General features: G+C 48.3%; 6 protein-coding genes across 9 annotated transcripts; 3 read left to right on the forward strand and 3 right to left on the reverse strand.

The window, feature by feature from the left end:
* Positions 1-23,377: 23,377 nt before the first annotated feature.
* Positions 23,378-91,233, forward strand: TAOK3 (TAO kinase 3; the record flags this gene model as incomplete). 4 transcript variants are annotated; one of them, XM_079543883.1, is made up of 19 exons in its annotated part: positions 23,378-23,497; positions 28,258-28,329; positions 29,089-29,190; positions 29,658-29,703; positions 30,575-30,671; positions 58,824-58,937; positions 59,964-60,055; positions 62,304-62,397; positions 63,782-63,863; positions 68,557-68,745; positions 71,389-71,595; positions 78,217-78,351; positions 84,759-84,995; positions 85,587-85,715; positions 86,599-86,802; positions 88,844-89,083; positions 89,956-90,168; positions 90,267-90,449; positions 90,592-91,233. In XM_079543883.1, 19 exons carry the CDS (start codon positions 23,378-23,380, stop codon positions 90,751-90,753), a joined length of 2,718 nt encoding a protein of 905 aa, XP_079400009.1. In that variant the 3' UTR covers positions 90,754-91,233. The 4 variants fall into 4 exon arrangements, with proteins under 4 accessions (XP_079400009.1, XP_079400008.1, XP_079400010.1 ...); XM_079543882.1 differs by having other exon boundaries at positions 68,557-68,724; positions 71,389-71,599; positions 78,182-78,351; XM_079543884.1 differs by having other exon boundaries at positions 68,557-68,724.
* Positions 91,234-93,924: 2,691 nt separating this feature from the next.
* On the reverse strand, positions 93,925-95,492 carry PEBP1 (phosphatidylethanolamine binding protein 1; the record flags this gene model as incomplete). Its single annotated transcript, XM_079543929.1, has 4 exons — positions 93,925-94,103; positions 94,510-94,610; positions 95,147-95,256; positions 95,358-95,492. The coding sequence occupies 4 exons, from the start codon at positions 95,490-95,492 to the stop codon at positions 93,925-93,927; spliced, it is 525 nt and encodes a 174-aa protein (XP_079400055.1).
* Positions 95,493-96,095: 603 nt separating this feature from the next.
* VSIG10 (V-set and immunoglobulin domain containing 10) lies at positions 96,096-102,494 on the forward strand (the record flags this gene model as incomplete). The annotated part of the gene is given in 9 exon segments (XM_079543695.1): positions 96,096-96,194; positions 96,197-96,223; positions 96,225-96,390; positions 96,650-96,934; positions 99,102-99,383; positions 100,035-100,322; positions 100,832-100,958; positions 102,141-102,307; positions 102,424-102,494. Coding segments are annotated over 9 exon segments (1,512 nt in total).
* A 1,200-nt stretch (positions 102,495-103,694) lies between these two features.
* Positions 103,695-105,709, forward strand: CFAP73 (cilia and flagella associated protein 73; the record flags this gene model as incomplete). The annotated part of the gene is made up of 6 exons (XM_079543842.1): positions 103,695-103,822; positions 104,091-104,196; positions 104,577-104,681; positions 104,757-104,957; positions 105,026-105,247; positions 105,326-105,709. 6 exons carry the CDS (start codon positions 103,695-103,697, stop codon positions 105,707-105,709), a joined length of 1,146 nt encoding a protein of 381 aa, XP_079399968.1.
* A 310-nt stretch (positions 105,710-106,019) lies between these two features.
* Positions 106,020-111,097, reverse strand: DDX54 (DEAD-box helicase 54; the record flags this gene model as incomplete). Its single annotated transcript, XM_079543955.1, has 20 exons — positions 106,020-106,243; positions 106,345-106,448; positions 106,601-106,705; positions 106,900-107,013; positions 107,083-107,228; positions 107,346-107,543; positions 107,728-107,801; positions 107,875-108,096; positions 108,244-108,378; positions 108,533-108,743; positions 108,877-109,008; positions 109,178-109,239; positions 109,463-109,584; positions 109,664-109,759; positions 109,876-109,917; positions 110,049-110,098; positions 110,178-110,363; positions 110,436-110,506; positions 110,588-110,714; positions 111,029-111,097. 20 exons carry the CDS (start codon positions 111,095-111,097, stop codon positions 106,020-106,022), a joined length of 2,490 nt encoding a protein of 829 aa, XP_079400081.1.
* Positions 111,098-111,504: 407 nt separating this feature from the next.
* MAJIN (membrane anchored junction protein) lies at positions 111,505-117,341 on the reverse strand (the record flags this gene model as incomplete). The annotated part of the gene is made up of 10 exons (XM_079543696.1): positions 111,505-111,547; positions 112,550-112,694; positions 112,793-112,865; positions 114,050-114,104; positions 114,456-114,565; positions 114,925-114,956; positions 115,160-115,285; positions 115,741-115,816; positions 116,048-116,093; positions 117,241-117,341. 10 exons carry the CDS (start codon positions 117,339-117,341, stop codon positions 111,505-111,507), a joined length of 807 nt encoding a protein of 268 aa, XP_079399822.1.
* Positions 117,342-120,696: the final 3,355 nt, after the last annotated feature.

Raw genomic sequence — 120,696 nt, forward strand, 5'->3', positions numbered from 1 at the left:
CAGTGCTGTGGGTGGAGGCAATAAACGCTCACCTTGGTTCCTCCAGTGCACCAGGGAAAGTGTGCAGAAGGGCAGGTAGAGGCTGTAACTTCCAGCCCTTGGTTTCCTGGAGCTCTCCTGCATTTCTTAACTATTCATCTTTCAGGTGATCGTAATATCGGCACCACTTTGGCCATGACTTTGTAGTGCTCACTGCGACATACTGGAGGTGCTGCAGTAATACTCATCATTAGTCCCTGGTTGCAGGAGTGCATTTATTGAGCTTTTTCAAAATGATTCGATTGATGGCTTCATGGCAAATTTGGGACTGCCATCGTTTGTTCTGCGTTTACTTATTCTGACTGAAATTTCAGTGTGCTGTAACCATTAGAGGGGAAGAAACTGACATCACTACAAACTGATCTTATTTAATAACAGGAAGTGTTATCTGTAGTTGAGGGAATTAACTAATGACCTCTTGTTACCATCACCTTCAGGATCTCAGATCCTCCCTTTGCTTGCCTCATTCTTAGTCACAGGTTGGAAAAGGAAGACAGGCTTTTTTCCCCTCCCAGCTCTTAGGCAGTTTCTCAACTTCAGATGAACTGCTCAGTGACCTAAACGATGGGGATAGACTGAAATTGGGAAAATATTGCCTCTTTGCTTGCAGAACGTACTGCCTCTATTAAAACTCACATAGCCTATCAACTAGCTCTGGGTTTCAGTGCTCACCTGGGTAGAGAATATGTTTCAAAACTATTAAACTGAAATTTATTTCAGGCTATAGCGTTTTTGAAGTCAGCGATGGTTGAGGTTTCGATCTGAACTTTAAGCTTCTTTCAAAAGAGGGGGGAAAACACAGGGCTTATCTGGAAAGTCTGCAAGTGGCGGAGCAGATAAGATAATTGAGACCTAAATGTGAGCTGGGATGGAAACAGCCTCTGTTAAGAGTCAGGTCTCATCCGCTCCGCACAGCCAGGCGGTGCTTCAGTGCATACTAATGCTGTCAGTTGCCTCATCCTGGGGAGGATGCAATGAATTTTGAGTCTTCTGCATGAAGAGCTGAGCCTCCAGCAGAAGAGGGAGAGGCACGTTTCCTTCATAGCAGAGATATTGGGCTCGTTGTGAAGCAGGCAACCTAATAAAGGAGGAGTTTATGTCTCTCCTAAAGTGAGGAGTAGAAATGAGAAGCATTCCAGAGCGCTCTTCCACTTGGACAGTTGTTTCTCATGTGTGAATTCATCTGCTGCTTCCTCCAGGGTCCCCAGAGGAGGTGACAGCTTTCCAATTTTTGGCTCTTCCCATCGAGGGAGAGCTCCGTTCTGGCTGTGGAGCTGCTGTTGTTGGGGCAGGAGGTAGTAATGCAGATACCTACAACTAGAACGAATGGGTAAGGACGGGAGTGATTTTATTCTTTTATTTTTTGCGTATTTAATTCCGAATCAGGTTGGGCTTCTCTAGAAGCAGAGTGCAGGGGCTGCCTTGAGCCCAGCAGAGCTTCTGTGATAGCATCGTGCTGTGAGAAATGCAGTCCAGGAGCAGGCCTGCTGCTATGGTAGCAGCTGTAAGCCAGCACGGCGCCTTTGTAGCACCACGTGGATGTGTCACAAATCAGAATCTGCGTTTGAGAGCTGCAGAAATGCCTGATATCCAATGGGAGCAGTTCAAATGATGAAAGCCGACCAACGATCACCAGAGATGGGGGCGCATCTCAGGTGTGCCTCGCAGCCATCACATCAGAGTAAAGCAGGACAGAAACTGCTGACTGAATCTTGTGTGTTGTCCCTTTTTCCTGGGCGACAGGTGTTTCTAGAAGGGCAGTTTAGGTTTTTCATCAGTTTTCCTGCTTCTCGGTGTGCTGGGCCCACCCCAGGGCTCCCAGGCCCAGAAATGGAGAGCAGGGGGCTACCCTGCTCTCATGGCTCTGCTGTGTGTGAAGTCAGCTGCTCACAGATACCTCAGCAAGACTTGTATTCAAACGCTATTTATAAGAGCAAACTAATTTCTTTCTTGGTAATGATGGCCTCTTGGCTGATGACGGGGCTGGAATCTGGAAGATCTGGATTCTGCATGCCAACACTCAGCTGCGTATCCACGGGGCGATCGTTTGCTAGCTTTCTGCCTCGGTGTTTTTTATCTGTATTTAAATGGAGGGGAAAAAAATGTTGACTAATCGCTGCCTCAGAAGACTCTGAGAGCACAGTCAGTAGCCTCATGCTGTGAGATCTGCAGAAAACACTGCAGGAATGTTCAAGGGGCTTATTATGGCTGAAGCCCTCGCAAGGGGAGGGCTGGTTCCACCTGGCTTGTTGTTAGAGCGTTCATTACGGAGCCTTAATAGCTGAAGAGATGATAGTGGCTGCTCCTGCTTCACCCTCAATTACCCAGGATAGGTGCAGTACCGGAGCTGTGGAGCAGGACCCAAGAGGATGCACTGAGGTTTGCATCCACCCGGAGCTCTTCAGTTCTGTTTCGCGGCTGGATTTGCATGCAGGTCAGGCCATAGCCTCAGTGAATTTTGGCAGCTTGACATGGCACGATTGCTTATTGTGCCACTAGCGAGCCCTCAGCGCCTTCTTGCCGAAAGCAGTCTTATATATTCCACTGAAATTTTCCTCTTTATCTGCCATGTTCTCACTTAGGAATTTCTCTGTTTTGTTCAGTTTTCAATTGGGCAACACATAAATTCTGCTACCTGATATTAAGAGGTGTAAAGCAGATGTAAAAACCTCCTAAGATTTGGCAGCCTTCAGGCTCAGGCTGTCTTCTGACAAACTGGAACTTTTGTGCAGACGTTCCCATTGTGGTTTTTAGTTTATTTGATAGTAGAATCGTATCCCTTCAGTGAGCATAGTAACAAGCAACTGCGCAAGAAAAGGAGAAAGCCTATTCTAGGGAAGGCCAGATATCTTATGCTATTAAACTTTAATAACTTCCTTAAAATTCAGTGGCATTGTGCTCTTGTACTTGAACTCAAGACAGAGCCTTTGAATGTGAGGCCTAACTCTATGCTTAGTTTTATTTGCCTGTGGGGTTTCATCTCTTATGTAAACTGTTGTCTGCAACTTGACAGATTGTACTGATTAAAATAGAAAGTCAGGTTCCCGCTGACACTCATGCTTCAGGAGCAAAGGGTTCTGCATTTTGGGAGCGTGAAACTGACATTGAACTCATGAGGCTGTAAGTTAGGATGAATTCAAGCTGGTGCAGGTGTTGATGAAAACCCATCTGCTGGAGCTTCTCCTTTGTGTTGCTGAGCTGTTTGGGCTCAGGTTGGTGTCAGCAGGAAGCTGATCCAGCTGCAGAATATCCATACTGTGCAGCAAACCCTTGGACTTGGGTTGTGAAAGTTCAGATGTGGAAAGAGGACAGGGCTGGGAGGCTGCCATACTGCTCAGTTGCAGCAGCAGTGATCTGTGAAAGCAAACAGAGAAGAGCCCCATAGCATTGCTCAGTTTGACTTGCTGAGTTAGTTGGGAGGTTTTGCTTTCCATTTCTTCTGCATGAGCCTGGGCTGGAAGCATATGTACTGTCAGGGGCTGCAAGTTGCACTGGAAGACTTGGGTGGGAAATCCCCTTCTTGCTCATGTTTTGCCTCATTTTCTGAAGTTTTCTTCTATAGGAGACCCAAGTTTGGAGCTTTACGTACAATATTTGCACCTGCATTTTTTTAGAAGGAAATTTATGTTCGGCTTTGGTAACATAAGGAAGGGCTCTTTTGGAAGGCTGACATACTTCATTGCACATTCATAGCTTACATAGAAAAATATCGCTGCCATAAAAAGTAGGGAAAAACGAAAGCAAAATGCTTGTCTTGTAAGCACTGCCAGTATTGACTGGATGATAAGTAAGCAAACAGATAATGACAAATGCAGTTTTATTTCATGCTGTAGGTATGCAGTGGCTTTAAAAATGCTGGGGCTTGGCACTGTGTGCTGGGGCACAGGTGAAAAATTGTTTCTAAGTACTCAGTCCTGTGTGTTCCTGGAAGGTGAGGATTACTTGGAGTCTGTAAGAATGGGCCTGCAATCAGGAAAGGAAGCACCAGTTTTCTTCAAACAGCCTGTTCTATGGATGCAAAAGAGGACAGCTCTTCAGTAAGCAGTGCTGTGCAGCAGAAACCTTGCCATTGCCAAGCACACCTGGCTGCCACAGCCATCCAGGGAGTTTGCGGCAGATGTGTGAAGAGGAAAACACGGCAGGGAAAGGACAGCTGGCTGCTGGTGGCAGGGCCTCCCCATCCACAGGGTGCCTGCAGCTGTTGTTGGTGCAGATGTGGGTGAGTCTCAAGAGTGCAGAGAGAGGAAGTCGAAGAGCTTTCGCGTTTGTGATCTCTGTCTTCCCACTTGCTTTAAAGAAAGCTTCGTTTGCGTTGCCTTTTTGTAAGTTAAGGGCTCCTGGTACGTTCAGCTGAAGGCCAAGCATCTGAACGAAGATCCCTTTGTATCCATATGGTTTTGTGTTCCTGCAGCTTGAAAGCTGCACAGGGGCTGGTGAGGCCGTGGACTTGCAGTTATGGCTCTTATCTTGGCAGCCTGGCATAAGGAACTTCCTAGTGCTGACTGCCAGCACTGCACAACCACAAGTGTTTGCTGGTACAGTTGGTTGAGGGGGTTTGCAGGGCATTCTACCTCTTCTGGTGGAAGGCTGATCTAAGGAAGCTGTTACAAAGCTTGCACAGAGCTGTTTTGTGCTGGTGGTTTTTTTTGGTTTTTTTGGTTTTTAATTAATAATAAATAAAGTAAAATGGTATTTAAACCTAAGCTTTTGTCCTTGGTGGTTGCTTAGAGGCCAAGGAGCTGCATTTACCTGCAGTATGCTCCTGTGCTGCGGGTACGTGACAAGTGGCATCCCTCTGGAGGGTGATGGAGCTTCATTGCCCAGAGCCATCTCCTGGGCTGAGGGAGGTTCGAGTTGTGTTTTTCAGTACTGCAGCACGAATGACTGATGTATGCCACTTTTTCTGCTTTCTTTTCGTCTCAGGGGACAAGCTGGGATTTTTCTGTTCATAAGTGCATGCTGCCTCTGTGAGCGGGCAGGGCACAGAGGAACACATTGCTTTGCACTGGAAGCTGGGCTCGCCTTCTGGAGGCCCTTTGCTTCTTTTGTACATCTACTGCGCTATCTGGGACCTCCTTTTAGGAGCAGCATGTCTCCTGCACAGTTGAATTTTACTTCTGTATCAGCCTAGGTTTATTTTTTTCTCTTCCCCGCCCACTGCTGCTGCCTTCCCTTTTTATGTTTTTAGGAAAAAAGTGAAGACTAAATATACCTAAAAGTTGCGTGTTTGGGAGGGTTTGGTCTCTGTATGACAGAGCAGTTAGCTAAAGGAGCTCACATTGTGCAGCAAGCTGGGTTACTTCATGGTTTGTTATTTTTTTAATGAGACATCCGAGTAGAGGGAGCCTCGAATGAAAATTACTGTTCTGATCTGTGAGCAGTCCGAATGTCTTGGGGATTAAAATATTAACTGAAGTTGAGTACATTGATTTTTATTTTATTTTTTTTTCCTTGTATGAAGAGCTTTGTGTAACCACTGGGGCGTGACTTTAAATTCTGGGCAGGACTTTGTGGCTTGTTAGCATCGAGTTCAGCTTCTGATGTTGCAATGAAGAAGGAAGTGAGCATGTGTGTGCTTGGGGAGGGGGAGAACAAAGCACTTCTGCCTGGCCACATAAGGTGGGAATTGCAGCTGGCTGGTTATTTTTAGCTTCTAACTCCTTCTGAATGTGAATCTTCTAATCTTCTCTTTTTTTTCTTTTTTTTTTTTTCTTCTTTTTTTTCAAACCAGAATGTTTGGTAAATGAGGCTGTCAGTCTGTTTTAAAGATTATTCTTTTCATTTTTAAGCCTTTATAGGCCTCCAAGGCTGCGGCAGTGGGCGTGATGTATTTTGCAAGCATTTCTGTCTGCTGTTAATTTTGCAGGTGCACGTCCATAGCTGAGGACACAAGCGTGGTAGGGACTGCCAGGAAAGGTGGGACCTCACAGATCAGCCTCTGTGGTTGGAAAAGCACGGAAGCTTCAGTGAAGGAGAAAAGTCAAAGGAGTGGATCTGGATCTGACTTTGCTCCCTCTTTGCAAAACCATGCAACAATGCAAGTTATAGGGATGTTTTATGGGTAGGAAGGGGAGGTGGAAGATACCATCAGTTTCCACCAGTCTGCTTTCCAGTCACTCACTGTTAGAGTGAATCTTTTGTTGGGTTTTTTGTGTGTGCTCACGCTGACCTGAAAAGGGCCGTACAGGATGTTTCCATTTCCAGCTCTTCAGCATAATGGATGAATAAACTCACCCCTCCTATGTTGGTTTGTTGTAGGTGAGCTTCCCTTCCTGGGATCTGCCTCTTTCGCTGTACTGGCCTCGCGTACCCAACCTCTGAAAATTCTTCATGCACTATCAGAACATAGATGGAAGAAAATGTTCTAACCATTTTGCTTTAGGGCCTCGATGTCTTAAAATGTGGTGTTAAAAATAACACTTCTTTTTTTTTTAAATGCCTTCAGCAATGCTTTCCTGGCCTCTCCCCCTATATTATGTGCCATTCATGCTTACCAAAAGTCAGCAGCCCTGAGTCCTGCTGACTTGGGCTTTCTCATGCTGACTTGGATTGGCTGTGGAAGTCTGAAGGCAGAGCATGGTTTCCTCTGTCAACACAAAAGGTGCATCCCAGGTATGAGTTTTCCCTCTATTGCTAAAGCACCTCTTTTCATGTTGATTTTGAAGGATCTGCTGCTCTCACTGTCATTTTCCTCTCCCTCAAGAGCAGTTCATTCACTGAACTAAGTCTGAAAGAAGTACAGGGGGTGAATGACATTGCTGGGCAAGACAGAGGTATGTGCAATGGCAGCTAGATTCCTTGTAGCTTTTCCAGAATCTCTGTATAGTAATCAGGGCATATTCCTCTGTTTTCAGAAGCAGTTTAATATTTTATCCTCATTCCTAAATTATATGCCAATTTACTGAATTGAATCAAGAAACCTCTGGTGGTTCACATGGATATGTTGAACACCAAATTTGGTCTGCTGGTGCATATATCCTACGGTAGCTAATTGAGAAGCTCTGCTGGCTGTGTTGGGACTGCCTTAAACCCACATCCCAACCCCCCAGAACTTCCAAGGACAGCTGCGTATCAGAGGACAAATACGTTTTTGCTGTGTGTATGTTTGAATAGCTTCTGAGCACGTTACTGGTTTGCAGTTCATTTTGGTGGTGTTCTGTTTTGCTTGGCACTCAGAAATGTGCTTGGGCTGAGTGTGGTGCAGTTACTTTTTGTGCTGGTCATCTCATTCCTTGTCCTTAAGCGCGCGCTCTGTCCGTGCCTGTTTTGGGAGATAGCACAGCTATCACCAGCTAACACCAGTGAAGGACACTGGTTTCTGTAGCCTTTAACATCTGTCAGGTTTGTTTAGCAGCTGACTTGGGTCACGCTTTGAGATTTACAGGGCATTTGGTGGTGTTTTGACTGTGAGCTTATCTCTCCCTCTCAGTAAGGCCGTGCTCTTCTGGCTGCTGCTGATAGCAGCTGTTGGGATGCGGGTATTTGGGGTGCTGATCTGGGATGAGCACTTGGATCCTTTTGCCCTTAGGTTTTGGGTTGGATGCATGGATGAAAAGGCTGCAGATGGGCGCTTGCCCATATTTGATGATAGAATACTCCGACAGTTTTATGCAGTGGTGAGGCTTCCTATGCTCTGCTCAGGTACTAATTTTCAGTCTTGGTCCTCCCAAGTTATAGGCTTGGAAAACTATTTCACACTGCTGACATCATTTTCACTGATGGTATGTACTGTATAGCAGTTGGTTGGAGGGTATCCACATGGAAACTGTGGGATGATTACCTGCTGTGTTATTCTTGGTGTGCAGTGGAAGTTATCTGGTGTCCCTGGGTAGGGCTCAGATAGCAGTAATGGACATGAAAAATCAAGGCTTGTTGTCACCTGTTGACCAGAGGTATGAATGATGCCCACTGCTGAGAGGTGATGGTCTTTAAAGTGAAGGACTTAAGAGATGACTTCAGTTTGGTTTGTTAAGAATCACTTTGGTGCTGTATGTGTTCTGGAAAAGGGGAAGAGGGGCAGCATAGGAGAGCGCTCTGTGGGGAGTGCTGCTCTCCATAAAACATGAAGCTACCTACAAGGCTGCAGTTCTACCTTTATAAAGAGGAAAATCAGGCAGTGTTGTAGGCACACTTGATATAATATACGTAGTTGTGCTTCAGTTCTACACACTTGTATTAGCAGAATTTTAATAGGAAGGTGTCCCTTTGCTGGAAAGGAGAAACACAGCTGCTGCCCCCTCCCCATCTACTGCACTCTGCTGTTGCTTCAGATAATTTGGATTTGGGTTTTTGGAATTCAGGAGCGACCTGGGATTTGAATGGCTTTACGTGGGTAGAAATGTTGATTATCATATTCAGATTTTGCACCTTTATCCCATCTCTGCAGTACTGATTACAGCTAGGGACAAGGCACTGGGTGTATTAATGGGGTTGTGCTGTCATCTTTTGAGTCTGCTTTGGGATTGAATCAGTGCTGCTTTGCAATTAGAAGCCAGGTTTCTTCTGGAAGGGAAATACTGCTATATATTTTACCTCCATCAGAACTGAGACCAGCTATGTGCTGATCGGATGTGTGCCTCTGCCTTCACTGCTACCAGTTACACAACCCCCAAATCCACTGCAAGCATTTGAGGAGAGCTCCAGCTCCTTCTTTCCATCAGGGGGTACCCGAAAATCCCCCGATGGGGGATCTGTTAAGGAAAACACGTCTGTAAAATCACAGTCTGATAGTGCTGAGGGGGTTCTGTGTGTACTGACGCAGTGCACGTGTGTGCTGTAGCAGGTGATGGGGCTGACCACACAACTCGTGCTTACAGCACTGAGTTCAGACACAATAAGCAACTTCTGTAATGGAGTGAAAGTTTCCAGTTATTCTTTTGAACTTGCTCTTATTCTTCTGGTTGCTGTGCTAATTAAACGCGTGTGCTAATATCCAGTGCTCAGCTGTTGACTTCTGACCTAATTGAGGTACTGCTGCTAATTTGTTACGGCAGCATTAAAAGCCATCCATCTGTGGTGCTGTGTGGGGTTAAGCTGTGTAGAAAGGTGCGTTTTGGTTTGTGCTCAGTCCTGACTTGGGAGAGCTACTGACTTGTCTGTGGTTGTACAGGGAGCCCAGCCCAGGCTGGGAGTCATTCAAGGTAAACCCTTGTTTACTCTTATGGACTGTTATTAGGTGAGCATAGTTTTTTGTACTCCAAACCTGAGGCTTTTAAAGCTTTTTCCAGTCATCAATGGGGCATAGCTGATCTTCTGTAAGCTCCATATAGCTCAGGGTTAGGGCAGTAACATTTTGTTCTTGGTGGGTTTTGGAGTTCACTCCACTGATAGGCGAGGATGTGACTTCTAGGCATTCGAAAGCAAGATGGAATTTCTCTTGTCCTACTGGATTTTTATCAGTCCTGGTAATTCAAGAAGGTCATCTCGCGCTCTCTGACGGAGAGCCTACAGCCTACAGGTAATTCTAGGAGCCCGTGGGCTGATCTGGAAGTGTTATTAGTTTGTGACTAGTACAGAGGTGTTGGAGCTCTTGTTATCGAATTAGAAGACAAAACCAAAAATGGATCTCAGTGCTCCAAGTGTGTGAACTCTCATGTGCCTCTGGTATCCTCCTGTTTTCTTTGCAGCTGTGGAATTGTCCCTTGTGCTTGTAGTAAATGAGGCGGTGCTTTGGGGTGGGGAGAAACTGGAAGGTCGAAGGGAGCTGAATCCCTCATCACTGTAAGATTGAGGCTGGGGTTGCTGAGATCTGGTTAAAGTTTGGGGAAGCGACATGTTTGGCAGGAGGTGATGCAGTTACTGAAGGCATGTGCTATGGGGTGTCAAAGTTCTGCTGGACGTTTACTTTCCTCCCTCAAAATGTCCTCCAATTCATTTAATTTATTTAAATTGGTTTATCTATCCCAGTCCTTAGTGCACCTTAATGAAATGTATGTTGCCTTTGAATGAATCTGAATGATGTTTTCCCATTCCCAAGGTGATTTTCCAAATTGCAATCTCTTCTACTTGAAATCTGCAGCCAATCTACCCAATGCAATGTCTGTTTATGAAAAGAGGATATTTCTGCTGGTTCGTGTGGGTGTTTGCCCACTCAGATCATTGCTGCAGCCATTGGCTGCCTAACTGGTTCCTAGAAAATAGAGGGGATTTTCGTGCCATGACTCATCTCCCAAGCACCAGATGCTACCTGCTGCCAGCGCTTGGATGGCAGCTCCTGCACTCTCCATGCATATAACCCAGTGCTGGGGACTCAAAACTATCTTGGGGGTCATCTTAATGATTACACAGATCCCTTATGGGGAGCAGATCAATTTGGCCGTGCTGCCGTGGAGCTTCTGGGTAGCTGCTATGAGAGGAGCTGGCATGAGCAGCGTCCTTGCCTGCAGGCTGGCTGCTGGGTGCCTGCACAGGGCTGGAGGAAGGCTGCGGTGGTGGCTGTGCGTCAGTGGCACAGCAGTGAGGGTGGAGCTGGGGATGTGATGGGCTGGGATGTCTGTGGGGTGGGGGGGATGGCAGCTCCAGCTGCCTCATTGCCACCGAACAGGGGAGCGATGGGAGTGGCTGCCCTGCCGGCTGGGCTTGGGAGATAGGAGGCTGTGTCTGGTGGGGTGAAAAGCAGTCTGTGGTACCTGTGCTGTCCTCATAGAACCTGAGTGCTGTTTCAGGGGTGCCTGCTGCTATCGACACGGAGGTCTGGGATTCCCACGTGGGCAGAAGTTTCACCGGGCTGCTGCAGCATCCAGACCTGCATGGTTGGCTTGCTGAGGGGAGAGCCCAAAGCCTGGGGGTGCTCTAGTCTGACCACGAGGCAGCTGGGCTCTGGGCTGCCCGGTGGGACCCCAAAGGCACGTGGCCATCCATGTGCCTGCAAGGATAGGTGCCCTTGGCTGCCCAGCTGCTAATAGTGGCTGCTGTGTTGCGAGGAGCTCAGCTCTTTTGTTTAGAAGCCCCAGAGGAGCAGCATGTGCCTTATCTTGGGCACGGTAAGCGCCGTGTATCTCTGCAGAAGTTTGTTTCTGGGCAAGGCATGGTTCCGTTTGCTCAGCAGTGGCTGTGTGCTGGTGGTTTGGAGCTTCTGTGTCGGTTTGCACAAGCTGATTTCTGTGGTCATTTCGGTGGGATTGCTTTCAAGTCCCAGGATGCTGAAGTTTGGCTGGGTTTGGGTTGTTCTGCTCCAGTGGGGCTGTTTGTGCACAAGGAGCTGCCTGTTGTACTTGCAGTTCCCAAAGCGATGATTCCTCAGTACCAGGAATACAGTGATCAGGCAGTCATGAAGCTGGGTGCTTATTTGATACAGAGCAATTCAGCACAGCTCCTGCACTGGGTTTCTGCCCTTTCAGATAGTAGGAGCTGCATGTAAAATCCAGGGGCTCTTTACAGATCCCTGTGAGGCCTTTGTGCTACTTCCAGTTATACATATGTACCAGTAAGACCCACAAAGGATATTTTTCGTCCCATTTTTTCTCACCTCCGTCCCCTTCTTGCAGCAGCAGTGCCCTGCTATGCTCCGGGGACTCCTGGAGCTCTGAGCTCCCCCAGGCTCTGGGGCTGATGTGGCCATATGATAAAATATTGAATCAGGAGCTGCTTTGTTGGTGGTGATATTCCCTCATCTATGGGAAAGCTGCTTTCATTCACGGAGCTTCTCAGAAAGATGTGCTTACAATGCACTAGTACAAAATAATGGCTCTTCTGAGCTCGCTGCTGTTGAGAACTGTCACACAAACGTTGTGTGCTGCAGTGATGAGAAATTGGAATCACCTCTTAGCATTTTGGGCAGCTTGTAGTTTCTTCCCAGGTAGATATAAAACATTGCCTGAAGAAGGTTAATCTTCTGGCAAAGGTATGGAATTGAATTTGTGTAGTTTTGCTGCTAGCATTCCCTTAGGTTCATTCCACTTTCAGTACCAAATCCACAAAATGGGGCTGTTAGTATGTACAGGAGGCACCAAGAGCTGCAGCAGACGTTCAGAACCTGATAATTCCTTCGTTTATTCATAGAGCAGGCAGCGTAGCTCTTAAAAGTTTGATCAGATGCCAGTTCCTTCAGTGGCCGCTCTGTTCTGAAGCCTTTTTGTAGCTGTGCTAACATCTCTGAAGGCTGTTGGACTTAATTAATGTTTAAGGCTCTTGAACAGAAGATGGCATAAAAAGGGAAAACCAAATAGTGTCTTCTCTCAGGGGTCAGCTGTGGGGAACCTTTTCCCAGGAAAATGAACGTTTTTCTGTGTGTAAACCTGTTCTGCTGCCTCAAATGAATGCTCCGTGTGGTAGCATCGCAGTTTTTGACCGACGCTCGTGGTAGGAAAAGGCCTCTGGTGCATCTTAGTAGAAGGCAGAACTGGAACAAAGTGGCATAAATGAATGACTTCTGATTGAAGTCCAACAGCATGGCCTGCAGGGGAAGAAACTCTTGGCAAGGAAGATCCTAGTGATGAAAGCTTTACTGGAGCAGTTAAGCTTTAGATAAAACCCTCATGTATTATTTAATCTCTATTTAGGCTTTTTTTTCGCCTGGTTAAAAAGGTAACAAGTAGGGCATCGAGATCCTATCACTGAATGAGCTTCAGATGCTGTATTCAGCCAAAAAAATATCTTGGCTTCCGACAGAAGAGCTTAATGCCTTAATGGCACCTTGATACCTTTTGCTTCTGTTCTCTGCTCCAGCTCCTCTCCGAGGGGAGGGGAGGGGAGAGGGCAGCCTCATTTTATGGCTTTTCCTATTTTGTTTCATGCATCATTACCCCTTATGCTCATCTCGTGTGTAGGCTGCCTTTATTTTTGGCATACCTTCACGTTGCTGCCTTCCCCTACATCTGATACTTCTTTTCTGCTGCCTTTTTTCCTGCAGTTGATGCGGGATGCTGTACTCGGGCCACGCAACATCTCTGATCTGTGGTTCTGCTGTGACGTTGGTACTTCTGGCATGGCCTCCTGCCATTGCATCCGAGCATCCCAGTGCTCCCTTTGCCTTTCAGCCTCTGCACACTGAGCAGATGTTCTTGCAGCGCTCTGCAGCAAGCCCCAGGTCTTTTTCATGTGTGGTTACAATTCATTTAAAATTCAGCCGTGTGCGTGAGGAGCTGGAAATATTACTGTGTGCTACCCTACTTTTCATAACATGCATTTCATCAGTAGCTGTTCTGCTTTGGATTTCACTTCAACCTGAGCTGCATGACATGGACCTGGCTGTTCTTAATGTTCACCTCAGCTATGGGCGACTGTTATCTGTGAGTTAAGTGACTGCAACCCACCTGGTGTTGTTAAGTTTCATAAAAGCAAGTCTGTGATGTGGCTCAAGGTGCATTCCCCAAAATACTCGCCAACAAAATGGTTATTTTGGTGACAATTCATAATAGCAAGTTAGAGCAAACATTAACAGTCCTATTTTATGGCAGTTTCTAAGCTGTCTCTTCTTCCTATCTGGTAAGCCTGGACTTTGTGGCTGCTTAACCGTTGTGATGCACGTTTTTACATAGGCTGCCTGTTCCTTGGGTGCTGCTGACATTGAAGTATAGGTATTTCTGAAGTGTTCTTTGGAGTATGGTTCCTCTTTCACTCTTTTCTGCCCTTCATGTTACATTTTCTCGTTTATTTAAGTCTCTGTTCCCTCCTGCCCCAAATGTCATGTTGCTGCTGTCCCAGCACACTGTTACTCAGAGCTCCTTTGCCCGTGCAGCCTTCTGCTGTAACGTGATGTGATTGAGGCATTCCCATACAAGCTGAGTGAGCCTTTGGTAACTCCTGGCCCTCCCTTCACTGTAGCTTTCATTCATTGCTTCTGTAGGTTTTCAGGTGCTTAAGCCCTGCGACAAGAGAATGCAATTAAGGCTTTGAGAGTAGCTCCTGCTATCGAGATCCTCGGTGTCCACTGGGACATCAGTTCCTTGTTACTGGAAATCACAGCAAACAGAAACGCACTCATCTTCTTGCTAAAAGCCTTTCGTGGCCGGAGGGACGGTTCCCTGGCTGCACTGTTAGGGCTGTAGCTCCTGGCACAGCCTGCTGAGCAGTGCTGCATCTCCTAAGTGTGCCGTTGCCATAGGGATCTGCCTTCCCTCCTCCTAAAAGGACTGCTGGCTCCTGGAGCCGGGTCAGCTTCCCTGCAAGGAGTGCTTACAGTGTCCATTACTCTCTGCTGCTCTGATCATCCCAGACCCCGCCACAGGCTGCAGACTGGTGTCATTTCATGGGCTTTGCTTTCCCAAGTCTGCTCTGTGAGTTTGAGAAGCCAGGATTTCTGATGGCAGCAACTTGAAGGAGTTGCTGTACCCTTGTGCCTTGTACTCTAGCAACACAATTGTTTCCTTTGTTTGCTGGTTAAGTACACTGAATTAGCAGAAGGTGGTAACTGTATACTAATTATAGGAAAAGATTCTAATTACAGACTGTAACAGCACTGAGTGTCCGATATCCACCCCAGAACCTCTGCGTGGAGAGGAAACTGCGTGTTGGCTTCGGGGTATGGTATTCAGTTCCTTGTGTTGTGATGAGTTGCCTAAAATTGCTTTTCTTAATGCAGAAACAGGCGGGAGCTTTCAGTAGAGATGCTCCTGTGGGTTTCCTTTGAGTTTTTTGGGAGCGATTCCTGCTCCTGCCTGTCTGCTTCTGTTTGCAGGGCTGAATGTGGAGCAGGGCTGGGGAACAAACGTGGCCAGAAAGCTCTCTGCTCTGGCTGGGTTATTGCATGCCTCAGCCTCTGGGTGCAGCTGCCATGGAGGGCTGCTGCCATTCGCCAAACACAGATACATCTGTCTTCAAGTCCTCAGTACTCATCAAGCCTTGCTGAATTCACATGGAGGTATCCAAAGCATCGCAGGCACAGATGGGCATGTTGTACAGTTAAGTTACAAGGTGCGTTTTGTCAGGATTAGTCAAAGCTGCTTAAATGGCTGCGGAGCTGTGCTCTGTGCGGTAGGACAGCTGCATTGCCATCAGCTGCAGGGCTGAGGCGGGTCAGGAAGAGGGGTTGGGAAGCCAGGAACATGCATTAAATGTCTTGAATCTGGATGAATACATGGTAGGTTAGTTCAGCTGAGAGCGTGGCTCAGATAAAAGCAGTGCAAAATGACGTCATTCACTTTTGGTGATATGGCCGAGAGCCGTCACATCGCTCAGTGGCAACTTCCTAAACCTGCAGAGGGCTTTGGCTTGCAGCGAGACCCATGAGCACAGATTTCACGCTCAGTTTCTGTGTTCTTTGGGTGACCTTGAGTGGGTTTTGTTTCTCACGTTATCAGCTTCAGTGTTTTGTCAAGCCGGGTGCCCAGTGTGGCAAAGCTTCACTTCTTTGTGTTGAGGAAAGGCAGTGCAGTATCTTCTGCCTCTTACCAGATGTTCCTCCAGTGCTCTTCTCATAGAAGCTCATAGAACCATAGAGTGGTTAAGCGCTCCCTCCTTGCCTGTGTGCAGTTATTACATGCTGGTGACATTTTGGACATTAGACATCCGTATTTTGCTCCTGTGAGTGTCTTTATTAGTAGCACATAAAAAATGCATGTGCTAGAAAAGAATAAACTTAGAAAGCCGGTGGGTAAGTCGTGTAATATTAATGACTAATTCTGTCTTGGCTGATACATGCTAGAGTAAATTTGTCTTCTTTTAATACTAGGCTTCTCAGGTGTAATTGAATTTTTAGGGTTTTTTTTTTTTCTAAAGCAACTTTTTACTGTTCAGTTCCACTTGCAAAGCAAGCACTGAGCACCTGGGTGAAACAGATGTAGCCAGTCTTTAATGATGCCAGCATGGAAAAAGATTCCTTTTCTGTATGTCAGTGGTTGCATTTGTGCCTGTAAATAGGTCAGACAGAGTGATGTGCTGGAGTAGAGCAGAGGCACCGAGGGCAGACTGCACTAAAATGATGAGCTGAGGCAGTCAGGCTGTTTCCTGAAGCACTATCACTGGCTGGCATGGAGGGAGCAGGAAGGAAGGAGCTGTGAAAGGAGAAGTGTGGGACAGGGAGGGATTCGTGGGACCGGGAGCCCCACGGAAATGGGCTGAGGGCTGCCAACGGGACCTCCTGCACCTCTTCTCCACTGGAACAGGTTGCCCAAGGAGGCTGTGGATGCCCCATCCCTGCAGGCATTCAAGGCCAGGCTGGATGTGGCTCTGGGCAGCCTGGTCTGCTGGTTGGTGACCCTGCATGTAGCAGGGGGTTGGAACAGGATGAGTACTGTGGGCCTTTTCATCCCAGGCCATTCTAGGATTCCAGGCAGCATAAAGTCACTGTTCCATAGAATAACTGCACGTTAACCTCACCGAGCTGAACCAAGCTGCTCTCCTCAGGTCCTGACGTGCCCCCTAAGCCAGGGCGGTGATGAGCAGCGTTAGAGTGGGTGGAAGTTTTAGCCCCGTGCCAGGCTGCAGAGAGATGGAGCTGGGAGCAGGCAGCAGGATGCCCGTGGTGCTGGGAGCAGTTGGCAGAGCTGATGGCACGTGGGTGGGGACGGATCTGCCCAGCGCTGCCTTCTCTGATGGCCAGAACATAAACTTCTTTAAAATACCTAAAATAGCTGTCAGCCACAAAATGGATGCAGTTTTGGAAGCCGTGACATTAATAGGTAGGAAACTCTGAGTGTGCTTTCATAAACAAATGTGATGACTTATTTGTGCCTCTCAGGAGCGCACAGCATAGCAGCCATGAATTTGTGACTGTCTGAGCTGCCTGGCTTGTCAGTGATGTGATAAAGAGGCTGATAAAATGCTGCTGGAAGTCTGATGAATACAAGGAGGCAGCTTTCTTAGTTTCATGATCCATACGTGATGAAATTTTGATGTCGGGAGCGAGAAGCCTTTTTCTTAGTATGTAAATGCTAGTAATAGAGATGTTACAAATGGAGCTAGGTTTCCTCTAAAACAGCTTAACCAGAGGAAAAAAAAAGTTCATTAAAGGTACATATTTACAGTGGGACTTGCAATTTACTCATTTAATTTCATACCCCGGGGCCACTGCCCACAGTGATTGCCGTTGTCAGTAAAGTATTGAATCATTTTTTATTAGTGTGAGTAATCTCTGTTAGCGTGAGTTAACTGGAATGATCCACATGTCAGCACTGGAGGTTGCTGAATCCACGTCTGGATGTGCCAGCATGCCATTCGAAGTGGATGGTTGGCAGAGAGAAGCTCTTGTGTTTCTTTCCAGGACCTGAACCTTTTGGAAAGAGGAGCAGCGTTTGAGGGTCTGCTGCTGAGCATGGCTGGGCATTGCTGATGTTGCAGTTCTGGCCCCAGTCTCCTTGCAGGTAGCACAGAATCACTTGCAGACTGGACACAGCAGAGGATTGGCTGCTTCTCTCCAGAGCGAAACCTTCTCTGACAAGCATGGAATCGGTGATTAATTTAAGCAAACAAAAGCTGTAGTACAGCTGCTTTTTGTGTACACTGTGAGAAAACTTTAAATAACCAACTCGCATACCAGATCCGTGCCGTAGTGCTTTACACATTAAAATAAGCTAAATACTAATAAACTAGAATCAGCATGTGTTGCTTTCGTTTGCATAATAGTGGCTGTAAAAGTGAAGTATTCTTAGCAATCAAAGAAATGACACTGAAGAGCTTAAAATACAGCTTTCAAGAGGGTTTTTTTTCTCACAGTTATTAGGCTGCACTTGAAATAACTGAGGACTTCAGTAACGTGAAGGTGGCACAGCTCTGCCAGCGCGTGCAGTGTGACTGAATCACCTTCTCTAAATGGAATCAGAAAACTTTTTCCTTTTATAGCATGACGACAGCTGGGGCTCCTTATCAGAGCTATGCGTCAGGATCTGGGTAGGTTAAAAGTTGTTTCACTTTCCTGCACCATAAAGAAGCCTCGATGCTGTTCCTCCTTCCTTTAGGAGAAGCTACGTGAGTGGAAGGCTTTGAGTGGAGGGCTTCAGTTGGAATTTTGCCACCAACTTAAAGCCTGGAACCTCTGTTAGTTCCATCCCCTGTTCCCTTCAGTCTGTGAGTGTGGCTGTAGTTGTGCTGGTTGTTGTCTGATGCAGATTCCCACTGCTGCAGGCGAACCCAGGCACCTGTTTCCACAGCATTGAGGGCTCTCCATCCGTCGTTGTCTGTGCGTAAGTGAAGAAAATAGCTTTAATACGTTGCAGAAGTATTGGGTGAGGTGTTTGAGCGTGGCCGTGCTAGCCAGAAATAGCAATTAAAGGGAAAAAGGGGCTCATACTTCAAAAAATACATGTTTTTGGTGTCTGTGTGTGAGTGCAGCAATGGAACTTGAATGTGTGCTTGCTCTGAGGCAGGTCTCTGCTTTGGGACAGGTTTTACCAGCAGCCTTTGAGCTTGTCTGAGAATTCCTTTCTTAGTACCATCCTCCAGATTTTTGGAGAGACTGCATTGAAGAAAGGGGAGGTGTTGGGGTGTTGGAACTGCGCTGGGCAGTTCCACAATGGGGAGGGACGTCAGAGAGGCTCTGGGGATATTCAAGGAGACACAAGGCTGTCCTAAGGGCCAGGTTGGTCAAGGGGCTTCAGTAATTTTGATAAAGAAATGTCCTAGCAGTGCATGGTGGTGGTTGCAGAATATGGGCACACAACAGTAACCTGTTATTCATTGAGCACTTGGAGGTCATAACTGGTAGAGGGAGGGAATCTTTGTGCAAATCTGCATGAAAACCAAAAGCAGTAACGCATGCGTTTGACGTGGAAGGGCTGCCTGTGTTTGAGGACACTTTGCTTTTCAAAACCATTGAAAAAAAGAAGTGTGTTGCAGTAGTGCTTTGAGGGGGGCTCTGCTTTGGCTGGGCTGTGCTCCTGAGGGTGGATTTGGGGGATGGGGAGGCAAACTGGTCCAGGCTGAACTGCTGAAGTGATCATGGGACAGTCATAGAATCATGACCAGTGAACCATGTCCTGCAGTGCCACATTGGGGAGGGATGTCAGAGAGGCTCTGGGGATATTCAAGGAGACACAAGGCTGTCCTAAGGGCCACTGGATGTCCTAGGACACTGGAACATCTGAGGGGCTCCAGGGGCATTCCATTAGACATGGGAACACAGGGGTGTCCAAAGAGACACAAGAACGTAATGAGCCACAAGCAGGTCTGAGGAGCTCTGGGGGCACCCAAGTGTTTGCATGGACTTCTGAGGGCCACCAGGGATGTCCAGAGAGACATGGGGCCATCTGAGGGCCTCCCTGTGCCCAGCTAGCTGCTGGAGATGCTCAGAGCACTGCTTCACTCAGGCTTGCATGTAAGCATATCACATCTATAACAGATCTGGAGTGATCACAGTATTGGTGTGCATGAAAAGGTGCCAAAAATCCATTGTTTGCAGGTTATTCTATGTTAGTTAGATAATAATAATAAATTGTTATTCTTGGATGCTCTTTAAATCCTGAAAAACTCCAGTATCTTCATGCTATTTCCCTTTGTTCTCCGCTGATTTGACTGAGCTCAGGAAACTGCTCAGATTTGGGGCACTAATGAATGAATCTCTGCCCAACTTGCACGTCAGCAGACCTTTAGGAGTATTGGTGTGGTTGGCTGAGGTTCAAGCAAATCAGTGTTCTATGGCTCAGTGCATGAATGTCACAGAAGCATTGTCCAAGTGGCACATTGTGTGACATAGGATGTAACTTCCTGATTTTTCTCCTGTTCCCCAATCAAGAATTTAACCCAGTTGCTATCAGCATAGCAGTCATTTCATTAGGCAGTCTTTTATTAGAGGAACAGGTTGCCCAAGGAGGCTGTGGATGCCCCATCCCTGCAGGCATTCAAGGCCAGGCTGGATGTGGCTCTGGGCAGCCTGGTCTGCTGGTTGGTGACCCTGCACACAGCAGGGGATTTGAAACTACATGATCACTGTGCTCCTTTTCAACCCAGGCCATTCTATGGTTCTATGATCTTCACATATCTTAGTGTCATCCCTAATGCTGCATTTACTCTCCAGTTCCTCCTGCTTCTCCAGCCCAGAACAGCATTCCAGAAACAGAGCATGAGCAGTGTGTCCCCAAAGGCTGAGCATTCCACCAGCTGGTGACTGAGAGCTGCAATTTGAAGGTAGGCAGTTGGAGGCATTGCCAGGCGGCCTCGTCTGACCCCAGTGCTGCTCACACACTCTCAGAAAGTCTTGAGTCACCTGTCACATCCATAAGTCATCGCCCATATGACTAATGCTATTTTCATTTGAAGGCTTTGGAACATGCAGTCTCAAAGGCAGATTCCCATGTGCCTTTGGAAGGATGAGAAGTAGGAATCAGGCTTACAATAGAAATTGTTTCTTGATGCATTAAATAAGTAGCTCAGCAACCGAAACAACAAGCTTATATGGACGAAACCTTGAACTTGAGTAATTTCTGTTGATGGCATTCAGCTGCCTTAATGCCCTGAAGAATTAAGCCAGGCACTATTTAAACTGTCTTTCCTTTAATCTTTCCATGTCTAGAAGGGAGTTTTAATATGAAGGATTTGCAGCTTTGCCAGCTTACCACCCAGCCTGTGATTTGGATCTTTCCTGACCATACTTTGTGCCATGCTGTAGTGCTGTGCCAATCCCCAGCGCTCAGTTTGCTCTTGGCAGCACTTTGCATCCCAGGCTTTGCTGATGGCCATTACTGGAAATTGATAGTCCTGCTAAGAAGGTTTGCACACCACACAGCCTCACCGTGCACATGTGTCCCAGTTAGAATGGCATTCTGACCTAGAGCTTAGCTTTAGGTGTTGGCATAATGGGGATGGGTTGGGGTTGAGCTTGGTGAGAGGTCTTTCCCAGCCTCAGTGATTCTATGCTTTAGTTAAGACATTTTAAATCCCCATTTACTTTTGAGTATTAGAGCTGCATTGTTTTGTTTATGGTGCTATTCCTTTGACTAGAGATGGATAAATGCTTTTCTTCCTGGGTTTGTTTTCTGTTATTCTAAAGCCAAATGGATTTTTCACTTGGCTGGAGAGTGCCAGACCTGAAATACTGCATTCTTTGCCCATGTGTGCAGGTATGTGGTAAATATAGCACCTCTGGGTGAGGCCAGTCAGCTGGGGATGAATAATCATTTCATTCATCTGCCTTCTGTCATAAGTTTATCCCTGGTGGATAACAGGAATTCAAAGGAAGATATCACTGACGAGCTGAAACATTGCAGATCCTTTTTCTGAAGCTCCTCGAGTTACTCTACAACAGCTCAGTAGCAGTGCAGTAGTCAGCAGTCATTGAGAGCAGTAGGCAGAAGTGGTGGGTTTGGGAATGTAGTGACAAGCAGGAGGTCTCCTGTGCAGATGTTATTTCCTAATAAGCAAGAAGATGCATTAGTTTCTTATCACTAATTCAGGTAAGTGTTACTTCACATATCGTGATAAGGCTGTAGGGATCTGAGGGCAAGTGTTTGACCTGACCCAGAGGATGGTTGGTTGGGTGTTGTTGCACTTGGTTGTGTCCTCTGCCATGAGTGGTCTGCGCCTGATAGGAAGTGCTGGCTCTGGCTGGGTTGCCCTCTTTTTATTTGATTTTATTGTTTGGCCTTGCTCATTCTCTTGCTGGTGGAACCCAGTGGTGTCTGCTATATCAGTGTCTAGGACTTCAAGGCTTTGTGTGCTGTCAGGTGTGGCACACTGCATTCAGTGCCAGCCTCAGCCTTACGAGTTCTGTCCTTCTTGAAGGCCACCTGAAAAATGTGCTCTGAGAACAGACTTCCAAACAAGCTTGAGAACCTTTACAAAAATCAAAGAATTTAATTTCCTGTGTCCTGCCCTTTGATGTACAAACATGCCAAATATTACAGAGCACAAGAATAGAGCCTCTTCACCTGAATCACCTGAAGAGGGATGGTTGTATTTATGGGTGGTAGTGTCTCCCTTTGCTGCACTTTCAAATGATCCCTTCATAGTGGATGGACTTTCCTAGATGTCGTGTTTTCATGTATTAGAACGAGGCACTGGATTTAAACACTTCATTCTAAGTGCTGATGTTTGCTTGTCTTTGCAGAATATTGGCAGTGCACAGGATCTGGGGAGACGGGAGCACACAACAATGCTGCTGAAAGGAATCTGAGCCACAGAGCATGCTTTGTGCCACAGTTACCCAGGTATGCTTCGGCAGAGTGTTCTGAGCACCTCTCATGAGCCACATTGGCTGTGCTTGTTGCTCCATTACTTGTCATCCTGAGCCAAGGGGGATGGCTCAGCCTTACACCAAAATTATGCTCTGCTTTCATCCTCGCTCTGTCTGGGTGGTGTTTGCAGTTTGAAATCTTTCAGAGCCTTTAACATATACTTCAATTTAATCTGATTGCTGTATTTCAGCTAGTCTTTCTTAAATATTATACTGATTTATGATGTGAAGAAGGCAGAGCACTTTAGTGTTTATTTTCATATGCATTTTTGTTGATGCACCGAGAAGATGTGGTATCAATAAGCCAGGTACTGAACTACATATTGAGAAGTAGGGTTTTGAGATTTGCTCCAGACTGCTGTTAGGAACTGCTGCAGTTAATCTGCTGGGCTTCAGAAGGCCAGAGCTGAGCAGAGGCATCCATCATTCCTCTGCACACCAGTGGTGAGGAACCAGTGCACATTTTTCAGGGTGTTTTTATGATAAGCGTGGCTTTTTGTAGTGTTTTGCTTTTTGCAGGTTTAATATTGAAAATCTTCATTTAAGTGCAGCCCAGTTCCATGATTCTAATTACATGCTTGTGCTAAAGAAGGTGTTGAAGGAGCGAATACTTGCCTTGCAGGATGGAGTCTGGGAGCTTTCAAAAGCAGATCTGTGATGGAAGTTCTGGCACTCACAGAGTTACAAAAACCAATAGTACTGGCTGTCTTAGAGCACTGAAAACTTAAAATAATATATATTTAACACAAAACAAAACCCCACACTCACATGATTGTGAAGTGTTTCAGTGGAATAGAAGCTAACTGTTCTTTTAGCACCAGCTGGCAAGTGGGAGTAGAGAAACAAAGCAAACAACCAGCAGAGAAAAGCAGGGGGAACAATAGTGATAGTCTGAAAAGTGACAGATTAGGAGAGCAGCATGAAGAATGAGCGACTTGTGTCACAGGATGTTGTGCGTGGCAACAGGACTTTTGTCTTCAAGTGGACTTTAGTGTAATTGTAGCACTTGCTTCCTGTATGAGATAGAGCTGCTGTACTCTTGACTGCATTTTGATCTCTCCATCTAAATTGGCCTCATAATTAAAAAGAATTTGCTGAAGGAAACGATAGTGAAGTCTGTTGCTCCTGAAAGCGCTTCCTCTTGTTTTGCTGTCATAGAAACACGTGTAAAGGAAAGAGATTCGAAGATGAACTTTTTTTACCAGGTGCTGAATGCTGCCTACAAACGACTTTGTCGATGAAGGAAGAAACTGATTGGGAACTGAAGGCGCCAACTAGTTCCTAATCCTGTTCAACATGCGCAAAGGGGTGCCAAAGGACCCAGAAATAGCTGAGCTGTTCTACAAAGATGATCCTGAGGAAATATTTGTGGGTTTACATGAAATCGGACATGGAAGTTTTGGAGCGGTGTACTTTGTAAGTATGATTCTATACTCTTTTCTTGGAAGGTAAAACCATGCTAAGGTTTTCAAGGAACACCCTTGCAGCTCTTAGTGCTTTGTGTGTATGAGCTTGTTCATTGCACAGCTTGAGAGTAAGTGTCTCCAGAGCACTCCTGAGCTCTTTGCTATTGCAGCTGTACTTACAGTGGCAGCTAACTATAGGCATAACACATCCAACCATACGGGTTGGGTATATGCTATCTGGTGCTGTCAGATGCTGAAAGCTGAATCAAGGCAGTTGGAAATAAATTGGTCAAACTGGAATTTCAAGACACACTGCTTGGTGCTCGTATGCTTGTAAATCATTGCAAATAAATGTATCTAGTGAATGAATGATTCCAAATGCTTTTGGAGTTAAAAGCTACTTCTGTTAATGAATCGGTTCTGTTGCTGTTTGAGTAAAGATTCTGTGGAAGTAGCATCAAATTATTTTCAGGCTTCCTGAGTGATTTCTCTGCCATTTTGATAATTTAGGATTGAAGATATCTTTGGAATGCTGTCTTGCTTTGTCATCCTCATTTTCTTTATGTTTATTGCATTCCATGCTATCTTCAATAGCAGATGCTTTCAATGGCAAAAGCAAAGGGAAAGTCTTATGAGAAATGGGAATTCAAGAGGGAAACAGGTACTCTTTTGACTGATAGTCAAGAGAATTTAATCTGGAAGGTGAGAAGAATAGTGCTTTTACAACTTTTACAATTGGAGAGAAAGAAAGCCAAATCCAAGATACTGGACTTGGAAGTAATTATAATCCAGCCCTTATCAGTGAAAATTAAATAGAATTCAGCATCAAAAAATAAGTCAAACCCAAATTATGGTTGCTGAGTAGCATGTCCTGACACTCCAGAAGATCAAGTGCACCACAGCTGAAAGTTGAGAATATCAGACATTAATGCAATTAATTAGATAAGTGCCTGCAGGATTGGAAGCTGTCACACTGTTCACTGGTTGTAGTTCTGTGCAGCAGTGGCGGTGCTGGTGGAACCTCAGGGGCTTTCTGCTATGGGGATCTTCAGCAGAAGGACAGGCACTTGTAGCTGTTGGGTGAGGTGACAGATAGGTGGGAGTGTAATGTTAAGTGCACTGCGTGCTCAGAGGGTGAGGCTGTGAAATGCACAAGGTGTCGATCTGCTCTGCAAGAGGAAGAAGTGCTTTTCAGACAGGGGTAAGGAGATCCTACTGCTGCATTTCCCAGGTGAGGAGAAGGACACACGATGTGCTTTATGGCAGTGGTGAAGCAGTGAAGTTGCTTTCTTTGTCCTTCAGCTCCTTGTCCTTCCAGGGAAAGAGAGTGAGGAGCAGCAGAGATCTAATCTACCAAGCTGGCTTACAAGAGAAATATTGCTATGGTTAGGTTGGAGACCTCTGTGGTTCCCCAGAACTTCTCTTCCTCCATCTCCTATATACTTTATCAGCTCTGTGTTTGGAGAGTTGAGCTTGGTTCCTCCCTGGCTGATCATTATGTAATATTTCTGAATACTGTGGGGCCTTTTTGCAGCCCAGTGCTGCTTCTCTGGCAGAGCTAAATACCGTGGGCAAGTTGGGCTATGAAGCATTTGACACCGACTTTTCAAGCCTACTTGAGTTCTGTGAGTTTGTATTTGAACAAGGTAATAAGGGGCCTTTTTTCCTACCAAGAAACTGGGAGAAGAGGAATATTCCTGCCAGGCCTAATAAAAAAAAGAAAGAAAGCAGTGATGTTCAAATGTGTTGTGTCTCAGGCTCAAATTTTGCCATTCAGAAAATGGCAAGTAGTCAAATTAAGCTGGTAAAGGACTTGGGGGCTGTAACTTTGGTGACACTGGCAAGGGATTTTGGTTCTCCAGCGTGTTATCGCCAAAGCCTGGTGAGTTCACTTGGCATTGCTTTTGTTGCTAGAAAGAAAGGCTTCTTACAGCAGCACCTCCATCCACAACTGGGAGAACAGCTAAATGGGGCAGTTATACCCTTGGGCAAGAAATGGTGGCTGACATGAGAGATCATATGCTCACCTGAAGAGATCTGGAGTTAGTGGCAGACGGGAATATTTGGAAGTTTGCTTAGAACACCAGCATGAGCTCATCTGTGTGAGTGAAGCACTTGTGCTGAATGAGGACAGCGAGTGGTTCTTGAAACTTCTTAGCCAGAAGTTACTTGCTTCCAGCTTTTTCTGACTCGTCTGATGAGCAGTGTGTGCTGGAGCAGAGCAGTGTAAGTGTGTCAGCTCCCTTCAGTCATTGCTGTGCTCTCATGGTTCACCCAGAGCCAGTTGTCTTTGAAGTCCCTGTATGCATCGTGAAATGGCTTTGATTAATGCATTACTTGAGAGCACAGTACTCCTCCTTGTGAGCACTGAAATGAGGGGTTACCACGTTTAGCTTTATTTTAAGCTTTTAACTGACACCAATTTTTTGTCCTCAAAAGTGAGTGAGTGGTGAGAGTACTGGGATTTCAGTTCCCTTAACTCTTAAAGGATTCCTTTAAGACTTAAAAGGTTTGGTCCTTAACGTGCAGAACTGAAGGCAGTGCCAGGCAAGCAGAGCTCTTTCTAAAACTGAGTTCTCAGCCTCTGGTCAGCGTGCCTGTGTCATACAGCTGCAGACAAGTGTGATTTTTCTGCCAGAATGATATTTATTTTACACTGGGACCTGGTGGCTGTGATATTAAAATACTAAACATATATCTAATCTGTAACACAGAATCTGTCAGTGTCCCATACCTTCCTTTGACATTTCTTCCTTAATTAATTTAATTAAAACAGCCAGATGCCAGGCATCCAATTCTGCTGAGTGTTCTCCTGAGCCTTCCCAGTGCTGCCCTGATATGAGGTGGCAATGACAAAGATGACCTGCAGTTCAGAGGCACTGCTGACACTCATCTCCTGCCTGACTTACTGTTGGCAAGGATCAGCTTAGCTTGGAGGTGTAAGTTATCCAGTGAAGATGGAAAGAAGAACTGGAGTCCTGCTGAGGCTATGAAAACTTGTATGAGATGTCGCTACCAGTGGGATCACTCGCCCTGGAAGAGTGCTTGGGATAGCATGGATTTCCATGCAGGATCAAATGAGCACAATGCTAGCACATATAGCAGCTCTGCTTTTTTTTGTTTGCTTTGGGCTGATAGCAAATCCTACAGCCTGTTTGAGCAGAGTTGTGTATCAGCTCTCCGACATACTTGTTTGAAGATGTGTATTTTTGTATTAAAATCCATCATGTTTGGATCTGGCAATTTTTCTTGCAAATGTAAATGCCCTGAGTTTTTTCTGGCCTGCTTTTAAAATTGATTTCACAATGGTTGTTTGGATGAGGTTTGCATTGATATGAATAGCATGGCTCTGTAATTTGACATCTGCTCAACCAGCAACAGCAAAGAGCACAACTGTGTGAGGATTGCCTGCATAAGGTGACCCAATTTCATAAGTGACGTGAATTACACATTTTGTTGCTGTAAATCCATTCCTGAAATCTTTATTTTGTGGTAACAGCCCAAGAACACCAAAATAATTTGCTTTGTAACAACCGTGGCAGTAAGAGGAGCTCTGCTCCCCAACCTGGGTTGTCTTCAGCTGTTGGAACATCCAAAGCCACCTTGCTTGGATGGTGTAGAAGTGCATAAATCGATTGTTTGAAGAGCAGAGGTTTGGAAAAAGCCAAATATTGGATGAAACTGGACAAAAGTGACTTTGGACTCATTGATCTTTTCTGCCTGGTTTTTGGAACCAAAACGAGCTGCTCTTTTTTATTGCTCTAGACCAGAGGGTCTAAGTCATGTAGGCTTTGTCCAAAGATGATGCAGTTAAAATCGTTGTACGGCCTTTGACTTAACATTGGAAATAATTAGTCCAAGAGGAGTGAACTGGAGAAGCTGCTAAGCAGAGGAGCAAATTAAGTAAAGCACAGGATTTGTGCTTTTGCTTTTTTGGCAATGAGTTTGAGGGGAAAGGAGGAATGTTCAGTGAAGGAGTGATCTGTCATTCTGCAGCCCTTACACATATGGGTGGTTAGCTACTGCTTTTAAGTAGCTTGGGGCATAAGCCTGCTGCAGTGCTTGAAAATTAGATTTCTGGTATTACAGGTATGGCAAAACATCCAAAATAATGGATGTCACTTAATTCAGCCTTTAATGCCTCAGGGATGTGTCCCAAATGACGCGGTGGTTCTTCTTTCAGCAGTATGCATTTACCAAGTTGTTGGGGTTTTTCCCCATTTTATCCTGCACACCAAACCCAGAGAAGTGGAAACAGTTTGCAGTGAAAGGAGGGTTGCTTTCTTTTAATTGAGCTAAATTCCAGTTTGAAGCAAACTGGAAGCTGAAATACCTGTTTGACAACATCACTGTTTGCATGGTTGGCTTTGGGTGACGTTTTGTTGTGCCTTTTCATTCGTTTCTTTAGGAGATCTTTTAACCTAAAGCTGTTTTTACAGCAGTTTCAATCAGACTGTGTTTTGGTGTTTTGCATGCTCACAGTATGCGTGATACTGGACCTTGTTTTGTGTGTTACTAAAGAGGTAGCAAGTGTAGTAAGGGCTGAGGGAGGGACAGTGATTACAGAAAGATAAATAACTCCAGAAAAGAGCGATAAAACAGCTGTCTCATAAATCTTGTCGTGATGCAGGTGTCTCTGAAATGTGGGAGCTTGCCAGGATGTGATACAGGGGAAGAAGGTCTGTGCTTAATAAAGGCACAGCTCACTCCACGAGGAGGAAAAAAAATGATGTATTTTTTTCCCCACTTAATTTCTTTTTCCTCCTGCAGGCTACAAATTCCCACACTAATGAGGTGGTGGCAGTCAAGAAGATGTCCTACAGCGGCAAGCAAACCAATGAGGTGAGGTGGTGCAGCCAGTTCTGATACAGCTGTGCTGTAAAGCTGGTCAGTGAATTCAGCAGAGCAGCCTTGTGATGCTGTAGCTGTTGTTCACTTCCATAGGAAGCACAGAGGTTTGTAGAGGGAAAATGAATTTATGCAAATCTTGACAAATAGTTCAGTTTAAGAAAGCAAACAGGAATTAGAATGCTTGTCGAGTGGTTATTTCTGTAATAAGTGCATTAATCACACCTGGGCTGCAGGAGCCATAACCTCAACTCACTGAGGTATCAAGTGGAATGTAGAGCTGACCTGAAACACTGCTCTGAATTTATAATATAAAATTTCATAGGCATAGTATTTGGAATATCAGCCTTCCTTCAATTATTGCTTGTTAATCCCTACTCTTATTTGCTGTTATTAGCAAACAGCCAACTGCTCCTGCCTGCAGCACGTGCTGTAGCTGCTTGCTTTGGGGCATGTGAGCAGCTCATGGTGCTGAACAGTTGCAATGCTTTGAGTAAAATGTACTGCAAATAAATGAGGGGAAAAAAACCTTTTTTTGTTCTCCAGCTTAACCTGTCCTAGGGCAGTCAAACTGCAGCAGGGATGCAAAGCTTCAATACATTTATGCTTTTGCAACTACAACTCTGGTCATCTTGCACCATAAAATTGCCTCCTGGCTGCTTTTCAGCCTGTTCTGCTGTGCGTAGTACATGAGAGCATGTAGGGGATTAAGTGGGGAAATGTACCCATATCTTTTTGTTTTGTTTTTATTAGAAATGGCAGGATATCATCAAAGAAGTCAAGTTTCTGCAACAACTGAAGCACCCAAACACCATAGAATATAAGGGCTGTTACCTGAAGGAGCATACAGCATGGGTGAGTGGCGTGGCATTTAGGGGCTTGGTGTGCAGAAGAATGCGTGGCAACCAAGCACACAATACATGCAGTGTCTTTGCATGCAGCAGTATTCATCCATTGCTGCCCGTTGTCTCTTTCATCTCAAGAAGCTTCCAGATATTTTGAAAGTAATGGGTATTTAGGATGCTAGAAAAGATCCCTGTTTCTCTGTAGCAGATCTCTGCAGGTTAAAAAATTAGTATGGAACATCCTGTATGGTGTCTCCTTATGAACCTCCCAATGTGTAAACCTTCTTTGCAACAATGTAGGATGTCTGTCATTGCTGGATTTTGCTTGGAGCATTTTGTTTTGTTCAATGCTTACTGCAATTTCCTAAAACTTCACTTTTCACTTGCTTCTGCAATTCTGCAGCTATCCAAATAGCAGCAGTTTGTGGAGGAGTGTCCATCCTATTACTTAAACGTGTGCTTTTTTTTTTCTTGCAGTTGGTTATGGAGTACTGTTTAGGATCAGCTTCTGATTTGCTAGAAGGTGAGTTGTATGAAGTCTTCAGGTTTGTTTCTTCTGATGCCCCCTCTGAGCACAGTGGGAGGCTGTTTGCACAGAACGGTGTTTTACAGATGGTGGAGGCAGTCTGTCTGTACTGCTCCATTCTATAACCAGAGTGCTTGTGTTTGTCATACTATGGGTGAGCTGAGATTCTGCCAGAAGGCCAGTGCCACGTATAATTGGCATGCACGTTCACAAGTTGTAAAATGAAGATATAAAAGTTTACAGCTGGATTACTGTAATTTGCACCTTCTTGATGACTGTTACCTGAATGCCCATAATAAAAGCCCCGCCTTTCGGTCTGTAGGAATGACTACAGGTGACTATCAGAATCAAAAGATGGGTATGACATCAAAGCTGAGGCCACAGCACCTGCAGAGGGATGGGAGTCTAAGCTGCAGCTTGTTAAAACTTACTCTTTGCAAGCCTTCTATTTTGTATCTAAGATACAGTCAGTCAAAGGCATATGTTGGTCTGATTTAGGGATCTATGGAAGATGCTTTGTGGCATCTCTGTAGTATTTGTCATTCTGTGTTTTTGCTAAGAAGGATGGGGTTGGAAGGGGAAGTTTTCTTTGCTAAGGACTGAAGCTGTGTTTCAAATACAATGGCAAGCTGTAGTCAGACACATCATCTGGTGCTGGCAGCAACCGTTCCTGTTAGCAGGACTGTGGTTTCACAAATGAAATACACACAAAGGATGTGTGCAGACTCAAAGCTGCTATAGAAGATAAGTGTGATGAAGGTGGTGCCAACCTCATAGCTTGCAAAATGGGAGGAGTTCTCTTTAGAAACATTCTCAGGAAAAGATCACACTGTACATTCTTATGTTTTCTCCTGCAATTTTTCCATAGTTCACAAGAAACCACTTCAGGAAGTGGAGATTGCTGCCATCACCCACGGTGCCTTGCAGGGGCTGGCCTACCTGCACTCTCACTGTAAGATACACAGGTAAGGCTGCTGCTTGATGTCCTTCGAGTTACACTGGCTGAGTCTGAAAATCACTTTGCTCTGTCTAAGCAGCTTTGTTAAGGTTCCCCTGCTAGAATTTCCTCCAGTGGGCTTGTCAATGCACCCAATACCAGGGTAGATTTATAAATAAAAGCTATTGGATGTAAGGAATACGTTCCTTCTGAAATAATTCCATGTGGTTATAGGCCAGTGCTAATTCTCTTTCATGTTAGCAATTTTCTCTGCAGACCTTGATAACAAAGAGTACACCTCCGTGTTGGCAATAAGCGTGGACAGGAAAAAACACAGTGTAAATGCATCAATTATAGTGGTGTGGTAGAGCTAGACTACTTTTAAGACTTGACATCTTAAGAATTTTTTACATGTGAGTAAGTAAAACTTTATGCTTCAAGAAATCAGCAGCTGAAAGCATAAGACAAGGCTAAAACTGCCTTAGGAGAAATAAGAGCACACACAGGAGGATTCAGAACTGATCACGTCACTTGTCAACTGATCACAGACTCCCAGATATATCTTTCCAAGAGTTTTGAGTTTTCTACAACAATCTGTCAATGCTGCTGCATGATCCCATTTAGTGTTTTTGTGTTATTGTGAGTACTGCTGCTGCTCTGTATCAAGAAGTTGCTGTGGAAGTGATGAGAGCTAGAATTTTAGAATTCTAGAATTCTAAATGGGTTGGGTTGGAAGGGTCCTTAAAGGTTGTAGAACCAGAAAATTCTAAATGGGTTGGGTTGAAAGGGTCCTTGAAGGTCGTAGAACCAGGCAATTCTGAATGGGTTGGGTTGGAAGGGTCCTTCAAGGTCATGGAACCAGAGAATTCTAAATGGGTTGGGTTGGAAGGGTCCTTAAAGGTCATGGAACCAGAGAATTCTAAATGGGTTGTGTTGGAAGGGTCCTTAAAGGTCGTAGAACCAGCGAATTCTAGAATGGTTGGGTTGGAAGGGTCCTTCAAGGTGATGGAACCAGAGAATTCTAAATGGGTTGGGTTGGAAGGGTCCTTAGAGGTCATGGAACCAGAGAATTCTAGAATGGGTTGTGTTGGAAGGGTCCTTAAAGGTGATGGAACCATAGAATGCTAAATGGGTTGTGTTGGAAGGGTCCTTGAAGGTCATGGAACCAGAGAATTCTAAATGGGTTGTGTTGGAAGGGTCCTTAAAGGTCGTAGAACCAGCGAATTCTAGAATGGTTGGGTTGGAAGGGTCCTTAAAGGTCATGGAACCAGAGAATTCTAAATGAGCTGTGTTGGAAGGATCTTTAAAGGTCATGGAACCAGAGAATTCTAGAATGGTTTGGGTTGGAAGGGTCCTTCAAGGTGATGGAACCAGAGAATTCTACATGGGTTGGGTTGGAAGGGTCCTTAAAGGTGATGGAACCGGAGAATTCTAGAATGTGATTGGTTGGAACTGTCCTAAAAGGTCATGGAACCAGAGTCTTCTAAATGGGTTGGGTTGGAAGGGTCCTTCAAGGTCATGGAACCTGAGAATTCTAAATGGGTTGGGTGTGAAGGGTCCTTCAAGGTCATGGAACCTGAGAATTCTAAATGGGTTGGGTTGGAAGGGTCCTTTAAGGTCGTAGAATCAGAGAATTCTAAATGGTTTTGTGTTGGAAGGCTCCTGAAAGGTCATGGAACCAGAGAGTTCTATATGGGTTGGGTTGGAGGTGTCCTTAAGGGTCGTAGAACCAGAGAATTCTAAATGGGTTGGGTTGGAATGGTCCTAAAAGGGCATGCAACTAGTGAATTCTAAATGGATTGGGTTGGAAGGATCTTTAAAGGTCGTAGAACCATAGAATTCTAAATAGGTCGGGTTGGTGTCTTGCTCCAATTTATAGGAGGGAGAGGAGGTTCTTTTTTTATCTATATACCCGGTGTGTGATTAAGAAGCAACGGTTCAAATGTTGGTCTTACCAGTTTACTACAAATCTTAATCAGGGAAATGGGGAAGAGGAGGGCGGACACTATTATGAATTAGGGTAATGGGGAAAGGAAGGAGGGCGATAGAAAAGATAGGAAAGAAGAGGCAAGGCGTCTTTATCGGAAGCAAGAGGGACATAGTCACCAGCATGGATCCAGCGAGGTTCGTAGTTCAGTCTTTGATCTTCAGTAGTGGTGGGTCGTCGGGCATTGTTGTTCTCTTGACGACGAAGGACGACGACAACGACCATGGTGTTGATGGCCCTTTTTCAGTGCTTCAAAGTGGTTGAGTCAGCTATCTTTGGAGTGACAGCTCAAATCCAAAGTGGTCGAGTCAGCTCTCCTTTGGGTGACAGCACAAACCCAAGGTGGTTGAGTCAGCTCTCCATGCGGTGGCAGCTTCTGGCTCTGGGATCTCAGCAGGAACGTCCTTTGTTCTTATCTTTCTGGCGTTGCCAGCAGATAAGAGGAAGCAGGGAGGCACCAACTTGCATCTTGCCTTTGCAAGATACAATGGTATCATCCCCCAGCCTCCCATACCAAGCTGGAGCGGTTTGGCCACAGGCCAGATGTTCCGCCAGTGAACACTCCTGATCTCTCTCTTCCGCTCTTCTACAGAGCAAGCAGCTGTGGGGGGGAAGGGGCTTTCAAATGTTCCCAAAGCGATTGTCACACAGTTAGCACCCATCACTTGCCTCCTTGACAAGTCACTCAGAGTCTTCTCACAAGAAATACCTCAGGAAGCAAGCTTTGAGCCAAAAAAGACTGAGAAGGATTCTCACAGTTGGAAGGGTGCTTAAAGGTCATGGAACGAGAGAGTTCTAGAATGGGTTGTGTGTGAAGGGTCCTTGAAGGTGATGGAACCAGAGAATTCTAAATGGGTTGGGTTGGAAAGGTCCTTGAAGGTCATGGAACGAGAGAGTTCTAGAATGGGTTGTGTTGGAAGGGTCCTTGAAGGTGATGGATCCAGAGACTTCTAAATGGGTTGGGTTGGAAGGGTCCTTCAAGGTCATAGAACCAGAGAATTCTAAATGGGTTGGGTTGGAAGGGTCCTTGAAGGTCATGGAACCAGAGAATTCTAAATGGGTTGTGTTGGAAGGGTCCGTAAAGGTCATGGAACCAGAGGCTTCTAGAATGGGTTGGGTTGGAAATGTCCTTGAAGGTCATAGAACCAAAGAATTCTAAATGGGTTGGGTTGGAAGGGTCCTTAAAGGTGATGGAACCAGAGAAGGCTAGAATGGGTTCTGTTCGATGGGTCCCTAAAGGTCATGGAACGAGAGAATTCTAAATGGGTTGGGTTGGAAGGGTCCTTAATGGTCATGGAACCAGAGAACTCTAAATAGGTTGTGTTGGAAGGGTCCTTAAAGGTCATGGAACGAGAGTGTTCTAGAATGGGTTGGGTTGGAAGGGTCCTTGAAGGTCATGGAACCAGAGAATTCTAGAATGGTTGGGTTGGAAGGGTCCTTAAAGGTCATGGAACCAGATAATTCTAAATGGGTTGGGTGTGAAGGGTCCTGAAAGGTCATGGAGCCATAGAATTCTAGAATGGGTTGTGTTGGAAGGGTCCTTAAAGGTCATGGAACCAGAGAAATCTAAATGGATTGGGTTGGAAGAGTCCTTAAATGTCATGCAACTAGAGAATTCCAAATGGGTTGGGTTGGAAGGGTCCTTAAAGGTCATGGAACCAGAGGAGGCTAGAATGGGTTGGGTTGGAAGGGTCCTTCAAGGTCATGGAACCAGAGAATTCTAGAATGGGTTGGGTTGGATGGGTCCTTTGAGGTCATAGAACCAGAGAATTCTGAATGGGTTGTGTTGGAAGGCTCGTGAAAGGTCATGGAACCAGCGAATTCTAAATGGGTTGTGTTGGAAGGGTCCTTGAAGGTCATGGAACCAGAGAATTCTAAATGGGTTGTGTTGGAAGGGTCCTTCAAGGTCATGGAACCAGAGAATTCCAAATGGTTTGGATTGGAAGGGTTCTTCAAGGTCATGGAACCAGAGGAGGCTAGAATGGGTTCTGTTTGAAAGGTCCTTCAAGGTCATGGAACCAGAGACTTCTAAATGGGTTGGGTGTGAAGGGTCCTTCAAAGTCATGGAACCAGGGAATTGTAGAATGGGTTGTGTTGGAAGGCTCGTGAAAGGTCATGGAACCAGCGAATTCTAAATGGGTTGGGTTGGTGTCTCGCTCCAATTTATAGGAGGGAGAGGAGGTTCTTTTTTTATCTATATACCCGGCGTGAGATTAAGAAGCAACGGTTCAAATGTTGGTCTGAGCAGTTTATTACAAATCTTAATCAGGGAAATGGGGAAGAGGAGGGCGGACACTATTATGAATTAGGGTAATGGGGAAAGGAAGGAGGGCGATAGAAAAGATAGGAAAGAAGAGGCAAGGCGTCTTTATCGGAAGCAAGAGGGACATAGTCACCAGCATGGATCCAGCGAGGTTCGTAGTTCAGTCTTTGATCTTCAGTAGTGGTGGGTCGTCGGGCATTGTTGTTCTCTTGACGACGAAGGACGACGACAACGACCATGGTGTTGATGGCCCTTTTTCAGTGCTTCAAAGTGGTTGAGTCAGCTATCTTTGGAGTGACAGCTCAAATCCAAAGTGGTCGAGTCAGCTCTCCTTTGAGTGACAGCACAAACCCAAGGTGGTTGAGTCAGCTCTCCATGCGGTGGCAGCTTCTGGCTCTGGGATCTCAGCAGGAACGTCCTTTGTTCTTATCTTTCTGGCCTTGCCAGCAGATAAGAGGAAGCAGGGAGTCACCAACTTGCATCTTGCCTTTGCAAGATACAATGGTATCATCCCCCAGCCTCCCATACCAAGCTGGAGCGGTTTGGCCACAGGCCAGATGTTCCGCCAGTGAACACTCCTGATCTGTCTCTTCCGCTCTTCTACAGAGCAAGCAGCTGTGGGGGGGAAGGGGCTTTCAAATGTTCCCAAAGCGATTGTCACACAGTTAGCACCCATCACTTGCCTCCTTGACAAGTCACTCAGAGTCTTCTCACAAGAAATACCTCAGGAAGCAAGCTTTGAGCCAAAAAAGACTAGGAAGGATTCTCACAGTTGGAAGGGTGCTTAAAGGTCATGGAACCAGAGAATTCTAGAATGGGTTGTGTGTGAAGGGTCCTTGAAGGTGATGGAACCAGAGAATTCTAAATGGGTTGGGTTGGAAAGGTCCTTGAAGGTCATGGAACGAGAGAGTTCTAGAATAGGTAGGGTTGGAAGGGTCCTTAAAGGTGATGGAACCGGAGACTTCTAAATGGGTTGTGCTGGAAGGGTCCTTCAAGGTCATGGAACCAGAGAATTCTAAATGGGTTGTGTTGGAAGGGTCCTTAAAGGTCATGGAACCAGAGAAGGCTAGAATGGGTTCTGTTGGATGGGTCCCTAAAGGTCATGGAACGAGAGAATTCTGAACGGGTTGGGTTGGAGGGGTCCTTCAAGGTCATGGAATCAGAGAATTCTAAATGGGTTGGGTTGGAAAGGTCCTTGAAGGTCAAGGAACCATAGAATTCTAAATGGGTTGGGTTGGAAAGGTCCTTGAAGGTCATGGAATGAGAGAGTTCTATAATGGGTTGGCTTGGAAGGTTCCTTAAAGGTCATGGAACCAGAGAGTTCTAAACGGGTTGGAAGGGTCCTTCAAGGTCATGGGACCAGAGAATTCTAAATGGGTTGTGTTGGAAGGGTCCTTGAAGGTCATGGAACGAGTGAGTTCTAGAATGGGTTGGGTTGGAAGGGTCCTTAAAGGTCATGGAACCAAAGAATTCTAAATGGGCTGGGTTGCAAGGGTCCTTCAAGGTCATGGAACCATAGAATTCTAAATGGGTTGGGTTGGAAGGGTCCTTAAAGGTCAAGGAACCATAGAATTCTAAATGGGTTGGGTTGGAAGGGTCCTTGAAGGTCATGGAACCAGAGAATTCTAAATGGGTTGTGTTGGAAGGGTCCTTAAAGGTGATGGAACCAGAGAAGGCTAGAATGGGTTCTGTTGGAAAGGTCCTTCAAGGTCATGGAACCATAGAATTCTAAATGGGTTGTGTTGGAAGGCTCCTTCAAGGTCATGGAACCAGAGAATTCTAGAATGGGTTGTGTTGGAAGGCTCCTGAAAGGTCATGGAACCAGCGAATTCTAAATGGGTTGTGTTGGAAGGGTCTTTAAAGGTCATGGAACCAGAGAATTCTAAATGGGTTGGGTTGGGGTCTCGCTCCAATTTATAGGAGGGAGAGGAGGTTCTTTTTTTATCTATATACCCAGCGTGAGATTAAGAAGCAACGGTTCAAATGTTGGTCTGAGCAGTTTATTACAAATCTTAATCAGGGAAATGGGGAAGAGGTGGGCGGACACTATTATGAATTAGGGTAATGGGGAAAGGAAGGAGGGCGATAGAAAAGATAGGAAAGAAGAGGCAAGGCGTCTTTATCGGAAGCAAGAGGGACATAGTCACCAGCATGGATCCAGCGAGGTTCGTAGTTCAGTCTTTGATCTTCAGTAGTGGTGGGTCGTCGGGCATTGTTGTTCTCTTGACGACGAAGGACGACGACAACGACCATGGTGTTGATGGCCCTTTTTCAGTGCTTCAAAGTGGTTGAGTCAGCTATCTTTGGAGTGACAGCTCAAATCCAAAGTGGTCGAGTCAGCTCTCCTTTGAGTGACAGCACAAACCCAAGGTGGTTGAGTCAGCTCTCCATGCGGTGGCAGCTTCTGGCTCTGGGATCTCAGCAGGAACGTCCTTTGTTCTTATCTTTCTGGCGTTGCCAGCAGATAAGAGGAAGCAGGGAGGCACCAACTTGCATCTTGCCTTTGCAAGATACAATGGTATCATCCCCCAGCCTCCCATACCAAGCTGGAGCGGTTTGGCCACAGGCCAGATGTTCCGCCAGTGAACACTCCTGATCTGTCTCTTCCGCTCTTCTACAGAGCAAGCAGCTGTGGGGGGGAAGGGGCTTTCAAATGTTCCCAAAGCGATTGTCACACAGTTAGCACCCATCACTTGCCTCCTTGACAAGTCACTCAGAGTCTTCTCACAAGAAATACCTCAGGAAGCAAGCTTTGAGCCAAAAAAGACTGAGAAGGATTCTCACAGTTGGAAGGGTGCTTAAAGGTCATGGAACGAGAGAGTTCTAGAATGGGTTGTGTGTGAAGGGTCCTTGAAGGTGATGGAACCAGAGAATTCTAAATGGGTTGGGTTGGAAAGGTCCTTGAAGGTCATGGAACGAGAGAGTTCTAGAATGGGTTGTGTTGGAAGGGTCCTTGAAGGTGATGGATCCAGAGACTTCTAAATGGGTTGGGTTGGAAGGGTCCTTAAAGGTCATAGAACCAGAGAATTCTAAATGGGTTGTGTTGGAAGGGTCCTTGAAGGTCATGGAACCAGAGAATTCTAAATGGGTTGTGTTGGAAGGGTCCGTAAAGGTCATGGAACCAGAGGCTTCTAGAATGGGTTGGGTTGGAAATGTCCTTGAAGGTCATAGAACCAAAGAATTCTAAATGGGTTCTGTTGGAAGGGTCCTTAAAGGTGATGGAACCAGAGAAGGCTAGAATGGGTTCTGTTCGATGGGTCCCTAAAGGTCATGGAACGAGAGAATTCTAAATGGGTTGGGTTGGAAGGGTCCTTAATGGTCATGGGACCAGAGAATTCTAGAATGGGTTGTGTTGGAAGGGTCCTTAAAGGTCATGGAACGAGAGTGTTCTTGAATGGGTTGGGTTGGAAGGGTCCTTGAAGGTCATGGAACCAGAGAATTCTAGAATGGGTTGGGTTGGATGGGTCCTTTGAGGTCATAGAACCAGAGAATTCTGAATGGGTTGTGTTGGAAGGGTCCTGAAAGGTCATGGAACCAGAGAATTCTAGAATGGGTTGTGTTGGAAGGGTCCTTAAAGGTCATGGAACCAGAGAATTCTAAATGGGTTGTGTTGGAAGGGTCCTTGAAGGTCATGGAACCAGAGAATTCTAAATGGGTTGTGTTGGAAGGGTTCTTCAAGGTCATGGAACCAGAGGAGGCTAGAATGGGTTCTGTTTGAAAGGTCCTTCAAGGTCATGGAACCAGAGACTTCTAAATGGGTTGGGTGTGAAGGGTCCTTCAAAGTCATGGAACCAGGGAATTGTAGAATGGGTTGTGTTGGAAGGCTCGTGAAAGGTCATGGAACCAGCGAATTCTAAATGGGTTGGGTTGGTGTCTCGCTCCAATTTATAGGAGGGAGAGGAGGTTCTTTTTTTATCTATATACCCGGCGTGAGATTAAGAAGCAACGGTTCAAATGTTGGTCTGAGCAGTTTATTACAAATCTTAATCAGGGAAATGGGGAAGAGGAGGGCGGACGCTATTATGAATTAGGGTAATGGGGAAAGGAAGGAGGGCGATAGAAAAGATAGGAAAGAAGAGGCAAGGCGTCTTTATCGGAAGCCAGAGGGACATAGTCACCAGCATGGATCCAGCGAGGTTCGTAGTTCAGTCTTTGATCTTCAGTAGTGGTGGGTCGTCGGGCATTGTTGTTCTCTTGACGACGAAGGACGACGACAACGACCATGGTGTTGATGGCCCTTTTTCAGTGCTTCAAAGTGGTTGAGTCAGCTATCTTTGGAGTGACAGCTCAAATCCAAAGTGGTCGAGTCAGCTCTCCTTTGGGTGACAGCACAAACCCAAGGTGGTTGAGTCAGCTCTCCATGCGGTGGCAGCTTCTGGCTCTGGGATCTCAGCAGGAACGTCCTTTGTTCTTATCTTTCTGGCGTTGCCAGCAGATAAGAGGAAGCAGGGAGTCACCAACTTGCATCTTGCCTATGCAAGGTACAATGGTATCATCCCCCAGCCTCCCATACCAAGCTGGAGCGGTTTGGCCACAGGCCAGATGTTCCGCCAGTGAACACTCCTGTTCTGTCTCTTCCGCTCTTCTACAGAGCAAGCAGCTGTGGGGGGGAAGGGGCTTTCAAATGTTCCCAAAGCGATTGTCACACAGTTAGCACCCATCACTTGCCTCCTTGACAAGTCACTCAGAGTCTTCTCACAAGAAATACCTCAGGAAGCAAGCTTTGAGCCAAAAAAGACTAGGAAGGATTCTCACAGTTGGAAGGGTGCTTAAAGGTCATGGAACCAGAGAATTCTAGAATGGGTTGTGTGTGAAGGGTCCTTGAAGGTGATGGAACCAGAGAATTCTAAATGGGTTGGGTTGGAAAGGTCCTTGAAGGTCATGGAACGAGAGAGATCTAGAATGGGTAGGGTTGGAAGGGTCCTTAAAGGTGATGTAAGCAGAGAATTCTAAATAGGTTGTGTTGGAAGGGTCCTTCAAGGTCATGGAAGCAGAGAATTCTAGATGGGTTGTGTTGAAAAGGTCCTTGAAGGTCATGGAACGAGAGAGTTCTAGAATGGGTTGTGTTGGAAGGGTCCTTAAAGGTGATGGAACCAGAGACTTCTAGAATGGGTTGGGTTGGAAGGGTCCTTAAAGGTCATGGAATCAGAGAATTCTAAATGGGTTCTGTTGGAAGGGTCCTTGAAGGTCATGGAACCAGAGAATTCTAAATGGGTTGTGTTGGAAGGGTCCGTAAAGGTCATGGAACCAGAGGCTTCTAGAATGGGTTGGGTTGGAAATGTCCTTGAAGGTCATAGAACCAAAGAATTCTAAATGGGTTCTGTTGGAAGGGTCCTTAAAGGTGATGGAACCAGAGAAGGCTAGAATGGGTTCTGTTCGATGGGTCCCTAAAGGTCATGGAACGAGAGAATTCTAAATGGGTTGGGTTGGAAGGGTCCTTAATGGTCATGGGACCAGAGAATTCTAGAATGGGTTGTGTTGGAAGGGTCCTTAAAGGTCATGGAACGAGAGTGTTCTAGAATGGGTTGGGTTGGAAGGGTCCTTGAAGGTCATGGAACCAGAGAATTCTAGAATGGGTTGGGTTGGATGGGTCCTTTGAGGTCATAGAACCAGAGAATTCTGAATGGGTTGTGTTGGAAGGGTCCTTAAAGGTCATGGAACCAGAGAATTCTAAATGGGTTGTGTTGGAAGGGTCCTTGAAGGTCATGGAACCAGAGAATTCTAAATGGGTTGTGTTGGAAGGGTTCTTCAAGGTCATGGAACCAGAGGAGGCTAGAATGGGTTCTGTTTGAAAGGTCCTTCAAGGTCATGGAACCAGAGACTTCTAAATGGGTTGGGTGTGAAGGGTCCTTCAAAGTCATGGAACCAGGGAATTGTAGAATGGGTTGTGTTGGAAGGCTCCTGAAAGGTCATGGAACCAGCGAATTCTAAATGGGTTGGGTTGGGGTCTCGCTCCAATTTATAGGAGGGAGAGGAGGTTCTTTTTTTATCTATATACCCGGCGTGAGATTAAGAAGCAACGGTTCAAATGTTGGTCTGAGCAGTTTATTACAAATCTTAATCAGGGAAATGGGGAAGAGGAGGGCGGACGGTATTATGAATTAGGGTAATGGGGAAAGGAAGGAGGGCGATAGAAAAGATAGGAAAGAAGAGGCAAGGCGTCTTTATCGGAAGCAAGAGGGACATAGTCACCAGCATGGATCCAGCGAGGTTCGTAGTTCAGTCTTTGATCTTCAGTAGTGGTGGGTCGTCGGGCATTGTTGTTCTCTTGACGACGAAGGACGACGACAACGACCATGGTGTTGATGGCCCTTTTTCAGTGCTTCAAAGTGGTTGAGTCAGCTATCTTTGGAGTGACAGCTCAAATCCAAAGTGGTCGAGTCAGCTCTCCTTTGGGTGACAGCACAAACCCAAGGTGGTTGAGTCAGCTCTCCATGCGGTGGCAGCTTCTGGCTCTGGGATCTCAGCAGGAACGTCCTTTGTTCTTATCTTTCTGGCGTTGCCAGCAGATAAGAGGAAGCAGGGAGTCACCAACTTGCATCTTGCCTATGCAAGGTACAATGGTATCATCCCCCAGCCTCCCATACCAAGCTGGAGCGGTTTGGCCACAGGCCAGATGTTCCGCCAGTGAACACTCCTGTTCTGTCTCTTCCGCTCTTCTACAGAGCAAGCAGCTGTGGGGGGGAAGGGGCTTTCAAATGTTCCCAAAGCGATTGTCACACAGTTAGCACCCATCACTTGCCTCCTTGACAAGTCACTCAGAGTCTTCTCACAAGAAATACCTCAGGAAGCAAGCTTTGAGCCAAAAAAGACTAGGAAGGATTCTCACAGTTGGAAGGGTGCTTAAAGGTCATGGAACCAGAGAATTCTAGAATGGGTTGTGTGTGAAGGGTCCTTGAAGGTGATGGAACCAGAGAATTCTAAATGGGTTGGGTTGGAAAGGTCCTTGAAGGTCATGGAACGAGAGAGATCTAGAATGGGTAGGGTTGGAAGGGTCCTTAAAGGTGATGTAAGCAGAGAATTCTAAATAGGTTGTGTTGGAAGGGTCCTTCAAGGTCATGGAAGCAGAGAATTCTAGATGGGTTGTGTTGAAAAGGTCCTTGAAGGTCATGGAACGAGAGAGTTCTAGAATGGGTTGGGTTGGAAGGGTCCTTAAAGGTGATGGAACCAGAGACTTCTAGAATGGGTTGGGTTGGAAGGGTCCTTAAAGGTCATAGAACCAGAGAATTCTAAATGGGTTCTGTTGGAAGGGTCCTTAAAGGTCATGGAACCAGAGAATTCTAAATGGGTTGTGTTGGAAAGGTCCTAGAAGGTCATGGAATGAGAGAGTTCTAGAATGGGTTGGGTTGGAAGGGTCCTTCAAGGTCATGGAACCAGAGAATTTTAAATGGGTTGTGTTGGAAGGGTCCTTAAAGGTCATGGAACGAGAGTGTTCTAGAATGGGTTGTGTTGGAAGGGTCCTTAAAGGTGATGTAAGCAGAGAATTCTAAATGGGTTGTGTTGGAAGGGTCCTTCAAGGTCATGGAACCATAGAATTCTAAATGGGTTGTGTTGGTGTCTCACTCCAATTTATAGGAGGGAGAGGAGGTTCTTTTTTTATCTATATACCCGGCGTGTGATTAAGAAGCAAAGGTTCAAATGTTGGTCTTACCAGTTTACTACAAATCTTAATCAGGGAAATGGGGAAGAGGAGGGCGGACACTATTATGAATTAGGGTAATGGGGAAAGGAAGGAGGGCGATAGAAAAGATAGGAAAGAAGAGGCAAGGCGTCTTTATCGGAAGCAAGAGGGACATAGTCACCAGCATGGATCCAGCGAGGTTCGTAGTTCAGTCTTTGATCTTCAGTAGTGGTGGGTCGTCGGGCATTGTTGTTCTCTTGACGACGAAGGACGACGACAACGACCATGGTGATGATGGCCCTTTTTCAGTGCTTCAAAGTGGTTGAGTCAGCTATCTTTGGAGTGACAGCTCAAATCCAAAGTGGTCGAGTCAGCTCTCCTTTGAGTGACAGCACAAACCCAAGGTGGTTGAGTCAGCTCTCCATGCGGTGGCAGCTTCTGGCTCTGGGATCTCAGCAGGAACGTCCTTTGTTCTTATCTTTCTGGCGTTGCCAGCAGATAAGAGGAAGCTGGGAGGCACCAACTTGCATCTTGCCTTTGCAAGATACAATGGTATCATCCCCCAGCCTCCCATACCAAGCTGGAGCGGTTTGGCCACAGGCCAGATGTTCCGCCAGTGAACACTCCTGATCTGTCTCTTCCGCTCTTCTACAGAGCAAGCAGCTGTGGGGGGGAAGGGGCTTTCAAATGTTCCCAAAGCGATTGTCACACAGTTAGCACCCATCACTTGCCTCCTTGACAAGTCACTCAGAGTCTTCTCACAAGAAATACCTCAGGAAGCAAGCTTTGAGCCAAAAAAGACTAGGAAGGTTTCTCACAGTTGGAAGGGTGCTTAAAGGTCATGGAACCAGAGAATTCTAGAATGGGATGGGTGTGAAGGGTCCTTGAAGGTGATGGAACCAGAGAATTCTAAATGGGTTGGGTTGGAAAGGTCCTTGAAGGTCATGGAACGAGAGAGTTCTAGAATGGGTTGTGTTGGAAGGGTCCTTAAAGGTGATGTAAGCAGAGAATTCTAAATGGGTTGTGTTGGAAGGGTCCTTGAAAGTCATGGAACGAGAGAGTTCTAGAATGGGTTGTGTTGGAAGGGTCCTTAAAGGTCATGGAAGCAGAGAATTCTAAATGGGTTCTGTTGGAAAGGTCCTTGAAGGTCATGGAACGAGAGAGTTCTAGAATGGGTTGTGTTGGAAGGGTCCTTCAAGGTCATTGGACCAGAGAATTCCAAATGGGTTGTGTTGGAAGGGTCCTTAAAGGTGATGGAACCAGAGACTTCTAAAAGAGATTGAGTTGGACGGGTCCTTAAAGGTGATGGAACCAGAGAATTCTAAATGGGTTGTGTTGGAAAGGTCCTTGAAGGTCATGGGACCAGAGAATTCTAGAATGGGTTGTGTTGGAAGGGTCCTTCAAGGTCGTAGAACCCGAGAGTTCTAAACGGGTTGGGTTGGAAGGGTCCTTAAAGGTGATGGAACCATAGAATTCTAGAATGGGTTGTGTTGAAAGGGTCCTTTGAGGTCATGGAACCAGAGAATTCTAAATGGGTTGGGTTGGAAGGGTCCTTAGAGGTCATGGTACCAGGGAATTCTAAACGGGTTGTGTTGGAAGGGTCCTTAAAGGTCATGGAACCAGAGAATTCCAAATTTGTTGGGTTGGAAGGGTCCTTGAAGGTCATGGAACAAGAGAATTCTAGAATTGGTTGGGTGTGAAGGGTCCTTGAAGGTCATGGAATGAGAGAGTTCTAGAATGGGTTGTGTTGGTAGGGTCCTTAAAGGTCATGGAACGAGAGAATTCTAAATGGATTGGGTTGGAAGAGTCCTTAAATGTCATGCAACTAGAGAATTCCAAATGGGTTGGGTTGGAAGGGTCCTTAAAGGTCATGGAACCAGAGGAGGCTAGAATGGGTTGGGTTGGAAGGGTCCTTCAAGGTCATGGAACCAGAGAATTCTAGAATGGGTTGGGTTGGATGGGTCCTTTGAGGTCATAGAACCAGAGAATTCTGAATGGGTTGTGTTGGAAGGGTCCTGAAAGGTCATGGAACCAGAGAATTCTAGAATGGGTTGTGTTGGAAGGGTCCTTGAAGGTCATGGAACCAGAGAATTCTAAATGGGTTGTGTTGGAAGGGTCCTTCAAGGTCATGGAACCAGAGAATTCCAAATGGTTTGGATTGGAAGGGTTCTTCAAGGTCATGGAACCAGAGGAGGCTAGAATGGGTTCTGTTTGAAAGGTCCTCCAAGGTCATGGAACCAGAGACTTCTAAATGGGTTGGGTGTGAAGGGTCCTTCAAAGTCATGGAACCAGGGAATTGTAGAATGGGTTGTGTTGGAAGGCTCGTGAAAGGTCATGGAACCAGCGAATTCTAAATGGGTTGGGTTGGGGTCTCGCTCCAATTTATAGGAGGGAGAGGAGGTTCTTTTTTTATCTATATACCCGGCGTGAGATTAAGAAGCTACGGTTCAAATGTTGGTCTGAGCAGTTTATTACAAATCTTAATCAGGGAAATGGGGAAGAGGAGGGCGGACACTATTATGAATTAGGGTAATGGGGAAAGGAAGGAGGGCGATAGAAAAGATAGGAAAGAAGAGGCAAGGCGTCTTTATCGGAAGCAAGAGGGACATAGTCACCAGCATGGATCCAGCGAGGTTCGTAGTTCAGTCTTTGATCTTCAGTAGTGGTGGGTCGTCGGGCATTGTTGTTCTCTTGACGACGAAGGACGACGACAACGACCATGGTGTTGATGGCCCTTTTTCAGTGCTTCAAAGTGGTTGAGTCAGCTATCTTTGGAGTGACAGCTCAAATCCAAAGTGGTCGAGTCAGCTCTCCTTTGAGTGACAGCACAAACCCAAGGTGGTTGAGTCAGCTCTCCATGCGGTGGCAGCTTCTGGCTCTGGGATCTCAGCAGGAACGTCCTTTGTTCTTATCTTTCTGGCGTTGCCAGCAGATAAGAGGTAGCAGGGAGTCACCAACTTGCATCTTGCCTTTGCAAGATACAATGGTATCATCCCCCAGCCTCCATACCAAGCTGGAGCGGTTTGGCCACAGGCCAGATGTTCCGCCAGTGAACACTCCTGATCTGTCTCTTCCGCTCTTCTACAGAGCAAGCAGCTGTGGGGGGGAAGGGGCTTTCAAATGTTCCCAAAGCGATTGTCACACAGTTAGCACCCATCACTTGCCTCCTTGACAAGTCACTCAGAGTCTTCTCACAAGAAATACCTCAGGAAGCAAGCTTTGAGCCAAAAAAGACTAGGAAGGATTCTCACAGTTGGAAGGGTGCTTAAAGGTCATGGAACCAGAGAATTCTAGAATGGGTTGTGTGTGAAGGGTCCTTGAAGGTGATGGAACCAGAGAATTCTAAATGGGTTGGGTTGGAAAGGTCCTTGAAGGTCATGGAACGAGAGAGTTCTAGAATGGGTTGTGTTGGAAGGGTCCTTAAAGGTGATGGAACCGGAGACTTCTAAATGGGTTGTGCTGGAAGGGTCCTTCAAGGTCATGGAACCAGAGAATTCTAAATGGGTTGTGTTGGAAGGGTCCTTAAAGGTCATGGAACCAGAGAAGGCTAGAATGGGTTCTGTTGGATGGGTCCCTAAAGGTCATGGAACGAGAGAATTCTGAACGGGTTGGGTTGGAGGGGTCCTTCAAGGTCATGGAATCAGAGAATTCTAAATGGGTTGGGTTGGAAAGGTCCTTGAAGGTCAAGGAACCATAGAATTCTAAATGGGTTGGGTTGGAAAGGTCCTTGAAGGTCATGGAATGAGAGAGTTCTATAATGGGTTGGCTTGGAAGGTTCCTTAAAGGTCATGGAACCAGAGAGTTCTAAACGGGTTGGAAGGGTCCTTCAAGGTCATGGGACCAGAGAATTCTAAATGGGTTGTGTTGGAAGGGTCCTTGAAGGTCATGGAACGAGTGAGTTCTAGAATGGGTTGGGTTGGAAGGGTCCTTAAAGGTCGTAGAACCAAAGAATTCTAAATGGGCTGGGTTGCAAGGGTCCTTCAAGGTCATGGAACCATAGAATTCTAAATGGGTTGGGTTGGAAGGGTCCTTAAAGGTCAAGGAACCATAGAATTCTAAATGGGTTGGGTTGGAAGGGTCCTTGAAGGTCATGGAACCAGAGAATTCTAAATGGGTTGTGTTGGAAGGGTCCTTAAAGGTGATGGAACCAGAGAAGGCTAGAATGGGTTCTGTTGGAAAGCTCCTTCAAGGTCATGGAACCATATAATTCTAAATGGGTTGTGTTGGAAGGCTCCTTCAAGGTCATGGAACCAGAGAATTCTAGAATGGGTTGTGTTGGAAGGCTCCTGAAAGGTCATGGAACCAGCGAATTCTAAATGGGTTGTGTTGGAAGGGTCTTTAAAGGTCATGGAACCAGCGAATTCTAAATGGGTTGGGTTGGTGTCTCGCTCCAATTTATAGGAGGGAGAGGAGGTTCTTTTTTTATCTATATACCCAGCGTGAGATTAAGAAGCAACGGTTCAAATGTTGGTCTGAGCAGTTTATTACAAATCTTAATCAGGGAAATGGGGAAGAGGTGGGCGGACACTATTATGAATTAGGGTAATGGGGAAAGGAAGGAGGGCGATAGAAAAGATAGGAAAGAAGAGGCAAGGCGTCTTTATCGGAAGCAAGAGGGACATAGTCACCAGCATGGATCCAGCGAGGTTCGTAGTTCAGTCTTTGATCTTCAGTAGTGGTGGGTCGTCGGGCATTGTTGTTCTCTTGACGACGAAGGACGACGACAACGACCATGGTGATGATGGCCCTTTTTCAGTGCTTCAAAGTGGTTGAGTCAGCTATCTTTGGAGTGACAGCTCAAATCCAAAGTGGTCGAGTCAGCTCTCCTTTGAGTGACAGCACAAACCCAAGGTGGTTGAGTCAGCTCTCCATGCGGAGGCAGCTTCTGGCTCTGGGATCTCAGCAGGAACGTCCTTTGTTCTTATCTTTCTGGCGTTGCCAGCAGATAAGAGGAAGCAGGGAGGCACCAACTTGCATCTTGCCTTTGCAAGATACAATGGTATCATCCCCCAGCCTCCCATACCAAGCTGGAGCGGTTTGGCCACAGGCCAGATGTTCCGCCAGTGAACACTCCTGATCTGTCTCTTCCGCTCTTCTACAGAGCAAGCAGCTGTGGGGGGGAAGGGGCTTTCAAATGTTCCCAAAGCGATTGTCACACAGTTAGCACCCATCACTTGCCTCCTTGACAAGTCACTCAGAGTCTTCTCACAAGAAATACCTCAGGAAGCAAGCTTTGAGCCAAAAAAGACTGAGAAGGATTCTCACAGTTGGAAGGGTGCTTAAAGGTCATGGAACGAGAGAGTTCTAGAATGGGTTGTGTGTGAAGGGTCCTTGAAGGTGATGGAACCAGAGAATTCTAAATGGGTTGGGTTGGAAAGGTCCTTGAAGGTCATGGAACGAGAGAGTTCTAGAATGGGTTGTGTTGGAAGGGTCCTTAAAGGTCATGGAACCAGAGAATTCTAAATGGGTTGTGTTGGAAGGGTCCGTAAAGGTCATGGAATCAGAGGCTTCTAGAATGGGTTGGGTTGGAAATGTCCTTGAAGGTCATAGAACCAAAGAATTCTAAATGGGTTGGGTTGGAAGGGTCCTTAAAGGTCATGGAACCAGAGACGGCTAGAATGGGTTCTGTTCGATGGGTCCCTGAAGGTCATGGAACGAGAGAATTCTAAATGGGTTCTGTTGGAAGGGTCCTTAATGGTCATGGAACCAGGGAACTCTAAATAGGTTGTGTTGGAAGGGTCCTTAAAGGTCATGGAACGAGAGTGTACTAGAATGGGTTGGGTTGGAAGGGTCCTTGAAGGTCATGGAACCAGATAATTCTAAATGGGTTGGGTGTGAAGGGTCCTGAAAGGTCATGGAGCCATAGAATTCTAGAATGGGTTGTGTTGGAAGGGTCCTTAAAGGTCATGGGACCAGAGAATTCTAAATGGGTTGGGTTGGAAGGGTCATTAAAGGTCCAGGAACCTTAGAATTCTAAATGGGTTGGGTTGGAAGGGTCCTTGAAGGTCATGGAACCAGAGAATTCTAAATGGGTTGTGTTGGAAGGGTCCTTAAAGGTGATGGAACCAGAGAAGGCTAGAATGGGTTGTGTTGGAAGGGTCCTGAAAGGTCATGGAACCAGAGACTTCTAGAATGGGTTGTGTTGGAAGGCTCGTGAAAGGTCATGGAACCAGCGAATTCTAAATGGGTTGTGTTGGAAGGGTCTTTGAAGGTCATGGAACCAGAGAATTCTAAATGGGTTGAGTTGGGGTCTCGCTCCAATTTATAGGAGGGAGAGGAGGTTCTTTTTTTATCTATATACCCAGCGTGAGATTAAGAAGCAACGGTTCAAATGTTGGTCTGAGCAGTTTATTACAAATCTTAATCAGGGAAATGGGGAAGAGGAGGGCGGACACTATTATGAATTAGGGTAATGGGGAAAGGAAGGAGGGCGATAGAAAAGATAGGAAAGAAGAGGCAAGGCGTCTTTATCGGAAGCAAGAGGGACATAGTCACCAGCATGGATCCAGCGAGGTTCGTAGTTCAGTCTTTGATCTTCAGTAGTGGTGGGTCGTCGGGCATTGTTGTTCTCTTGACGACGAAGGACGACGACAACGACCATGGTGTTGATGGCCCTTTTTCAGTGCTTCAAAGTGGTTGAGTCAGCTATCTTTGGAGTGACAGCTCAAATCCAAAGTGGTCGAGTCAGCTCTCCTTTGAGTGACAGCACAAACCCAAGGTGGTTGAGTCAGCTCTCCATGCGGAGGCAGCTTCTGGCTCTGGGATCTCAGCAGGAACGTCCTTTGTTCTTATCTTTCTGGCGTTGCCAGCAGATAAGAGGAAGCAGGGAGTCACCAACTTGCATCTTGCCTTTGCAAGATACAATGGTATCATCCCCCAGCCTCCCATACCAAGCTGGAGCGGTTTGGCCACAGGCCAGATGTTCCGCCAGTGAACACTCCTGATCTGTCTCTCCGCTCTTCTACAGAGCAAGCAGCTGTGGGGGGGAAGGGGCTTTCAAATGTTCCCAAAGCGATTGTCACACAGTTAGCACCCATCACTTGCCTCCTTGACAAGTCACTCAGAGTCTTCTCACAAGAAATACCTCAGGAAGCAAGCTTTGAGCCAAAAAAGACTGAGAAGGATTCTCACAGTTGGAAGGGTGCTTAAAGGTCATGGAACGAGAGAGTTCTAGAATGGGTTGTGTGTGAAGGGTCCTTGAAGGTGATGGAACCAGAGAATTCTAAATGGGTTGGGTTGGAAAGGTCCTTGAAGGTCATGGAACGAGAGAGTTCTAGAATGGGTTGTGTTGGAAGGGTCCTTAAAGGTGATGGAACCATAGAATGCTAAATGGGTTGTGTTGGAAGGGTCCTTGAAGGTCATGGAACGAGAGAGTTCTAGAATGGGTTGTGTTGGAAGGGTCCTTGAAGGTGATGGATCCAGAGACTTCTAAATGGGTTGTGTTGGAAGGGTTCTTAAAGGTCATAGAACCAGAGAATTCTAAATGGGTTGGGTTGGAAGGGTCCTTGAAGGTCATGGAACCAGAGAATTCTAAATGGGTTGTGTTGGAAGGGTCCTTAAAGGTCATGGAACCAGAGGCTTCTAGAATGGGTTGGGTTGGAAATGTCCTTGAAGGTCATAGAACCAAAGAATTCTAAATGGGTTGGGTTGGAAGGGTCCTTAAAGGTCATGGAACCAGAGAACTCTAAATAGGTTGTGTTGGAAGGGTCCTTAAAGGTCATGGAACGAGAGTGTTCTAGAATGGGTTGGGTTGGAAGGGTCCTTGAAGGTCATGGAACCAGAGAATTCTAGAATGGTTGGGTTGGAAGGGTCCTTGAAGGTCATGGAACCAGATAATTCTAAATGGGTTGGGTGTGAAGGGTCCTGAAAGGTCATGGAGCCATAGAATTCTAGAATGGGTTGTGTTGGAAGGGTCCTTAAAGGTCATGGAACCAGAGAATTCTAAATGGATTGGGTTGGAAGAGTCCTTAAATGTCATGCAACTAGAGAATTCCAAATGGGTTGGGTTGGAAGGGTCCTTAAAGGTCATGGAACCAGAGGAGGCTAGAATGGGTTGGGTTGGAAGGGTCCTTGAAGGTGATGGAACCAGAGAATTCTAGAATGGGTTGGGTTGGATGGGTCCTTTGAGGTCATAGAACCAGAGAATTCTGAATGGGTTGTGTTGCAAGGGTCCTGAAAGGTCATGGAACCAGAGAATTCTAGAATGGGTTGTGTTGGAAGGGTCCTTGAAGGTCATGGAACCAGAGAATTCTAAATGGGTTGTGTTGGAAGGGTCCTTCAAGGTCATGGAACCAGAGAATTCCAAATGGTTTGGATTGGAAGGGTTCTTCAAGGTCATGGAACCAGAGGAGGCTAGAATGGGTTCTGTTTGAAAGGTCCTTCAAGGTCATGGAACCAGAGACTTCTAAATGGGTTGGGTGTGAAGGGTCCTTCAAAGTCATGGAACCAGGGAATTGTAGAATGGGTTGTGTTGGAAGGCTCCTGAAAGGTCATGGAACCAGCGAATTCTAAATGGGTTGGGTTGGGGTCTCGCTCCAATTTATAGGAGGGAGAGGAGGTTCTTTTTTTATCTATATACCCGGCGTGAGATTAAGAAGCAACGGTTCAAATGTTGGTCTGAGCAGTTTATTACAAATCTTAATCAGGGAAATGGGGAAGAGGAGGGCGGACGCTATTATGAATTAGGGTAATGGGGAAAGGAAGGAGGGCGATAGAAAAGATAGGAAAGAAGAGGCAAGGCGTCTTTATCGGAAGCCAGAGGGACATAGTCACCAGCATGGATCCAGCGAGGTTCGTAGTTCAGTCTTTGATCTTCAGTAGTGGTGGGTCGTCGGGCATTGTTGTTCTCTTGACGACGAAGGACGACGACAACGACCATGGTGATGATGGCCCTTTTTCAGTGCTTCAAAGTGGTTGAGTCAGCTATCTTTGGAGTGACAGCTCAAATCCAAAGTGGTCGAGTCAGCTCTCCTTTGAGTGACAGCACAAACCCAAGGTGGTTGAGTCAGCTCTCCATGCGGTGGCAGCTTCTGGCTCTGGGATCTCAGCAGGAACGTCCTTTGTTCTTATCTTTCTGGCGTTGCCAGCAGATAAGAGGAAGCAGGGAGTCACCAACTTGCATCTTGCCTATGCAAGGTACAATGGTATCATCCCCCAGCCTCCCATACCAAGCTGGAGCGGTTTGGCCACAGGCCAGATGTTCCGCCAGTGAACACTCCTGATCTGTCTCTTCCGCTCTTCTACAGAGCAAGCAGCTGTGGGGGGGAAGGGGCTTTCAAATGTTCCCAAAGCGATTGTCACACAGTTAGCACCCATCACTTGCCTCCTTGACAAGTCACTCAGAGTCTTCTCACAAGAAATACCTCAGGAAGCAAGCTTTGAGCCAAAAAAGACTAGGAAGGATTCTCACAGTTGGAAGGGTGCTTAAAGGTCATGGAACCAGAGAATTCTAGAATGGGTTGTGTGTGAAGGGTCCTTGAAGGTGATGGAACCAGAGAATTCTAAATGGGTTGGGTTGGAAAGGTCTTTGAAGGTCATGGAACGAGAGAGATCTAGAATGGGTAGGGTTGGAAGGGTCCTTAAAGGTGATGTAAGCAGAGAATTCTAAATAGGTTGTGTTGGAAGGGTCCTTCAAGGTCATGGAAGCAGAGAATTCTAGATGGGTTGTGTTGAAAAGGTCCTTGAAGGTCATGGAACGAGAGAGTTCTAGAATGGGTTGTGTTGGAAGGGTCCTTAAAGGTGATGGAACCAGAGACTTCTAGAATGGGTTGGGTTGGAAGGGTCCTTAAAGGTCATAGAACCAGAGAATTCTAAATGGGTTCTGTTGGAAGGGTCCTTAAAGGTCATGGAACCAGAGAATTCTAAATGGGTTGTGTTGGAAAGGTCCTAGAAGGTCATGGAATGAGAGAGTTCTAGAATGGGTTGGGTTGGAAGGGTCCTTCAAGGTCATGGAACCAGAGAATTTTAAATGGGTTGTGTTGGAAGGGTCCTTAAAGGTCATGGAACGAGAGTGTTCTAGAATGGGTTGGGTTGGAAGGGTCCTTCAAGGTCTTGGAACCTGAGAGTTCTAAATGGGTTGGGTTGGAAGGGTCCTTCAAGGTCATGGAACCATAGAATTCTAAATGGGTTGTGTTGGTGTCTCACTCCAATTTATAGGAGGGAGAGGAGGTTCTTTTTTTATCTATATACCCGGCGTGTGATTAAGAAGCAAAGGTTCAAATGTTGGTCTTACCAGTTTACTACAAATCTTAATCAGGGAAATGGGGAAGAGGAGGGCGGACACTATTATGAATTAGGGTAATGGGGAAAGGAAGGAGGGCGATAGAAAAGATAGGAAAGAAGAGGCAAGGCGTCTTTATCGGAAGCAAGAGGGACATAGTCACCAGCATGGATCCAGCGAGGTTCGTAGTTCAGTCTTTGATCTTCAGTAGTGGTGGGTCGTCGGGCATTGTTGTTCTCTTGACGACGAAGGACGACGACAACGACCATGGTGTTGATGGCCCTTTTTCAGTGCTTCAAAGTGGTTGAGTCAGCTATCTTTGGAGTGACAGCTCAAATCCAAAGTGGTCGAGTCAGCTCTCCTTTGAGTGACAGCACAAACCCAAGGTGGTTGAGTCAGCTCTCCATGCGGAGGCAGCTTCTGGCTCTGGGATCTCAGCAGGAACGTCCTTTGTTCTTATCTTTCTGGCGTTGCCAGCAGATAAGAGGAAGCAGGGAGGCACCAACTTGCATCTTGCCTTTGCAAGATACAATGGTATCATCCCCCAGCCTCCCATACCAAGCTGGAGCAGTTTGGCCACAGGCCAGATGTTCCGCCAGTGAACACTCCTGATCTGTCTCTTCCGCTCTTCTACAGAGCAAGCAGCTGTGGGGGGGAAGGGGCTTTCAAATGTTCCCAAAGCGATTGTCACACAGTTAGCACCCATCACTTGCCTCCTTGACAAGTCACTCAGAGTCTTCTCACAAGAAATACCTCAGGAAGCAAGCTTTGAGCCAAAAAAGACTAGGAAGGATTCTCACAGTTGGAAGGGTGCTTAAAGGTCATGGAACCAGAGAATTCTAGAATGGGATGGGTGTGAAGGGTCCTTGAAGGTGATGGAACCAGAGAATTCTAAATGGGTTGGGTTGGAAAGGTCCTTGAAGGTCATGGAACGAGAGAGTTCTAGAATGGGTAGGGTTGGAAGGGTCCTTAAAGGTGATGTAAGCAGAGAATTCTAAATGGGTTGTGCTGGAAGGGTCCTTCAAGGTCATGGAAGCAGAGAATTCTAGATGGGTTGGGTTGGAAAGGTCCTTGAAGGTCATGGAACGAGAGAGTTCTAGAATGGGTTGTGTTGGAAGGGTCCTTAAAGGTGATGTAAGCAGAGAATTCTAAATGGGTTGTGTTGGAAGGGTCCTTGAAGGTCATGGAACGAGAGAGTTCTAGAATGGGTTGTGTTGGAAGGGTCCTTCAAGGTCATGGAAGCAGAGAATTCTAGATGGGTTGGGTTGGAAAGGTCCTTGAAGGTCATGGAACGAGAGAGTTCTAGAATGGGTTGGGTTGGAAGGGTCCTTAAAGGTCATAGAACCAGAGAATTCTAAATGGGTTGTGTTGGAAGGGTCCTTCAAGGTCATGGAACCAGAGAATTCTAAATGGGTTGGGTTGGAAAGGTCCTTGAAGGTCATGGAACGAGAGAGTTCTAGAATGGGTAGGGTAGGAAGGGTCCTTCAAGGTCATGGAACCAGAGAATTCTAAATGGATTGTGTTGGAAGGTCCTTCAAGGTCATGGAACCAGAGACTTCTAAATGGGTTGGGTTGGAAGGGTCCTTCAAGGTCATGGAACCAGAGAATTCTAAATGGGTTGGGTTGGAAGGGTCCTTAAAGATTATGGAACCGGGGAATTCTAGAATGGGTTGGGTTGGAAGGGTCCTTCAAGGTCATGGAACCTGAGAATTCTAAATGGGTTGTGTTGGAAGGGTCCTTCAAGGTCATGGAACCATAGAATTCTAAATGGGTTGTGTTGGTGTCTCACTCCAATTTATAGGAGGGAGAGGAGGTTCTTTTTTTATCTATATACCCGGCGTGTGATTAAGATGCAAAGGTTCAAATGTTGGTCTTACCAGTTTACTACGAATCTTAATCAGGGAAATGGGGAAGAGGAGGGCGGACACTATTATGAATTAGGGTAATGGGGAAAGGAAGGAGGGCGATAGAAAAGATAGGAAAGAAGAGGCAAGGCGTCTTTATCGGAAGCAAGAGGGACATAGTCACCAGCATGGATCCAGCGAGGTTCGTAGTTCAGTCTTTGATCTTCAGTAGTGGTGGGTCGTCGGGCATTGTTGTTCTCTTGACGACGAAGGACGACGACAACGACCATGGTGATGATGGCCCTTTTTCAGTGCTTCAAAGTGGTTGAGTCAGCTATCTTTGGAGTGACAGCTCAAATCCAAAGTGGTCGAGTCAGCTCTCCTTTGAGTGACAGCACAAACCCAAGGTGGTTGAGTCAGCTCTCCATGCGGAGGCAGCTTCTGGCTCTGGGATCTCAGCAGGAACGTCCTTTGTTCTTATCTTTCTGGCGTTGCCAGCAGATAAGAGGAAGCAGGGAGTCACCAACTTGCATCTTGCCTTTGCAAGATACAATGGTATCATCCCCCAGCCTCCCATACCAAGCTGGAGCGGTTTGGCCACAGGCCAGATGTTCCGCCAGTGAACACTCCTGATCTGTCTCTTCCGCTCTTCTACAGAGCAAGCAGCTGTGGGGGGGAAGGGGCTTTCAAATGTTCCCAAAGCGATTGTCACACAGTTAGCACCCATCACTTGCCTCCTTGACAAGTCACTCAGAGTCTTCTCACAAGAAATACCTCAGGAAGCAAGCTTTGAGCCAAAAAAGACTAGGAAGGTTTCTCACAGTTGGAAGGGTGCTTAAAGGTCATGGAACCAGAGAATTCTAGAATGGGATGGGTGTGAAGGGTCCTTGAAGGTGATGGAACCAGAGAATTCTAAATGGGTTGGGTTGGAAAGGTCCTTGAAGGTCATGGAACGAGAGAGTTCTAGAATGGGTTGTGTTGGAAGGGTCCTTAAAGGTGATGTAAGCAGAGAATTCTAAATGGGTTGTGTTGGAAGGGTCCTTGAAAGTCATGGAACGAGAGAGTTCTAGAATGGGTTGTGTTGGAAGGGTCCTTAAAGGTCATGGAAGCAGAGAATTCTGGAATGGGTTGGGTTGGAAGAGTCCTTAAAGGTCGTAGAACCGGAGAATTCTAAATGGGTTGGGTTGGAAAGGTCCTTGAAGGTCATGGAACGAGAGAGTTCTAGAATGGGTTGTGTTGGAAGGGTCCTTGAAGGTCATGGAACGAGAGAGTTCTAGAATGGGTTGGGTTGGGATGGTCCTTGAAGGTCATGGAACCAGAGAAATCTAAATGGGTTTGGTTGGATGGGTCCTTAAATGTCATGGAACCAGAGACTTCTAAATGGGTTGGGTTGGAAGGGTCCTTGAAGGTCATGGAACGAGAGAGTTCTAGAATGGGTTGGGTTGGAAGGGTCCTTAAAGGTCATGGAACCAGAGAATTCTAAATGGGTTGTGTTGGAAGGGTCCTTCAAGGTGATGGAACCAGAGAATTCTAAATGGGTTGTGTTGGAAGGGTTCGTAAAGGTCATGGAACCATAGAATTCTAAATGGGTTGGGTTGGAAGGGTCCTTGAAGGTCATGGAACCAGAGAATTCTAAATGGGTTGTGTTGGAAGGGTCCTTCAAGGTGATGGAACCAGCGAATTCTAGAATGGGTTGGGTTGGAAGGGTCCTTCAAGGTCGTAGAACCAGAGAATTCTAAATGGGTTGTGTTGGAAGGGTCCGTAAAGGTCATGGAACCATAGAATTCTAAATGGGTTGGGTTGGAAGGGTCCTTAATGGTCATGGAACCAGAGAATTCTATATGGGTTGTGTTGGAAGGGTCCTTAGAGGTCATGGAACCAGAGAATTCTAGAATAGTTTAGGTTGGAAGGGTCTTTAAAGGTCATGGAACCAGAGACTTCTAAATGGGTTGGGTTGGAAGGGTCCTTGAAGGTCATGGAAGCATGACCGTGGAAGCATGAGAGCGATGAGAGGAGTCAGCTGGATGGAGCTGCTTGAGGCCATTTCATGGGGTTAAAAGCCTCTCTGTAGTCTGTGGCAAGCTTCAGGCAAAAAATTCACATTGCTGAGGCACTGAGAAATTTAGAGTATTTATTTTTCACATACACATACATGAGGTTATTAAAACAGGCTGAGGGAAAATATTAAGCTAGATTTGAATGCCAGTTCGTGAAATTAAAGTAAAACAATTCCTCATTAACCCTGGGCATATATGCACTCATGCATAAGAATGCCTGTTCTGAAAGTCTTTGCTTGCACTCAAAACGTATTAAATTCTTCTCTGTAGTAAATGACTGCCTGTGTGGGCACTATGAGAATTATTTTTTTAGTGCTAGTCATTAGGACTTCTTTAAATGGCCTAACAGTTATACTGGACCTCAGTTCTCTCAACTGTCCATTAACATGGCAAAAGACAGAGATGGGTTATTTCTCTTTCAACATGGAAAAAGTTGTTCCACAGTTGCAGAGTGACAGTGAGGAAGGTTAGAGTCAGTATCATGCAGATCCTCCCTTTCTGACTGGCTTTCATCCAAGGGCCATTCTGGTTCTCTCCCAGAAAAGAGGACGAGCAAGAGGATTCTGATAGAGCTGTATTCAAAACAGGAGAGGTGGAAGGTGATGAAGCTGGGAAATGGCAATCTAGTAGGAGGAGTGCTGTGCTGATGTGCCCAGCTGCAGGCGGCTGTGCCTGGAGCAATCCCTGCTGCGGTATGAGCAGTGGGGCAGCAGGGGGTGATGGGGAGCTGGGACCGACGCTGGCAGCTGGTGCCTTGGTTTCCCTGCCTCACAGCCTGCGAGGCAAAACGTGACCTGGTCTGGAGGGACACCTGGTGGAGATGCAGGAAAAGGCAAGTCCCTGCCCTGCCTCTGAAGTACTGCTTAGGTCCGTTTCTGCAAATACAAGACATTCTTCATACTTCTGCTACAGAAGAGATGGATCCATAGACCCAAAACGTGAAGGTGTGTCAGGACTCGACTGAGTAGCACGCGTGCCAAAAATGTGGGCATGTTGGTTTTGAAGCAGAGCTGCCCTGGGAGCGGAGCCCAGCCGTGTTGCTGAAGTGTTGTAAGGCAGTGCTACCTGTAGCTCGTGGTCCTACAGCATTGCTGTCCTGTGTGTTGCCCTTTGCAGACAAAGGCACCTCACCAGTGCCTGTGTGCATGGTTGCAAAACTTAGTCTTTCAGCTGCCTGTTCCTCTGGGCCTGCAGGGATACTCAGTTTGTGTTTGATGCACAAGTTGCTGTGCTTCAACTGTTGTAGAATAATTCAGCATACACTCCTGCTCTACAGCAAATACAAGGTAGCTTTGCTGTCCTTATTTGCGTGAGTAGCTGCTGGGACAACAAAGAGACATTCCAGACTGTGGTACATGCAGCCTAAGAGGAATCCTTACACGTATTCCGTTTATATTGAGGGTCTGTTTTTGCAAAAGCAAGGATCTGAAGTGCTGCCAGGGAAAGGCTGCTCTGGCATACCTAGTGTACAACTTGCTTATCTTGCTTACCTTGTTCTGTATCAGAGTTTGAAAGAAACTTCACTGTGTCCTGATTGTTCTCCCTTTTTAATTGCTCATGGCTGCAAGAATAAGAATTTCAGGTATAACAGGCCAGAAATCCCAGGGATTACAAACTGAAGTTATTCCTCTGTACATTTGCATACAACTGTTGCCAGCTGTTTTAGGTTAACTTCATTTGCATATCTTCTTTCTTGGCATTTTATGGGCAGTTAATTTGTAATTAACCCACTTACTGCTGGATTGAAAAATTCACAGTGCCAAAGGTGTTGCAAAGATCTTGTGTTTTTTGTATTGCAGTACAAAATGCATGAATTGTCTGAGACTTGCAGGAAGGTAAGGGACCTGAGGGCGTTTGAACAGTGAAAACAGCACTCCTGGCATCTCTCACTCCTGCTTATTAGGGCGAATCTCTTTGATTTCTTTTTCAAACCTCAGCTTTGCAGCCATGGCCCATCTCCTCGTCATGCATCCCATATCACACTTCTTGGGTGCAGTCAGGTTTCCATTCCAAGTCAAGTCAGATATGTGATCTCTGTCTAGCTTTCTGTAAGACCAGACTTTAGATATTTTCAGGGATGCTTTTAATGGCTGTTTGAGAACAAGCTGGTGGCCTTTGCTGTGTCTGTGGGTTTTGAAAGTTGCTCTGCTGTAACCAGAAGTGTACTTTTTTTTTTCACTTTCTTTAAGGGACATTAAAGCTGGAAATATTCTTCTAACAGAACCAGGACAAGTAAAGCTAGCTGATTTTGGGTCTGCATCTATAGTCTCCCCTGCCAATTCCTTCGTAGGAACACCTTACTGGTGAGTAAAGCCTGGGATACTTCACTCTAAGTCTTCTCTCATGTTTCCAGCACTTCATAATCTGGAAATACGGTCTGGCACAAAAACTATGTGAATCAAACAGTATTTCTGTTTACAATTCCTGTGTCCACGAGATGGTTCTTTCTCAGTACCTGTGAGTAGAGACTGATTGTGCAGAGCTTCGAAATTGCACCAGTTCATTTTCTGGCTGTTGTAATACCTTTGGCTTAGAAACAGTTAATGTTTGCCATAGGTAATGGAACGAAGGCAACCACACAGAGTAAAAGGGAGTTCTGTTCATCCATGCCTGCAGACTGGAAGTCAGATGGCTGTGTGGATTTTGTGTTTAAAGAGACTTGCTTAAGAGTCACTTGAGTCGCTTTACATTGCTAACTAACATGGGGAACCAGCATAGCTTTACACCGCACTTATTTTGTGGTGGACACCCCATGCCCTGATGGGAGGTTATGTATCACCCAACCTCTGAACAAGTTTGTTTGGCAAGAAGCTTCATCTTGGAAGAACAAAAGCTGCAGGGCTGAATTCCTGCAGGCTGGGCCTGCTGCTTGTTTCCCCTCTACTTTCCTCTTTATTCTGGGCCTCTGGATTTCCCTGTTCTTTCCATAGCTGCACTCAAAGCTGCCTCTGCCTGCAGGAAAATTCTCCTGATGTGCCAATGGAAAACTTGCCATCTCTGGGGAGGGTACAAGTGATGGCTTTAGGACTTCTCCAGCCCCTGCAGTCTTTCTGCAGGCACAGGGCCTTTGAGGCTGGCTCCCCGTGTGCTAACAGTGAGGTGATCAGGTTGACCTCTTATTTTCTTTTCTTAAACTGTCTTTTGGAAGAGTGGCTCATGCAGGCAAGCACTGTTTCGTTTCAGTGTGGTTTTACTGAGCTCCCTGCTGACTCTTCACGTTCTGGTTCGCTGTGGAGCTGAAGCTGATGGAGCCATCTCATTTTTAAGCTGTGTGCTGGGAGTCACTTTTTGTATCTTCTGACCTGTGTGTTTTGCACTGTGGTTGGTAGGATGGCACCAGAGGTGATCCTTGCTATGGATGAAGGACAGTACGATGGAAAGGTGGATGTCTGGTCTCTTGGGATCACATGTATTGAGTTAGGTGAGTAAATACTTTGCAACAGAAATGAATCGTCACTGCATTTAATATTTAATAATATTTAATAATCACTAGAGGGCTGTTGAGTTTTGTTTTAGATAAATTTTGTTTTGTTCTGGACAGTGCATTGTTGACACTGTAGGGCAGCATGCACCAAAGGTACCAGATAATGCGTTTTGACTTGTTTGGATAAGAAATTCAAGGAAGATGGAGAGAGACTACATTTTATGGGGCTGTTTTGTGAATATTGAGCCCCTTTCCAGGCTCTGCTAAACTATCTTTCAATTTCCAAACCAGTGCTTATTCTAAGGGTACTTAAGCCAGGCTTCAGTCGATGACAACCAGGATGTTGTGCCTATGGAGGCTGAGCTCCATATAATGACAAATATTTTGTTCCATGGAAGCTTTGTAGAACTAAACTCTTCCTGTGCCCATGTGTTGTTCAGATTGATGCTTCAATCTGGCACAAGTGTGTTCTGAGCATACCATCAAAGACATGGCCAGTTTAGGGACTGTAGGTGTTTGCCAAGCACGGATCACAACTCATTTTCCTGAGCTCACTCTGTGTATTAGGAAGAGCCTCACACTGAAAATAACAACTGTGTTCATGAGTAATACCAGACTCGTGAACTCCAGATGTTGCTAAGAACAGTGGAAGTAAAATTCTGTGTTCAAATTGCTGCACCTCAGGCAGTTTTTATATAGGAATTTTAAATACTTCAATTTATAGACTGATTAAATGTTGATGTGGGAAGATGCACAATGGCCATAAGCCAGTCATTTGAGCAGGGAGGGTTAGTGCACCTCACAAGAAATGCGTGGTCAAACATGAACACAAGTGAAAAAATACTTTGTGGGTTGGAATGAGAGAGAAGCAAACTTCCAGTATTTCTGCTGAAGTTTTAGAAACATCTCTTCCTACTTTATATCATCTGTCCCCTGCTGTTCTGCTGTGGAACAAAGTGCTGCTATTTTTATTTTTGCTCCCAGAGAAGAGGGAACTATGGCTTGTAGTTTGCTTTGGTTTGTTTGTTTTTTACTAACTGGGTTTTGGGAAGACTGGAGCAACTGTTATGCCAAGGGAATCAGTGTCCTAAGAAGTTTGTGTTAGATGAGGCCTGCATTTAGCTTTCAACTCTTCCTATTATTTCCCCAATCTGGAAAAAAAATAAATGAATCTTCAGTCTCACAAATTTGTGACATGAATCAAAGTGGACAGGTTCTGTGCATGGGAAGAAAAGGGTTTGCACTGCAGGGGGCAGAAGATGCACGTGGGTACTGCCTGAAGGAAAGGTAGATGGGATAGCAGATAACAGCAGATCCGTGCACTTCAGGTTTGGATATTGACCTTGCATGTGCTTCTCAAGGAGGAGATCTCAGTGGCTGAATAGATCCCATGCTCCCTATGCAGGCATCCAGTCTTAATAGTAGAATTTGTGTGCAGCTTTTCAGTCAAGAACTGTTAAACTGAGAGCTGTGCATGATTCCATATCTGAGCGTGGAGTTGGTCTGAAGGGCAGAGATCTCTTGATGAGCACCACTTGGCCTTCTGTGAATACTGATGTCTTAATTCCTTCTATAGCTACAAGTAGTGCTCAAAGACAAGCAAATGCAGTGCTTTGTGTGCATGCTGCGTGACAAGTGATTGCTCCCATCTGACCTGGGATGAACTGTCAAAATGCTGGCATTGCTGGTTTGGCACAGCTCACACTGCAGGGCAGGTGGGCTCTTCCCAATTTCGGGGTGAAGTCTGCTGTGTTGTTAGGAGCTGTTGGGCTGTGTCCTGCTGGGCCGGGAAGAAGTTGGGTGAGGAGGAGCTAAGGGCACATCTGGCAGTGAACGTGGCAGATTGTCTGGCTTCCATGGGGGGCAGCCAATGACAAAGGAAAGGGGCAGCCGCTCTTTTCCTGAAGTATAGGTGGCGTGCTGTACAACTGAGCCTTGTTTTGGGCAGCTCCTGCTGATTTTACCCTAGCAGATCAGGTGTGGAATGTTGCAATTAACGTAAAATGTACTGGAAGCTCTTCCTTGTGATTTGCATCCTTTGGATTTCATTATCCCATCTACAAGAGAGTAACAGCTTTCCTCGAGTGGTTGTCCTGGGCTAACCTAGAAGATTAAAATAATTGGCCTAGATGTGATGACAGCAGTAATGAGCTATTGATTTAGCAGCAATACTCTGCTCATACTTCCATATCTTTCTCCTTTTCTCTCCAGACTGCCTTATCACACTTTTCTCTTCTCTTTCTAGCTGAAAGGAAGCCTCCGCTTTTCAACATGAATGCAATGAGTGCCTTATATCACATAGCCCAGAACGATTCCCCTACGTTACAGTCAAACGAATGGTAAGAGAGCAATTACCAGGTGGTTTTTTTGGCTGTGCGTGGCTCAAGTCTGACAAGAAAAGCGTTTGTTGCAGTGGAGTGGTTTGACTGTGTTCCTGAATAATGCTCCTGTGTAGGCAGGCTCAGTTTTGACCTTCTGTCACTTTGGCTGTGCTACAATCTAAACGTGTGGAGGTGTTAATTATGGGGCTGTAGATGCAGCAGGAATTAAAATATTCTTGGATGCACTAAGCCAGCCTTAGCTCAGCATTAGCAACGTTTCCAGCTGCAAAAAAGCTCTGACAGGAGAACTGTTAGCATTGTAGTGCAGCAGAAATGTGGAGGAAGGAAGGGGAGATGCTGCTGAGGTAATTAGGTACCTTTTTTTTCGTGAGCAATTTCGAAAGTCCACAAAGCTGTGTGCCCAGTAACTGCTCCCCATGCTACAGGCCTGTGTTCCAGAATCTAAGCTGTAATACAACAGCGTTTTGTTAATGGTCTGAGAGTGAAGGCGTTATTCCATGTCTTGCTCTGTTTACTCATGAGTGGAATGTAGCCATGAATGATGCTTGGCAGGCTCTGCAGATGGCTGGGAACAATAGCTCCTGGGGAGGTGTGAAATTCCCCGTTACTCTTAGCCATTTAAGTAGCCTAATTATTTCATTGCTGATCGTTTTATCAGAACCACTCCGCATCAGTTTCCTTACCTCATCATCTCTCTTTTGGCCATTTTTCAAGATTCAGCAAAATTGGTCTCACATCTCCACACCAATACTTGGATCCTTCCGTGCGAATTTGCAATGCAGAATAGAAACAACTTGTGAATACAGTGCAAGCATCAGTACTCTTGATTGCAGACTGTTTATGTCACCTGTTTGCTCTCCGTGCCTTAGAGGACAAGGAGCAGGCAAGGTGCCTTTTCTGCTGCTTTTGGGTTCACTAGGCACCTAGAAGGTTAGTTTTGCTCTTGCAGGCTGTCATACAAGCTCCCAGCCTGAAGTTTGGCTGAGCTAAGCATGCAGCAAGATGCTTTCCTGAGTCAGTGCTGCAAGTGGTGGGAAGCATCTACAAGTTGGGTCGTTCCATCAGCAAGCTCAACGAGTGCATTTCTAGAGATGCTGCTGATTTCAGTGTCACCTGATTTTAAGCAGTTGAAGTAATGCTGAGAACACAGGCTGGTACACAGAGCTCTTATAGGTTTTCATCTTGTGGTTGGGGTTAATGGTTTGTCCATAGTTTGTACCCACAGTATTTGATTGCTGAAAGAACTGGTGGGATCAACTAGATTTTGGAGAGGTGCAGTGTTAATGTTTGTGCCCTAGAGCTTGAGAACAAAGCAGTCAGGCTGTGTCTGTTTCAGATCTTAAGCTTGTTTTCCATGTTGAACTTTTATTTTTATTTACAGGTCAGACTCCTTTAGGGGATTTGTTGATTACTGCTTACAGAAAATACCTCAGGAAAGGCCATCATCAGCAGATCTACTACGGGTAAATTTTCAACTCTCTTTCAGAAATTTGGGGGGAAAAAAATGGTTTGTTTAACCCCAAGCCAATTCTAATGATGGTGCATAGTGATGGTGATATTTACCCTTTCCAAAACACTGTCGCTTTTGCTCTTGTCTGTATTGGAAGTGTTTTGGGTTTCATTTAAATTACCTTTGAAATGCTAAAGGATACACGTGCTTACTGGCCTGCTTGCCATGGGTTGAATCTGGGATTCTCAGTATACCTGCTGGAATAAGACTGCATTTACACATTGGTTGGACCTGATGTGTTCACTTGCTGTGAAGTGAAAGATTTGCAGAAGCCCCGTGCTTGGTGGTGGCACGAGGCTGAGTTTCTGCCTGTCCCTAAAGGTTGGGAATTCTTTGCCTTTTCTGTGCATTCACCTTCCTAAAATCTCCCATCAAACTCTTACTAAGAGAAGCGTTATTTTCCTGGGTGCAATCTCAGTGAGGTTGAAGGCACTCTGTGGAATCAACAAGAAAACCTGAAAAGCCATTTTAATTGCCACTCAAAGCCCAGACTTCACCATCCTCTGTGAGCTGCGTGGGCAAATCTTGGAAATACTTTGAGAATTATATTCCATGAGATCAGAGGATTAGGACCTCAATAAATAAAGTTTGCAGATAGTGGCTGCTTATTTAAAGAAATGTGAGTGTTAAAGAGATGGGGTGACCAAAGCACGACTGATGCATGGGGTGCCCTGAAGTGGCACGTCTCGTCCTTTGCCAGTGTGATGCAGGAAGATTATCTCAACCTTTTCTCCTATGTAATGGCAATTTCAGCATGATTAGTTCTTTATCTGTCCATACCTTTCCGATCTATTTGCAGCTATCCTGCCCAGTGGCAGCTCAGCTCTTTCTTTTTGTTCTGATCATGTAAATCATTCCTTTGGGCTTTTCTGATCTTATCTGGGGGTTGGTTTTGTCCAGTCTGGGCAGGCATTTCTGGCACTAATGTGTCTGATGGCATGCTGCCCCAGGTGTGGTTGCATAGGAGAGGTTGGCCAGGCTGTGCTGTGCTGCACCAGGGTGCCTTAGGCTGAGTTAGCTGCTGCCTTGTTCAGCGATCTCAGCACATTGACTGGTTGGTGCCACCTGTCCATCTCTCATATTATTACTTAACAAACACATTCTGCATCTTTTTCTATTGTGGATTTCCAACCGTTACACTTTTCAACTTCTCTGTGCAGTGTTAAAAGTTAGGGTGAAAACAGCACTCACAGGTTAGGCCTAAGTTGACTTCCCTCTTCTTGTAAACAACCAAAAGTCACTTACATCCCTTCCATACAGCCCAAACAGTTGGAACTTTTATTTTGGGAAGTGCCTTGTGCAGGCTTGTCATTGCTGTGAGCATATGGAGCAGGACCTGTGCTGGGATTGACGTGTCCTCAACTTGCCAGGGTCCTGGCAGGGAACCACGCACCCATCACTGTTTCTGAAGCCATCAGCTTTCATTTCTCCCCAAACCTTTTATTATTCCATAGGCAAAGCCTTTGGAATATTTAAGAGCAACCTTCCTTTCAGTGGTAGGGATGTGTGCAGTCCTGTCCAGCCCCTTCTCCATCAAGCTGCTGCTTTTTCTTTTAAGTGTTTCCTTTCTTTAACATTGATGAGTGGCCCTGCTATTCCTCTGGTTGCCGTGCGTAGCTGCTGGTGAGAACTGCATGGCATGCTGCTGTTCCACACCAGGTAAACAGGACTCAGTTTTTCCTTAAATATTTGAGCAGAGGAATTGTTAGCTCCTTAGGGTGTTTTGCTTAATTTCCACAGTAGGTTAGATTGCTGCTCTGTGTCTACCTGACAGCCTTTTCATGCTGATTTTTGTTCTAAGGCTACCATTCAGCCTTTGTTTTATGGCTTCTCTTGTTGCTTTTTCGGCTCAGTAAAATGCATTCTCATGGATATTTCTGAATCTTTTGGTTCTCAAAGTGAGAAATGGAAATCATGCAGTCGTTGCTGAATAGCTGGCTTTGCACTCGCTTCAGTCTTTGCTTTAAGCCTGGACCATATAGAATATTTAACCCTCACGCCTTCACTTTCCAGGTACAGGCTGACAGACGAGCTTGTTTTCGTTCTCTTCAGCACCCAGTGTGTTTCCCTGTCATCTGTTTGTGCCGTGCCACTTACCCAGCGTTTTGTTCTCTGGTTCTGCTTGCAGCACCCCGACAATCCCTTGACCAGCTAATAGGTTTATGTTGTGGGTTTCAGAGTGATTCATTCATGTGGATTGGCAGTCTTTCTGCTCTCTAGGAATAGCACAAGTTCATTGAAGGATATGATTTCATGAGTGCCGTACGTTGGAGTCTGTGCAAACAATTGAAGCTGAGGTGGCATTCTTAAATTATGTATATTCCATCATTTTTCTTGGATTCTACACTTTCAGAGCAGTCCCCCAGATGTTCCCTCCCGCTGGAAGCGTCTCCTCCCTAAAGCCTGTCAGATTATACATTCAACTGCTGCTTTTTGGGGGAGGGTTTTCTGCTGGCATACAGTAAACAGGAATAGAGCAAAATCTTTGCAGCCACGTTTTCCTAAAGGGATCTGAACAGTAAGAGGTGCTCAAGAATGCATTCTGTTTACTGCCCTGGGCGAGAAAAGGGAGAATAAAACCCATCTGGCCAATATTTTCCCTTTCAAAATTAGAAGCAATGATCTAACCTGTTTTTAACACTCGTGTTACTTTGCTCAGCATGCACGGCGTTCCCACCGTGGTTCTGGTGGTTACTCCTCCAGCCAACTTGCTGCTCACCTTTGCATTAACCTCTTCCTCTTCTGCAGTCTGTTGGGTTTTCTCCTTGCAGTTTGAAGGAAGTGACCAAATAACAATCTTTCAGCCATCATTTCTTCCCAGGCTGTACAGCACCTCGCAGAGCAGCAACTGCATCTTGTACATCTAATTTAGACAGCTCTTTCATGCAGCTGAGCATTTAGGGTCGTGTCCTCGTTATGCAGGTCTACTGGCTGGTTGGTTTTGTTCCTCTGCATCTGCCATAGAGTTGGTATGGGGCCCCATTCTTAATGTTTGTGTAGCTGTGAAGAACATAGCTTCCCATTCAGTATTTGCAGTGTTAAAGAACAAGTACACAGCGGATAGATAGGAAGAACTTGCGTTTGGGACTGTTGTCCCATGTGCATTACTGCTTTCTAATGCAGTGAGATACAAATGGTTACTTTTTTCTAATCATAAATAAGCTGCAGATTGTCACTTCTTACAGGGAAATGAGTGGTGTGGATCTGCACAGAGGAGCAGAAATGAATCGTTTTCTTCAGTTTGAAATAGTGCATGGAATTTTTAGTTATAAGGAGTTGGTACTGAAGGGACTGGCATTCTCCATTGACAAAACTCAGATGCCTCCAGTTTGAATTCAATTAAAAACAAGACATAAGCCTGTGGCATGTTTCTTTCTTTGCTTATGTACAAATCATTAAAAGAAGATCTTCACACCCTTTCGACTTCTTTGTGTTGAAGACTTTTGCCTTAAGGAGGGCCGGGTTTTGCATGCCTGTAGCTGAGCTCCAGTTGGGTGTACTGGTCCTGGAGTCTGAGGGATGGCAGCGGCTGAGGCAGGGATGCACCTCCTGGTTGCCCAGCTGTGGCTTAGGAGCTGGGGCTGGGCAGCCAGGTGTGACACTGCTGGGTGCTGCTTGATGGGTGGGAGCCAGCTGCTGAGCTCACTAACAAAAATCCACTGTGGCACGTGCTGTGCAGGGCAGAAAACTTCTCTCTTATTCCCCCCTTGTTCATATTTCTACAAGTGATGTGAGTACTTCAGAGCTGTCTCCTGTGGCGTGCATTAAGCAGCACAACCAGTGGTGGTGATCCCGTGTAGATTGTTGGCTGTCTGCCCTATTCAGAGGTTGGATCAGAAAGGCTTTCATACCCCACTGCCAGCTGTACAGTGCAGGAGAACATGGCTCATAAGTCAGAAATGAGCCTTTAATCATGTACTTAAAATCCATTAAACAATTTATTAAGTCTGCACTTAAAACCTGTGCTTCTTGTACATCCTTTGCAGGAGTTGGCAAAAAAAGCTTTGACAATAAATAAACCTTGCACTCATCTTCCTGGTTTGATTTGAATTGGAATAGGTCAGCTTCAGGGTAACTCTTGGCAGGTAATCTTGTGTAATCAGGATTGCTTCCTCTTTGTCCTGTATTCGTTTTGTTCATTGTGAAGACCTGTGCCTTTGCAAGGTTTGAAGTGGCACTGTGTTCACATTGAAGTGAAGGGGATCAAGAAGGAAAGAAGCAGCTCTGTTAGCTGAGAGCCCAGGAAATCTGACCCTGGTTCCAAAAGTGAGTCCGAAAGGTCTCAGGCCTCCCCATCCACCACCCTGCATTTCCTGCCATTGATGCATATGTGCACATGAGTTTCCAGTAGCAAAGTGATTTTTGCTTCATTTCTCTGTACTTGATCATGTTCTGTGCTGAAAGCAGTTCCTCTGACTTGGTAACAAAGCATTTTGCAGCCTACACTTTGAGCCTCGTGGCGGGTAGAGCGATCCCCTGGGTTGTGTGCTGTAGTGCAATCCGTGCTGAGTGTGTCCAGAGCCTTTTGTGACAGGTATCACTAATTCCTGAGCTGCTGTTTCAGGTGACCCAAAGCAGCCTCTGTTTGTAGATCGAACAGCCCGGTGTCACGTCTGAGATCAGATGTTTTGTTTTCTTGAATTCAGCACGATTTCGTTCGCCGAGATCGACCACCGAGAGTCCTCATAGACCTCATACAAAGGACAAAAGATGCAGTACGAGAACTGGATAACCTTCAGTACAGGAAAATGAAGAAAATCCTTTTCCAAGAGACGCGGAACGGCCCTCTGACTGAGTCTCAAGAGGAGGAGGAGGTACTTTGGTTTCATTACCCTGTTTGCACTGTTCTCATAGATTTCAGGGCAAGTGAGATGTGTTCCTGTCTTCAAGGGGCAGAACGAGAGCATCCACAGCATGGATGTGATCCATCTAGTTGGAATACCAACTGAATACCAACTGAATCAGCAGGGCTAGGATAGGACGATGAGCACTGCCAGCCATTGCTCTGACTTAGATGTGCACTTACTGGCAAAACAACTTTGGCTTTTTCAGACTGTTGCCTTTCTTCTGAAAACTTTGGGAAAGAAACTCATTTGGAGGGAGATCCTCTGTGATGAAAAAATAACCCACAGGCTGTGCAACGGAGAGCCTAGTGATGGCCTGAGCTTTTCATTCTCACAGCAAAATCAAGACTGCCTGATTAATGTTAATTTTTATTTTCAATTACCGTGGGCTCATCACTTTACAGTAAATTTATCATGAGCTGAAAAGCAAATCGCCAAATTAGCGAGACTTATTTTTTTTTAATTCTTTAATATTAAAGAAAGATTAGAGATAAAATTCAGCTGCAGTTGAAATCTTGTAATAAACCACCCACTTCATCAGTGTGTGATAATTGACAGTAACTGTGGCTTAGAGAGGGAAACCAGTCATTTTTCAATTGATGAGATTAGGTGGAAATTAATGTCATTTGGTGTAGGCACTTGGCTAAATAAATCCGTGCCTGGTTCTCAAGCACAAAAATCCTAAGGAAATTGTTATATATTCCTTTTTCTTGCATTGTAGCAAGATCACGTGCAGTGAGATGCCAAAGTCTAACATATGTTAGGGGACTTGGCTTTGAGGCTTGCATATGTCAAATACTCTTTTAAAACTAGTCTGATGGTTTAAGCAGTGGGCAAGCCTGGGTGTCAAGTAGGAGAGTATAGAGGAAGAAGAGACTGATGCTTATATTGTCCTTCACTCTGGGGAAGGGGCAGCAGCAGATCCAGGCTCCACAGCTGAGGTGTGCTAGCACTGATTGAGATGCATCTTCCTCTGTTCTTCCTGTTCCCCTTCCTAAGGATAGAAAAGTGTGTCTCCAGGACCTAACACTTCTGATGAAGCTCACATCTGCATGTGCACAGCATGCTCTGCACTGTTTTTACCACTGAGCTTGCATACCACCGAAGGAGGTCATGTTGCACGCACAGCAAGAGCAATGACTGAAGTAAAACACAGCACTTGCTTCAGTTTCTAAACTGGTTAACAGAAGCTGAGAATGCCACAAGATGCTTCCTCTTTCTGCCCTAGAGTTTCTCAGCGCAAGGCATATTGCAAATCCCCTTTGTAACACTCCCAATAATACTAATGCTTTCCTCAGACCTTTTGCAAGAAAGTTGAGATTACCTGGAAAGTATTCAAGTCAGGAAGTCAGTGCTGAGGTTGCATATGCAATCTCATCTCTGCCCTTCTGTGTTTATTATGTTTAGTATCATTTATTAGTATTAGTACTATATGTGTTTATTAGTGAGACACATTCCCATGTTAGATGTTATTTCTGTGGCAACTTGGTGTGAACATCCTGGAAATGTTTTCGTTTTCCCATGTATTTTGGCTGCTGCTTTTATACAGGCTCTGAATGAACTGCTAATTGCTTAAAAATAATCACACAATCAAATGCAAATCTGCCAAACTTCTTTCTTGCAGTTTCCAACAAAATGAGTTCGCTGTCAATTGATTTGAAGCGTGATTCTCCCCAAGCTCACTTTGGAGGCGAGAGGCAGCAGGGTGCAGTGCAGCCACTCGTGTGGGTGAATCAGAGCTGTCTGAGAGCAGGAGCTGGAGGCTCTTCAGAGCTCCCAGTCCTCACTGTGAGCTCCTTGCAAGCATCTTCAGTCTCGTTAGTTTATTACAACAGACTCTATAATTGTCTGAGTCAGTCCAGATTAAGCTCATGCTCTGGGATTACTGAGCTCATACAAAACCAAGAGAAGAAGATGCTACCTTCTGATGTTCCAATGTAGAAGGAAAAACATGTCCTGTGTGAGGAATAATTATTTAAGTATGCTTAAGCAGATTACAATAGCTTTAATCACTATAATAATGCAGATTCTTCCGAGTCAGGTGTTTAAAGGTGAATGAAGATTACATAAGAATTTATCTGGGCTGAAAACACAGGATAGGAGGCTTTATTAGCTGGCAAGAATAGAATTGCTGACTGTTAGGGACACAGAGGTTAAAACCACCAACCTATGAAGCACCGTGAGCTAGTTACCTCATCATAACAGCTGGATTCGTCATCCTACATCTCTTCTGACTCACCAGATGTGATGTAGCATACCCAAACTCAGAATGTTGTTTCAATACAAACTTAAAAGTTTGTTCCTTCCTCAGCTGCAGGACTCCTTTCACCACCAATCCACTATTCCTGAGTGTGTCCCATTCAAAGCAGAGCCGTGCCCAGATCTGCTGAGATGTGGAAAAAGCTGGCCTGGCCCCTGATGTGTGAGGATTGCAAGGGAAGAAGCAAAAGCTGACTGCCCTTTGTGCATTATTTTATAACCCATGCAGTTCTGAGAAGGGAGGCTGCCAAAATACTGTGCAAAAAGTCTTTAACTCAGCAGAGTTGCCTTTAAAACCAACCTTGGGCACTGCAGTCACCTGTTGGGCAGGTGATTCATCTGCAGTGTTTGTAACCGATGCCCCTTGTTTTGTAGGACAGTGAGCATGGATCAAACCTGAGTAGGAAGATGGACAGTCTGGGCAGCAACCATTCCATCCCAAGCATGTCTGTGAGCACGGGCAGTCAGAGCAGCAGTGTGAGCAGCATGCAGGAGGTCCTGGATGAGAGCAGCCCTGAACTGGTCATGATGCATAGTGACGAGAGCACAATTAATTCCACTTCCTCCGTTGTTCAGAAGAAGGTATGTCCTCTAGTGCTCTCCATAGCTTCCTGCCGTCCCTGCTATCGCTCACATTGGCTCTCCTGCATAGGGCCCCATGAGCAGTGTGCTGTGGTCTTGTGCTGAGCCATCTGCTGAGAGCAGGAGCTGGTGCTGGGCTTGCCAGAGTCAAGTTCTGTGTTTGTTCTGTAACGGCTGAGCTGTACGTAGAGGAGCTGCAAATAAAGAGACTGCTAACGAAGGGTAGTGCTGTCAGTGGCTAGGCAGGGCTCCTGCAGACTTACTGCATGCCTCCTCACCCAGCCCTGCATGTGCACCCCTTCATCTCTGCTTTGTGACATCAGTCCTCGTTTCCTTGTGTATGACTGTACTGTGTTATATGGGATGGTGACAAGTGGTCACAGCAGCTGAGCTAACCGTTTACCAGTCACAGTGTATGATTAAAATCTGCTTGCACTTGGATTTCCCTCATGAGAAGTGGAAGTGTGCAGAACATTGGACCCTTCCCACGAGGTATGTTATGAGTCAAATTCCACTCTATGCTTTTCTGCTCTTTTGCTGCATGTTGTGATCCGTTGCCTTTTTGTTTTCTTAGTGCTAGATAGCAGACTGAAGTTGTCCTGCCCTATCTAACTCAGCATCTAATCTGATATTGGCCAAACTGACATTAGTTTGGCCACAGTAGTGTTGTTTACTAGTGGGCAGTCAGATGTAGGTTTTGTGTGATGTCTTTTTCAAATAGTTTTCAATGCATTTATGTGCTTTTTGCCAACAGAGCTGAAGCATTACAGCAGCACTGAGAGCATGAATTTCTCCTTTGTAGCGTTACGACAAAGCCTAGTTTTAACTAAGTGTTTTGTAGGCAAGTTCCTTCCTCCTGAAATGCAATATTTGTGTGATTGAACATGGAAGCGTTTGTAAAAGGAAGCTCTCAAGTCATTTTGTCTCCAACAAAAGGTTGCCTTATACATTTAGATATACTGGAAGATAAGTTGGGTTTGTTTCAGGGGGTTACATTTGCAATGGCACCTTTAAGAAGATAGGTATGAAATGCCACTCCAGGGAGCCTTCATGAGTGAAGAGTGGCCTAACTAATTTTCTGTTCTGGGGGATTCTAGTTAAAGCTTTTCTTCATTTTCTGTACATTTCAGGAATGTGTATTTTGATTTCACGTTGCCAAGTGGTTGTATTTATGTATGTGTTAAAACAAAGAGATTTGAGAGATTGATTTGCACAATAATACGTTGTAATATTACTGATGGATTGGTGTCATTGCAGCTGATGAAAACATAGTGTGAACCACTTCCATCAGATCTAAATTGCTTGTGTTAAAGGAGCAGAGTGCAGTTGGCTTTAATATGGTTATTTCATTTTGTACTGAAAGGGAGGGAGCATCCTCTCAGTCCCATGGTTGCACGCTGTACATAGGACTTGCACTGTGAACAAACACAATTTCAACACCAGCTGGGTGCTTTGTTGCATGGTATGGAAAAACAGGATTGCTTACATACCTTTCAGGGAAGGAGTATGAAAGAACTCACCTGTGGGTCACCTCCAGCTTATGTTTTAGGGAAACTTCGGAAGCACCAACATCAGAGCTTTGCTGATGGTCCTTATGAAGCAGTTACAACAGGCACCTTGCACAGGTGCAGATGTCAGCACAGTTGGCAGATGTTGCCTTCTGCTGTACACGTGCATGAAGTGCAGTTGGAATATGTGTGGCAGGACGTTACCACGCTGAAAATACAGTTTTAATTGAATATATGTCTTTTTTAGATTACCTTACCTTGAGGAATGCAACTTTAAATGAAAAACTGCTTTGTCTGTGCATTATGTATATAGTAATACCTGTGTAAATACTATAATTGCAACAGGGCATTTGCTGGGGCTTACACACACATACATCCCATTCTGTTTTCAAGGTAAAATTCCTTATTTGGGGAAAAACCCCTTCAATCTGTACTTGCTCTAACTACATCTGTAACCCAGTGAGTGGATGCACACACATTGTGTTTTGTTCTACCAGGTGAGAAGCAGGAGTGCTGAGTTCAGTTACACTCCCAGAGCCTTATCTCAAACAAAATCCAGAGAACCGGGGAGGTTCAAGCTTAAATTAAGCTTTTGTTTTGCATTTAACCAGCCTTTAAAGGCTAAAAAAGAAAATACAGATGAACACGATTAGCCAGCTGTCTGCCTTATGCAGGCATGGGGTCATGTGCTGGATTGTTTTGACATGGGTCAAATCAGAATGCTCGGTAAAATTATGGTGTTCCACAAATGTGTTAATTAACGACCTCCAGATGTACCAGACTGTGTGCACATGCCCACGATGGCTGCATTGCCTGAGCTGTTAGCGTGGCTCAGAGCTCGAGGTGTCAGAGGCCTTTGGATTTCATTGCACCACAGCCCCAGCGTGTTCAGATGAGACCCACTACCTATATGGCAGCTCTGGGTAGCCAAGATGCCACTGTGCACCAAGCAGTACCCGGGGATTTGGGATGGATCCTCCATGAGAAGAGGACGCATCCTCACTCCTTCCACCAGGCAGAATCTTCAGGGCAGCGCTTTGCTCTCTGCCTTTCTGAGCTTAGCTTGGAACGAAGGTTGCTCCTATTTGTCAGCAGAGTGAAACCCATAGATTGGAGGAAAAATGACTTGGAAAGAAGAAAATAATGACAGCCATCCCTAACTGACCGTGTCACTCTTTATGTAATTGAGTTTGTAGTTGTATCCTAAATTGCTGGGGGGAAAAAAAAAATTCTGTTAATGTCTGCCTGCGTCCTCCCTTTCTGGGATCTTAGCCCTTCCTTGGAATCCAAGGCTTTCCTCAGTAGTGTCCCCTCATCAAAGCAGTTTCTTCGTAGGATTTTCAGATATCCAGCTGGGATGGGCTGTTTTACTAGGAGCATTGCAGGCAGTGGTGACCCTGTGTGTACCTTCTGGTCATGCAGGTCAGGGACACGGAGCCTGTTCTGCAAAGACTCTTGATGCTTAAACCTCTCTGCAGATGATTGAGGCGTTCAGTACCATGTATTAAAATGAACGATGGCGCTCCTTTGAATCCTTAGAAGTTAAGGATTTGCTGCAGTTGTATGTAGTGCTCTGCAGTTGTGTGCAAGTCCTTTCTGTGGCTCAGAAATTCCCTCTCCTGTTTGCCCAGGAGATTGGAAGTCCTCCTCAAGTGGAGGTTCCTCGTGTATGAAGCCTTTGTGAAGGTATCTGTGGTGTGCAGAACTGAAGGTGCAACATGCAGGCCAACAGTCCTGGGGTGCAAGTTTGGTTGTTTCTGCTTCAGGCTGTTCTGATGTGATCAGTTTGATGTTGGGGAGGTTATTTCTGAATCAGCTGTGAAGACAGTGGGACTTCTTTCTCTGTGTTTTGCACTCATGTTGGATGCTTTGCCGGTGCAAGAGCTTCAATGCAGTTCTATACTGAAAGGAATGTAAACACCAAATGCAATTTATAGATCTGTCTCCCCAGTTTTGTTGTGATTAAAATCTGAGGCAAAATTCTCATTGATTCATCAGTAGGGAAAAAATCAACTCCAATGTACCTACTGAGTTTTCTATTTGCTTCTGTAGCTTGCTTGTTCTGAGCAAGTGTTCTATTCACAGAGGAGGCTTCATTACAGAAATGGTTCTGTTCTCATGGAATCACTGAATCACGGAACTTTTTGAGGTGGAAGGGGCCCTTAAAGGCCATCTAATCCAACTCCCCTGCAATGCACAGGGACACCCACAGCTGATCAGGTGCTCAGAGCCCCATCCAACTCACCTTGGGTGTCTGCAGGGACAGGGCACCGTGGTATCACTCAAAACAACCTACATCTTGAAGCAAACACAAATGATCTGGTCGGTGTAATTAGAAGGGGCCTACTCAGAACGTCCATAACACAACTTGAAAGCAAAAGCCATGGCAGGTGAGTTAGGTAGATGTTCTGGTGTTGGGGCAGAATTGTAAAAACTGCTGTTCTGTGAGGAAGATGAAAAAGACGTCTTATGGTGGAACCAGCATGGGGCTCTGGAGGTAAAATTGAGGTTCTCACTCCAGGGGCTGACCATCTGGGTTTGAGCAGTGATTTGCTGCTTTCTTGGTTGAAATCTTCGCATTCACCCTTGCATGTTAGTGTAATGGAGAGAAGGGAGACAGCTGAGCGATATATGCTATAGGAGACCTTAGGAACATGTGTTGCTTCAGACATGGATGTATAACCATGAGTAAGATTTGCCCTGTTGCCACCTCAGTTCTGTGGCTCTAGTAGAGCTCTTGTAGCTCTTGTGTTCTTAGAATCATAGAACTAAGGTTGGAAAAGACCACTAAGATCTTGCCCAACTTTCTGCATCTCTTCAGTCCTTTGTGGTTGAAGACATCTAAATCTTGTACAGAATCTTTAGGATGGGATTTTTGTTTAGCTTTATTGAGCATACAGGTAACTCCAGTGTCAGTTTGCAGTTGCTGTCTCTGTTCCCTTTGCCCTGGCCTGCTTCAGAACCATGTGTGCACATGAAGCAATGCTTGCAGGAGCCCTGAGAGCCCTGGGTCAGCCAGGTCCATCCCTACAGGGCTCAGCTGAACTGCTGGGGCTGCAGGCTCCCAACGTGGCAGCAGGAATATCAAACCAAGAGGTGATGTTAGCAGCCAGTCAGCCTCAAATACAATCCTGGGATTGTTCAGTCCTTACACCTTCTTGCTAGAAGAGATTGTGGCAGAGCTGTAGGAGCCTGTGGCATTGGTACCCTTCCAGTGAACCCATGAGTCTCAACTGAGTGATGCTGTTGAAGTATAAATGTTTAATTGCTGCTTTTTTTGGTGTGACTGTAACAGTCTCAGACTTAGCTTCCTCATCACAACGTGGAAGCACCCTCGCTGTCATTTTGAACTTGCAGAGATTGAAAATCTAAGATCTGCCCCATTGCCAGTAATGGACCTTCTGTAATGCTGTCTCCTCCTGCTGAGGATGTGCAACAAAAAGCCCCGTATAAGGATAACAAAAGAAATTGCAACTGCCCTCTGCATCGATTCACTAGTGCTATGGAAGGGATGTCCCTGTAGCTAGAAGAGCTGCTATAGCTGTGGTGCAGTGGTGGTCTCAGCCATTGCTCTCCACGCCAAGGCAAGGGAAGGTTGTGTAGGGCTCAAAGTGAAGGGCTGGAGAAAAGGAGTCTGTTTTAAACATTTAAAATCAGTGTGTGGTTTGGTTCTTTACATCAGCGCTTCTCTACCTGTTGGCCTTTTGCTGGAAAGCATATATATACAGTGATAGGGTGGGAGGTGATGGCCTCAAGTTGCACCAGGGGAGGGGCAGGGTGGATATTAGGAACAATTTCTTCTTTGAGAGTGGTGATGCATTGGCACAGGTTGCCCAGGGAGTTGGAGGTCATCGTCCCTGGAGGTGTTCAAGGAAAGGACAGCTATTGCACTGAGTGACGTGGCCTAGAGCAGTCACAGGCATGGGTTGGGGTTGGACCTTAGTGATCTTTCCAACCTTAACGGTTCTATGATCCTACAAAAGCGGTTGGATTTGTGCAGGTCCAATCTAGGAGTGGCAGAGCACCGGGGAAAGAAAACTCTGGTGTGGGAGAGAAGTGCCATGGAGAAAGTGCCGCTGTGCATGGGCTGCTTGGTGGTGGTACGATGGGCAGCAGAGATGTGTGGTTGCCTACAGACACCTGCACAACCCATGGGTCATTGCTGTGCTCCATACAGAGGATGCATGCCTCTACTGTAGGGCTGTAGAAGTGGGCAGCGCCTTCCTTTGCACCCATGCCAGCTAGAAACCTGATTGTCATTCAGGAAGACTCCCAAGTTGGTCATGGCCATACCAAGCCTGTGCTGGTGACCCAGCTGGTGCTGGTGGCTGTGGGCACATCCTGCAGGCACAAGGGCTGCTGGCTGCCACCCTTCTGTGTTCGTGGCTGTTTGCCAGCAAGCCAAGGGGGAAGCTGCACGGGAAAAGCATTTGTGCTAAAACCTGTGAGCTGTTGCTTTAAAGGGGGGGAAAAAGGAGAGAAAAAAAAAAAAGAAAAAAAAAAAAATTAGAAGGGAAAAAAAAAAAAATCCTTTGTGGGCTGTGGAGAGAAAGTGCTAGAAGCGTGCGGGATCATGACTGGAAAGCAGGATCCCTGAGTGGCGGCGGGGCCGGCAGCGCGGCCGGGATGCGGGAGCAGGCAGCGGGCGCGGGACACAGCCCCGAGCTGCCGGGGGAATGAATGAATGAGGCGGCCGAGAGCCATCGAGATGGGAGTCACGTTTCTCCAGGGATCGCTGGGCTGCGGTGCTTTCGGCCAAGCTTTTTGAAGAGCTCCGGTCACTCGGCAGCGCTTTTTCTTTTTTTTTTATATATATATGTAATGCTGGAGGTTTAAAAAAAAAAAAAAAAAAAAAAAAGCACCAAAAAAAAAAAAAAAAAAAATCCCTGGCAGGGATTGAGGAGGCATCCCGCTAGCGATCAGCTGACACGGCGAGCCGGAGCTGCAATGTGTTGCTTATTCATTTCGTACCGTGGGAGCTGCAGGGGCTAGCAGAGAGCTAAACTATGCATTTCAAACAGCCGTGCTTGTGCAGAGAGAGGGCTGAGAGAGAGGCAGCCGCCGAGGAAAGAGCACAGCTGGACTTTCTCCTTGTTTTTATCCATTTCTGCAGGATCATGTATTTATAAGGGATGAGGTGGGCCACAGGGATCGCAGGCCTGAGGTGCGGCCTACCCAGTCGGTGCAGAATCAGGCCCTCCACTACCGGAACCGAGAGCGCTTTGCCACGATCAAATCAGCATCTTTGGTAAGCAGCCCCCTCCTCTGCTCCACTGCATCTCCCTGTCTCTCCGGGAAGGGGTCAAGAATCCTTTTTCTTCTTATTATTCTTGTTTTTTGTTTTTCCTCTCTTTAATTTTTCTTTCTTTTTTTTTTTTTTTCCCTTTCTGTTGGCATAGCAACTCGGTGCTGCACCGGGTGGTGTTCTGGCTGTGTGTGTGAATGGGGAAGTGTCGAATGCATGGAATGCCTGTGCTTTCACGCTGCATATCTTTTCAGCAGATGTGGAATCAGCCACGTTTGTGGGTGAAGCTCACATCGTCTCAGGTTATTTTTCCCTTTTTCCCACCCGTCTCCTTTGTTAGAGCCGTTCATGTTAACGAATGTGCTTATTTGCATGTGCACAAACCGCGGCTGGGTGTGCTTGCGTGGAATACGTTTGGATGCCGTGGAAATGCAGATGGGTTGGGAACAATAAGATTGCCGTTTGCAGGGCGAGCTGCTGAAATATATATTTTCTTCCTCATTCATTCATTCATTCATTTATCTCAGGCAGCAGCGCGGTGACCGCATCCCGCGGGCAGCATCGCCGGGCTGCAGCAGCTTACAAAGAGCAGGGGGATGGGGCGAACCCAGATTTGTACTATTGCAAATGGGATTTCTGTGGACGCCTTTGTAGTAGCGAGAGGGGTGTGTGCTGCCGGAGTTACAGCCGCGCCTCCCGCCCGGCCCCGCACGGCTGCGGGCACCGGAGGGCTCACGGGTGGGAGAGAGGGGCAGGGAGAGGGCTGGGAGGCACAGGGACACGGAGTGGGACGTGTTGCAGCCCCACGGCGTTGGAGGTCACATGGATGGAGCTCTGGGAAGTGCCGCCGCTCGGCCTGGCACTTGCTGGGTGTTATGACATCATCCCGGACCAACCCGAAATTACAACAGCGAGCCCTCCCCTTCTGCCTTCGCCCCGGCTGAATGGTTTTTTCTCCCTTCAGCACCACCATTTCTTGTTTCCCCCCCTGCCCAGCTCCCAGTCTCTCTGTGTGCAGGAGGCAGCGGTGTGTCTGCGACCACAGCTGGAGCTTCTCAACCGAGAGAAACAGCAGCGGCCACATTTTTTTTTCCTGTACGGTGGTTGCTGCCGTTGTTACAACCCACAGTGACGCCGTGGCTGTCAGACCCGCCACCAGATGCTTTGCAGGCTGAAATCTGGGGCAGGGCATCCGAGTTCCATCTTCTGCAGGGGCATTCCTGTAACGGCACCCGCGTGCTCCCTGGGGCTGAGCGCCTGCTCCCCCCGCTGCTCTCCTCCCCCTACCAAAGGAGTGACCTAGAAATGTGAGGGATGGAGGTTCACGCTGCACACCTGCCACATGTGGCAGCTCTGCTCTCCTGCAGACCTTGCAGGCCTTGCACATTTGTATTTCGTGTGTGCACACAGCACGGTGCCGACACCATTGCGTGTAGGAGACAGTTATATTGGCAGGAAGGAAGAAACCATCAATGTCTCGAGCAACATCATCCAAACAGATACCTGGTGTGATGGGCAGATGGGTGTGTGTGCTGAACACGTGTGTGATCTCTTACTCCACATGTGTCCTGCAGAGTCCATAACTCCTCTCTTCCTCAAATGTGTCATCCCTGGACTATCCGGGTGGCTCCCAATGGCAAAGTGTTGCTGGGAGCTGGTGGCGGATGTTGGCACAAGAATACAGGCTGTGAGGTCCTCCCCGTCCTCAGAGCTCTGGGGAAGGCAGCAGTGCCCCAAGGCAGCTCCTTGTTCCCCATGGAACCCCAAGGAGCCCCTTTTGTGGGGCTGCAGCTCACCTGGTCACTTGGCTGCCCTAAATCCCTCTGCTTCACTTACCAAATGACTATTAGGATGAAATTAATAGTGGGTAAAAAAGGTGCTGAGCTTTCTGGGCAGTTTTTCTTCGTCTGGTTTTCTGTGGAATGCGCTCAGTGTGGCTTGCAGTGCTGCACTGAAGTGAACTCAATGCACAGCATCCTCTGGGACACGGGGCAGTCCTGCTGTCAGCTGGCTGTTATCCTCAGGCTGATGGAGCAGCAAGTGGCACTGCGTGTCATGTGAAGCTTTGTTGTCCCCATCACATGTGTACCTGCCCCCTTCCCAGCACTGAGAGAGCTTCCCCAAACCATCACTGGCTATTACGGGGTTATTACCATGTCCTTAGGTTGCATGGTGTGGGTGTAATTTCATCATGCTTACAGCAGAAATGTCTCACTTAATTTCAACGTGTGTAGAGCTGGGCTTTCCCTTTTTACCTCTGTGTGCTCCAAAATGGAAACCTAGAAGAAATTCCAAGTTGAAACTAATGCCCCAGAACATGAAGAGTGCCGGTACAGGTGCTGGGTTTTGAGGTGCTGCTGTGGCTGCCAATGCACCACACTCTTCTCTTTATCTCTGTGTGTTACCTCTGGATGGAGGGGGCCAGTGGGTGGCCCAGCGTTGGTACTGCTTTGGCCAAGGGAAAACTGTCACACCTGCCCCTTGTCTCCTTCTTCAGTTCTGTGGGCAAGATTTTATATAAAAAATCAAGGGAGCCAGCATGCTTTGGTAGTTCCCTCATTGCTGCTGACGGTCAGTTGGCTCCTCAGCAGTTTAACATTGCTTTTTGGGCACTGAGAGGCACATAGCCTCCACTGCAGAGAATCAGCAGCATCAGAAAATGGGAGTTTTGAGCCCAAACTCACTGTAGCAGGGTGGTATTTGGGTGTAAAAACATTGCTGACCAGCACCTCAAACAGGAGAGGAGGGCAGCACTGCAGGGGGAAGGAAAGCAGTGAACCCAGGGCTGCTGGGCCGTGCCTGCGGGCAGACCCACGCTCCCATGGCACCCATAGGTCAGGCTGTGGATGTACCTTTTATACCTTTCCAGACTGTCACTGGTGCTTTGATATTACTTGTATATAACGTATGCATATAAAAATTACTTAAAATAATAATAAATAAATGAAAAGGACAAACGGGGTTCAGAAAGCTGAAGGGGTGCTCTTGCCTTTTGAAACAAACTCTTACCTTTGTGCTGAATTCAGGCAGCAGTTTTAATAGTCACTCTGGACCATCTTCCTCTTCGGTCACTGTGAATGCCGATCTCAGCCTTGAAGCTGGGAAAGCTGTGTTGAAAAAGAAGGCTGGGTGTTCTGCATGCTGATAAGACTGCACATCAACATCTTCCAGTGAAAGGTGTATTTTTAAATACGTGCAGCGAGGCACTGATTTGCATTTCTGGGTCATGCTTGACCCTTTAACTCTCTATCACTTCTTGCATTTCCTCGATAGCTGCTGTCGTAGCTTTCAAATGAATCAAGTGGAATGATGTAACAGTGGGGATGCTGTCGGAGGCCTTGGCATTCTCTTCGAAATGGAAATGCCAGCAGAAGTGTTCCGTGATCTCATCCTGAGTCTGTGAAGCCAAATGCCTGGGTACATGGGAGCAGCCTCTGGATGTGACCATCCAAGTGCACCGACTCCTGGTGCATTTACACAGTGCCTGTTGTCTTCAACCTTCTTCTGCTGCACAGTGACGTTTTACTCCAGGTGTTGGATTTCTCATCAGCTCATCTGGCTGCTGTCTATTGAGGTCTTTGCCCTAAAATGCTGCACTTGTTTTTTCTCATCTCAAAGTTCTCAGTGGGAGAAGGGCTGCTGGTGGTTGGCGTTTTGCTCAGTCCTCTGCCTCCATCCAGCAAGGAAGACACGGTGTTTCAAGAGGTGAAAATACTTCTTTTTAGGAGAAAACTCAGTGTCTCATCTGAGCAATGCGATGAGATGAAGAAGGATCTCTAAAGAAGTGCCATTTTGAGGAGTTGTGAGCCCAGCTTCCTTACGTAAAGCAGAAAATCTTGGAGAGTGAATAAGAGTAACTTTGGATTTTATGTGATGAGTGAACTGTGTGTGAGAGTAGGTTGGAGAAGGCATCTGTCTGTCTCAGTTCTGTGTATGCCAAGGATGCAGAGAGATAAGAAACTGAGAAAATGTCACACCTTAATGGAAGCTGCTCTGTTTTATGCAGAGCTTTGGTTCTGCTGATGACCGGACTGATTGCACCGAGCTTTGAGCGGGGCTTCAGGAAACCACTGTTTTCTGCTTTAAAGAGTGCTGACATTTTCTGGCTAGGTAAAGAACAAACTTGGTGATAAGCATTTCCTGTGTCATCTTTTTTCCCATCATCACCTATGGAGCTACTTTTACAAAATACTTTATAACTGATTTTCAGCTCTGTGTTTCTTAGACTCTTGCTGTCTGCGTTGGCACTGAGCATTCCCGTGGCTGCAGGCAGTGCCCATCCAGGCACATCCTTGGCTCCTGCCTGGGGGTCACCATATATGCCAGGCCCCAGCCAAGCCTGCTTACTGGAAGTCTTACCTTAGAATTGCTCAGGTTGGAAAAGCCTTTAAAGATCATTGAGTCCAACTGTGATCTGACCACACAACCCTAACTCTAACAACCCTCCGCTAAATCACGTCCCTGAGCACCACATCCAAACAGTTTTTAAACACATCCAGGCTGGTGACTCAGCCACCTGCCTGGGGAGCCTATTCCAATGCTTAACAACCCCTTCTGTAAAGAAGTTTCTCCTGATATCCAACCTAAACTTACCTTGCTTAACATAGCAAACAGCATACATGTGAAATGCTGGATTCTTGTCTACATGTTGGCTACGTCTGCCTCTTATCATTAGCAGGTCTGATTTCTTAGAGAAACTCTACATCAGTTTCATGTGTTTAGTCCAGCCAATTTGAAAATAACATCCCCAAATTCCTTGGGGAGGATACGATCTGTGCATCAGTACTTCCTGTGGTTGATGTTTGGCTTTGCCAGTGTGGTGCTGGAGTGCAGTATGGCACAGGGCTTGTTCTGTGTTTTCTGTGCACAGATGTTTGCTTTCTCTCTACAGTTGCTTTATCATAGAATGGCTTGGATTGGAAGGGACCTCAAGGATCATCAAGCTCCAGCCTGCTTTAGGAAAGGTGCAGGGGAAACAGGCCTTCCATTTCCTTGGCTCAGTCCTCTCATGACTTGTTTCTGCTCCGGGACTGGCCATTATTGTCTTGGATGGCGACTCCTTGCTGTAAATTGCTGTCAATCCATTTGAGGGTAAAGGCCATGCAAGGCTCTTCCTGACCTCTTCACGCTCCTCCCTGGTGTTGGTGACACGGTGGTGGTGCTGCTGAACTCGCTGGTTGATGTCAGAGCTTAGCAACCGCTGCAGTTACAGTCCTGCAGAACTGCTTGGTTGGCTCTCAGGAAAGCAGCTGCTCTCCTTCCGTTGGCTTCAGCCTTCTCAGGTCTGTGTGTACATCCCATCCCAGGCCTGAACTTATCTTAAAGATCTCTGGAAAATGACCTCCAAATGACAGCAGTGCTGTGGTAGGTGCCAGTTCTTCCTCTTGGCTGCCTATGGAGAAATTCTCCAGGAAGGCTGCGCTCCTGCAGGCTGCAGGAAGGGCTGTTGGTTCATAAGGCTCCAACAGGGCTGAACTGTGCTGCTTTGGGTCGGGTGTGAAGGAGACATCCCCTCTTACAGACTGCAGCTCTACCTGTGTGCTGAGAGGGTTTTGGGGTTGTCCTATAAAAGATGAGCAGATCATTACACGTGAAGTTCCTGAGTCTGTATTCTCAATTGAAAAAAAAAAATCAATCTTGGACACTTTTCATCTTTTAAAATGGAAGCATTACCACCCGTGTTTTCTTCTGAAAAATTTTGGCTCGACTTCCTGGGGTTTTTTTTTCTGCCTTTCACAGGGATGCACTTAGGCATGGAAATGAATGTGGAACTTGTGAGTTTGTTTCAGCTGAGCGGGGTTTAAAATCTGCTTAGACCATCTGATCAATCTTGTCAAGAGCACACAGTTCCAGAACAGCGTTCCCTTGTTAGAAAACTTTCAATTCTGGTAGGGAATGAGCTCAGTCTTGAATTTTAAGAAGCAATTTTGAAGGAGGTGGCTCATAGCAGGAAATAGGTGTTGAGGGACCGTGCGGGGAGCTTCCAAGGATGGGGGCGAGTTCCTTAAAGCAGCACCATCTTGTAAGTCCACGTAACCTTTGGGATTTGAAGCCTGTCTCCAAGGAAGGTTGTACAGCAGGCACCTTTGTTTGCAGACCTCCTCCAGTATTGCCCACAGTGATGTGCAACCTGTTTTCTTTCTTCCAAACATGGTGTTTTCGGCCGTGGCAGTGGAGATGCCACATAGAGTGCTTGGGAAGGTGGGGGAGGATTGAGGAGGGAGAAACCTTTTGACCCGAGTTGTAGAGTTAGAAACCAGCACCCTTTGAAACCTGGAGCGGCGCTCCCTGCAAGTTGACCTCCAAGAGTTGACGTGCAGCAAAGCGCGGTGTTCTTTACAGGTAAGCAGTTCATAAGGAGGCGGTCAAGAAGGGCCACGTAGCATTTCTTTCCCTTTTGCTGACCTCAGGTTACAAGGCAGATCCATGAGCATGAGCAGGAGAACGAGTTGCGGGAACAGATGTCAGGATATAAGCGGATGCGGCGCCAGCACCAGAAGCAGCTGATCGCCCTGGAAAACAAGTTGAAGGCCGAGATGGACGAGCACCGCCTCAAGCTGCAGAAGGAGGTGGAGACACATGCCAACAACTCGTCCATTGAGCTGGAGAAGCTGGCCAAGAAGCAAGTGGCTGTGATGGAGAAGGAGGTGAGTGCCGACGCGGGCTCCCCAGGCGGGTGAGGTGACTGAGAAGGGCGTACAGCTCTGAAGGGAAAGGCAGTGGAAGTAGTGCTTGAAACCCATGTTTGTGAGCAGCTGGTATGGTTGCTGTCTGGAGCTGCCTTGGTCAGTTACTGGAACAGCTTCACAGCCACACATGGAGTGCTGGTGGACGGCATTGGCATCAAGCAGTGATGACTGCTGGCTGGGGGACACCTGTGGGCACCTGGCAGGGGGTTCTTCTGGTGGCTGTGGCAGCTACAAAGCTGTAACCTGGCAGCCTGCTGTCAGTCTGTATAAAGTCAACCCGTTATTCCGTACAGTTAGTGGACTTTGACCCTCTGAGGTGGCTCTGGTGGAGAGAAAAGAAAGGAAGGCTCTTAAATGTGTGTGGGCATTCTGTTTTCTTATTTACGTGGAAGCAGATTTCATTTGGCCAAATATTCATGGCTTTGTCTTACATGTAATGGGAGAATGACAGACCAAAATTGCATAGAGAAAACTGATTTGTGCTGGATTCTGGATTCAGTGCTTGCACCTTCACCCCTATTTTTTTTTCTCTTTCTCTGTGCCTTGCAGGCAAAGACAGCTGCAGCAGATGAAAAGAAATTCCAGCAACAGATTTTGGCTCAGCAAAAGAAAGACCTGGCGACCTTTTTAGAAAGTCAGAAGAAACAATACAAGCTTTGCAAGGAAAAGATTAAAGAGGCAAGCTGCTGTCATTTTCAGGGCTGAAGGGGTGTGGAATGAACATGAGCTAGACTTTCCTTTTGATTAACCTGGGCCAGCCCAGGGGTTTAGGATGCCATCATACATGGAAGCAAATTTAGATTCCTAGCAAGTAAACTGTCAGGAGCTGGGGTCATCTGGCAGCATTTCTAGAATAATCTTGAAGCATGCTGGAGGAGCCTGCATGATATGTCATGGAGTGGAATCTTTGAAGCTGAGGATTATGAGGGGAAAAAGCAATTCACAGAGAATTCTTCTTCTTCCTTTTCCTCATCTGTTTTCCCCACAGAGAGTAAGCAATCGGAGCAGTGATCTAGATGTCACTTGAATAAAAGCCTTGGGATTATGTACATGAACTGGAGAAAAAGACATCAGTAACTTAGTGTTTAGCCAGTGGCTGTCACAAACTGTCCCCAGCAAAATCATTTGTAGTTAAGAAGGTAGGGGGGATAAAGTGGATAGCAATTGATTCAACAGATTTAAGCTTCAGTCCCATTGAAACGAGGGAAACTTAAGTCCAGGCTGGACTCCTTTGTAAAGCTGGTACAGGGAGCCAAGGATTCAGATCCCTTTCCTGGACAGACAGACCTCCCCTGCAGTTGTGTTTTCTGCATTCTCATTGCTGCACTGTGCAGACCTTAATGTGTTTGTTCTTACTGGGCATTTTCCCCTGCTCCTCTTGGAGATAGCAGTGCAGCTCTAGAGGTGGCAGGGATGGCAGAGCTGGGTGACAGCCTGAGCTCTGCATTTGTTGCCCTTGCATGAACTGAATGGTGGAGGAGTGCCCACTGACTGATGGTTCTCCAGGATCTGTGTCACAGTGATGCTAAAAGGAGCCTTGTTTTTGACTCTGTGCATGCAGGAAATGAACGAGGACCACAGCACACCGAAGAAAGAGAAGCAGGAAAGAATATCCAAACACAAAGAGAACCTGCAGCACACACAGGCTGAAGAGGAGGCCCATCTTCTCAGCCAGCAGAGACTCTACTACGACAAAAACTGCCGTTTCTTCAAGAGAAAAACGATGATCAAGAGGCACGAGTTGGAGCAGCAGAACATTCGGGAAGTATGGCACTCTTCAGTTGCTTTCCTACACAGTTCTTGAAATTGTACCTTTGTGTCTGTAAAGCAGCTTTGTGATATTAGATCTCTGTGTTTTCAGTCGCCAAACAGAACTGAGAAAAGTGTAGGAAATGTGTTTGGGGAACCTGTTTTCTATACAGAAATGTAGTTGGCGCTCACACCAAGGCACCTCCCAGGCTGCTTCTATTTATTAATGGAAGAGGGTGGCATAAGTGGCTTGCAGAAAGAAACATGTGAGCCACCCACTCTGGGCCTGAGGGATTGATCTGAGCTCCTGCCCCCTAGGCTTGTTGGGGGAGGGCTTCATTCACAGCACAGCTCATGCTGAGCATCACAGCCAGCTGTAGGATAGGAGGGCTGGAAGGGTATGAGGAGCTCTGCTTGTTGGCTGAAGTAAACATATGTTTAAAACATGTAATGAAACAGTAATAACTTCAGCCTTTCAGGCTGCTGGGAGTTAAATACCGCTTTGGAAAAAGAATTGTTGCTCCTAGATTTTTTTTTATATATCTGTTTTTCCGTATAGCATGTGAAATCTTGAGAGAGCATTACTTGTAGGAAGGACTGTGAGATGGGAAGGTGCTTCAGCAAAGGCTGAGACTGAACAAGTGGTCAACCTGTTCTGATATCCACACATTCATTCTGCTGCCATCAGGTTCCCCACACACTTAACTGATGAGCTCAAATTCATTGGATCAGGAGCTTGAATTTAAACAACTCTTTTAAAATGTTGGTTGTTTTTTTACCTTTGATGTTTCAGGAAAGCAAGAGGTTGTTTTTGTGCGAGTGGAAAAGCCTGAAGCCTGCAGTGCTTTCATTTGTTCACACTGGACTTGAAACCAGGTGTGAGATGGGCACAGGAGCAGCTGGCTGGCCTGCTTTGAGGCCAAGGCACACGTCCCAGCTGAACACACACGGCCATGTGCTACAAATGGAACGCACTGCAGCATGTCCTTACCTTTATTTTGGCTGTCAGGGTGCAAGTTTTGCTTAAATGTGAGCGTGTGCAGTGTCTTCACAGGTAGAGCCAGCAGGTTTGGAGTGGATATTTGCAGGTGCTGATGTTGAGAAGTGCAGTGGGATTACAACATGCAAGCAAAAGCTCAGAATAATTAGTTATTTTTGCTTCTGCTGCAGGAATTTGTTAGACGAGCCAACAGTGAGCCCTCCATGTGCTGGGCACTGTGTGCATACGTAGTGCCAGGCAGCCCCTGCTGTGCCTTAGGCTAGCATGAAGTGTAGTGACGAGTTGGTAAGCTGAGAGCTGGAGCAGAGATGTACCAGCAGACCGTCTGCCAAGGTCAGCAGAGCACCACTAAGGGTACAGCTGGAATCACTGCTCACCTGAGCTGGATTCAGCTCATGGCTCTGCAGGCTGCTGGCAATACCTTGAGACAGAGATAATGACAGCATTCAGCACCAGTTATCTTCCTGCTTGTTGGTTTACAGTGTGCTGAAGGTTTTCTTGGACCTGCAGGGCGCTGTGAGCAGAAACAATTGTGTGCATTGCAAAGTAGCACGAGACTTGGGATATGTCATCATTTTATCTGCACATGGGGTCAAAAATCACCCGTATCTGGTGGCAGATGAGGTAGTTTTTCTTATGCAGTGTGCTTTGGAGCTGAATACTTCTTTGGCCATTAGTAATTAGTGTATAAGAAGCCTCGTCTCCCATCATCTGACAGTAGCCTGGGGAAATGTGAAACAGAAAGGCCTCCAGTTGTGGGCATGGCCGTCGGTCCCCCGCAGCTTTCAGTACCCCAGGAGGAGTTAGAAACTTCTGGGACTTGCAGCAGCCGCAGCAGAGGGCTGTGTGTGGCCCCAGTGCCACCTGCTGGACGGCCACTGGGGGACCTGGGAGGTGCCTTGGTGTGAGTTACAGAGCCACACCAGGTCATCAGCAGCGCTCCCACGGTGCCATGGTGGTGCACTTGGAAGGGCTCGATGCCATCTGGGGCAGTGACACGAGCAGCCAGCCTTGCAAATTCACCTTTTTTTTGGTGTTCTGCTGTGCTCTCGTGCAGGAGTTGAACAAGAAGCGGACCCAGAAAGAAATGGAGCACGCCATGCTGATCCGGCACGACGAGTCGACGCGTGAGCTGGAATACAGGCAGCTGCACACGCTGCAGAAGCTGCGAATGGACCTGATCCGGCTGCAGCACCAGACTGAGCTTGAGAATCAGCTGGAATACAACAAGCGACGAGAGCGGGAGCTGCACAGGAAGCATTTCATGGAGCTCCGGCAGCAACCAAAGAACCTGAAGGTGCTGGAAGCTTTCCTTCCCTCCCAGCCTGTGTCCTGCCGTGCTTTGTGGGCAGGCAGGTTGTGTGTCTGAGGCTTCTCAAGCAGCACCTGTGCCGCAGAACCAGCATTCTCCACCGTGCTCTCCCTTGCATCCCTTCCCTTTGCTCAGAGCTGCACTGGTATGAGGAATTTGCAAGCTATTGTAGCAGAGCTCACCGAGGATTTCTGTTAAATGCTGTGTTAATTGAGACTGCCCATAAAAATAGGCTGCTCCTTACCGAGGTATGACAGGATTTGCTCCTGATAGTCCATGCCATCCTCCGCCCTCGCTCATGTTAGCCTACAGACCTCAGTATGGAAAGGGATTGGCTGATGCTTCCTTGCTTTAAAAATCAACAAGGGGAGCGAACACGGGTGTGCTGAGCCCTGTGCTCTGTCTGGGTTGAGAGCTGCCCTGGGGGATGGCTCTCTTCCTCCTCCTGAAAAAGCGTAGTGCTTTTGTTCATTTCCTCACACTCTCACAGGTCCTCAGGTCGGCTGTCCCTGTGTAGTGTCTGTAGTGAGGAGAGGCAGCTCATGCAGGCTAGCAAAACAGGAGGCCTCAGAGGCAAGGCCATTGCACTGTGCGGGAGGCAGGGGGCAGCAGCAGAAGACTGATGTCCTGGGCTAAGGAGGTTTGGTTGATCCTGTTCCTGGCCCAGGCCTGTGGTCAGTGGCAGCTCAGCACACACTGGAGTTGCTCTCAAGCTGATCGCTGCGTGCACAGGGCAGGAGAAATGCAGAGCACAGGAGAGCTGTGGTTGTGCCTCAGGGCTGTGTCCGTTCGGGCAGGCTGTGACCTCTGCATTCCCAAAGCAATCTGTGCTCTTCACATCGTTCCTTCCTTGGCAGGCTATGGAAATGCAGATCAAAAAGCAGTTCCAGGACACGTGCAAAGTGCAAACTAAGCAGTACAAAGCACTGAAGAATCACCAGCTGGAAGTAACTCCAAAGAGTGAGCACAAGACAATTTTGAAGAGTCTGAAGGACGAGCAGACGAGGAAGCTCGCCATCCTGGCGGAGCAGTACGAGCAGAGCATCAACGAGATGATGGCCTCGCAAGCGGTAGGTGCAGCATCCCTGCCCTCCTGCCTGCGGGCCTGCAGGGCTGTGGGTGCAGTCGGGCCACCAGTCCTTGCAGCACGACGTGTTCTGTCTCACAGCTGCGGCTGGACGAGGCCCAAGAAGCGGAATGCCAAGCCCTGAGACTGCAACTCCAGCAGGAGATGGAGCTCCTCAACGCGTACCAGAGCAAAATTAAGATGCAGACAGAAGCACAGCACGAAAGAGAACTCCAGAAGCTGGAGCAGAGGGTGTCACTGCGCAGGGCACATCTGGAACAAAAGGTGGGTTTGGGGCAGGCTGCTGGCAGCGAGCAGCTGCTGCCTGAGCGCATGTGGCCGTAGTTGGTGCCCGGCGGGGGCCTGCAGAGGGCTGTGTGTGTTTGAGGGCGCTGCTGAGGGGCTGTGCTGGTTGTGCTTCTTGCAGATTGAAGAGGAGCTCGCCGCCCTCCAGAAGGAACGCAGCGAGAGGATCAAGTTTCTGTTGGAAAGGCAGGAGCGAGAGATTGAGACGTTTGACATGGAGAGCTTACGAATGGGCTTTGGGAATTTGGTCACATTAGATTATCCCAAGGAGGACTATAGATGAGACGAAATTTCTTTGCCATTTAACAAAAAAACCAGACAAAATCAAACAAAATAGGTACAAAACTTGCAAAAGCAACATTCCCCATGTTAACGGGCGTGCTCTCTCTCTTTCTGTCTCTCTTACTGACATCGTGTCGGACTAGTGCCTGTATATTCTTACTCCATCAGGGGTCCCCTTTCCCCCTGTGTCAAGTCCCGGTGCAGGACGGCTCCTGGCGGTCTTTTCCATAGTATGTCACAGTATTGATGTCTCTGTGCAATGATTAAAAATGTTTCAGTGAAAAACTTTGGAGACGATTTTAATGGAGAAAAAAAAGAAAAAAAAAAAGAAAAAAAAAAAAAAAAAAACCAAACCCAAGTGGATGTTTGTTGCTTTGGAGCAATCACTCATTTTTCCACCAATCTCTGAAAGTACAAGCAAAAAAAAAAATATAAGTGATAGATACAAACCCAGGGGGAGAGAGACGAAATCCGCAGCCTTACCTTAACTAGCTGCTGCATAATTTTATTTTATTTTTATTTTTTTGGTATTTATTCATCAGGAATAATGAAATAATAATAAGAAAAATTTTATTAAAGATTGTGAAAAAAAAAAAAAAAATTTGATACATTTTACAGGAAGACAAAAAAACAAAAAAAAAAAAAACAAAAAAAAAAAAAACAACCAAACCACCAACCACGGAATCGTGCTGTACATATCAGTGGTGACATATTATTACTTTGTGGGGGAGGGGGGTGGGCGAAGACCTGGCGGTTTGTAGGAGCGCCGTGCCAGGCAGGGCAGCCCTCGCTCCTCGGCGTTACTCTTGATTGTATCATAAATCATTTTCTGCTGTCGCGGAGAATGTGGAATACACTTAGAAACGAGCCCGCGGGATCCCAGTAGCACAAATTGGGCTTTGTCAAATCGTGTATTTTGTGTATAGAAGGAATTTAAGGAGAGCTTTTACTTATTTTCATATTGTATTTTAACTGTTTCTCTGATCAGAAATTTTTTTACTTCTTTCCTCCCCTTTTCCCTCCCCTCCTCCCTTCCGCTTCAGTCCCTGCAGTTCGGCGCTGTCTCTCACACCATCCCCGCTCCTTTCTTTTCTCTTTCTTTTGGTCCATCCTATTGCTTTATTTTCTGATGTTTCTGTTCCTCTCCCGAATCCTCCCCCGGTCTCCCATGATTTCGGTCATAAATATCGCATTACTCACACTTTCAAACTGTGTATTTTCTTACAATAAAAAAAAGATGGAAAAAAAAAAAGAAAAAAAAAACAACAAAAACAAAACAAAACAAAAAAAAGGCTTTACTTCTTTTGCATGCACTTTAAATAAAAAAAAAACAACAAAAATTTGAAAAAAAAAAGCAACAAGGAAAACAAAACAGCAAAAAAAAAAACAAAACAAAAACGTTTTTCAGGTTCAAAGGAAGAGCATGAGTAACTGTCAGAGCTTTTAATTATATTTGTAAATAAAAGTGTTCATCACAGTGCCTCGCTGTCTCTTTGGGGGAGCAGTGGCTCATGGCCTGGCCCTGGGCTGGGGGGGGGGGAATGCGTTCAGACTGCTGCATTGCTGCTCATCTCTCTATTTTATGCCTTTCTTCCAGTCTGAACTGGCTCAGCTCTTGGGATCTGCACCCTGTGGTGTTTTTGTTGTAGATCTTGGTGTGTTTAGTTGGGGCTTTCCCCTGAAAGCTTCCTTGCTGGGAGGACCTGTGCCTGTGATGCTCTGCCTGTGGCACCCCGCCACCAGCTGGCACCGTGCTGCGGGTCTGGCTGTGCTGCCTTCCAGGTATGGAGCTGCAATGCTGGGTTGGGTTCCCACCCTGGGGGCAAACTATGAGGTAACTGGTTTCCACAGGGCATTGCTACAAGGTGCTGAAGTTCGTAATGCACGTCTGTCTTTCACACCCCTTAAAAACAGCTCCTTTGAGACAATGAAGCAGTTAAAAGGAGGAGGAGGGCTTCCAGTTGTGTGAAGCAGTTACATTGTCCTCATCTTTTTTAAAACCAAGCCTGTGATTTGAATCCAGGTTTGTTTCCTGACCCAAGGGCTCAGGAAATAACACCAGGCCTGGCTGCTGGAAGAGCAGCAACCAGTGTACCCTGCAGCAGGGCTGGGATGCATCTTCAGGCATGTAATGCTGGTGGCAGTGCATGTCACAGGAGGTGAAACCTGCACTCAAGTGAGCAAATGTTGCCCCACTTGCTGCAAGGAATGCATTAGCAATAGGTAACAGGCTGTAGACTACCTTACACCACCCTGAGGTGAGTGAGGCACGGGCTTCTGGGATGTGCCTGCCTTGCACTTTGCTCCTCAAGCCCAGGAAGTGCTAAGGCAACTGCCAGGATGGTGGAGCTCCACCAGCACAAGGCTCCAGCCTCTCCTTGCACACCAGAAGAGGAACCTTGCTACATCACACTGCTCCTTTAAGTGTTCCCCTCTTCCCCCCCTCTCCCCCAAGAAGACAACCACACTGTCCATCCACCTTGCAAAGTGTTTAATTGCACTGTGAGCAAACACCAGGTCACAACAGAAGTTGAGCAAAGCAAAGCCTCTCAGCTTTGAGTGGAAACAGAGATCAGAAAGTACTGCTATAAACCAGAGTCCCTACCTCATTCTACTAATTAGTGGTTCACATTATTGGAGGCACAGGCCAAATACTTGCAAGAGAGAAAAAAAATGCAGTTTCCTTTATAGACTGCTGCCCTCTCCCCTTCTGGAAAGAAGGCTTCGCAGCCAGAAGTGGTTCTGTACCCACACTGCTGCTGCATGACACCATTTTAACACAGTAGAGACAATGAAGTGGCACTGAGTCACAAAGGCTTAGGCTTCCCTTGAGCAGGTTGGCCTTGGGGCTGCTCTCACAGGGTCAGCTTTTCAGAAGCCTATTTAGCTATGGCCTGTACCTACAGGAGCCAGCTGAAGCACAATGCACAGCCAGACCGCTCTGACACCAAAGCAGATTCACTTCACAGAGATCGGTGGGGTTATGGTTCAAGTTACGGCTCAAGTTGTCAGTGCAGGAGCAGCTGGGTTCTCAGCTCACCAGGCAAACAAAACTACAGAGAAATGCTGAGACAAGACCGGTCTCCAGGGGAACGGAGAATGCAGCACAGCGCGTGGTCAGGTCCCTTCTCCCTACTTCCCAGACAGCTGCTCATAGAGTTTCGGAACGTAGTCATCCCATTCTGCCTGGTAGCAAGTGCCAGCCACCGGCACCCCCCAGCTCATACTTGCTGCGGAAAGCTGCTACCTTGAACTTCCCTCGCTTGTCGCCGGAGCGATTGGACAGGATGGGCTCATTGCAGGCCAGCTGCTTCGGCTGCTCGTACACCAGCCACACGTAGCGGTGCAGCCCTGCAGGGATGAGACAGCATTACAAGTGCACCTCGCTTGGAGTTACGGGGTTGAAGGGTTGAAGTGACCCCAGCTCAGGAAAGAAGCCTGTGTCCACCCGAGGATTGCTGGCAGCCGATACCACCATTCCCAGGGATAAGAATGACTGAGCTAAATGAGCTTAAGGGAGGTATCTTGAGATGCCTGAACGGCACACGTCACACCTGTGCTCCTTCTGGCTACTGAATGCAGGCACAGCCCCTCAACAGATACAGAAGGGGTGGTGCTGCTAACTCCTGACCAGGCTCGGGTTTAGATGCAGGTGGACCCGTGGGCCACTTCTGCAACACTGTGCTCCCCTCCAAGCCCACATTCACCCACCCACACCACCACCAGGCCCGAGGCACTGCTGCAGGCAGGCACCCACCTGTTCCTTTAGGGGGCCCCGAGCCCACGTAGTCTGACAGCACGGTCCCGCTCCCCACATCGTTACCTTTCATGTTGGTCACCAGGAAGTGATGCCATTCTCTGAAAGAAGGTTAAAAAAGTAAAAATAAAACAATCAGGCTGCACAACAACCCCCAGGTACGACCTTCCTCTGCTCCAAGCAGCTGTTTTCCCGTGGGCTGTCAGTGTAGGAGAACCAAATCTAACCGCTGCCATTTCTAATTCGTTAAACCCAAAGAGCAGTGGGAGCTCAGTGCCTGCTGGAGGGCTCAGAGCCCATTGGGCAGCTCCATCCTGCCCTGCAGCACCAGCACCCACCTCTGAGCCCAGAAGCGAGTGCTGCGTGCGTTCCTGAGCCCGAGCTGAGGGCGAGCTGCTCCCTCGCTGCACTGACAGCCCTGATTCCAATTCCTGCACGCAGCACAACGAGCAGCAGATCTGTGCCACTTCGAGCTACTGGCAGAAACGGCAGAATCAGCTGCTCTGCCTCGCACTGTGCAGGTCTATGAGGACAGATACAAGGGCAGGGCGCATCCCCCGCCTCCTGCCAGCCGCTCGGTCCAAAAGCAACGCTCCATTTTCCGCAGATTCGATAGGAAATCACCAAACGCCATTACCTGAACTTCGGATCCTTCCGACTGGGCGCATCGGGGTCGGTGAGCACCAGGGTGTAGAGCTTGTGGGGATCACAGCCATCCCACTCGATGCTGGTGGGCCGGTGCTGCACCTGAAGGACCGGCAGCGTCACCACGCGGCTCGTCCCGCCCCGCTCCCGGCAAAGCCCCGAAGCCCCCGCCATGTTGAACGGCCGCAGCCCCCCCCGCTCACCTGCGTAGGGGTGAGCACCTTGCCCAGCTCGTCTATCTCCACGGAGCCGTACTTGACGCGCAGCGGGTGCGCGGGTTTCTGCTCCACCTCGCTCAGGCTCAGCGGCCCGTCCCACAGCCCCAGCTCCACCGCCATGGCCGCTCCGCGCTCCGCACCCCGGCTGCGCGACAGCCGCGCCGCGCGATCGCCGCTACCCTTCGCCCTCCCCGCCTCGCTCCCTTCCCCCGCTCCGCTCCTATTGGCTGCGGCGGCGCCGCGCTCCGCTCCCATTGGCTGCCGGCCCCGCCTCCTTCCCCCTCTCCGGTCTGTAGGGCGCCCCCAGGTGGCGGAGCTGCGTCGCGCTGCTCCGCGTCGCAGGGCCCCGAGGGCATCGGCCGGGGAGCGGCGCCGCTGCGCTGTGCTTACGGGCAATAAACTCTGGGGGCACGCCAGGTAAGCGTGGCGCACGGCCGTTAATCCCTGACGACACAAAGTGTCCCACGCTGAGCTGTAAACGTGGGCTGTGGCTGCGAGCGAGTATTGCGCCGATCGCCCCGAGCAGCTCTCGGCCTTAGCCCGGCAGAGAATCGCCTTATTTGTGGCACTGGGGAGCCGCTTGTGGGGCCTCGCACAAAATCGAGCCCTCTCTCCTCCCCGCACGGCCGGCCCGCCCCGCCGTCCTCGTTCCGCAGCGGCGAGGCCCGAGGAGCTGTAAGATGGCCGTAAAGCAGCGCCGCGCCGCGCGGAGGGGCGCCCAACATGGCGGCGGCGGCGGCCGGGGGCGCTCAAAATGGCGGCCGGGGGCGGCCAAGATGGCGGCGGGCAGCCACCGGGTGTCCCGTCAGCGGGGGTGGCGGCGGCGACGGCCGGGCACCAGAGGGGGAGGTGAGGGCGGAGGGCGGAGGGCGGATCGCGCCGCCTCCAGGCGGGTCCAGCCTCAGCAGGAGGTGCCGGAGGAGGCGGACGGCGATGCGGTTCCGCGGCGGGACGGCGCTGGCCGGGCTGCTGGTCGCGCTGTGTGTGTGGGTGCGGATGCCGCGCCGCAGCGCCGCAGGTACGGGAGGAGGGGCGGCCTGAGGGAGCGCAGCGCTGCGGCTGTGGAAGCACAGCTGCGGGCGGCCGAGCAGAAATCCGAGGGTTTTTCTTCCTAAATCACCTTTCCTTCTGAATTCTCATCCGCCTTCGGCAGGGTTGCTGCCCTCGGACTCAGAAAGGCCCTCTCCGCTGGGTTCTGGTTGGACGGGACGTGAGGAGCTTGAGGAAGGGGCTTCGTGTGTCCCCCCGTCCCTAACGCTCTGCCTTCTGTTTTGCAGGAACAACAGAAGTGGTGTTTGGGAAGGTGGGAGGAAGCATCCTCCTCCTGTGCCGCAATGTCTCCAAAGAGGCCACTGAGGTGCTGTGGTTCCAAGGGGACCCGCGCTCTTTTCCCCCGCTCTTCTCCTCGAGGGTCGCCTTCCCTCCAGACGTCCGCTTCTCCCTGGTGGACAACAGCTCTCTGCGCATCTCAGAGCTGCGGCTGCAGGACGAGGGCAACTACACTTGTAAGGAAGTGCTGAACAAGACAGACCACGAGCACAGAGTCCAGCTCCTGGTAGCCAGTAAGTCTGTCCCAGAATTTCCACCCCTAGGTCGCACAGGTCCCGTTTCCATTCCTTATCCATTTTCTTAGAAGTCTTCATAGGCCTGGGCTGCATCCTTCTGTCCTCCCTGCCAACCGTAGGGCTTGAAAGAGGGAAAGGCTGCTGCCGGTTCTGCTTCATTGCCAATCTGTGCTTTACCAGCTCTTGCTTTTCTTGTTGATCTTTCTGTTAACATTTGCAGAGTGATGGCTATTTTCTGTTTGCGTTCAGGGTGTTGCTGCTTTGTCGGTGTTTGTTGACAGGTCTGTGTTGTAAAAGTTGTACCTGTTCTGTACAGATTAAATCTCTGAACGTTTGCACAGGTGAAAATTCCCTTCCTGGGGCGAGGAGCCTGCAGACAGTCGGAGGGTCACAGGGGCTGGACTGAAGGAATCAAACCTTAGGCTGCTAGATAGATAGATAGATAGATAGAGAATTTGGTTGGCTTAGAGCTTAGAAATGGGAGCCCTAAATCTAGAGCAGTGAAGCAAAATGCTCGTGAGCAAAAGATATCAACGAGCAGCAGTGCTGCTGACACTCACTGTTTCTGAGAGTCACTCAAAATCTGAGTTGTTTCCACAGTGATTGTGTGCAGATCGTGGAATCATTACGATTGGAAGGATCGCTGAGATCATGTAGTCCAACCACCAATTGGTTCTGAAATTGGTTTGTTAATGTGTGACTTGTCAGTTAATTTCCAAAGGTCACGCAGGCGCTGTACACCACTGGAGTCTCCTTAAGCAGGTGGGAAAGAGATTTCTAGTGATGTTTAAGGCCAGTAAAAGCAACATCAGCACAGGCTAAAAGTTGAAGCTTATCAACATAATGTTAGAAGCAAGTACCCATTTTTTTCATGCTCTCTGTTGCTGGCCATAGGAGCAGCTTGGCCAGGGCTGCTGTGAACCTCAGGTACAGACACAACATCGCCCAGGATCTTCAGGCTTTGTGTGGAAGTTAGCAGTTGACACCTCATACTGGATGTACCAAAAAGTTTTCTTTGTGCTTAAAACAGTGCTCTGGCTGCGCCCACCTTTCAATGCAGGGCAGTTTCTGGTGTCTCAGGCTGACATTTTGCTCTTGTTAACTACAGCCAGTGTTCACAGTCAGTTATGAGACCACCCCAGAACTGGAATAGAGGAAGTGCCATAGGAAAATCTCTTGCCACAATTGGCTGTTTTCAGAGCTCATAAAAGATGCATGTATATTGTTCCTGGAAAGCCAAGCCCTCAGAAGGTATTGTTGCAGCTCACGTGGGTTTTTGCCATGACTTTTTTCCCATTTAATCCAAATTGTGTGATCTCTCCAGTCACTTGAAAAACGCTTTACAAAATAAGCGTAACTCATCCCTCTCTGACACCTTTTCTTTGGAGCTTTCTTTGGCAGCATCTCTCAGTCTTGTTGAGCATTGTAGCAGGTGAGCCAACTGCAGGGACACTGCGCTTCTTCTGCCTGGATCAGAGTCCAGAATCCCTCTGGCTGTTAAACAGACGTGTGTGTATTTGCATATGGGTGTGTATGTGCAAAAGTTTCTCCACCAAAATCCTACTCTTGGGCAGCCCCAGAAATGCGAAGAAACCAGACGATGGGGGAGAGCCATGAAGTCCAGCTGCATGAAACGTGAGCTCTGCTCTGCCTGAGGGGGCTGCTCTTGTGTTTCTGTTGGCTTCTGCCCCATCTTGCCATTAGTTGTTTCTGTATTTAAATAGCAAACTCTCGGTTACCCGATGGTCGGCCCTGGTGTGAACCCAGCAGTGCCTTACCCACCTCCCTTCTCTTGGAGTTCATCCCCACTGCTGCAGTGTGATGTGAGCATAGCACGGCAAGGGGCTGAGTGAGGCAGTGTGAGCCCACGCAGCAGTGACAGCTGTCTCCATCAGACAAAGCTGTGGCAAAGATGTGTCCTTCCCCTGTGTTGTAGTGGTTGCTGTGATACTTCTTGCAAAGCAGCCTCCTGCTTTGTCCCTCTTGGCTGTCTCAGTTATGCTCCCCTGAGGCAGTGGCGCACCGATCAGGGGGAAACACAGGCAGGGAACCCGTGGAGAGTTTCAAGGGGAATGATTGCAAAGCTAAGCTTTCTCTGAGGTTCCAGCCCTGGGGCACCGAGTGGCTTGGATATGTTTCTAACTGCGTGACCTTCTTGGTACAGATCCACCACGTTCCACCCCGAAATGCTGGGCTGAGAGCTCCTCCTCGGGGCTGATGCTGCAGCTGTTTTGCAGTTGGCCTGGGGGGTATCCCCACCCCACCCTGCACTGGCAAGAAGAGGGGCACGATCTGGAGAACTCCAGCTGGCTCATCAGCTCCACAAGCTCCTCAGACACCCACGTGGAGACACTGAACAGCTCCTACCTCTCCCACCGCAAAGTGTTCAAGTGTGTTGGGAGCCACGTTGTGAAGCAGGAGGAGCCTGCATGCTCTGTGGAGATAAGTAAGTTGGTTTCTTCACCGTATTAATGATTAATGGTGGGGCAGACAGGTATCCTGATCGTTCTCTGCCCTCCAGAGCCAGTCTTGCTGGTTCTTGCAGCAGGGGAGGGATGCAAACAAGGCAGCCTGACAAGATTTGGCTGTGCAGAGGTGACTGCACGAGGCACAGAAGTCCTACAGGTGAGATCTAGCGTGGCAGAGTTGTTGTTGAGTCGTGTTTTGGGTTGTCAAATCCCTGTGCACCAACCGTTTCTCCTGTGCAAACACTCACACCTGTGTCCAGAACAGAAAACATGAACCAGTGATTTGAGTGCCTTGCTCAGCTTGAGTTTAAATGTGCTGGGGCTGGGTTTATGTCAGAATGGTTTTGTGTGTCCCCAGCCCCCTGGGCTGCCCTTCTCCTCTGCCATATTCCTCCTGGCTGCCCTCCAGGTGTTGTCCTCTGTTGATATAAACGCAGGTGTCAAAAATGGGAAAAGTGAGAGTTGCTCATATCACATAATATCATATCGCTCCGTGGAAGGCTGCTCGAGTCTCAACCTGCATGTTTTCTTCTGTTAATGATTACTAATCAGTTGGATGGCTGACAGATTGTTATGTTTAACTCTTCCATCTCTTCCTTGACTGTTTCTTTCCTTCTGGGCTGGTTCAGAAGTCCCCTCGTTGGAATTGGAGCCCCCAAAGACCTGTTTTGTGGGTGACAACGTGACCCTGACGTGCCGTGTGACCGAGAGCGTGCCTGCAGCAAGACTCACCTGGCTGCGGGGCATCACCCAGCCAGAGATCGAACCTGGAGGGAGGTACTTCATTGCCCAGGAGGGCAACGTGTCCCACCTCACCATCCAGAACTGCTCCCAGGGCATCGATGGGGGCTGTTACATCTGCAAAGCACAGAACCCCGTGGGGCTGCGGGAGGTGTTCGTCTGCCTGACGGTGAAGCGTGAGTAGGGCTGCCTGGGGTTGCTGTGGCTGGGAGTGTAAGGAAAGCAGGGACACAGCTCATGGCAAGTGCTGGAGAGCCCCTGTGGGGCTGCATGTGTCACTGATTGTCTGTGATACTTTTTGTGCTTTCACTGCAAGCGAGGTGTGGGACTGGGTCTTCTCGTCCCAGAGTTAAAAGGCTCCATTCCTCTCACCTTGGTGTACTGGGCCTGAGAGAAGAGCACAGCTGCTCCTTGGTCCTTCCTGTTGATGCTGGGGGCAGAGGAGCTCTCAAGCAGCAACAAGCAGGAGCGGATTTGTTTTCACAAAAACCTTGCAGTGTTGTTTTCCATGTCAATGAAAGCATGGTTGTTTTCATCATACGAGCACACCTTGTGTGGTGGTGGGACTGTAGGGATGGTGGGAAATCAGAGCAGTGCAGCACTGAGACCTCTGTTATTTGAACATCCTTGGCATCCATCCATGTCCCAGCGACAAGTTGGCCTCTTGTGTTTCCCTTTTCTGCAGAACCAACCAACATAGTTGGAGTCGTGGGTGCGGTGGTGGTCCTGTCCCTGATGGCTGTCCTCACCATCTCCGGGGTTGTCTTGTACTACAATCCTCTCTTGTGCCTCAGAGGTAGGAGCTCTCCTCTGTGCAAGCCACGGGGTAGAGAGGAATTTTCCCTAACCTACCTGCCCTTCCTGTTGTGTTGGAGTCAGCTACTGACTACCCCCAGCTCTTGGGCATCATCGTGCTCCTGGTAAGGAGCCCATCCTCCCTGGAGGAGCTGGGCTGGAACACAAGGCCCTTCCATGGCTGGATGCTTCAAGTATCTTGCCCTGAGCTCCTGCAGGGAGCTGTGCAGAGCCATTCCTACTCTTCCCTTTCCTTCCGAGCTCCTATGCGCAGCTGGTAGGATCTGCACAGCAAAACCAGCAGCTGCTCTGGGATTGGTTTCTAACACTCCCTTCTCTCCTCCCTTCTCTCCCATTTAGGTGCTGCATTCAGGTAAGTTGCTTTTCCTCAGTCTGGTTTGTTAGCCTACCACCCTGGCAGCTGTGATCTCCAGTAGAGCAGAACAGAGCTGTTCTTAGGTGAAAGTGGAAGGGTTCAGCATGGCTGGGTGAGGCTTGGTGTGGGTGAGAGAGCAGGAGAATGAGGGGAACACTTGTCATTGCCTCTGGGCATGCAGAGGTGTCCTGTTAGCATGGGGGAAGGCTGTGCAGGAGAGCTTCTCCATGGTGCAGGTGAGCCCTAAAACTTGGTGTGTAGAGTGAAATGACAATCTGCTTCTCTGCATGGGTGTCTGCACTGTGTCCTCTTCCTTTGGGGGGACTGTCTGAGAGCTGCATGTAAGCGAGTACTTCTGTGGGGATTCTGCTGCACTGGCTTTCTTCTCTGCTTCCTGCTGTCACCACTCCTGGCCCTGCTCCCTCTCCTTGCCCTTGTCGGTTGTGTTCCCAAAGCTGTGATGCTGTGGCATGGGAAGACTCTACTCTGAGTGCCTCCAGTTCCCCATGTGTGCAGGAGGGAAGGATGACTCTGTTCAGGAGGGGTTCTTGCAGTGTAGTACAGGACTGTTGATGAGATGGTTGGAGGACTTTGGAAGACGAATGGGAAGCAGTGCAGAATGCTGTTGGTGCTGTTGCTGCCAGCAGGGTGTGAAACCAGCTTTTCTTCAAACGCAGTTCGTGCAGGGTTGGAAGAGTCTGTCCAAATGGGTGGTTGTGGTGTATGGAGTTGTCAAGGCCAGGGGAGATGCAGACTGGAGGAACAGGGTCGGGAGAAGCTGTTCTCAGCATCAGCCCACCTCCCCTCGCTCTGCTGTTGACAGGAGCCAGGATTCTGATGACGTCTTAGTGCTGGTGGACTCGGAAGATGACGATGATGATGAAAGGAACAGGGAAGAGAACACGGTGGGCAGCTCCATCAAGCAGGAGGTGATGGCGCTGGTCAATGGGAACAGCATCCAGGCTGCTTATCTCAACTGCCCGACAGAAGGTGAGCCCTGGTGCCTGCCTGCTGGCTGGGTCTGGGGGCTGGAGCAACAAAGGGGGGGAAGAACTGTTCTCTGGTTTGCTGACTCTTGCTGAGGTGCTGCTCTGTGCCCTGTGTAGGTGACGAGGGCGAGCTGCACAGCGTGGTCCCTCTTCAGAAGACAAATGGAGAAGACGCACAAGGCACATAACCTCCATGCCTTGTTATGGAAATGCACAAAGCTCCAGCTGGAAGCCCAGCACCAAACGTCCTCGTTGCCTTGTGGCTGAGCACAGGCTGTTCGTGTCCTGCAGCCATCTGGTTCAGCCAGAGCACCCCTCTTCCTTCTCCACTCCCCCAGCTTTCACTCCACCCTTCCAGCCTTGTTTCTCCCTTTCTTCTCTCTTTTCCTGTTCCTCTTTGTCTCAGATACCCTTCTTAACAAAGTGACACCCAGCGCAGGAGCAGAGTTCAGCAAATAGGTGCCAGTGGCCTGCTCATCTCAGTGCATGTCAGCCTTGGCTACGGTGTGGGGTTTCAGCTCAGTCACTGCCAGCAGTGCCAGAGCTGTGGGGAGCACATGGAGAACGTTGCCTTGAGGCCACCAAGTGGCTGTGCCAGGATGATGGAAGAAGCAATTGGAGGATGGGGCAGGATGGGGGGGTTGGGGTGGGGATGCTGACTTTCCAAGGAGACTTAATTGTTTTTATTATAAATAATTGTTTTGGTTTTTTTCCCAAGACCTGCACTTGTTTTCTTGGGCCCACAGTGAGGGTGGGACTCAGAGGGGTGGGAGCACACAGGAGGAGATGGAGGGGTGGATAAAGCCCTGCAGCGGTGAGCAGAGGGGTGTGAGCACACACACAGGGAATGGTGGGGATCTGAGAACACCTGGGGGACCAGAGGGGAGCTGATGATGAGGTGGGGAGGGGAGCACATGGAGAAGAGCTGTGTGTGTGCACTGTGGGAGGGAGCTGAGCCCCTCTTGGAGTGTGAAGAATGATCTGAGCGGGGAGCTGAGCAGCTGTGGGGATTGGAGCAGTGGTGCAGGGCAGCAGCTGGGGTCTGACTGTGATCCCTGCAGAGGTTTGAGAGGAGGGCTGGAGTGGGGACTGAGGGCTGTGGGAGGAGGACAGAGCGTGGGTAGGAGCGTGGAGGGGGGGATGTGTCCCAGGGAGCCGTACCCCCTGTCTCCTGCCCCATTGGGGCTCCTGGCTCTGACAAGCCACACTGCAGCCTGGGTTTCCCATCAGAGACCTCCTTGTGCAGGGGGCTCAGTCCCTGATCCCCAGGCCATACGTGTGTGCTCCCAGCCTCACCGGATGACGCTCAGAGCTGGGGGAAGGAAACATGCACTGCGGGAGCCTCTGGCTGCCCCTGGCAACAGCATTGTGTGCCTCTGCCGTCTGCAATGGCCGCCCCACGTCCTGCTCCTCTGCTCCCTCCCCTTGCTGCGCAGGATCCGGACGCTGTCCCTAAGATGTCCCTGGGTCTGGAGGAGCATCTGAGCAGGGCGTTCCAGGACAAGCTGCGGTTCCAGTGAGTGTCCCCATCCTCCCCCCATAGGCTGCCATTGTGCCCACCAGCAAGGGGCTGTTTGTGCAGCTGATCTCAGGCTGGGCAGAAGGCTCTGAGGTGTCCCCAGCCCAGCAGGCAGGTGACATCCTATGGGGGACAGCCCAGGCAAAGGGTAAGGGGTAACCTGCACACCCTATGGCTGAGCCCAGACAGGCATTTGTGGGGGGTTCTGTTGGGGTTGGGGGTCCTGGCTGTGCTGCCGGCTGTGATGGTTTGTGTGCGTCCCCAGGAAAGTGCCAACATGGGACTCAGCATCTCTGCTGCCCTCCAGGCGCCTGCTGCTGAAAAGGAGGGAGGTGGTGGAGGTGGAGAGAGCCCTGCAGGCCCAGCGAGAGGTACAGCCCCATACAGCCCCCAGCCCCCCGCGTGCCCCCCATGCGTGGTTGTTTCTCCTCCATAGTGGGACTGAAACCACAGATTTCCTTTGGGTGCACAGTGGTTTTTCCCCCTCCTCTGAGCTGGGGGGGGAGAGGAACCTTATGAAAATCAACAAGGGCAAGTGTAGAATCTGGGGAGGAATAAGCTGGGGATGATTCAGAGCCCAGAGAGGTGGTGGAGTTTCCTGCTCTGGAGATGTTCAATCCCACCTGGACAGCATTCCTGTGCAACCTACTGTAGGGAACAGTAGAGAGGGTGGGATGGGGGAGCTCCAGAGACCCCCCCCCACCCCTGTGATGGGTGTGGGCTGTGCTCCGGCCACCCTGCGGTCCCTCAGGACTTCCAGCAGCAGATGGACCGCCTGGCACGGCGCCGGCAGCAGCTGGGCCAGAGGGAAGAGCAGCTCCGTGATGACACCATCAAATTCAACGCCTTCCTTAAGGTGTGAGTGGGATCGGGGCTGGGCTCACGGCCACGTCCTTCTGCCATCCCCACCAATGGCATCTCGATGCCCCAGGCCATGTCAGCAAGGCGGCAGCGGGCGCAGCAGCGGGCAGGTGAGGAGAGGGCACGGGCGGCACAGCACAGAGCTGAGGCCTTGAGGCTGCAGCAGGAGCTGGAGAGGCTGCAGGGGCACAGGGAACAACTGGGACAGCGCCTGCGGAGCCTCCGTGTCTTCGGTGACTTCCTGCAGGATGTGCAAGCGGCCACGGGGCGGGTGAGGGTTCCTGTCCCCAAGGAAGGGCCTGGAAGCGTCCCGTTCATCCCCTCAACGCTGTGGTCCAGTTTCAGGACGTGCCATCCATGCTGGCTCATTTCGGGGCACTGATGGAGGCACAGGCGGTGCTGCTGCGGCAGGTGGAGGCCGGGCGGGTGGCATTGGCCCAGGGCAGGGCTCAGCTCCAGAAGTGCTGTGAGGAGGCTGATGGCGAGCTCACCAGCGGCAATGAAGAGGTGCTCCAGCTCCGTGCCCGTCTGGAAGCTGCCCGCCGTGATGTGCTGAAGGGGGTAAAGGTTGCAGGACCCCCAGGGCGAGGGGCTGTGGGATGGGACCACCTGCAGCCCTGAGCTCTTCCCTGCCCCCAGGAGTCCCGCTGGGCCCAGCTGGAAGGTGCTGCAGCCCAGAAGACGCTGCTGCTGGGGCAGATCCGGATGGCGGTGCTGAGCCTCTTCCAGCTCGCCACCACGAGGCTAGAGGTCCCCAAGGATGTGGCCCTGGGGGACACAGAGGCACAACTGGATGTGGTGAGTGTGGCCCAGCAGCCACGGGGCTGGAAGGGATGCGGATGTCCCTGTGACACAGAGGCCCCCGTGTCCCCAGCTGCTGCTCTGCATGCAGGACCTGGCTGCCATCTGTGCCGAGCTGGGGCTGCATCCTCATGTGCCTGCCACCACTGCCACACACTCACAGCATCACAGGGCTGTCGCTGTGCCTCCCAGCCACGAATAGATGGACTTAGGACACAATGAAGCATGGAAGTCACTCCTCAGCCAGTCCAGGGAAGATGAAGAGAAACGCCCCAGGACAGAGCCTGGGCCACCAGCACCCTCCTGCAAGGCACCTGAACAGACAGAAGTAGAGCAGCTGCTCATCTTCAGGCCATTGATACTGATAAAGCCTTTTCCCATCAAAATATAACACAGCTGCAGTCCCTGAGTGCTGCGTTCTTTTAGAACTGAACCTGGGCGAGGAATTACCCCCGGCATAAGACACAAGAGAGGAGGCAGGCTCCAAAACCAGCTGGGTATCTATTTGATGTGTCCTTTGCTAGGCCATCTCCTACATCTTTTTTCGGAGCTTTCCCTTCTTGGTGGCCCCAACACGGCGGCCGAACGCCATCTGTCGCAGCTCCTGCACCCGCTGCCGGTTCCGTGCCTTCAGGCGCTTCAGGCCCCCGCGCTGCAGGAAGCGCTGCTTGGCTGCTGCCTTGCGCTGCTTCAGGATCTGCTGCTTGTTCTTCAGCTCCGAGCGCACCTTGCCCTGGGTGGGGGGCCGCTGGGGGGCTGTGGGACAGACACGGCCATGGGTGGATGTAAAACCAAGCTTGGAGGCTTCAGAGATAGAGGGGGGGTAGATGGGGAGTGGTGCTCGTTCAGGTACTCACCGTGCCCACGTCTGTGCTTCCCTCTGTATTGCTCCCGGCCTCCCTGGTTGTCTTCGTCCTCGTCTCGCTCATCAACCTTGTTTTTCTGCTTCCATTTCTCATAGCTGCGGCAGGTTAAGGGCAGGCACAGCGCTTCCCAGCTCTCACCCTCCCCTACCTCCCTCTAGCACCAGGCAGAGCCCCCTCTCCCGTCTCCCCAGCTGCAAGGCCATGCAGCCCCACACCCAGCTCCCCCAGCACAGCGTGGGCAGGATACAGGTTGTTCTTGTAGGAGCTGCTGATGTAGCGCCCGCTCTCTGTCCGCACTTTCTTCTTCTCCTCCTGGCCCGTCTGCCCCACAAAACGCTTCTTCTTGCGGTCCCTGGGAAAGAGGGAGCGAGGAGGGTGGGAGACTCCTGAACAACAAGCCACCTCCACCCACCTCACTGGGCATCCCAATTCTACCTGACACTGCCCAATATACAGCAAGAGTCACTGGCTTTGAGAGGAGGGAAACATCCCCTCGGGCTCTGCTCCTTGCCCAGCTCTTTCCTGCCACAGTCAGACCTCACTCACCACTTCAGCAGCTGCTTGCTCCTGTTCAGGTTGTGGCCTTCATCACCCATGAGATCCAGCACAGCCCCAGCTGCCTGCTGCTCAAAGGCACTGCCCTCACCGCCCACACTCAGCCTGCACAGAGGGGAGCAATGAGAACAGCCCGGGCTGCTGCAGGAGGGTGGGGGAGTGCTCCCAACTCACCCCCGCTCACTCTCAAAGTCCTTGGGTCGATATGGGATGTAGAAATCTTCATCCCGCTGTGCTGGCGGCTGTGGCTTTTTCCTGGCACCATCTTCTGCAGCCCGGCTCCGTTTGCGCTTCCGTCCCACCACAGTAGAGAACACCTCCTGCAAGGGGGCAAACGAGGGGCTGAGGCTCCATGTCCCAACCCCAGGGCCAGGTTCTTCTAGAGGTTCACATGCCCACTCCAAGGCCAAGGCACAGCCCCGTCCCAGCCCCGTTACCTGGAGGTTTTCCTCTTCTCCTTCCTCCTCCTCAGGCTTGGGGGTGGCTGGATGCAGCCCCTGCCCCTTGAGAGCTGCTGCCCGCTTCTCCTCCTGCCCACGCTGGAACTTCTCGATGAGGGCACGGTCGTGTCGCCGCTTGGAGCGCATGATGCTGCTGGCCAACGTGTGGGCTGTGGCGTTGATCTCAAAGATGGTCTGTGCACAGAGACAGAGCAAGCCCAGGAGTGAATGGTTTAGTGGGCACGGTGAGGATGGGTCGATGGCTGGACTTGATGATCTTTAGATCATTTTTTTCCAACCTCTGTGATTATGGGACTTCCCTCTTTTCCCATCCCTCCCCTCCCTCTGCCTTCCATCCAAAGGCCAGGCCCCAGCTCACCGCCTTGGACTTGTAGGCTTTAATGCTGTCCACCAACTTCAGCCTCTCCAGTTCAGTATCTTCAAAGTGAGCACCTGGGGAGCACAGAGGGATCAGCTCATCCACAGGGGAGAAGCATCCCCTCCCACAGTGCCCTGAAGCACTCACTGAAGAGGGGGTGGATGCCCAGCTGAGACATGTCCATCTCCTTCACCCTCTTGATGGACTCTGGCGAGGGGCCGGGCCGGGAGCGCAGGTACTGCTTCTGGGCATTGTCAGCCACGCGGCGCAGGCTCTGCAGCTCCAGTGAGCCCTCGTGGTCTGTCAGCAGCAGGCACTCCTCATCATCCACCAAGCTCTGCGGGACGCGACCCAGGACCCCATCTGCATCTGCAGCACCAGGGACATGGCCTCAGCAACCCACCCTGGGAGCAAGAGGGCATCACCCCCCTAAGACCCTTCTGCACAAAAGCTCACAATATTCAAGGATAAACCCGAAAGGACGTGCAGCCACCTCCACGTTTGGGTCCTCCTCACCTGCAGGCATCTCCTGGGCACCGGCAAGGATAAGCGGGCGTCCCAGGAAGAGGTGGAGGTCAAAGATGTAGGGCATCTCATCAGGAGCCACCAGCGAGTAGGCAGTGCCACTGCGGCCAGCACGGGCCACGCGACCTGGCAGGGTGAGGAGGAGGGGGGTGGGAAACCAGAGCCAGCATCAGCCCCCGACCTGGGACAGGCACCCACTGGTACTCTAGGACCCCAAGGGTCAGCCCACTCACACCTTCCCTGTCACCATCACCCTGAGGAACCCCTGGGTGGCACCTACCAACACGGTGCAGGAAAAGCTTGGACTTGGCAGGGAAGCTGTAGTTGATGACATTGTCCAGCATGGGGATGTCGAGCCCACGGGCAGCCACGTCTGTCACCAGCAGCACCTGGCATTTGCCATGGGCAAATTTGGCAATGTTGATTTTGCGGGCAGTCTGGTCCAGTGAGCTGTAGATGTGGGTACAACAGATGCCCTGGGACGTGAGTAGCTGCAGACAGGGGAAGAGAGCACAGAACCCACATGGAAACGCACCTCCTGCCTAGGGAAAGGATCCCCAAGGTATTGAGTCCCTAAAGTGCCCACCCAGACCCCAAACACTGGGTACCCTGGGTGCCACTGACCTCCTTGAGATACTCTGTATGGTGCTTCGTGGCCACAAAGACGACTGTCTGATCCTGGGGCTTCACCACGCTACGGAGCAGGTGGAGCAGCACAGCTGGTTTGTCATCTCCACGGACGTGGAAGAAAGCCAGCTGCAAAGAGAGGGCAGGGCTCAGCCCTTCTGGGCCCCCAGGCTTTTGGGAACACTTCGCAGTGCCCACTCCTTTCTGGGCTGGTCACCCCTCATGAGTCTCCAGCCAACATGGCGTAACTTGTAGGCATGGGAGCACCTGGTGCTGGAGGGAGAGGCACAAAGCTCACCTTGAGCTGCTCACTGAGCTTTGACTCCACATCCAGACGTATCAGCATTGGCTCAGTGAGACCTGTGGGACATGGTGGCATGTGGGACACAGAGCTGAGACCAGCTCTAGCTCCCAGCCTGGGGATATCCACTTGGCCCAACCCCAACCCAGCTGTGTTTCTCTGGTCCAGTGACCAGTACAGCTGCAGGACAGGGAGAAGTCCCCCCAACAGATCCTTGCCACCAGTATAGGACCACCAAGCTTTGGAGCCAGTCCCAACCCAGTCCATCTACCCAATTCTCACCAGCACGGGCAAACTCAACGAGCAGCTTGGGCAGTGTGGCTGAGAAGAGGACGGTCTGGTGGCTACCCGGTAGCCGAGCAAGGATCTCTTGGAGCTGTTCTGCAAAGCCCATCTCAAAGAGCCTGCAGGGAAAGCACATGGGACATGGGATGTGGCAGCCAAGGTCCCCCTGCTCCCATCATCACCTCCAAGCACACTGACCTGTCAGCCTCGTCAAACACCACGTACTCCACGCTCTGCAGCTTCAGGTTCATCTCCACTGCCACATGCACCAGGCGCCCGGGAGTGGCAATGATTCTGTGAGGGCCAGAGATGGTGATGTTGAGCTGCTTGCAGTCTCCCAAATTCACCATCCCAAATCTGACCTTGTTGGCCATGTCCCCACCAAGTCCTCTCCCCGCACCCACACTCACATGTCGGGGTTCTCATGCAGCGCAGCAAACTGATCCTCCATCCTGTGAGAGTGGGGAGAGACCAAGGGCAGGGGACAGCTCAGCCCACCGCCTCCCAGGGCTGGGCAGATTTGGGGCTGTTTTAAGGATGCGGGGGCTGGCAGGGACTCAGTGAGATCAGGAATACCACTCACTTGTCTCCTCCCAGCACAAGAGCGGTCTTCAATCCTGTGAACTTGCCCAGCTTCAGGGCAAGAAGGGAAACAGTGAGGTTAAAGCACACTGGGATTCCAGCCCCGAGTGGTGCCCACTTGTCCCCGTACCTCCTTGGTGAACTTCAGGGTCTGCAGGGCCAGTTCACGAGTGGGTGAGAGGATGAGGGCACGTGCTCCGGATGGGCTGGGCGCCTTCAGCCGCTCGAACATGGGCAGGAGGAAGCAGGCCGTCTTCCCACTGCCTGTCCGTGCCATCGCCACCACATCACGGCCACGCAGGATCACTGGGATGGTCTGTAGGACACAGCCCCGCTGTCAGTGCCCCATGGGGGGACACAGCACAGCCCCTGCACCCCAAGGCCTCACCTTCCTCTGGATGGGCGTGGGCACTTTGTAGCCCTTCTTCATCACACCCTTGAAGACAGGGTAGCTCAGGCCTGCAGGGACATGGAAACAGTGAGGGGACATATGGGCGGTGAGGGGCTCTGCAGGCGGGGTGACCCCCACCCTACACATACCCATGGACTGGAAGCCTCCGGATTTCTTCTTCTTGTTCTGCGCCCGCACCATTGCCTGCGTGTCCTCGGCGGTGTCATCATCCCTGTCCTCAGCAGTGGGAAAGGCAGGCAGCGGGGGCACGGGAAGCTGGGGATGGGGGAGGGTTGTGTCACGATGCGGGGACGCAGTGAGCGGGGTTTGTGTCACGGTGACAGCAGGGCTGCCGTGACAGCGGGCTGGGACACCAGCGTCACACAGGGATATTTGGGACACGCACACGTGGGGACTGGGGACACCGGTACACGGAGACATCAGCACGTGGGGACGCGGCGCTGGCAACATGGGCAAACGGGGAGTGGGCACGCCGGTCCCGTGCCGCGGGCACAGAAGGGCCGGGCACACACGGGAAGGGGCCCACAGGTTGGGGTCGCGTCCCCCACCCCCTCCCCGCGCCTCCCTACCGTTGCTCCCCGGCGTTGTTCCCCAGCTCCGTTCGGTCCGCGCCGCTTGCGGACACTCGGCGGCGCCATGGCGGTGGGGCGGAAACCGGAAGTACCCCCGCGCCGGAGACCGGAAGGGGCGGGGACTTCCAGGGCCGAGAGCGCGGGATTGTGCGTGCGGCGCTGCCCACGTGCCCGCCGTGCTGCCCTGCGCCCCTCCTCCGAACGCCTCCCTGCCACAAATAACGATCGCTGCCGAGCGGACGCCGCTTTTATTAGGAGCTCAAGTAACGATTTTCAAAACGCAAAGCTGAAAAACTCGAGGCTGTGAAGGCGTTCCGTTGCTCAGGCAGCGCTTTCGCTACGTACATTTGAAAATGTGGACCTGGGCGCGAAGCATTTAATGGCTGAGGCGAGCAAGGGGAAAAGCTCAATCGCAAAAGAAACAACACGACCTGATATTTGCGGTAGAAGTTGACCTCTCCGCGGCAATTAGTTCAGGGCTTCCCACCAAAAAGGTGCTGCAGCGGAGAAAATATCCTAGGGAAATAAAGAATTGTTATACACAATTATACAGAAATACGCATACGGATTATACACAAAATACTTGTCTGAGAACTGTAAGAATGAGGCTGCCTCTGTCTGCCAGCACAGCGTGCCTCAGAGGAAGATGGAAACGTGGAGAGGAAACACAAAGAATAGCTCCAGCACGGTGCTCTAGTGGTTAATGGGGCTGGCGTACGTTAGGATTGATAAGGATTTTAAGGATCCCTTAATGGGACTGAAGAAGGACTGGAAAGCTCTGGCGGGAGAGATATTGAAGTCTTGCAACAGTCCGGCTGTAGGTGGCACTCTTTATCTGATATAAGGGCGGTGATTGAGGTCAGGAACTGCTGGGATTGTTTTCCCTTAAGCAGCTACAAGACACATTTACTGCGAATTTCTTTGCCCCTTTCCACGAGCACAGAGCACGACGGAATGTTTCTTTACCTTGGAAGGCCTTGGTTTAACCACCACGGAAAAGATGTGTCTGCTCTTCAAGATAACACAGAATCGCCTGAACTGCCAGAATCAGTCTCAGACACACAAGGGACAGCAGCACAGGAGGCTCACGTGAGGGAATTAACTCACGTGGTGTTTACCCCCTACAGTCACACATGAAGCTTCCTCTTGACCCAAACCAGTTCATTTAATCTTTGCTAGAGTATCTTCTCTCTGCTCTACCCACCAGAAGATCACAGAGCCATAGAATGGCCCACAGTGCTCATCAGTTCCAACCCCCTGCTGTGTGCAGGTCGCCAACCAGCAGCCCAGGCTGCCCAGAGCCACATCCAGCCTGGCCTTGGATGCCTGCAGGGATGGGGCATCCACAGCCTCCTTGGGCAACCTGTGCCAGTGCCTCACCACCCTCTGAGTGAAAAACACACAGATGTAATTCCTTAAAATTCAGGAAGTAAGAGAACAGGTGGTCCTGGTGGAAAACAAATGCTGCACTACAAGGCAGCTTTAAGTAGGAACTGCTCATAGCTGCAACACAGGTACCTCCTCCAGAACTTTGAGAGACCTCCTCGTTTTGGCTCCTCAATTCCTTTGGTGGTGCTTTGGTCCGTTTGCTGCAATACCTGCATTTCACCTTCAGGCTGACCGGTTTCTGCTCTTTGTTCTACATCATATCCCACAGGTCTCCCTGTCAGAAACAGGAGCAAGAACAGAAGCACAAACTCACTCCCTTCGTACTCCCCTGAATGCCTGATGTAAGAAATAACACAGGAATTCCTTGCTTACATAAGCACTCTTGGTTACAGCCCACGCTGAGGGATGCTGGACTGCGCTCACACTGACTTTCTTTGGAGTAACTCTAAAAGAAAACACAACCCAGAAACTGTGTTACACAATGTGAAACTATATCTCACAGGAGAGTTTTGTTGACTTGCTTGCTTGAAGAACTGAACAGAGCTCTAAAGTAAAGCTGTAGTTCACTGACTTTAATAGCTGGGATGGCATAGGCAAAGATTTTAAACAGCACACACAGAGATGCTGTGGGAAACAGCCACTGACAGCACAGCCCTCTGGACGTTGGTCCTGCTAAGCCACAGTAGCAGTAAATAACACTGAAGGACAGAAGTGAGAAGCATCATGAGCAGGGCTGAGCCAGGATATCAGAAATACAAAGGACCACAAACAACAAAATCTGCATGCATGCTTATTTGACAGGGTAAAATCACTTTGTCACAGAGAGAAGATAATACAAGCACAGATTTACTCCCCAGGTGTGCATCTCTTGCACTGAGCTCAGATGTGTGAAAATTTCCAAAGTTTAGATGGCCTGAGATCTCTGCAGTTTATTCTCGGAGGATTCAGTAAGGTAGGGAAGTTATCTTCAGAAACAGACTGATCAGCTGTCTGTTCTCTTTCTCTCTTTCTTCAATTTCTGCCAGTGTCCTTGTTAAGCAGGAAGATGTGTGGGCTGGAGTCCAGCCATTCTGATCAGACAGCTGGCTCTCAGAATGATGCCTGAAGGCTGGAAAAGAAAGAATCTTTCCTTCCTGCCATGGCATTTTGAGAAGAGAGGGTTTAGGAAGCACCTCTGATCCCTCTGGAACAATCCCCTCATTAACATGACTACTGATGAAGTAGTCAGAAAACTCATTATGCTCTTTAAGGGAGAGGGGTAGATGCCTGCAAGGCCATCTGCTTGAGCTGCAAGTATTGACAGCAAAGGCAGTACGAAGGTCAGCAGCTGCTGCAGGCCCTCTGATAGGAAGAGGCATCTGGAGGCTTGAGGTCAAGGTAGGCAATTCTTCAGGTTCATCTCTGACAGGTTAAGCTTACCCTTAGATCTTAGCTGAAGAACCAGAACAGTTTGTGTGTTGTCTCTGTAAAACTCACCATCTGACTGATTCTGATGAGCAGCAATCAGAAGTCACTACTGATGCAAATGAAAAGGGAACAGACAAACCTGAAGGCATTTTGTGCTTGCCATCTTGAGAATCAAGGACTAAATCAATACTGTTGCATCTTTCTGAATATTCTGTAGCTTACCTTTTCAAATCCATGCTCTGCTTGAATTGCATGGTGAACAATCTCAGTTCCAGGTCTAAAAATAAGTGAAATAAACAAGAACTGAGCTTACAGAAAAATTACAAAAAGGAAGCAATCAAGCAGTGATACATATGGCCACTATGAGCATTTCATTTTTAAGTCAAGCTTTTAGTACTTCTAGGCAACAAAATATGGACCCTAAATAGACATTTGTACTCAAGTCTCTAATTCCCATTAAAAACAGAAAGAAAATATGGACACATTTCCAAAAAGGAAAAGTGTCATCAATGAAAGAGAAGGAAGAAAACAGGGAGAAGGACTACACAGTCATCATGAACACTGCAGATCAGTGGCACATGAAAGGTATTCAGATACGGCCTAGAAGAATATTTGGTAGTCGACTGACCTGTCCATGCACAGCTTTGGGTATGAGGTCTCTGTTTGACCTTCAACTCTTCTCCTCTTCACTGTTTCTTCCATTTCAGTGCTTCCTGGTATTTCACTTTTTCTCTTGACCTTCAAAACATTGCAAACTCTGCATTGGTAACATTTGATTATGACTTTTCTATTTTATAACAAAATTCAGAATCAATATGTCCTTATATTTAGCACAGTTGTTCATATTCATAGAATGAAAACAAACAAGATTTGTGAATATAATACTAGCTTCTTTATTCAAAGACATGAACCAGAGAGAAGCCATCCAGAGAACTGCGCCATTAGGGCCAATTTACATTTGCTGACTGACAACTGCAAGTTATAAAACTTCACTATTTCCCATCTTGCAATATTTTTTGCACCAGTCTGAATATCTCTGTGCACTCTGCTGCTTCAGACTGTTTGGACTGTACCTCAGAACACAACACACAACTTACAGGCTCAGAAGTGTCGCTGTTGACTTCTTTACCTGTAACAGAAGTATTACAAAATTTGGTGACTATTTACACTGGAGTTTCTTCAACCAACTTAGCAGTACATTTCTGCTTGATGCCTTCTTTTCTGAGAACAGGACAGACTGCTGAACTTGCATACAGTGCTCTGACATTGAAAAACTACTGAAAAACACTTCTTTGTTCCAGAAATTACCCAACCATAACCATGCAGACTTACCCAAAGACAAACTCTGCTGAAATGAGTTGAGCTCTAGATACATGGTGCAAATGTAGGGATAAGGCACCAGACTGACATCCTCGTGTTTGAATCTCATTTCTGATACCCTTTCCCATTTACTCAAATCTGAGAACGACGTTAAGACTTAGGAACAGAGCACTACGTTTGAAAACCACTGTTGTCTTCTCAAGTTGCTGAGTCTATAAGGAGCATTTCTCATTTCATTAATCTTTTAAAGCAGTGCACAAGCCATTGTGTTTGGTGGGCTTACTATGACAGTGTATGTGCTTTCATTTTTGGAAATAGATGGTATTTAAGGTCCCTTCTGACCTAAGCCTTCTGTGATTTTCTGTCTAAATCTGACTTGGAACTCAGAGTTACTGATCTAAAAACACTGCAAAACACTCCTTTCAAATCAGTTCTTTGCTGAAGGCACCAGCTGAGGTGGGTCCTCAGGTAATGTAAAATTGTGAAGCTCAAAGTAGAGCTGCAAGGTACTGAATGTGAATCTTGAATGAATGAAGCAATGCCCAAGATACACAACTCATGGAATCTTTTCTTTTATGAACAGGAAAGGATACATGGAAAGACAGTGAAGTGGTCTGTAGAAAATGGACGTAAATCATCAAGATTTCCAAGGATGACTCGAATTGCTTCCTGGAAAGACCAAAAAAAAGAAGTGAGGGAATAATATTAACAATATATCCACAACTCTACTAGAGTTCAGTGTTCAGGCTTTGGGAAAAAAAACTTCACTTTACAGTTTGCATGAATTGTTGGAAAGGATATTCTAGATGCATACAAACAGCTTTGCTTATCCTTCTCCACACTCCCTTCACCTGAACTGCACTATAGAAAGACACTGACAGGAATTGCTTCATATCCTACCTCAAACTCCTTGACAGCAACGTCAGTGTTGTTGAGTTCAGGAGCGCTGTGAAAACAGATACAGAGAATTAGTCCCACCTGGGGAAGGGAAGGATCACATCCTTTGACAGAGTTTAAATGACAACGAAACATGGTAAGCAGGGAACATTCTCACTGCAGAGAGAAAATTCTTAGCAGGGGGATAAAACCTTGAAATGCTGTTCTTAAAAATATCCAGGATTATTTTGAGACCTGCTGTAGGGAACCTGCTTTGGTGGGGGGTTGGACTCGATGATCTCTGGAGGTCCCTTCCAACCCCTACAATTCTGTGATTCTGTGATACAAGAGATCAGAAATGTTCCAAATTGAAAGCAAGAAATGGCTGTAAATGGGTTCTGCTTTTGAAGCCAAGAGGAAGATCACAGCACAATGCTTTTGAGGGCATTGCCCTTGGACTGCTGCTTGCTGATGCTCACAGCCTTGAAAGGCAAATTCCTGGAGCCTGATGGTGCTGGCAGATCTCTGGCTTTGCTTATTAATGTATAAGAACACCAACATTTTATCAGCAGTTGACAGCAACAAAGCAGAAAGCTTCAGACCAAGTTGGAGATCTACAGAACGCTGCTTCTGCAATCTAGAACCCAATCTAAAACCACTTAGTTTTGAGGGGGGGAAAAAAAAAACAGAAACAAAAAAAAGCAGTAATATCTCTTTTTGCCAGAACACCCCCAACTTCTGTGACTATTACAGCCCACAGCCTCCAGGATTCTGAGTCCTCTCTCAAATTAAGAGCTCCAGAACTTCTTGAGCGAGTCGGTCTGCGTTCTGCTCCATCACAGCAGGACCCGTTGGTCTGATAAGCAGATCCAAGCAGATCCAAGCAGATCCAAGCAGATCCAAGCAGATCCCCCCAAGGCAATGCCCCCAGGGAAGCGACGTTTTCACCTTGTAAGGACCACCTTCCCCATCCGAGCAGGCTGATCAGCGCCCTGTAATTCATGTCACTTCAATTCCAGGCTCACACGCTGCCCTGACGGCACACAGCTCTCCAAATCCTCGTCCTCCGTGCATCCGAAGGCTGTTTTCCTTTCTGTTCCCTGCCTGCCAGCAGCACGGGCAAACCAAAGCACGGTCCCTTCCCTCTCATTTCTCAGGCCTGTCACCTTCACAAACCCGGGCTGGTCCATCAAAGCTCCTCCCTCGAGCTCCCTCACCTCTGCAAGTTGCCACAGCGGATTTTAAACTTATACACAACTCCGCCCGCGTGCAGGAACCTGGTTTCAGGCAGCGGGTACAAGAATGGTTTCAACGGCATCTTTTTTGTCGCCGCCAAAGGAAGAAGGCCGGCTCTGGCTCCTCCGCGGGCCCCTCTTACAGCACACAGCCCAGCGCTGTGCCTCACGAGCCACAGATGGCGGCGGGGCCGGCGCCGTGTGCAGGCCGCAGCCGTGGGAGGGCGCAGGGCAGCAGCTCCCGCTCCTGTGTGTTCAGTTTTGGGGCCCTCGCTACAAGAAAGACATCGAGGCCCTGGAACGTGTCCAGAGAAGGGCAACGAAACTGGTGAGGGGTCTGGAGCACAGGGCTGATGAGGAGCGGCTGAGGGAGCTGGGATTGTTCAGTGTGGAGAAGAGGAGCTCAGGGCAGACCTCACTGCACTGTGCAACTTCCTGAAGGGAGGTTGTGATGAAAAAGGGTCTGGCCTCTTCTCCCAGGCAAATAGCAGGAGCCGAGGAAACGGCCAGAAGTTGTACCAGAGGAGGTTTAGGTTGGACATTAGGAGAAACTTTTTCTCTCAGAGGGCGGTCAGGCACTGCAATGGCTGCCCAGGGAGGTGGTGGAGTCGCTGTCCCTGGCAGTGTTCAAGAGGCGCCTGGATGAGGAGCTACGAGACGTGGTTTAGTGCTTGTGGTACTGATAGGAATGTTGGGGGGGGGTTGGACTGGATGATCTTGCAGGTCATTTCCAACCTTGTGATTCTATGATTCTGTGATTCTCTTCCCGCCTCCCACAGGACGCTGCTGGGTCGGGACACGTCCTGAGCTGCGCAGGTGGCATCACTGCCTGCACCAACCCTGTGTTGCCATCATCGGGGCCATTGGAGGGGAAAACAACCCCCGGAGCCTTCCTGGCAACCTTCCACATCCATACAGGCACAACTGGAAAGCTCCAGTGCTCAATAACAAAGCGACGGTCGAAGGCAGCGCTTAAACGAACGGATGCAAAGGAACCCATTCAGGATCAATATCCATAGACCCGTGCTTTCGTATCACTGAACATGCTGTAATAATTACGGTGCCCTTGCTGCAACTCTGTGCCTCTACAGAGCGCTGAAACCATGAGAATCCACTCCCTCCCTGCACATCAGCATCCTGGTCCTCGCAGCAGCACTGTGACAACCCACAGTCCCCTCCCGTGCCACTCCATCTGCCCACTGCCCCCATCCCTGATTCTGGGAGAAATCTGGGATCAAAACAGAGAGGTGGCCCATTCAAATGCCCTCAAACAATTGAACACCACCACCCCATTTAGTAGGAAAGCAACACAATACCCGCTGTGTTTCCCCTTTGAACCCTGGGGATGTGAAAGACTCTCAGCCCTGCCTTCTCCTTTTCTCCTTGTGGTTAAGAAAGCCTTGCACCTGCAGGCAATGGCTGGCTTATAAAATACGAATAACATTAACAGCATTTTCCTTTTGCTCTCCTGATTTGCAAACCATCCTCGTTATCTCTGCAGGGAAATGCCCCCGGGTTTTAACTGGCCTTCTGTATATTTGTTTGTGAAGCTGACAAACTTGTCCCCGTAACTGCATCTGCCCTGGGAAAGGAGCAGGTTTCCTCTGCTTTGCCCACCAGCAATGCAACAGGGCTGACTGCTCCTCCTGGCCCTGCCCTGGCTGGATCTGCAGGACTCAGCTCACCCCAGGGCTCCTTCTCCTCCTGATTCCCAACAGGACTGCTCTTCCTAGAAAGTGGGTGGCAAAGCTGCGGTGCCCCCAGGGCCAGGAGTACACAGGAGATGGTGAGATACTGCCTGCATAGGCAGATGAGGCTGTGTGCATCTGACTCCTGGAAAAACAGCCCAGGTGCAAATTCAGGGATATGAGAAATGTTAGAAAAGCTGCTCGTTCATCTTCCGTCTCTTGTAGAGCAGCGATCTCAGGGAAAAGGAAGCACTGAAGAGCCTCTATGGAAAGTTCAGTTGGAGGTGCAGCTGCTGCTGAAAAAAAGCAGCGACAGACGAAATCTGTGGGGAGACAGACAGGAAGAGGCACCTCCTGTGAATGCTTCTGCAAGTGCCAGGGACACAGCCCTCCCTGCTGCACCAGCTGGAGCCTCGGTGCCTCACAGACAGACAGAGAAAATGAAGAATACAGGCAAATGTGATGCAGGGTCCTGCAGAAACCACAGAGGGAAGCTACAATCCTCTGCACGAATAGCAAGGAGCCCCAACACTGAAATGTGGGCCAGCAGGAGGAAAGATGTAGTCACTGTGCATGATCTGCTGGCGTGAGAGCAGCTGGGCTGAGGGCACCGCACCCGTCACAGCACTGGACCTTAAAGTAAAATGCCAGGGGATCAGGACAGGCAAGCTCCTGCTGTCCTGTATGGCATTTTGGTTTGCTGGAGACGCTGTGCCAAAAGGTGTGAATGTAATATGACTTTTTCTTTTTTTTTTTTCCTCCTGCAGTCCTTTCAGTTGGATTTCCTGACTTAAACAGCACTTCTCACTCTCCTGCCAGTTCAGTTGCTTAGGAATTCGGTTGCCTTTGGAACAAGCAAGAGCAGCACCCCTGGCCAAGCACCAGCCAGCCCAGCCCTTCCCAATTCCTGCAAAGAATGCAGGACAGCTCCCAAAGCCCTGAGCCTTCCCTGTCCCCTGATGCAGGCATGGCTCCCCCAGCTGCTCCTGGCAGGACAGAATGTTGAACAAAGACATTTCCATCTTTGCACGGTGGAGGGATTGGTGATGGTTAAAGGTGTCCCAAGGAAGATGGTGCCAAAGTCCAGAGCATCCCAGCAGGCCTTATGGGAGAAGGACAACAGATGTGGCCAGTACAGGTATCAGGAGCACTGCATCAGGACCAACTCCACAGCACAGGGCCACTGCAACACAGGGGCATCAGCCAGACTGGGGAACAGGAATCTTCCCCATCCCAGCGAGGGAAGAACCTCTGCTGTGTGAGGCAGCCCCACACCCCCACTGCTGGCAGCACTGCTGCTGGGTGTGTGCCAACCTGGGACCCACACAGGGGAAGTGGCTTCTGTGAGGGACCCTTCAAACAACGATGTTCTTGTTTGAGAGAAGGGAAAAAAGATAAAACAGAGTGATCTGCAGGAAACCAGACCAGATGGCACAGAATTTGCTTCCGGATACCTTGGCCAGGAAGTTGTTGGGATTGCTTTGCCTTCTTCCCTGACACCTGCAGGTCCTGCTCACCTCTGGCATGGCCACACCAGCAATAGGACCACTGGTGTGAGGTGGGGTGGGATGCCTCTGTGCCCAGAGTGGCATCTGCTGTCCCACTGTGCTCAGCATGAAGCTTTTGCACTACTGCATCCCTACTGCCTGCATCCTTGTTGCATCTCTGCTGCTTCTCTACTGCATCCCCGCTGCTTCCCTGCCTGCATCCCTACTGCATTCCCGTTGCATCTCTACTGCATCCCTGCTAC

Source organism: Tetrao urogallus (assembly GCF_951394365.1).
Source record: "Tetrao urogallus genome assembly, chromosome: 17".
Lineage (NCBI taxonomy): Eukaryota > Metazoa > Chordata > Aves > Galliformes > Phasianidae > Tetrao > Tetrao urogallus.